Genomic DNA, 144,179 nt, shown 5'->3' with positions numbered 1-144,179 from the left:
ACTGCGATTATGACAATGCATATATTAACATTTGGAGGGCGAATAAAACAGCATGTATCTATGCCATTTCATGCAAACCCATAGGCTAGGGCTGTGACTCATGGGCTAAGTAAGTATTTTGATAAATGGTCCCTTCTACCAATGTTGTAAGCAAAATAAACTGAATAAATACGAAGTTATATACAAAAATTGCCGCAAAACCGCAGAGATCGTAGCAAGATACACGATATGAACGCGCCATGGTTTGCGGATGATGATGAACCTCATGTGGACTGGACACATCTGAAACAAATCTAGACATGTGATCTGGTACTTCCATTAGGCTAAGGCACCTAAATACATACAGGACAAAATAATGTCGAAATATATTATATGTATAATATAACATATTATATATAAGTCTTTATTGAGTAACAAAACTATTAAAATATACATAAAAATACATATAAAACCCACAAAAAAAATTGCCAGTGAAAGGTCAATATACAGTATATCTATTGCAAGCATGTAAATGGACAGCAAATGTATGTCCAAAAGTATTGTGTAGTATAGAAAGCTACTGATTACCACATATAGTTCTGACAACAAAGCATATTACATGCATAAATGTCAAACAAAGAAGCAGCAAGTAGAAAGCTATAGAAACAGATATATATACAAATATACAGACCAGACACAAGTCCTAACATACGTTTTGCTATTTGATTCGTCCGGGGGTAAGGCTAAGTTCACATTGTGTGTTTTTGTTGTGCTTTTAGCATGCGTTTTTTTGTTTTCATAGATAAAGTTCCATGTCTTTCAATGTGAGTTCATCAACCAAAACTAAAAAATGCATGCTAAAAACACAACAAAAACGCACAGTGTGAACCCAGCCTTATATTGCTACTGATGTACATACAGGAGGAGCCCTTTAGAAAGGATTAGATTGGGCCCCTATTTTTGATGCTAATTCATGCAAACACATCCCTCCCTACCCAGAACAATAGTCCTTTTGGATTGTTTGCCCCTACCTGACCCATTTAATTACCGTTAGATACCATGCACACGACCATTGTTCAACGCATAGCACGTGGACCCATTAATTTCTAATGACCCCATCCACACTACCATGGTTTCCACTGATCCGTGTTAGGGTTGTGGGACATAGCCGCAAAACTAGGAGCAGGTCCTACTGCTGTCCGTGTTTACGGCTCAGTTTCGCACACAACGTGAAAACCTATGGAACGTATGGAAAGGATATACTGATAACACACGGACCAAAAAAAAACAGACAGCGGATCGTTGTTTACGGGCCACAAAATACAAACGGTCGTGTGCATGTAGCCTTAGGCCAATTTCCCACTGTCTTGTTTGCAGATGTTGCAATGGCCATGGAGAAGAAAAACCTGTAGAGGTTTCGCAACCCTGATTAGAAAAGGGAATGGGGCAAACAATACTGGGCCCCCTATCTCCAGGGCCCCATAGCAGATGCATGGGTTGCCTTTCATGGTATGGATGTCACTATCACAGTGGAGTTGTCGCAGATGTGGTTACCTCATATGCACAGAGAACCCAGCTCTTATATTATCTAATAGCATCACAAATTGTTGTACATGTCACAACTTTGGAGGAAATACAAATTCTGTTCTATAACCTTCAAGGTTCAAGCTCCAAGACTCATGAAATATCTCATGCGATCATAGGAGATTATTATAATGCAATACAACACAAAAACATTGTATTCCTGTACTACATATACAATTTTCTAAATAAAATTTTCATGCCAGCATTTTTACATTTATAGTAAGTGGGGTAAGTCTATCCCATGAAAGTTCTTAAGGTTTATATATACCTGTATGTATATGTTTAGAAAAGCAGCTAAAGTGAAACAAATTAATGGCAGGAATTCAATCAATATTCAATTAAAGTAACCATTAGATCCCTCTCTATGGATTTTTGGGCAATTGCCCAGAAAATAAGTCATATTCTCAAAATGCTCATGAGACGCTGAGATTTCTTCTATAAAACGGATTGGAAGAAAAGGTGCATGTGCCCTGAGGACATTACAGTTCAATAAGCTATCTACTTTTATACATCCTCATTTAAAATGATAGACACATAATGTGATGCAAATAATATTGGCACTTTACCATATTATTTTTGTTTTTTTTCAGTAAAAAAGTCCACATATTCAGCAATGCATATGTTTTATAGATGGAGCTCTGAAAATGTGAGAATACAAAATGACCTTGTGTTCTATAATGATCTAAGTTGCCTCACTTGAACCGAGGGGGAGTCAGGGTCTTGAGGCTGTAATACACACTAAAAGATGGTCGCATTTTGCCCTTTTGAATGAGGCCTTAGTTTTATTTACCTGAAAATCGATTTTGAAAAATATTGTAGTTCTCTTTATGACATCTATTCTTCCCCAAACGTTCATGGCGATAACATTTCCGAAAAGTAAATATCAGAGGTGGTAAGCAAGTGTGAGAAAAAGAGGCCAGCCCCTTACACTTAGGTTATGTTCACACGGCCTATTTACGGACGTAATTCGGGCGTTTTGGCCCCGAATTACGTCTGAAAATAGCGCCTCAATAGCGCTGACAAACATCTGCCCATTGAAAGCAATGGGCAGACGTTTGTCTGTTCACACGAGGCGTATATTTACGCGCCGCTGTCAAATGACGGCGCGTAACTAGACGCCCGCGTCAAAGAAGTGACCTGTCACTTCTTTGGCCGTAATTGGAGCCGCTATTCATTGACTCCAATGAATAGCAGCGCTAATTACGGCCGTAATTGACGCGGCGTTCAAGCGCCTGCACATGCCGGTACGGCTGAAATTACGGGGATGTTTTCACGCTGAAACATCCCCGTAATTTCAGCCGTTACGGACCCCCGCCGTGTGAACATACCCTTATAAGAAGTTGTCAAGCTTCCACGTGACCCGTAATACAGGCCCAGGCAGCATTAAAAAGGTATCTAAACTTTGTAGCTACATTAATATGTTCTGATGATCCATGGGAACCCAGTGACACTCATCATGTCCTCACCAGAAGAACTCCAGTCTTGGTCAAGATCACAAGATATGAAGCATAGTATCTTCTGCTTTAGACATGTTTACCCCTGTATGTGGGTCATAAGGGGATGTATCATTGGAATGTGACAGAAAAATCTCTGAATTGATCTAGTCTGTAGGCTCTGCAACATCCCACATGTTCTTATGGTTAAAGTTATTGCTACAATATTTGTCACAGGAAGGACATTCATCAATGGACAGAACAAAAAAGATGTAATGGGTTAAATTAGCCGTCAAATAGTATTAAAATCATTATGAACAAATACAGCAATTTTTATATATAGTCCTTATGTGTTTCTAGTTAGATACAAATGTGTGCTAGATGAAACTCCTACCGCGTTTACTGGAAGGTACTGTATATGCAGTACCTCAAAATTGTGACCAATATATCATTATGTGGTTATGTACAGCACATAGTCAGCACTAACAGTGCGGAATAAAGATAGAGCGGCCATTCATGGTTCCTAAGGTGTTTAAGTCACAGTGGTGCTACTATCCCAATGTTTCCACAAAGATCTGTTGATCTATGGTTTGACATTTTTCAGTTGCATTTGCTTTCTGGTTATTTTAGCAGAGACAGTACATATGCCACACATATTCTACAGAAAAGCTTTTAGCACCCATGTACATATAAATGTAGCTTTGAAAAAATGTAACAAATGAAAAAAATTACAACTCTAGACCGTTGACTATTATGGACCAGCATTCACCAAACAATTAATTGAAAACTCTGCTGGAGTGGCATCATACAATATTAACCCCTCCGCACTCAACGACGTACTATTCCATCGCGCTAAGTGCATCGTTCGCGCTCAGCGCCGGAATAGTACGTCCAGGGGAAAATGCATCGCCATTTTCCCCCAGCGCTTCATCGAGCTGTGATACCTGTTGTTTCCGACAGCAGGCTATCACAGCTCAATACTCCGGGACCAATTGCAGTGACTACTAACCATAGCAGCGATCATATACATCATTTACTTCCCCAGACCTCACATCCTCACACTCTGAACTTCTCTGTTGGCGTTGGAGAGTTGTTCAGAGCAGTTGTGTTGGAGAATTGTGTGCGGAAAACTTTTAAAAAAAACTTGAAAAAGTAACTTTTTTGTACTTCCCACTTGCTCCATCCACTTCCCACACCTTGTGTTCCCCTTGTCACCCCCGTTTTTGGTCAGTGATCTCCTATCACTGACCACTTCTTAGTCTTCAGGGCCATTTTCTTGGTCCCTGTGGATTATTTATTTTTTCTTTATAAAATACAAAAAACAAAAAAAATATATAAAAATGTATTAAAATGAAAAAAAAAAGTTAGTTTAGAAAGTTATCATCTAGCTAGTTTAATATTAGGGTTAGTTAGTGTCAGGGAACCGTCAAAAAGCGTAGTGAGGCTTAGTGTCAGGGAATTTACTGTCAGGAATCCGTCACCGTAGTTAGGTTTAGCATTAGGGATCCATCACCGTAGTCAGGTTTAGCATAAGGGATCCATCACCACTAGTCAGATTTAGCGTAAAATCAGGTGTTAGCGCCAGGAAAGCTCAGAATAATCTAGGTTGGTTTAGTGTCAGGGAATTGTCGCCATAGATAGGTTTAGTGTCAGGGAAGTTCACATAAAATCTAGTTAGGTTTAGTGTTAGGAACTCTTGCCCTAGTTAGGTTTAATGTCAGGGAAGTCCACTTGTTCTATAAAAACAAAAAAATAAAAAAATATATATATATATATATATATATATATATATATATATATATATAAAAAAGTTTCGTTATTTAGTTATCTGCGGCATCTCAGCTGGTATTAGGGGTTGTTAGTGTCATGGAATCGTTCCATAAAAACAAGAAAAAAAGTTTTTGGTACCAGTCTATTGCCTCTACTAGTAAAAGTACTAATAAAAGTACTGTGCAAGAGAATACATTTTGCTGTGTACATAATACACATGTCTAAGCACAAAATTTACACGTCACACATAAATAATAAAATATGTCCCAAAGGTAATTTTCTCTGGAAGAGGCCGATGCGTTTCTTGCCTCTGACACAGACTCGTCAGATGGCGAGACTCTCTTTTATTTATCAACTTCCTCATCCAGTGATGAAGAGGAGGGACCCCCAGGACCTCCACCACAGTTGAAACCCCTGCGAGAAGTAACCTCGCAACAGTTGAAACCTACGGGCGAAGTGACCCCATTTGGACCACCACACCAGACAATTACGAGCCCGAAATCCCTGAGTACACGTGCAGCCCAGGGATAAAATTTAACACGGCAGGGCTCAGTGAGACAGACTTTTTCAAGTTCTTTTTCACGGATGAATTTATAGAGCTTATGGTGTCCCAGACAAATTTATATGCCCAACAGTATATAACAAAGAACCCCACTTCATTTTATGCCCAATCCCACAGGTGGACTCCTGTAGACGCAGCAGAGTTGGGCAAGTTCTGGGGACTGCTCTTGAACATGGGGCATCTGAAAAAGCCGTCCATTAGGACCTACTGGAGTACAGACCTGTTATACCACACCCCGATGTACCGAATGGCCATGTCCAGGATGCGTTATGAGGCAATACTTCGCTTCTTACATTATGCTGATAATGAGCAGTGCCCACCCCGAGATAACCCCAGTTTTGACCGTTTGTATAAACTGAGACCCCTATTAGATCATTTCAGTGCCCGGTTTGTCCAAGCATACACCCCTGAGAAGTGTATTTTTGTTGATGAGTCCTTGGTACATTTTAAAGGGAGGCTTTAATTCCGCCAGTACCTGCCGAGTAAGAGGGCAAGGTATGGCGTGAAGATGTATAAGCTGTGCGAGTGCATCAGGGTATACCTACAAATTTAGGATGTATGAAGGGAAGGACACCAGTATTCAGCCCCCAGAAAGCCCCCCCCCCCCCCCATTACTGGGAGTTAATGCAAAAATCGTCTGGGATTTGGTGCACCCACTGCTGGACCAGGGTTACCACCTCTACCTGGATAATTTGTATACCGGCGTCCCACTCGTCAAGTGCCTCGCTTCCAGAAGCACTGTGGCATGCGGCACTGCTAGAAAAAAAACTGAGAGGCTTCCCTAAGACTCTGCTTGGGCAAACAGTCAGAAGGGGTGAGAGCAGGGCACATTCTAGCAGCAACATATTGTGTGTCAAGTACAAGAACAAGAGAGATGTCCTTGTATTGACAACAATACATGGCCACACCAGTTGCTTGAGAAAGGCTCTAATGGATAGAGCTGAAACGTCGCACATGGGGCAATAAATTACCATCTTTTTTCACTTAAGCTACGGTGTGCTGCCTGTTTTTTGTATATATATATATAAAATTGCAAATCTCACTCTGCACCATCTGCTGCGGATTATCTTTTACACAGTACCTGTGGGGTTAAAATGCTCACTACACCTCTAGATGAATGTCTTAAGGGGTGTGGTTTTTAGAATGGGGTCACTTCTGGTGGGTTTCCATTGCTTTGATACCTCTGGGGCTCTGCAAATGCGACATGGCACCTGAAAACTAATCCAGCAAAATCTGGACTACAAACAAACACATAGCGCTCCATTCCTTCTGAGCCCTCCCATGGACCCAAACGGCAGTTTATCAACACAAATGGGGTATTGCTGCACTCAGGGCAAATTGGGCAACAAAATGGGGTATTTTGTTCCCTGTGAAAATAAGAAATTTTGCTAAAAAAATTACATCCTATTGGAAAAAATGAATTTTTTTTAATTTCACAGCCCAATTCAAATACGTGCTGTGAAAAAACTGTGAGATCAAAATAGTAACAACAGCCATAAATTAATTCCTTGAGGGGTGTAGTTTCCAAAATGGGGTCACTTTTGGGGGATTCCTACTGTTTTCGCACCTCAACACCTCTTCAAACCTGGCATGCTGCCTAAAATATATTCTAATAAAAAAAGAGGCCCCAATATGCACGAGGTGCTTCTTTGCTTCTGGGACTTGTGTTTTAGTCCATGAGCGCACTAGAGCCACATGTGGGACATTTCTAAAAACTGCAGAATCTGGACAATACCTATTTAGTAGTATTTCTCTGGTAAAACCTTCTGTGTTATAGAAAAAAATGGAATAAAATTGAAATTCAGCAAGAAAAATAAAATTTGCACATTTCACCTCCACTTTGCTTTAATTCCTGTGAAATGCCTAAAGGGTTAAAAAAAACTTTCTAAATGCTGTTTTGAATACTTTGAGGGGTCTAGTTTTTAAAATGGTGTGTTTTTCTAATACATAGGCCCTCAAAGCCACTTCAGAACCGAACAGGTACCTTAAAACAAAGGCTTTTGAAATTTTCTTAAAAATATGAGAAATTGCTGTTTATGTTGTAAGCCTTGTAACGTCCAAGAAAAATAAAATAATGGTCAAAAAACGATGCCAGTCTAACGTAGACATATGGGAAATGTGAACTAGTAACTATTTTGGGTGGTATAACCGTCTGCCTTACAAGCAGATGCATTTAAATTCAGAAAAATTCTATTTTTTTCAAAATTTTCTCCAAATTTAGCAATTTTTCACAAGTAAACACTGAATATATCGACCAAATTTTACAACTAACAAAGAGCCCAATGTGTCATGAGAAAACAATCTCAGAATCGCTTGGATAGGTTTAAGAATTCTGACGTTATTACTACATAAAGTGAAATATGTCAGATTTGAAAAATGGGCTCTGAGCCTTAAGGCCCAAACTAGGCTGCGTCCTTAAGGGGTTAAACAGTTTAATTCTAAAACGTTGAGTAACTTTATAAGTAGTTTTCTTTGGCTCCATTCACATTACGCTTTTGTTCTACGTTTAGTATGTGCATCGGAAAAGTTCCTGACTCATTAGCCCGAAAGAGGCCAAAAGATTGTCTTTTGGCTTCCGTCAAGCTGATATATGTCAGTATAACTTTCCTTTAACGTATGGAATAGCATAGTAGACTACGTTATTCTATACAACATGGCCCCGGAAAAAAAAGTGGTATAAGTTGTTTTTTTTTTTTACCACGGGAGGCTATGGGTGACGTATGCCACTGTATGGCATACATCACAGGCATCATTTAACATACACGTCATGGGCTTTTCATTATGTATACGTTAAGCAGATACATAATAGCCACAGCCTACATTTAACGTATACGTCGGGAGCTTTTCACAAAAAATTGTGATGTGAAAATAGTATTCTCTTGCTTAATTGGTTCTTCAGATAAAAAAGTGAATTCTGTTGGATTTCTGATACCATTAGTTACACACTAAACACACACAAAACAGTATATCTAAGCATTAATAGAGTTGTTCAGCTTTTTGTTTACATTTCAACTCTGACGTTTTGTTAACAAAGTGTCATTTTTCTTTAACCCCTTAGTGACCAGCCCATTTTAGGCCCTAATGACCAAGCTATTTTATTCGTTTTTCTATAGTCGCATTCAAAGAGCTATAATTTTGTTATTTTTTCGTCTACATAGCTGTATGAGGACTTGTTTTTTGCGGGATTAGTTGTACTTTTTAATAGCACCATTTTTGGGTACATATAATTTTTTTATTAACTTTTATTAACTTTTTTTGGGAGGATTATAAAAAAAACTTGAAATTCCGCCATTGTTCTATGCGTTTTTAAATTGACGCCGTTCACTATGCGACGTAAATAACATGTTACCCTTATTCTATGGGTCAGTACGATTACGGCGATACCACATATGTAGAGGTTTTTTATGTTTTACGACTTTTGCACAATAAAAACACTTTTGAACTAAAATTATTTGTTTTTGCATCGTTGCTTTCCAAGAGCCGTAACTTTTTTATTTTTCCATCAATGGAAAAGATTCAGAAGTGTCAGGATTCTGAATACACATGACGTCCAGTCTGGATTTCATGTGTATTCATTATCAGGACACTTAATCTCTGTGTATGTGGCTGCACATCACTGCTGTGTAAATGAATGGAGATGAGTGTATGATGCTGACTGGTCACTGATTGGTCAGCGTCATACACGTAAACACGCCCAGTTAAAAACACAATACACGCCCAGTTGGACATAACGAAAAAAAAACGCCCAATTGTCCATTTCAAAGCTCATTTGCATATATATAAAATAGCTCATAACTTGGCCAAAAATAAACGTTTAAAAAACAAAAACAAACGTTACTGTTATCTACATTGCAGCGTCGATCACATGCAATAGGAGATAGGGATTTGAGAATCTGGTGATAGAGCCTCTTTAACCGGTTAAGGACTAGGCTGTTTTACAGCTAAATGACCAGTGCAAATTTTACAATTTTGCTATGCGCTTCTTTAGATGACTATAACTCTGCAGGTGAATAAAGTTCATCTTTGAATTTTACACTCTTTTTAACCCCTTCCCGCAATTTCACGTACAGTTACGTCACGGGAGATGGCCTTTTCCCGCATCTCCACGTAACTGTACGTGATGGAGATGAAGCTGGCTCAGGAGCTGAGCCAGCGACATCACCGCCGGGTGACAGCTGTATGTTACAGCTGGCACCCTGAGGTTTGGGCCAGGACCAGAGCTAGCCTCCGATCCGACCGATTAACCCCTCACATGCTGCGTTCAATAGAGATCGCAGCATGTGAGGAGTTTATAGCCACCGGCGCCCCAGCAACGTGATCGCTGGGTTGCCGGTGGCTGCAAAGGCGATCAGAGGGCTAATACTTACCTCCCGATCAGCCTGTAATGGAATCCTCCTATGTCCCGTCGTCGGCGGGGCCCAGGAGGCTTCCGGTACCATCGGCAAGATGGCGCCGGCTCAGCTTCCGGCTCAGAAGCTGAGCCGGCGTCATCAGCAGTGGGTGTCCACTGTATGTTACAGCAGACACCCCGATCTATCGCTAGGAACCGGAGCTAGCTCCGATTCCTGGCATTAACCCCTTCAATGCAGCGATTCAATGCAATCGCTGCATCAAAGTGGTTTGTATGCAATCGGCAACCTTGCCATGCGATGGCAAGGCTGGCGACTGCTACTTTGGCAACAGGATGCCTAACAATGGCTTCCTATCTGCCATTACGCTAGCCGATTAGGCCCCGCCTGGAGGTGGAGCCTGATCGGCTTGCTGTCAGTGAACAACTGACAGTTCTAATACATTGCACTACATAGGTAGTGCAATGTATTAGAACATCAAACAAACAGTTGGACCTTCAAGTCCCCTAGTGGGACTAAAGAAAAGTGTAAAAAAAAAAGTGTAAAAAAGTAAAAATAAAAGTTGTAAAAAATACAATAAAAGTTTCAAATAATAACACAAAACACAATCGCCCTTTTTCCCTTATCAAGTCATTTATTATTGAAAAAAAATAATAAAGCCATACATATTTGGTATCGCTGCGACCGTAACGACCTGAACTATAAAAATATCATGTTATTTATCCCGCGCAATGAACGCCGTAAAAAAAATAACAAAAATACTGACATAATTGCTATTTTTTGGTCACTTTGTCTTCCAAAAATTGAAATAAAAAGTGATCAAAAAGTCGCATTTATCCAAAAATGGTACCTATAAAAACTATAACTCGTCTCGCTAAAAACAAGCCCTCATACAGCTCCGTCGACTAAAAATTTAAAACCGTTATGGCTCTCACAACTTGGCGACAGAAAAAATCCATTCTCTTTACAAAAGATATTTTATTGTGCAAAAAGTTGTAAAACATAAAAAGTGCTATAAATTAGGTATCACCGGAATCGGCCTGACCCGCAGAATAAAGGTAACATGTAACTTATAACGGTGGTGAACGCTGTATAAAAATAACTAAAAAAATATGCCAGAATTGCTGTTTTTTGGTCACCTTGCCTCCCAAAAAAAAAAGGATAACAAGTGATCAAAAAGTCGCATGTACCCCAAAATGGTACCAATAAAAACTACAGCTCGTCACACAAAAAAAACAGCCCTCATACCACTATGTCTATGAAAAAATAAAATTAGTCAAGGCACCAATAAGCGAGGAAATAAAAATATGCAGTTGTGCCGGCCCGAGGGGAACGTTTCTTCTGTTTCAAGTGGCGATTTATCAAGGCCCCTAAAATTAGGGAACCAGGAAGGGGAGGGCCAAACATATCTGCTGGAAGTGAGGGCGCCCGTATTATACCAGGACAACACTTTCCCAGCAAAATTCCCCAAACTTCAAAGGTGCGGAGTGCGGACCAAAAGGGGAATAAGTAAGGACCATGTATTAGTGCGACACCGGCCTGTGCAGAAAGGATTGTGTCACAGCGTAACACACATCTATGGATTATTTTATTGTTTTTTTTTACCCCATTATTATACCACCTGACTATGCCCCTTATATACTCCGCCCGCCTTACATGTACCCCCACATTATAAATGGAAACACCAGTAAGACTCCAAACAAAACTACTACAAGCAAAATCCACGCTCCAAAAGCCAAATGGCGCTACCCCCCTTCTGAACTATACAGTGTGCTCAAACAGCAGTTTACTTCCACATATATGGCATCGCCATACCCGGGAGAACCCTTTTAACAATTTTTGGGGTGTGTGTCTCCAGTGGCACAAGCTGGGCGCCACATATTGGCATATCTATTGAAAAAACATTTTCACTCTGCAACATCGAGTGCACACCAATTTCTGCCAATCACCTGTGGGGTTAACATGCTCACTACACCCCTAGGCGAATACCTTGAGGGGTGTAGTTTCCAAAATGGGGTCACTTCTGGGGGGGATCCACTGTTTTGGTCCCACAGGGACTTTGCAAATGCGACATAGCGACCAGAAACTAATCCAGAAAAATCTGTACTCCAAAAGCCAAATGGCGCTTTTTCCCTTCTGAGCCCTACTCTGTGCCTAAACAGCAGTTTATGACCACATATGTGGTATTGCCGTACACAGGAGAAGTTGCTTTACAAGTGTTGGGGTGCTCTTTTTCATTTATTTGTTGAGAATATGAAACATTTTCAGCTAAAACTATGTCTTATTGAAGAAAAAGGATTTTTTTTATTTTCACTGCCCAATTCTAATAAAATCTATGAAACACCTGTGGGGTCAAAATGCTCACTACACCCATAGATGAATTCCTCAAGGGGTGTAGTTTCGTGAATCGAGTCACTTTTGGGGAGTTTCCACTGTACTGGTACCTTAGGAGCTTTGCAAAAGTGACATGGTGTCAAGAAACCAATCCAACAAAATCTGTGCTCCAAAAGCCAAACGGCACTCCTTCTCTTCTGATCCTTGCCGTATGCCCAAACAGCAGTTTATGACCACAAATGGGGTATTGCCGTACTCCAGAGAAGTTGCTTTACAAATGTTGGGGTTCTTTTATTACTTTATTTGTTGAGAAAATGAAAAATGTTGAGCTAAAGCTACGTCTTATTGGAAAAAAAGGATTTTTTTTATCTTCACTGCCAAATTCGAATAAAATCTATGAAACCCCTGTGTGTTCAAAATGCTCAATACACCCTTAGATGGATTCTTCAAGGGGTGTAGTTTCCTAAATGGAGTCACTTTTTTGGTGTTTTCACTGTTTTGGTCCCTTAGGGGCTTTGCAAATGCGACGTGGTCTCCGCAAACCATTCCTGCTAAATTTCCAAAAGCCAAATGGCGCTCTTTCCCTTCTAAGCTCCGCCGTGTGTCCAAACAGCCGTTTATGACCACATGCGGGGTATTGTTTTACTCGGGAGAAATTGCTTTACAAAAGTAGTGGTGCATTTTCTCCTATTAGTCCTTGTGGAAATTAGAAAAAATTGGCTAAACCTACATTTTCTTTGAAAGAATGTAGATTTTCATTTTCACGGCCTACTTCCAATAATTTCTGCAAAAAACCTGCGGGGTCAAAATGCTCACTATACCACTATACCCTCAAGGGGTATAGTTTCCAAAATGGTGTCACTTTTGGGGGATTTCCACTGTTTTGGTGCCACAAGAGCCTTTCAAACCAGACATGGAGCCTAAAATATTTTCTAATAAAAAGGAGGCCCCAAAATCCTCTAGGTGTTCCTTTGTTTCTGAGGCCTGTGCTTCAGTCAATAAGTGCACTAGGGCCACATGTGGGGTATTTCTAAAAACTGCAGAATCTGGGCAATAGATATTGAGTTGCATTTCTCTGGTAAAAGTTTCTGTGTTACAAAAAAAATAGATGAAAAATGAATTTCTGCAAAAAAAAAAAAGAAATTTGAACATTTCACATCTACTTTGCCTTAATTCCTGTGAAACATCTAAAGGGTTAAGAAACTTTCTAAATGTGGTTTTGAATACTTTGAGGGGTGAAGTTTTTAAAATGGGGTGACTTATCGAGGGTTTCTAATATATAAGGCCCTAAAATCCACTTCACAACTGAACTGGCCCCTGTAAAAATAGCCTTTTGAAATTTTCTTGAAAATGTGAGAAATTGCTACTAAAGTTCTAAGCCTTGTGATGTCATAGAAAAATAAAAGGATGTTCAAAAAACTATGCCAATCTAAAGTAGACATGTGGGTGATGTTAATTAGCAACAATTTTGTGTGGTATTACTATCTGTCTTACAAGCTGATACATATAAATTTAGAAAAATGCTAATTTTTGTAATTTTTCGCAAAAATTTTGGTGTTTTTCACAATTAAATACTTAATGTATCAAGCAAATTTTGCCAGTAACATAAAATCCAATGTGTCACGAGAAAACAATCTCAGAATCGCTTGGATAGGTAAAAGCATTCCGGAGTTATTACCACATAAAGTGAAACATGTCATATTTGAAAAAATTGGCTGTGTCCTGAAGGCCAAAACAGGCTGTGTCTTGAAGGGGTTAAAGGACAGATAGGGCTTTGTTTTAGTGGCTTTTGTCAGTATATATCATTTTTATTTTTTTCTCTAAAGTGGGCAAAATTGGAAAAAAATGCAAGAATTTAGCAATTGCGTCCGTTTATGCTAGCATTTTTCACACACAGTATGGACCACGGACAAAACTAATCTCCTTTCACATTCTTCCACTTTTTCCGTGCATGGGGATACCAAATATGTGTGCCTTATTCACTGTGCGGGCATGTGCCAGGGCTTGGCATAAAAGGAGGCTTTTTGGCCTTTTCTGTCCAGGAATTTTGCATTTGATTTTATAGCCACATACTGTTTTCTGGGGGGTGTAATGCTGCTCAAACATTAGAAACACCCCATAAATTACTTCATTCACACAAGTAGACCCCACAAGGTTTCCTTCAAGGGGTTTATCATATTTTTAGACAGTCCAGTTTTCTTCTGAAAGTTTCTTGAATAAGATGGAACAAAATAAAATCAGCGCTTTTTTTAGCAAATGCGTCAGTTTAGGATAGCATTTTTCACACACGGTATAGACCACGGACAAAATTCATCTCCTTTCACATTCTTCCACTTCTCCCGTGAATGGGGATACCAAATATGTGTGCCTTATTCACTGTGCGGGCATGTGCCAGGGCTTGGCATAAAAGGAGGCTTTTTGGCCTTTTCGGTCCAGGAATTTTGCATTTGATTTTATAGCACCATACTGTTTTCTGGGGGGGCCTAATGCTGCTGAAACATTAGAAACACCCCATAAATTACTTCATTCACACAAGTAGACCCCACAAGGTTTCCTTCAAGGGGTTTATCATATTTTTAGACAGTCCAGTTTTCTTCTGAAAGTTTCTTGAATAAGATGGAACAAAATAAAATTAGCTTTTTTTTAGCAAATGCGTCAGTTTATGCTACCATTTTTCACACATAGAATGGACTACGGACAAAATTCATCCCATTTCACATTCTTCCACTTATCCCGTGCATGGGGTTACCAAATATGTGTGCTTTATTCACTGTGCGGGCATGTGCCACGGCTTGGCATAAAAGGAGGCTTTTTGGCCTTTTCGGTCCAGGAATTCTGCATTTGATTTTATAGCCGCATACTGTTTTCTGGGGGGCGTAATGCTGCTGAAACATTGGAAACACCCCATAAATGACTTCATTCACACAAGTAGACCCCACAAGGTTTCCTTCAAGGGGTTTATCATATTTTTAGCAAGTCCAGTTTTCTTCTGAAAGTTTCTTGAATAAGATGGAACAAAATAAAATTAGCTTTTTTTCAGCAAATGCGTCGGTTTATACTAGCTTTTTTCACACACGGTATAGACCACGGCCAAAATTAATCTCCTTTCACATTCTTCCACTTCTCCCGTGCATGGGGATACCAAATATGTGTGCCTTATTCACTGTGCGGGCATGTGCCAGGGCTTGGCATAAAAGGAGGCTTTTTGGTCCAGGAATTCTGCATTTGATTTTATAGCAGCATACTATTTTCTTGGGGGCGTAATGCTGCTGAAACATTAGAATCACCCCATAAAGGACTTCATTCACACAAGTAGACCCCACAAGGTTTCCTTCAAGGGGTTTATCATATTTTTAGACAGTCCAGTTTTCTTCTGAAAGTTTCTTGAATAAGATGGAACAAAATAAAATTAGCTTTTTTTTTAACAAATGCGTCAGTTTATGCCAGCTTTTTCACACACAGAATGAACTACGGACAAAATTCATCCCATTTCACATTCTTCCACTTCTCCCGTGCATGGGGATACCAAATATGTGTGCTTTATTCACGGGCATGTGCCAGGGCTTGGCATAAAAGGAGGCTTTTTGGCCTTTTCGGTCCAGGAATTCTGCATTTGATTTTATAGCCGCATACTGTTTTCTGGGGGGCCTAATGCTGCTGAAACAGAAACACCCCATGAATGACTTCATTCACACAAGTAGACCCCACAAGGTTTCCTTCAAGGGGTTTATCATAGTTTTAGACAGTCCAGTTTTCTTCTGAAAGTTTCTTGAATAAGATGATCAAAATAAAATTAGCAATTTTTTAGCAAATGCGGCAGTTTATACCAGCATTTTTCACACACAGTATAGACCACGGCCAAAATTAATCTCCTTTCACATTCTGCCACTTCTCCTGTGCATGGGGATACCAAATATGTGGGCCTTATTATCACATAGAGATGTAGGAGGGCGGACGATAGAAGAAGCTTATTTCACAAATCGCTTTTTTTCAAAGCTGGTTTTACAAAACTCAACAGAGTTTCTATAACACTTCCAAAATATCTGCTCTTGAAGCAGAAATCCCAAAATATTCATCTAGGGGTATAATGGCAATTTATTTTTTTGGGTTTTCTAAAATAAGAAATTGCAGGTTTATGCAAATGAAGCTATCCAGCAGATGAACTTTAGAAAACATGCAAACATGACATCCACACCCCACCCATTCCCTCCCTCACCCTTGGAGTAAAATCAGGGGAAAAATAAAAAAGTAATGTAGGGCAAATATATTTTCAACAAATTAACTAAAATCTAATAATGCAGAACAGTGTGGTATTTTTTAAAACATGGCTCAATGCACAGGCCTGGTTGCGAGGGACATGAGGGACAGAAATATCGGGAATCTTTGCGGTGCCCGTCTTTTCTGCAGACGCGGCACTTTTTCTGGGGGTTGCTTCTGGTTGGTGTTGGGGGAATACGACTGATGAAGTGTCTTTCAGTCAGTCGCGTGACATCCTCAGACTGGGGGCATTCTCGGGTGTCCTGAACATCAAAAATGAGGCCTTCAATAATTTTCTCCTGGAAATCCAGGTATGTGTCTCTGCCTCTGTTTTTTTTGTAGAGCACAAATGAGTTGTGGATGGCCACCTGTAACAAATAAATGGCCACATTTTTTGTACCAGGTTTTTGTTTTTCGCTTTACTAAATAGGGCTGTAAAACCTGGTCGCTTAAATCCACCCCCCCCCCCCATGTACTTGTTATATTCGGACACTCTCACTGGTTTGTGCCTGTCCGATGTTGCCCCTCTTTCCCTCACTGCCACTGTCCCTGCGGTATGAATCGTGCTTAGCACATACACGTCTTTGCGATCCCTGAACTTGACCGCCAGCAATTCCTCAGATGCATAAGCACAGGAGTCCCCCTTTACCATGCGCTTCCCCACTAATTGCTGTGGAAAACTAATTCGGTTTTTGCCCATGGTACCACATGCCCCAGTCCTTGCAGCATGCAAATGCCTAAACAGGGGCACACTGGAATAAAAATGGTCACAGTACAGGTGGTACCCCTTGTGAAGCAGAGGCTGCATTATCTCCCACACAATTTTGCTGCTGGTGGAAAGATCAGGGGGGCATCCAGGAACATTTATTGAGCGGTCCCGCCCTTCATAAATCCTGAAGGCGGTAGTATATCCTGACCCGCTTTCACACAATTTATAAAGCCTAATGCCCTATCTTGCCCTTTTGGAAGGTAGATATTGGTGAAAGCTAAGTCTGCCATGGAAGTTGAGGAGGGATTCGTCCACACTTACATTCTGCTCAGGGGTGTAGAGTTGCAGAAATAAATTATTCAGGGAATTTATTAGCGGTCTTATTTTGAACAACCGATCCCGGTTTGCATCGGTACTTGGGGGGGCCTGTGCGCTGTCGTTGAAGTGGAGGAACCTCATTATTGTCTCATAACGAGACCTGGGCATTACTGCAGAATATACTGGGGTGGCTTGGGCGGGTCTTGTTGACCAGTAAGACCTAATGGAGGGCTTTTTGACAATACCCATATTTAGGGTGAGCCCCAAATTTTTTTTTAATTACTGCAAATTGGTGGGCGTCCAATCTCTGGCATGGGTGGATGAAGGTTTCTGCCTTATATATTGAGTGGCATATAAATTTGTTTCGTGGACAATCTGATTTAGGATGTCGTCCGTTATAAATAAATGGAAGTAATCCATTTGGACAAAATTTGTATTGTCCACGGTTATGCCAGGAGTGGCAGTAAATCCGTGGATTCTAGGCCCAAAAGATGGGGCAGGTGCCCATACAAGAGCCTGGACTGGAGGGACCAGGCTGTCCCGTGCTACAGCGCTACTTGGCCCTGCGCTTTCATGTTCTGCAGTTTCAACTGCATCAGGGACAACGTCTCCTGAAGATGAACCTGAAGTGACGCTGTCATCGTCACTGCCCAAAACAGGTTCCATCTCTGACGCCATCTCTGATGCGGTCTCCGACTCAGACCACAGCATGGCGTATGCCTCCTCGGCGCTAAACAACTTCCTCGCCATAACGTCACTAACACTAACTAAACCAATTTTTTTTTTTTATAAAACACACAAACGAATTGGTATATAGATCTACACTACCGCTAACAAAAAAATAAACCGCGGGGGCGGAGCTTGACCGCGAGCGAGAACGGCAGCTTAGTTCGGAGCTCCTCACACAACCCGTCCGAACCTACCTGATCCAGCAGGACCTTTTGCACCAAAATGGGAAAGACGACGACGGAGAAGAGCAGGGAACCTTCTGCCACCCCAAAAGCGGGGAAAACTCAGGCGGATTTGGATAAATTCCTCCGCAAACGGCTTGATAAAGCTCCGGTGGGGACATCCAAGATGGCGCCGGACCATGCGGCTGAAGCAGACTCGGATGAGGAGAGCATGGGTGATCGTTCTGATGCAGGGGGTGAGTCAGATATTGCCCCTGTGTCTAGAGATTTTATAAGAAGCATCCTATATAAAGCCCTGAGCCCCCTAGCTAAGGACCTTACAGAAATTAAAGCCGATTTACGCCATATGGGGGAAAGAGTGGAGACACTTGAAAACGCACATAATGCGGTGCTCACATTTGGCTCTGCAGTATATGAGTCTCTCCAGGCGCAACAAGAGCATATCAACGTGGCACTTTTGCAATCTGAGGACCAGGAAAATAGGAGTCAGCGCAAAAATGTCAGAATACGGGGATTGCCCGAAAATATTGCTTATGAGGCCCTGCCTAAAGTGGCCCTTGAGATCTTTGGCTCCTTGGTGGGAACAGAAGCCGCGGCGGCCATTAAAATCGAAAGGATCCATAGGGCGCTACGCGCGAAACCGCGCCTAAACAACCCCCCACGAGATGTTATTTGTGGCATGTTAAGCTACACCGACGCTGCAGCAATTCTAAAGACGGCTAGAGCTTCCACTGATTTTAAATATGAAGGCTCCTCTATTATCTTCTTTCAGGATTTAGCAGCTTCCACATTGGCTAAACGCCGTACCCTAAAGCCCTTGCTGGAGGCACTGAGAATCAATAACCTGCCATTCCGGTGGTTATTTCCGTTTGGCCTGTCTATCTTGAAGAACGAGAAAAATATTGTGATCCGGAGACCGGAGGACTTGGACTCGGCATGGGAACTGCTGGGTATAAACCCGATCACCATACCCTCATGGCTACCATTATCCCAGCTCTCTGGATTTCCTATTTTACCAGCTCCCAACACGTGGTCGGAGGTTCCTCCACGCCGCTCTCCAGGCGGGAAAAGATTTGTGCACAAGAGTCGGGTCGCTTATTCTGCGTGCTAATGTGCATATTAATGTCTGATGTTTTTGCATAAGATGATTGATATTTGCAGGTTCTTCTCTCTGAATTATTAGGCACTCCTGCTGTATATATATTTTTTCAGATTGTATGTGCTACACTTTTATGGGTCTGGTCGGGTTGTCACGATGTGGGTCAACCTCATTTTCTACTGCAGATCTCCCCACTTCTTCACATTGAAGGAGTCACGTTTCTCTATACTGAATTTGTTAATATTGTTGTGGGACGCGTCCGAGGTCTCCATGGTTGAGGGACATCGTACGGCAACCCGAAATTTGTATAGTTCCCTTTTATATCCCTTTGTCTCGGGATTCCTCATAATGTCTCTATTTGCTCTATTGATGGTTGTATTACTAGATATGTATGTAGGAACTGGTATTACAACATGACTACGCTTAAGATAGTGTCACACAATGTGCGAGGCTTGAATGTACCGCAGAAACGGAGACAAGTACTACGCTTGTTACGAAAGGAAGCGGCGAGTATAGCCCTCTTCCAGGAAACACATTTTAAACATGATAAAATCCCCTCACTTCCAATAGGTGAATTTACTTTATGGTATCATAGCACATACGAAGCAGCAGCTAGAGGTGTGAGCATTGCTTTCAACAAACGCGTACCTTTTACATTGATGGGGGAACTGAAGGATGTTGAGGGCAGGTACTTGATGGTGAAGGGGAAAATAGGGGGAACCATTTATACTGTAGCTAACTTGTACGCGCCAAATACAAATCAAACTGCCTGGATAATCCAGACTTTGAGGTTATTGAGGGATTTCGCTGAAGGGGCCCTGATAGTGGGTGGGGATCTTAATCTCACTTTGAATCCTGTGCTGGATACAACTGGCTCTCAACATGTGTCCTTTCGAAAATTATCTAGAATAAACAAAATATTACACTCTTTACATCTGGTTGACATGTGGAGATTATATCACCCCACGGAAAAAGATTACACCTATTTTTCTCCCATGCATGACACATACCATAGACTCGATTATATCTTCCTTTCAAAAAAGTGTATCCCTGGGGTACAAGCTGTGGACATCGGCAATATTGTGTTTTCGGACCATGCCCCGGTTTCCTTAGTTCTAAGATTGACAGATACTCCAAAAGGGGAATGGAGCTGGAGGCTTAATAACACTCTGATTGCTGAAGCTTCTAATGCACATCTTGTTGAGAGCCATTTGTCCCAGTATTTCCTTCACAATGTCTCTGAGACTATCTCTGCACCTATTTTTTGGGAGGCACATAAGTCTGTTATTAGAGGTGAACTTATTTCTCTGGGCTCTCATGTGAAAAAACAAAGGACGAAAACCCTTGATTCTTTGTTTGATCAGATATCGCGCCTTGAAGAGATACACAAAAAGACTAAGGCGGCCTCTTCCTTGAAGGAACTGTCTGCTCTTAGGGAGAGAGTTAAAGATGCGCTGAATGCTCAATCAGCTAAAATGCTTCAGATTCTGAAGTTTAAACAATATGCACACGGTGATAGGGGTAATAAGATGATGTCAGCGCTGATACGTAAACAACAAGGTCATACTTTCATCTCTGAGATCAAGACAGGTGGGAAATCGGTAACAGATACTAAGCATATAGCTGAGGCCTTTCAGTCATTCTATCAGGGTCTTTATAATATAAACAACATGACCGCGACAGGTGTAGGAGAAGCTATAGATACTGAACGTCTGAACTCATTTTTAAATTCAATAGAACTACCAACACTGGAGGGAGAGGCCATAGAGATGCTAGTGCGCCCTTTCACGGAGACCGAACTGGGAAAAGTACTCTCCACTATCCCTTCGGGGAAAAGCCCTGGCCCTGATGGTTTCCCAATTGGATACTATAAGTCCTTTAAAACTATCTTGCTTCCACACTTCACGGCTATGTGTAATTCCTTATTTAATGGCGGCTCCCTACCTAAACAGGCCCTTGAAGCCCATATCACTATTCTCCCTAAGGAAGGGAAAGACCCGACCCTCTGCGGTAGTTATAGGCCGATATCCCTGCTTAACACGGATGTTAAATGGTGGGGCAAAGCACTCGCGTCTAGGTTAAGTCAAATCTTGCCAGGGCTGATTGGGAGGGATCAAACTGGGTTTGTAAAACACAGGCAAGGGAAAGACAACACATGTCGAGTTATCAGATTGATTGAGCTTGCCAAGTCTAAAGGTGTGCCGTTGGTCCTTCTGGGGACAGACGCTGAGAAGGCCTTTGATAGGGTCAGCTGGCTGTTTCTTGACGCTACACTACGGAAGTTTGGGTTTCCTCAGTCATTTATTGAGGCCATTTTCACTCTCTATGAATCTCCCAGTGCAAAAATTAGGGTAAATGGAACTCTCTCAAGCTCCTTCAACATCCGTAATGGTACGAGGCAGGGATGCCCCCTATCACCTTCCTTATTTGTGCTAGTGATGGAACCTCTCTTGCAGAAAATCAGGCAAGATCCCATGATAGAGGGATTAAAGGTGGGCGCTCACACCCATAAAATAGCTGCATTTGCGGATGACCTACTGGTATTAACTACCAATCCAGCTGACTCAATCCCCTATATCACACGGTTATTTGAAATGTTTGGTACAATATCCAATTTTAAAGTTAATTTTGGGAAATCGGAAGCCCTGAATATATCTGCACCTGCCGCACTTATTAGTAGGATCAAGGCCCAATCCCCATATCAGTGGCCAGCCACCTCTATAAAATACCTAGGCATTCATCTCACTAAAGATCCCTCTAAATTATACCAATGCAATTACCTTCCTTTATTTATCTCAGTACAAAAACTTCTTCAAAGTTATAAAGTCCCCTTTCTTTCCTGGATGGGGTGCAAAAACCTGCTCAAGACCTTTATTACGCCTAAATTCTTATATTTGCTGCAGACCTTACCCATTTGGTTACCAAGAGCCTTCTTTGATAAAACGAGAAGGTTCTTTTCCAAATTTCTATGGAATAATAGTAGGCCCAGACTTAGGTATAAATCCCTTATCCAGAAACCTCAATTCGGGGGTATAGGGGTGCCGGATGTTTTTACGTATTATAAGGCTAACCAATTAAATAGATGGATGGAGCTTGCAGTTGGCTCTACGCATACTTTATACGCGGAATTGGAGAAAGAACTTATTCCTCTGTCTGACAAACTGTTTTTATGGAACTTACGGGAGTTCTCACCAAAGGCACCATGTTCTAGTGTACTTTTAAAAGGGGCCTTTACAATAGGGCAAGAGTTACACCGATCCCACCCACTGCTATCTAAGAACGTGCCGTTAATGCCATTGAGTCTTTTGCCATATCTGGTTCACCCTAAACGCCCCCCACAAGCCAGTCTCTGGGATAAAATAGGGGAAGTTACCCTTTCATCATTTTTCGACACGGAAGATCAGGTTTTTACGAGACTATTGCTGAGGAAAACTGGTCTCCTGCTGAAGGGGTTCATCCAGGTTAATGATTTCCAAAATGCTTGCACTACATATGTTGATACCTATACTCGGTCATATGCATTCACCCAATTTGAAACTCATCTGCTGAGAGGGGCTTTGCAGAAAAAGGCGTTAGCTACCTCATATGAATATATTCTACAATTGGAGGCCGCAGGGCAGGTCAAATCTCTGGTGGAGTGGGAAAGGAGTCTGCAGGTGTCCTTTAGCGACCAAGACCTTAAGACTGCGCTGAAACACTCACATGGGTTCTCCCAATGTATTAAAGTCAGAGAGAATTCATACAAACTATTCTCTCGTTGGTACAGAACCCCTGAATGGTTACACATGATTAACCCAGATATACCTGCAGCTTGCTGGAGATGCCAAAAAGACACGGGCTCTTTAATGCACATATGGTGGGAATGTTCCTTGATACGTACATTTTGGGTGGAGGTTATGGATAAGATTAATTCAATTTGCTTCTCTTCTGTTCCACTTTCGCCTGAGGTGGTTCTCTTGTGGTTACCGGCAGACTCTTTTGTACCAAAGCGTAATGATCTCCCAACGTTTTTGATTACTGCAGCAAAATTTCTCATTCCCTTGGGGTGGAAAAGCACTTCTCCTCCTACAATGGAACAATGGGAACTTAAGGTCCAGGAACTCTTCAGAATGGAAGAGCTGGTCCATTGGGAGCGGGGTACTAGGGGAAAATTTCTACGTATATGGTCTCCTTGGACGGTTTATTTGGAGGATAGCCGGTTATCTGTTGGAAATTTGGGTAAACGCGACTCTTACTCGCCAAAGGTCTGTTAAGAGGTGAAAACATGGCATATTGCATTTATTGACTAATACACAGTACACGCTGACTTATGATATGAAAGACGAGATACATGTCACACATGGTGTGTTAACAACAATATTCTTACAGCCTCTCATAGTGAGGATCTGGGACAGTCTCTACCCTATTCCCATTCTCCTTCCTTCCCCTTTTCCCTGTTATTTCCGTCCCCTTTCCTTCCTGGTTTATTCGTTTATTTTCCTATGTGCATAACATAACTGTTATAACTGCATAAATCTGTATTGCGCTGTTATTGCAATGTTATACCTTTATCTGTAAAAAAAAAAAAAACGGTCATGTGGGTATGATGTAATACTCCTGTTGGATTACTATTATTATGTATTTATGCTGTCAACCTTCTGACCAATAAAAACTGTTTGAAAACAAAAAAATAAACCGCTATTGCTATATTATATATATGTGGATATATATATAATTATATACTCCCTACCTGCCTATTCTAATAGAATAAAAGAAAGAAAGGTAGATAGATAGAAAAAAAGATAGATGGATAGATAGATTGTATAGATAGATAGAAATCTATCTATACAGAGAATGTTTTATAGTGTAACTGTATTTTTTTTCACTGTATTCTTCTGGCAGCAATTCTCTCGAGTCTCTTCTTCTCCTCAAACTGAAACAATGTTTGAGGAGAAGAAAAGAGGCAGGAGATTTACTGCCAGAAGAGTCAAAATAAAACAAATGTGGTCGCTGTGTTAGGTTTTCACAGCGACCACATGTTCAGGGACCATCAGATTGGTCCCTGATACTCTGCCCAGTGCCCAGAGCTGTTGGTAACAGCGTGGGCACAGGGCTGTGTGCACGCGATCGCGTGCACACTGTTTTATACGCAGAAATGCATGTGATCGCTGTGATTGGTTGTCACAGCGATCACATGTTCAGGGGCCAAAAGATTGGCCCCTGACATTCTGCCCAGTGCCCATGGCTGTTAGCAACAGCCAGGGCACAGAGCTGTGTGCACGCGATCGCGCGTGCACAGTCTCTGAAGTGCCGCCGTAATTAGTCTATACGGCGGACTTCAGAGACCCTGACCGCTGGCCGTATATATACAGCCAGCGGTCGGGAACCTGTTAAAGTGTAGCTAAACGTAAGATGAACTTCTGACATGTCATAGTGACATGTCAGAAGTTTGGATTGGTGGGGGTCCGAGCACTGAAACCCCCACCAATCGCTAGAACGAAGCAGCTAAAGCACTCGTGTGAGCGCTCAGCTGCTTAGTTTCTGTTCGGCTTTTTCCAGAAAGCCGATGTATCGGAGTACGGGCTCATAGACTTTCTATTGAGTCCGTACACTGATACATTTATTTTCCGGAAAGCCGAACAGACACGAAGCAGCATCGTTAGCTGCTTCGTTCTAGCTATTGGTGGGGGTCTCAGTGCTCGGACCCCCACCAATCCAAACTTCTGACATGTCACTATGACATGTCAGAAGTTCGTTGAACGTTTAGCTACACTTTAAATGGACTCTACTTATGCTAATCTATTAGTTTACCTGATATATAACAACTTTGTAATTTACTTTCTGTTAAAATGTAGTCGTTTTATCCATGCAAATTTTGTGTGAAGTTACTACCACTAGGTGCCTCCCTTCCTGTAATCTGCTGTCCACCCCTTGTTGTAAAGCTAGATCCATCCCTGGTTACAGAGCAGAATTGACATCGGTGCGTGTGTGTGTGTGTGGGTCAATTCACTGCCTGTCCGTAGAAGTCTTTGGAGAGGTGAGGGGGAGCAGGAGGAGGAAGCTGAAAGAGTAAGTCAGCAACATACACGCTGCATACAAGTCTATTGAGGGGGAGGGCTAAGCAAGAGGAGGAAGCAGGAGCAAAGTGAGAAAGACACAGGTTGCTGGTTAGGGTATGACAGAGGTGTTTTCAAGTGAAAACAGCCTCTGAGTTTCAGCCGTTTTTGTAGCCGAAAATGTTGTTTTTTTTTTAAGGCATTTTTGGGTTGTTTCTCCATTGACACAATGAAAAACAGCTCAGGAAGTGACATGTTCCTTCTTTTTACGGGGAGTCTTCTTACGCGTTGTTTTTTAAAACAGTGGCATAAAAAAAAAATGATGTTTGTAAGCGTTTAGATTTAGTTTTTCAAGGCGTATTTCGAGGCATTTACGCTCCGAAATACGCCTGAAAATACTGAGTGTGAACATACCCTAAGAATTCTATATACATATACTTCTCTGCTCAGATGCTCTCTGGACATGAGACTCAGCTGGGTCCGTGTGTTCACATGGGTGAAAAGGGATGTTTGACTCGATGGAGTAGATGCAGCAGATGGAAAACAGCTCTGTGTGTACTGCACAATCTACTGCAGAAGGCATTCTGAGCCCAGTAGTTCTATCTCCAACCACGTGTGAAGAGTGGGAAAAAGGCCCTATTTCAGGCTAATAGAAAATTGGGATAGGGCAGTATTGCCACACATTATTTGAAAGTAAAAAGGTACTTTATTATATTCACAATAAGCATGATAAAAAGCGCATATAAAATATCAAGCAGCACGCCAAACAGCAGCCCGACCCTGGGTTTCTCCCTATTTCGGCTTCTTCCGGGGGATGCAGAAGATTGTACACACAGAGCTGTTTTCTATCTGCTGCATCTACTCCATCGAGGCAAACGTCCAGATTCCCCGTGTGCACACGGACCCAGCTGAGTCTCATGCCCAGAGAGCATCTGAATGGTGAAGTATATATGTATATGGACTAATTTCTTAATGTTGTGAAGACTCGAACTTTTACCTGCTCCGATCATCTACTCTTGATCTGTTTGTTCTTAGTATATATCATATCCAGTAGTAAGATTTCTGTCACCCTAGTGCTGGATTCTCAGCTACACTGCTCATTACTGCTGCATAATGTCCTACATGCTGCTGCTGCTTCTATATATGTGATAGAGATAGGAGAACTGGATTCTCCTCTTCTATGTGTGCAGTATAAAAGACATGATAGCTGTTACAGGAGTATATTGTTCCCATCCAGACTCTGTCTTATGACGATAAAATATAACTCGTAAATAGATATAGTTTATACTGATATTATTCATTGGTGTTCACCCTTTGAGGTGGCAGTATGCTCAGAAGCCATTTGGTCATAGAATTTGATCTACTGCCTTATTAGCATTACAATGGACCTCAGTACAGGAAGGAGCCATTGTAAACTGGATGTAGAGACAGCTGAGCATACTGGGATTAGATTTACCATTACTGTACAGGTGCACATTGGAAAGTATATGGGTGGTCTTAAGGCGGAGTCAATGGAATGGGTGGATTCAACTCCTGGATAGGAACATAGGCCATGTGAAGTTCCGGGTCTCTCTTTTCCTGCCAGCCCTGGACGATGAGCGCTTAACATCAGGAGCAAGCTAAGTTATATCATATGTGTGCTTTCTGTGTATGTATAGAAGTATATTAACATTACAGCAGACTTTATATACGTGTACATAGAGATATTCTAGGAACCGTCTGTGGATTATAGATGAGATTATAGATAGATATATATATATATATATATATATATATATATGTATATATATATATATATATATATATACACTGTTTATGCATGAGTCTCTATATGTACATGTACTAATGGTCAAGCGCTGGATGTGGCTTTGGTAATAGTTGTAGTACCAGGAGACCGTATACGGTTGGTACCTGGATTTATATTATATATACATACACATTAGAAAGTCACATGTGCACAGTGCCCAGGGAAGGTAGGAAAAGGAGGCAGCTGTGTGTGGTTGTGTTGTCTATGTAATGTATTGTATCTTGATGTAATGTATATTGATTTATCACTTCTATGTTATTAGTAAAGTATTTATATATATTTAAGTATCTGCGAAGGTTGGTATGTGAAGGACTGGAGTGTGTGCACATTGTGAACAATACAAAGTAAGCAGACTATATAGGAAACAGAGGTAAAAGACTAGGAACGGAATAAAGGGAGATAATACAGATAGTCAAAAGTCCCCTTTAACAATAGCAGTTAGGCTCCGCCCACTAGCTCAGAGACAACTAATTAGTAAGATAGCCTGCAGAGGGGAAAATGCTAAATAATGCAGATTAAAGAAATATAATAGCTATAGTGTTATTCCTCATGAACACACGACAGCTTATTCTAAAAAAATAAAGTCCGGTACACTTTAACCCCTAGCCACACCGATCAGTAACTATACGTTGTTGCGGGAGGTTACTTCCCGCACGAGGATGTATAGTTACTGAGTCGTTCCCGGTGCATTCTGTCAGCTGACACTCCACTCTTGCCGGCCAGTGGTCCTTTGCCGCTGATTTAGACGATTAACCCTTTAAATGCGGCGATCGGTTGCGATTGACGCATTTTAGGGGTTTCTAGCACATCAGCAGAACCCGCTCCCAGGGTTTGCCCATGGTTAGCCTCCATGTCTGCCATGGACGGAAGACTATCAGGGCCAGACTCCGGCTGGTCCTGATAGGCTGACTGTCAGAGTGACAGGAAGCCGCTGTGTTGTTCCCAATGCACATTGTCCAACGTTGCCGATCAGCGGCTCATCACCACTGATTTTTGAATTAACCCCTTACATGCGGTGGTAAATTGCGATCGCTGCATTTAGGGTGTTTGTAGCACATCGGCAGCCCCCATGCAATCGTGGGGGTTGCCATGGCAACTGGAGGCCAGACAACAGCCTCCGGGTCTGCCATGTATGGAAGCCTATGAGGACCAGCCTCTGGAGATGTCACACTGACAGTTGGCATACATTACACTACTAGGTGTAATGTATTCTAGCAGCGATCAGTGCTGAAGGTCAAAAAAGAAAGTGTAAAAAAATAAAATAAATCAAAAAGTTAATAAAAATGTTTTATAAAAGTGTAAAAAGAAAAGTTTTTTGTTTTTTTTCCTATAATAAGTCTTTTATTATAGAAAAAAAATGAAAACGTTAAAAAAGTATACATATTTTGTATCACCGCGTTCATAAAGACCCAACCTATAAAACAATAATGTTATTTTTCCCACACGATGAACACCGCAAAGAAAATAAATGAAAAACTATGCCAACATCGCTATTTTTTGTCACCACCCCTCTCAAGATATAGAATAAAAAGTGATCAAAAAGTCGCATGTACCCCAAAATAGTACAAATAAAAACTAACACCCGTCCTGCAAAAAACAGAAAAATAAAAAAGTTATGGCTCTCAGAATATGGTGACACAAAAAATAAATAATTTTATAAAAATTTGATTTTATTGTGCAAACTCTGCGAAACATAAAAAAACATATATATATATATATATATATATATATATATATATATATTAATATATATATATATATGGTATTGCCGTAATCGTACCAACTTGCAGAACAAAGTAAAACGTAATTTATTGTGCACAGTGAATTTAATAATAATTTAATAATAAATTTAATAATTTAATAAAGAATTTAAACCGCCAAAATCGCTGTTACCAATAAATGCTACAGCTCGTCCCGCCAAAAATAAGCCCTCACACCACTCAATCGACCAAAAAAGAAAAAAGTTATTGCCCTCAGAATGTGGGAATATATTTTTTTTTTTTTAACAAATAGTCTTTTCTTTGTAAAAGTACTAAAATATAAAAAAAAACATATAAATTTGGTATCACCGTAATCGTATTGAGACGCAGAATAAAACGAAATTTTTATTTTTACTGCACGGTAAAAGACGTAAAAACAAAACCCCAAAAAGAATGGAGGAATCACAGTTTTTTCGAATTTCAGCCCGCAAATATTTTTTTATCAGTTTCCCAGTACATTATATGGTACTTTAAATGGTGTCAATAGAAACTACAACTTCTCCCGCAAAAAAAATAAGCCCTCACACCACTCTATTGACGGGAAATGTAAAAAGTTATAGCTCTTGGAATGTGGGGAGTGAAAAACGAAAATGAAAAAGCAAAAAAAAAGATCAGTTCTGAAAGCGTTAATTAATTTCTAACAAAAGAACATTTATGACCACATATGAGGTATTGCACTCGGGAGAAATTGCTTTTCAAATGTTGGGCGGCTTTTTCTCTTTTTTCCCTTGTGAAGATTAAAAAATTCAACATTTTTAAGTTTCACTGCCTAATTCCACTAAGTTCTACAAAAAAACCTCTGGGCTCAAAATGCGAACTATACCCCTAGAAAAATTCCTTGAGGGGTGTAGTTTCCAAAATGGGGTCACTTTTGTTGGGTTTCCACTTTTTTGGTCCCTCCATGGCGTTGCAAACGCGACATGGATCTGAAAACCATTCCAGCAAAATCTGCTCTCCAAAACGCAAAAGGCGCTCCTTCCATTCTGGGCCCTGCGGTGTGTTCAAATGTCAGTTTATGACCACATATGGGGTATTGCCATAATCAGGAGAAATTGATTTACAAATGTTGGGATGCTTTTTCTCCTTTATTTCTTGTAAAAATGAAAAAATTCTGTTTTAGCAGACTAATTCCACTAAATTATGCAAAATAACTGTGGGGTCAAAATGCTAACTATACCCCTAGAAAAACGCTTTGAGGGGTGTAGTTTCCAAAATGGGGACACTTTTGGGGGGTTTGAACTGGTTAGGCACCACAAGACCTCTTCAATCCTGACATGGTGCATAAAATATATTCCTAAAAAAAGGAGGCCCCAAAATCCACTTGGTGCTCCTTTGCTTCCGAGGCCGGTGCTTCAGTCCATTACCACACTAGGGCCACATGTGAGATATTTCTAAAAACGGCAGAATCTGAGCAATTAATATTGAGTTACGTTTCTCTGGTAAAACCTTCTGTATTACAGAAAGAAAATGTATTGCAAATGAATTTCAGCAAAAAAAAAATATAATTTGTAAATTTCATCTCTACTTTGCTTTAATTCCTGTGAAACGCCTAAAGGGTTAAAATACTTTCAGAATGCTGTTTTGAATACTTTGAGGGGTGCAGTATTCAAAATGGCGTGATTTATGGGGACTTTCTAATATGTAAGTCCCTCATAGCCACTTCACAACTGAACTGGTCCCTGAAAAATAGCCTTTTGACATTTTCTTGAAAATGTGAGAAATTGCTGCTAAAGTTCTAAGCCTTGTAACATCCTAGAAAAATAAAAGGACGTGAAAAAAACGATGCAAACATAAAGTAGACATATGGGAAATATTAACTAGTAACTATTTTGTGTGGTATTACTATCTGTTTTACAAGTAGATACATTTACATTTAGAAAAATGCTAATTTTTTCTAACATTTTACATTTTTCCCAAATAAATATTGAATTTATCGACCAAATTTTTTTTACTAAATTAAAGTACAATATGTCACAAGAAAACTATCTCAGAATCGCTTGGATAAGTTAGAGCATTCCAAAGTTATTACCACATAAAGCGACACGTCAGATTTGAAAAAATCATCTGTGTCCACAAGGCCAAAACAGGCTGTGTCCTAAAGAAGTTAACTCCTACCCGCATGAGTAAGTAACTATACGTCGTCGCGGGAGGTTACTTCCCGCACCAGGACGTATAGTTACTGAGATGTTACTGAGGACGTATAGTTACTGAGGACGTATAGTTACTGTCGGCGACAGTGTGCTCCGTCAAATGTGCTTGATTGCAATCGCCACATTTAGGGGGTTTGTAGCACATCAGCAGCCCCCATACAATTGTGGGGGTTGCTGATGCTTGTGATGGCATCTGGAGGCCAGGTAATGGCCTCTGGGTATGCCATGTATGGAAGCCTATGAGGACCAGCCTCTGGCTGGTCCTCGTAGACTTACTGTAAGAGTGACTGTGACGTCACACTGACAGTTGGAATACATTACACTGCTAGGTAGTGTAATGTATTCTAGCAGCGATCAGAGCTGCAGGTAAAAAAAATAAAGTGTAAAAAGTAAAAAAAGTTAATAAAAAGGTTTAATAAAAGTGTAAAAATAAGGGAGTTACGGATACACATAACTTGCTGAGCTACGCGGTTTCCGTAACTCACATAAAACGCTGCTTCTGTAACTGCCATTCACTACTATGGGAGTTACAGAAACAGCGGTTTCCGTAACTCCCGACCATGTAATCATTTAGTGGCCGCGTGTCAACGTGAGCACAAAAAGCTAGAACCGGGAATAGGGGGCCCCGTTCTAGACATAGGTGTGGTCCCAGAGGTGGGACTGGCATCTATCTTACATTTATGGCGTATCCTTTTAATATGTCATAAATGTCCTTCATGGGAAAACTCCTTTAACCCCTTCCCGCTCCTGGACGTACTATTAGGTCATGGCAGCTGTATCGTTCGCGCTCCATGACCTAATAGTACGTCTCGGGAGTAACGGCCGTTTCGGCCGTCCTCCCGACACATACAGGAGCTATGACAGCTGCTGTCTTGTTCAGCAGCTGTCACAGCTCCTACAGCGGGGACCGATCGCTTAACCCCTTAAAAGCCGCGTTCTATAGAGATCGCGGCTTTTTAGGGGTTAAGCTGCCATCGCCGGCCTGCTACGCGATAGCGGCCGGCGATGGTGACTATGGCAACCGGACACCAAACAATGGCGTCTGGCTATGCCATAGACGGAAGCCTAGAGGACCCACTATGCTTGCTGTCAGTGAGTAGCTGACAGTTCTAATACACTGCACTACGCATGTAGTGCAGTGTATTAGAATAGCGATCAGGGCCTCCTGCCCTCAAGTCCCCTAGTGGGACAAAGTAATACAGTAAAAAAAAAGATGTGTAAAAATAAGAAAATAAAAGTTTTAAAAGTATTAAAAGTAAAAATCCCCCTTTTTCCCTCATCAGTCATTTATTATTAATAAAAATATATAAACAAACAAATAAACTATACATAATTGGTATCGCCGCGTCCGTAACGGCCTGAACTACAAAATTATTTCGTTATTTATCCCGCACGGTGAACGCCGTAAAAGAAAATAATAATAAACCGAACCACAATAACAATTGTTTGGTCACTTCACCTCCCAAAAAATTGAATAAAAAGAGATCAAAAAGTCGCATGTACCGAAAAATTGTACTGATTGAAACTACAGTTCGTTACGCAAAAAATAAGTCCTCGCACGGCTTTATTGATTGGAAAATAAAAACGTTATGGCTCTTAGAATAAGGCAACACAAAAAGTGAATGATTGTTTACAAAATGTATTTTATTGTGCAAACGCCATAAGACATAAAAAAAAACTATAAACATCTGGTATCGACGTAATCGTATCGCCCCGCAGAATAAAGTGAATATGTCATTTATAGCGCACGGTGCACGCAGTAAAAAAAAAAAGAATACGAAAACAATAGTAGAATTGCTGTTTATTAGTCACCATGCCACCTAAAAATAGAATAAAAACTGATCAAAAAGCCGCATGCACCCCAAGAAAACTACAATGGATTCCTCAAGGGGTCTAGTTTCCAAATTGGGGTCACTTTTGGGGGGTTCCCAATGTTTTGGCACCACAAGACCTCTTCAAACCGGACATGGTGCCTAATAAAAAAGAGGCCTCAAAATCCACTAGGTGCTCCTTTGCTTCGGAGGCCGGGGCTTCAGTTCATTACCGCACTAGGGCCACATGTGGGATATTTCTCAAAACTGCAGAATCTGGGCAATACGTATTAAGTTGCGTTTCTCTGATAAATCCTTTTGTGTTATAAAAAAAATGGTATAAAGAGGATTTTCTGACAAAAAAAAATGTCAATTTCACCTCTACTTTGCTCTAAATTTCTGTGAAACACCTAAAGGGTTCATAAACTTTCTAAATGCTGTTGTGAATACTTTGAGGGGTCTAGTTTCTAAAATGGGGTATTTGATAGGGGTTTCTAATATATGGGCCCCTCAAAGCAACTTCAGAACTGAACTGGAACCTAAAAAAATAAATAAATGAGGCAATACTTCGATTCTTACATTATACTGATAATGAGCCGTGCCCACCCCGAGATGACCCCAGTTTTGACCGTTTGTATAAACGGATACCCCTATTAGACCGTTCCAGTGCCCGGTTTTCCAAAGCATTCACCCCCGAGAAGTGTATTTCTATTGATGAGTCCTTGGTACATTTTAAAGGGAGGGTTCAATTCCGCGAGTACCTGCCGGGTAAGAGGGCAAGGTATGGTGTGAAGATGTATAAGCTGCGAGAGTGCATCCGGGTATACCTACAGGTTTAGGTTATATGAAGGGAAGGCCACCCCCAAACAAGACTGCATCCTGGACTACAATAGGTACATGGGAGGGATGGACTTGTAAGATCAAATCCTGAAGCCCTACAGCGCCATGCGGTGTGGTATAAGAAGCTGGCCGGGCACATAATACAGATGGCATAGTACAATGCGTATGTGCTACGTCGATGTGCAGGCCAGACGGGAACTTTCCTAGAATTTCAAGAGGTGATTATCAAGAACCTAATCTTTAGGGACCAAGAAGGGGGGGCACCCAGTACTTCTGGAAGCGGGGCCACACACATCGTACCAAGGCAGCAACACTTTCCAGGAGAAGTTCCCCAAACTGGCAAGAAGGGAAAAAGTCAAAAGAGGTGCAAAGTCTGCTATAAGAGGGCGATAAGGGATGACACAATATATCAATGTGACACGTGTCCCGAATAACCAGAGCTCTGTATGAAAGTCAGTTTTAAAATTTATCATACATTCCTTGGTTTATAATTTACCCCAATTTTACTTACCCTGATGCACTCCGCACAGCTTATCCCCCCTCGTCTATCCCCTCTGAGCCCTGCTGTGTGTCCAGGCAGCTGATAACAGCCACATGTAGGGTATTGCCATACCCGGGAGAACCCACATTACAGTTTATGGGGTGTAGGTCTCTGGTCAAAATGCTCACTACACCTCTAGATGAATGCCTTAAGGGTGTAGTTTTTAAAACGGGGTCACTTCTTGCGGGTTTCAACTGTACTGGTACCTCAGGTGCTTCTGCATACATGACTTCGCACTAGAAAATCCCCAGTAGGCCAAATGGTGGTCCTTTCCTTCTGAGCCCTCCCATGGGCCCAAACCGCAGTTTATCACCACAAATAGGGTATTGCGGCACTCAGAACAAATTGCGCAACAGAATGGGGTATTTTGTTTCTTGTGAAAAAAAGAATTTTTGAGCTAAAATGACATATTATTGGAAAAAATATATATTTTTTTAATTCCCAGCCCAATTCAAATAAGTTCTGTGAAGAAACTATGGGGTCTAAATGGTCACATTACCCATAAATGAATTCCTTGAGGGGTGTAGTTTCCAAAATGGGGTCACTTCTGGTGGGTTTCCATTGCTTTGATGCCTCTGGGGCTCTGCAAATGCGACATGGCACCCGAAAAACAATCCAGCAAAATCTGCACTCTAAAGAACACACAGCGCTCCTTCCCTTCTGAGGCCTCCCATGGGCCCAAACGGCAGTTTATTGCCACAAATGGGGTATTGCTGCACTCAGGAGAAATTGGGCAACAAAATTGAGTATTTTGTTCCCTGTGAAAATAAGAAATTTTGATAAAAAATTACATCTTATTGGAAAAAATTTCATTTTTTTTATGTCACAGTCCAATTGAAATAGGTGCTGTGAAAAAACTGTGTGGTCAAAATGCTAACAACAACCATAAATGAATTCCTTGAGGGGTGTAGTTTCCAAAATGGGGACAGTTTTGGTGGGTTTCCATTGCTTTGATACCTCTGAGGCTCTGCAAATGCGAAATGGCACCCGCAAACCAATCCAGCAAAATCTGGACTCCAACAAACATATAGCGCTCCTTTCCTTCTGAGCCCTCCCATGGGCCCAAACGGCAGTTTATCACCACAAATGGGGTATTGCCACACTAAGGACAAATTGGGCAACAAAATGGGGTATTTTGTTCCCTGTGAAAATAAGAAATTTTGATCACAAATGACATTGTATTGGAAAAAATGTCATTTTTTTCATTTCACAGCTTAATTCAAGTACGTGCTGTGAAAAAACTGTGCGGTCAAAATGGTAACAACAACCATAAATGAATTCCTTGAGGGGTGTAGTTTCCAAAATGGGGTCACTATTGGGGGATTCCTACTGTTTTGGCACCTTAACACCTCTTCAAACCTGGCATGCTGCCTAAAATATATTCTAATAAAAAAAGAGGACTCAAAATGCACTACGTGCTTCTTTGCTTCTAGGGCTTGTGTTTTAGTCCACGAGCGCAGTAGGGCCACATGTGGGACATTTCTAAAAACTGCAGAATCTGGACAATACATATTTAGTAGTGTTTCTCTGGTAAAACCTTCTGTGTTACAGAAAAAAAAATGAATAAAATTGAAATTCAGCAAGAAAAATGAAATTTGCAAATTTCACCTCCACTTTGCTTTAATTCCTGTGAAATGCCTGAAGGGTTAAAAAACTTTCTAAATGCTGTTTTGAATACTTTGAGGGGTCTAGTTTTTAAAATGGGGTGTTTTATCAGGGTTTCTAATACATAGGCCCCACAAAGCCACTTCAGAACTCAAGAGGTACCTTAAAAAAAAGGCTTTTGAAATTTTCTTAAAAATATGAGAAATTGCTGTTTATGTTCTAAGCCTTGTAACGTCCAAGTAAAATAATGTTCAAAAAACGATGCCAATCTAAAGTAGATATATGGGAAATGTGAACTAGTAACTATTTTGGGTGGTATTACGTCTGTTTTACAAGCAGATGCATTTCAATTCTGAAAATTAAATTTTTTCAAAATTTTCTCTACATTTTGCAATTTTTCTCCAATAAACACTGAATATATCGACCAAATTTTACCACGAACATGAAGCCCAATGTGTCACGAGAAAACAATCTCAGAATCGCTTGGGTAGGTTTAAGCATTCCGACGTTATTACCACATAAAGTGAAATATGTCAGATTTGAAAAATGGGCTCTGAGCCTTAAGGCCAAAACTAGGCTGCGTCCTTAAGGGGTTAAAGGCTACGTAAACCTTTGAAAGGAATTATTTTTTTTTATTTAAAAGGTTAGTCAGTGTGTTTGGTGCATCTTTATAATTAGTTTTTATTAAAAATTATTTTTTCTTTTTGAGATACAGCTGCTCTGTATTCTTTATACGAAGCAGATGTATCGTGCACTAAATCCTGTTCCCTTCAGGTCCGTGGGACTGACGGGTTCAATGGAAGCGGTCCTTTGTGTCAGATCCACCTGTAATATATCACATCTAAGTTATGAACTTAGATGTGATAGATCACAGGTGGATCCTGCGTGTCAGAGACAGGCAGGACCTGTAGACACTAAATCCGCCAGGTCTGCGGGACTGACAAATGCAGGTCTTAGCGAACTATACAGCTGCTCTGCATAGAGAATACAGAGCAGCTGTATCTCAAAAAGTAAAAATATTTTTTAATAAAAACGAATTTTAAAGTTGAACCAATCACACTGACTGACCTTTTCATTGCAAAAAAAAAAAAAAATGCCTTTCAAAAGGTGTTCATAGCCTTATAGTGTAGCTAAACGTTTGACAAACTTCTGACATATCATAGCGACATGTCAGAAGTTTGGATTGGTGGCCGTCCGAGCACTGAGACCCCGACCAATCGCTAGAACGAAGCAGCTGAAGTGCTCGTGTGAGCGCTCAGCCGCTTCGTGTCTGTTCGGCTTTTTCCGGAAAGTCAATGTATCGGAGTACGGGCTCATAGACTTTCTATTGAGTCCATACACAGATACATTTATTTCCGGAACAAGCCGAACAGACACGAAGCGGCTGAGCGCTCAAACGAGCACTTCAGCTGCTTTGTTCTAACGATCGGTGGGGTCTCAGTGCTCAGACCCCCACCAATCAAAACTTATGACATGTCAGAAGTTTGTCAAATGTTTAGGTACACTTTTTTTTTAAAAAGTGTCCATTTTCTTCAACTACAAGACACCCGAACATGTGAAGTGTCAAGTGCACGGCATCTCAGGCTGTACAAAAGGGAGCTGTATGATATGGCGTAGTTAGTGCAAATAACTAAACACGATGGAGTTTCACATAAAAAGCAGCTTTATTTCAGTCCATATTTTGTTGAGTCATTTCTGGGATGAGGTCATTAGAAATGATGATCTATTCCAGTGCCTTTAATAAGATGTCTGGTCAGCAGCCATGGTGTTCTATTAAACCCGCAGTGTTGAGAGATTTGCTGTAGGCTCATGTGATCCAGAAACCATCTGCAACCCTTCCGATCCAAGGTAAAAGCTATGGTGTGATGATGTACATCCATTTAGAAAACGTCCGTCTCCCTCAGTAGCATTATTTATAATGGATTTGCTCTCATCTGTGGCAGTGAAATAGTTGAGAGGCAAGACTCTAAAATATTTAATCTTCATAAAGCACCATTGTTACTGTCAGTATATGGGGGATTTAAAGACTGCCCTAGAACTAGAAGCTGTCCGGCAATGCGATCATTAGAATCTTTAACTATCACATAGTAACAGGGCTGACGCATTACCCACTGCATTTCCTGTTTTTTTAAGTTTGGTAATTCAGTAAAGACTTTCTTGCAGCTTCAGGTCATAGACATACAATGCTAAGTTTCTGATACATAGAAAAAAAATCTCAGAAGGAGGTTGCAGCGCTACAGGTCACAACAAAATTTACTCTGCCAGCGATTTCCCCACAGACTTTAGGCAGTAAATATTAAATAATGTTGCCAAATAGCCACCAGAATCTTTTTCATTTCATATAACAGAAAACCTCGCCTGATCTTTCATCATTTAATATTTATGGTGTCAGTTTTGACTAATAGTTAAGGCCAGCGTGGTCCTGTTTGCTAAATCACATCTTTCATAAGTATTTTGGATGGCAGATCCACCTCCCTGTGGTACATATGATTCATCCAAAAACACACAAGTTAAAGAAAGTCTTTATTGAAGAACCTGTGGGGAAGACAGTAAGTGTGGCTAGAAGCGTCATCAACATAAACATGATCAGTCTCCAAATTACTCAGAACGGATTTGAAAATTTATGATAGATCACTGCTGGTTGTTGCAATTAAAGACTATGGGGCAAAATAGGATAGTCCAATATTGCCAGTGAAAATAAATATCAACTTAGTAGATCGAATATCTGGAGACATTGAGTGGAGCAGCAGTAGGCCACGAAACTGACAGCTGTTCTCCTGCAAGAAAAAACAAAGGGTTTGTGAAAAGTCTAAGCATTAACCCACTTTTTACAAGTACCTTAGTATTTCACCAAAGTGCTATTGTTAATAGAAAATAACTCAATGAATAGCTGGCTTACCTAAAGACATTTTTAATATACTTTAATTTGTTTCTGAGCTTATTGCAGGCTCATCTCCTGGTCATTTGGTTGCTGCATAGCAATCTGGCTATGTTAACAGGACTGCTCTCACATGTAGTGAGTGGGCGGTCCCGACTACAGGACTACACTGTTTTACAGCAAACAGCAGAATTTTTTTTTACTTCAACTCTGATCAGATGAGATGAGACTACAGGAGACAAAATCTCTACAACTAATGGAAGTATATTAGAAATTTGTTTTTATTTAGGTTTATTCAGCGGTTTGATAAAAGTTAAATAAATTTAGCCTTCACTTCTAGAATTCTTATCGTTTTATGTTATACCTACTGTACAGATTCTAATTCAACCAATGACTACCCTAAAACCAATAAATAAAGAACCACAGTTAACTGCTTCTAAAATGCTGAGTAGGACCTAGTTCTCGTATCTCATAAACTGCTCCTCCACCATTGTAACCTAATAGACCGCATTCCAAATATTGCCACCTATTTTTCCTGACCCATGGATTACCCTTGATGTAGTCCAGCCATAGGGGTCTCTCTCAGAGGGAAGAGCTTTGGATAAACGATAGTAAACATGGACTGACTGCAGCGATGGCAGTGCCCTAGAGGACACTGCAGTAGCTCCAAAAGACTTCTGGGTAATGAGATGTGGGGAAGGCAGCTTAAATCTAATGAAAGAGAAACACAGTGGTCAATTCATATTACGCTTCAGGAAGAACAACTACTATGTCATGCCTAGTGCAGGGCCTTGAGGGGGTGGTGAACCAGATTTAAAGAACACCAAAGACAGAAGTCATGCAACGCCCTTTCAGGCCCTGCCCTGCACAGTGTACTCGCACAAGTAATACTTCACAATGGTGAATGTACACTAATGGAAAATGTGTGCAATAATCCGCTTCACTCTTAATAATAAAAACACTTTCTAAAAAGTGCTACATTATGATCACCAGCAAGTTTTAAAAAAAATAATAATTATAATCAATAGTAATAAAAAGGCAGCTCAGGAGAAAAACATTGACAATATGAGGCCTAAACAGGGATAGTACAGGAAAGTAAGACAGTGGAAAAGGGAAGGTTCAGAAGATAAAAAAGATGGTGAATTTGCTATGTACCAGTTTGCAAAGTGCTGTAAAAGTTAACATGAGCATCTTGGAAATGATTATTAAAAAGAGATCAATAGCATCCCATAGATTATCCTGTATATGAGACTGCCATCATTTTATTAAGCAACAAGGAGCTATAAAATATTATTTTTATCAATACTATTAATCTATACTCATAAATTCCCTAACTAGCTCCCTGACAATAACAGTAAAGTAACTGCTTTGCGCATTCTAAACCACTGCCCCCTATACCAGGCTATTATGTGACATAAACAGTATGTAAACAATTAGTGTGACCTCATAAGTCAACTTGCCAGCAAGCACTATTACAATTGATGGCATATTGCTGCAGTAGGATATGCTCTTCCTTGTTGAATGGTGGGGATCCAACTGGGATGAACGGAAAGCCTAATGGAAACCATTGCTCCCGTTTGCATTACCATTGATTTCAATGGTAATGCTTCCTTTGCAATTGGTTTCAGTTCCGTAAGGTTTCCGTTTTGTTTTTTAGCGGAATCAATAGCTTAGTCTACTACGCTATTGTTCCCGCTAAAAAAAACTGACACCTTAAGGAACGGAAACAAAGAAAACTAATTGCAATGGAAGCATTACCATTGAAATCAATAGTAATGCAAACGGAAACTATGGTTTCCATTTAGCTTTCCGTTCATCCGTTCCTCTGACTGAAAGGTCAAACGGAACCAGACGCTGATGTGACCATCGGAGACATCTAAGTTCATAACTTAGATTCGATTATTGTGTGGATCCTGTGAGTCAGACACACACAGGACCCCTTCTGAGCTGAGCCGTCATGTCATACAGAAGCCTATGGGAAGAATGTCAGAAAAAACGCCACACCCAGAGCCTGCTGCTTTTGGAAACGCCACTAACCACAATATTGCCTAAAAAAAACCTACAAACCAAAACTAAGTTGTGTATAGTACATTTTACTATAGACTTTAATGTAACATTTAGCTGCTATAAAAAAAACACGCCAAAAACAGCAGTTAAAAATGCAAAAACGCTGTGTGTTAATCCATTCTGATAGCCCCGGTCCCAATCAGATGCCAAGATCTGCACACAACTGCGATCCATTGCAAACCTCTTCCAAATGATTAGCATTTAAAAACTACAGCTTAGGCCCCATGCACACGACTGTAAAAAACATCTTTGTATGGGAGCACGGCCCGAAAATGCGGCTATCAGTCGGCGGCCGGCCGTACCCGCAATCGCGGGCCGTGATTGCGGGCATGGTCGTGTCCATGGAGCCTCAATGTGTAGGTGCTGGAACATAAAGGTGGGAGTTTCAGCAAGCGATGTCCATACAAATAGGGGTTTGTTGTCTCAAGTTAACCCTTTTGTCTAATGGAGGCAGCCATTTTGTACGCTACAATAATATTCGGGAAAATGCATCCCTACTTTGCTAGTAACTGTATGGAATAAGATCAGTGTTACCTGGTAAGAATGAGCAAAAAACATCGTGAAGAGAGCGCAGTGCCAGTTCTTGTAGAGGCAAAACTGAGTCAGTGGACAAACCAATGGATTTCACCTCGGCTGGGACGTGGACACTCAGTGGCCCAGAGGTAAAAGAGAGCAGCATTGTTTCAGATATGGGAACAGGCGAGCCGCAGCTGTGAGGATGGAAGGAAGGAAACTGTTAACATCACAAGGTGTCTTTCTTTCCTGGAATTCTCTAACAAAGGCATCTAAACGTCTAGAACATATAACTAGAAAAAAAAAATTAACCAAGCTCTTAGCAGGCAGCCATTTCCAATCACTTAACAGTGGAAAATAGTGATCATAGCCTGGCCGGTATCCAGAAGGACCTGGTGCTGAGTTCTGAACAAGACAAGATACATCACATTATAAGAATACAGATTGGCAACGTGATTTTACACTAGTCAGGGAAATAAAACTGGTCATTTTTGTTTGCCATTGTTTTTTTTTTTAATCAGTTCAAGTTTATTCAACAAACTTCACATCAGTACAGGTCATTATACATTCTCATACATTGTGAAAACATATTTCCAAAGACCCAATCATTTATTTCCAACAAAACATTCCCTTCCCCCCCAACTCCCCCCTGTATCCCCCAGCCGGCCCTCCCGTTACAATCTTCTTTATCCTATCTCCTTCTCCTTCCCATTTCCACTCCCCATCTCACTCCAACTCCCCGCATGTACGCAACCGTCAGTAGCTCTGTTCCTGAATGTGTGACCTTGCCCTCCCTGCTCCCGTGCCCCCCGCGCCCTTAGTGTTCCCTTGAACCCCAGGACCATTTAGAGTGAAACCAGCGAGCGTAGCGTCATAAGTTCCGAGGAAGGATACCCAGAGTGATCAATCCACCTAGCCCATTGTTTTTCAAAATTAGTCTTGGACCCCCTCTTGGAGTATATCCTATATTCCATCAGAACCTGAGAGTTAAGTGCCCCTATAATTTCTTGCTTCGAGGGTGGCTTCCCATCCAGCCAGTGTTTTGCTATTCCCTTCCTAACTTGGTATAATATTTTTTCAATTGCCAAACCTGACATCCTATCCCCCCCCAAATCCCCAACATACCCCAGCAGCATTACCACAGGATCTAATGGAATCTGTACCTCAAACACTCGGCCCAGTAACTCTGACATTTCTGTCCATAAGGCCCCCAATCTCCCGCAGGACCAGAACATATGAAGGATGTCTGCCTTTTCTTCCGGACACCTAGGACACCTGGCGTCTGCCCGTAATCCCATTTGTTTCAGAACCCAGGGGGTCCTATACACCCTATGTATCAGAAATAACTGTGATCTCCGATGTGCTACATTGATGGACAAAGTACATGATGACGCCAAGACCGCCTCCCAGTGGTCTGTAGGAATAGGACCCACATCTCTTTCCCATGTAGCTTTGACTGGTGCCATAGGATCTCCCAGATGTTCCGACAGCAACTTGCGATAAACCAATGAAATTAATCCCTTTGACGTTACTGCTTTTGCAATATGTTCCAACACTCCGGTGGCATGGATCGCCATGTCTATACTGGCCGCTTGTGTCTGCACACCATGCCGAATCTGCAGGTACTGATAGAACATGCGGGAATCCAACTGAAACCCCTCCCGTAACTGCTGAAAGGATTTGAGTATGCCTCCCTCGTACAACTGACTCAATCGTATTATGCCTCGCTGCTCCCACCCCTGCATCAATTCCAATTTGCCCAGTTCCCCCAGATATGTATTCCTCCAGAGTGGGGTATATTTAGTACACTCTCCTATCTCCAACAAGTGCTTACACTGCCACCACACCTTATGTATGAGAAGCAGGGTGGGTCGAGTACTCGCCAGTCTTCTATAGCTGTGTGCTTCCAGTCCTGCCAACGGATTCTCCCCCCCCCCCCCAGATATGATAGGATGCGCGCACTGGACCCCCAGGTTTCCTCCTGCTCCCACCCCCAGAAATGCTGACATTGGGCAGCTAAATAATACACCCAAGCATTAGGCAAAGCCAGGCCCCCCTCCTCCTTAGGCAATTGGAGTTTCTCCAGTTTAATCCTGGGTACCCCCTTCTTCCATACTAAGTCTCTGAAAAGGTTATGCAACCTCCTAAACCAATATTTTGGGATCCATACCGGGGAATTATGTAGAACGTACAGCACTTGAGGCATAAGGATCATTTTAATCAAATTCGTCCTACCCAGAGCAGATAGAGGTAGCTTATTCCAAGCCTCTACTTTGGCCTTTATCGTTGTTAACAGTGGCATTACATTAAGGGACATATAATCCCGTGCTTTCGCCGTCACCCTGAGCCCCAAATATTTAAACTCCGTGACCACCGGTATCTCCACCTCCTCCTCCCCAGTCTGGATACCCCCGGATCCATGAACATAAGAGCCGATTTTGACCAATTAATGAGCAATCCCGAATATTTCCCAAAACGCTTAATCAGGGCCATAACTAACGGTAGTGTGCGCTCGGTATCCGCCATGAACAACAGCATATCATCCGCGTATAATGCAATTCGTTCCTCCACCCCCCCCATATCTCAACCCCTGTATATGCTCAGGTTGTTTTACTGCACACGCCAATGGTTCTACCGCCAACGCGAACAACAACGGAGACAAGGGACATCCCGGACGTGTTCCCCGCCCCAGCGCAAACCGATCAGAGAGGGCCCCATTCACCCTTATTTTGGCAGTCGGGGCTATGTATAACAGCCTTACCCATTTTATGAAATTAGGGCCAAATCCCCTTTTTCCCAGAACTGACCACAAATATCTCCATTCGACGCAATAAAACGCTTTAGCCGCATCTAAGGAAAGAATGGCTCTCCCCCATGATTATCCGGAAGAACTTGCAAATTCAAGAACAGCCGTCTCAGGTTCACCGCCGTCGATTTGGATGGCATAAAGCCGGCCTGGTCTCCATGTACCACCCCAGCCAGTACCCTAGCCAGTCGAAGCGCCAAGACCTTTGCTATGATTTTAATATCCGCCGTCAATAGAGAAACTGGTCTATAGGAGCCCGGGAGCTGGGGATCTTTACCCTCTTTAGGCAGAACCACTATAGTTGCTTCATACATTGATTCCGGGAGCCGCCCCCTATCAAAACTATCCAGAAGAGTAGCCAGTAACTGAGGTGTGAGTTCCTCCCCATATTCTTTAAAAACCTCCACCGGAAGACCATCCGGCCCAGGAGCCTTTTCACTGGCGAGTATCCCTATGGCTGCCTCGAGCTCCTCCAGAGATATAGGTTCCTCCAATGTCATTCTCTCCTCCCCTCCCAACCTGGGAAAGTCAATCTCCCCTATATACTCTTCCAACTGTTGGGGTGTGTGTTCTACTCTAGAGGCATATAACTCGGAGTAAAACTGCTGAAAGACTTTCAATATCTGTCCTGTATCGGTCTCTGGCTTTCCCCCCTCCCCCCTAATAGTATGTATATAATTATTCTCCCTCTGAGCCTGCGCCATCCTTGCTAGCAACCGTCCTGTGTTCTCCCCCTCCTCATAATATTGACGTTTTAAAAACATCCGTTTGTTATCCGCCCTCTCCAACTGATGCTGTTTTAACAACCTCTGTGCCTCCACCCAATGCTTCAAAGTGTCTGGTGTGTTATTCGCAATATGTAACCTTTCTGTCTCCGTTACCCTTTCCAACAGCGCTTCCCCTAATTGTCTAGACCTGGTTTTTACTGCCGAAATGTGCTGGATGAACACCCCTCTCAGCCACGCCTTCATCGCATCCCACAGTATCTCTTGCGGTACAGTACCCGAGTTGAACTGAAAATATTCCTTTATGAGGTCTAAAATTTGTTTATTATCTATCAGCTTCAGCCAGAAGGCATTGAGTTTCCAGCCCCCTTGCCCCCGCCCTGTCCTCCCCTCCGTCACTACTTTCTTTAACAAAGGAGAATGATCCGATAAGGCTCTTTGTAGGTATTCTATCTGGTCTACAAAGGGTACCGCTGCAGGCGAGCACAAAATTAAGTCTATCCTGGATAGAGACTGATACGTGGAAGACGCACAAGAGTACTGAAACCTACTTGGATGCTTATCCCTCCATATGTCCCGCCAGCCCATTTCAGCAACAAGATGACCAAACGCTGTTATTCCTCCCCCTGTCGTGCCAAATTTATCCATATTAGTATTCGGTACCGTGTTAAAATCTCCCATCACGAGTAACGGCACCTCCGGGAATCTAGCCAGTTCTTCCGCCACTTTCTTAATACACCCGCTTGAAAAGGGAGGGGGAACATACAACACCACCAACACACAATTCCAATGATAAAAAGTACAGTGTACCCCGACATACCACCCCTCCCCATCCTGGAAGGAGTCATGACATATAAATGGCACCGCCCTATGTATGAGAAGACTCACCCCCCTTGAATATGTAGTGTGATGGGAATGTAAACTATGGCCTACCCAGGCCCTATGCCTAGACTAGAGACTGAATCCCTAGTCATATGCGTCTCCTGTAGTCCTATCACCCGTGACTCCTGCTTCTTGATAAATTCAAATACCGCCTGCCGTTTTCTGGAGTCCCGCAAGCCCCGAACATTCCAGGACAGACAATTAAGTGATCCCGTCATCCCTCAACATATCCCAATACATCCTACCCTGTATTCGTAATTTTAAATATCCGACCGGCTGGGTCATCCTTCCCTCCCTCCCCTCCCTTCCCCATCCCTGTAACATCCCCCGTAAACCTACCCCTTTCCAAGGGTCGGGGCGACAGATAGTATCTGTCATAACCCATAACGACAAGCATCGGCAGGTCAACTCCGCCCACCGTACACTCAGCAATACCATAACTTGCAATTCACCCTTCCCGCTTAACTGACCATTACTCTTGCTGCCTTTTTGCAAATAAACAGCCATCCCTTCAACATATCAGTACCCCTCAATGTCCATAGACAAATTCCTCCACTCCCTGTCTTCAGTGTGCACCAGGCCCTCAAAGGCCCCCAGGGGTTCAATCAGCAGTCCAAGCATAGCCAGGAACCCTCAATGCCAGTTCTTGCAATGGTCTACGACACCTGGTTCAATCCCGCATCCCCGGCCTCATCTTCTCAGCCGTTCCACTCCAGATCAACGCCTTCTCTCTGCCTCCGCCGGTCTCAGTTGACTTTCATGACTGTCCAACCATCTAACCGCTTCTCTCGGTGTCTCGAAAAAGGAAGTCGTGCCCAGAGCCACTATTCTCAGGCGGGCAGGATACATCATAGAATATTGCACTTGTAGCGCCCTTAGGCGTCTCTTTATATCCGTAAACTGCGATCTTTTCCGTTGTACTTCCAAAGAGAAATCCGGGAAGGACACTTTCACCCCATTGAAGGAGATGTCTTGACGTTCTCTAGCTTTCCTCAGGATCTTATCTCTATCTTTGTAGTGTAGTATCTTTATCAGGACGGGTCTCGGCGGCCTCCCCGGAGGGCCGGGTCTGGTCGGCACTCTGTGCGCTCTCTCCACAGCAAACAGAGGGGTCAATTCATCTCTGCCAAATGTGTCTATCAGCCATTTTTCAAAGAAATCATCCGGATTCGTTCCCTCCACTCTTTCCGGAACCCCCACGAGGCGAACGTTGTTCCGTCTCAGCCGATTCTCCATGTCATCTGTCTTTGCCAGCAATGCAGCCACTGCCTGAGAGTGTGCTTGTACATCCTGCCTTATGTTAGGAATCGCATCCTCCATGTCTGATACTCTCCCCTCCACAGCAGTGGTGCGTTCCGCTACTTTTTGCAAATCATTCCTGAGCAACAAAATGTCTTCCTTCAATCCACACATCTGGCATAAGGCAGTAAGGACCATAGAATTCTGCTTCACCGTTGCCAAAATGTCCTTTAATGAGGGTTCCCCCTTCCTTGCTCCACTTTTCCCTCCAGCACCTGGCTGATCCTGCACGGCACCACACATCTCCTCCTCCTCGCTTCTCATGTCCCCTGCCAAAGGAGAGTACCTGGATCCATAAGAGGAGCCTCCAGCAGCCTGATCTCCAGCCAACGTTCTCTGCTGTGCTGCCGCACCCCCTGCTCTCGGCGTGCGGGCGAACCTCTCCAGCTTCTCTGCTGCTTCCTGCCTGAGGCCTCTAGTGCGGCCCTCCGTCTCGCCGGCACCATCTTGAGAGCGGGACCCGGAACTCGCTGACGGCGACTTCTGCTTCTTCGAGCGCGTCATTATGGACGGGCACTCGTGCACCTCCACCTCTAGACTCAGGTAAGTCACCGGGGAAACCGTTTTCCCCGAATTCTACGGGATATATAGGCCTTACAGGATGGATACAGCAGGAGCTCCGGTCACACACGTCCTCTCACATTCACCGCTAGGCCACACCCCCTGCCATTGGGTTTAATGTAATGACTCTTTTGCTTTATCTCGTTCTTCTAATGTACTTTTTATTCTATGCAACAATATTTGATTTATATTACCCTTGGTTACATCAGAGATCTGGTCATTATTTGAAACTAATGTATCAGAAAGCCCCTTTGATCTGTGACGAATGCAAACAAAATTAAACTTCAGTATTCTATATAACTAGAGAGCAGAGAGAGATGGCAGGAGGAGTAGGCTTAAAGCGGATTTTCTATAAATCAGTATTTATCACCTATCCACAGGATAGGTGATAAATATCTGATTGACGCGCTCTGAACTTTCAGACCCCCACTGATCTTGAGCTTACCTTGCCATTCCTGAGAGCCCCATAGGAATTGAGCAGTAGTGCGCATGCTCGGCCACCGCTCCTTTCATTTCTACAGGGCTGCCGAAAATAGCGCTCGGCAGCTCCATGTAAATAAATGGAGTGGTGGTCAAGCATGTGCACTACCGCTCCATTCCTATGGAGCTCCCAAGAACAGCAAGGCCAGCCTGTTCTCGTGATTGGTGGGGGTCCCTGTGGTCGTATCCCCAACAATCAGATATTTATCACCTATCCTGTGGATAGGTGATAAATAATGTTTATGGGAAAACCCCTTTAAATGTCTACTTTCCACCTGCCAATCACGGAAAAAGGGGCATTTCAGTGCCACACTGTATATTAGCATTGCCATTTAAGTATGAAAACAAAAATATCACTGAAAACATAAAATTTGTGTATAAATTGTAAACATTATTATATATTTTTTTTAAATAAAGTGTATACGGTTAATACAACACAAGAAATTACAGCAGAAAAGCCTGCATATTTGTTTCTTAGTTATAGGAAAGCTGTGTGGGAACCAATACAAAACACCATAGGAGCTCCCACAGGGGTTGTCACCCAATTTTTGAATGGCAAATATGCTTACCGAATGTATTAATATACCCTCTTTATCTGTATTGCTGCAAAACTAGGGTGCTTGCCGTACAGAACCCTGGGAAAACTGGTAAAGGGTAACTAAACTTTTAAAAGACTTTTGACATGTCATATTGACACGTCAGAAGTTTTGATCGGTGGGTCTCAGTGCTCGGACATGTCAAAAGCTTTTCTTTTTTTTTTTTTTAAAGTGGAGTTATCCTTTAATAATCTCTTTGGAAGAAGTAATGGCAGCCATAGTGCATTACTCCAGCTTTCCCCTGGAATAGATATATGACTGAATAGATTTTTTAACAGCTTGAAAAAATTATTAGTGTGTGTTTTTTTTTGTGCAAATAGGGATGTACTTACCCACTGCAGCCAATCACTTTGTTGTAGAGATAGGAGGGGAGACCCTTCAACTGAATATTGTTGTCCACAAAAACATACTGTAGCTCCCGGGATCTTCCCAAGTCTGAATATACAAATAAATGACAAAACGTCTATTAATGACAATTAAAACTACAGTAAAAACTTTTACTTGCAGAGCCAATGCCAGACTAAATCTCACGCAATAGGGTTGTCCGGTTTCTGCAAATTAATGTTTTTTGTTTTTTGTGTGTAATTAAAAGTTATACAATTTTCCAATATAATTTCTGTATAATTTCAGGTGAAAGGTTCTCTTTAATTTGACAAGTTCCTGTGGCCACCTTACGGAGTTCTGTGTGGGGAATAAGCTAAAATGCAGCCACCATTTGTACATGCGACTAGCTGGCAGGAAATGTAAGAAGTAACAAAACAGGCATACTTTTTAATAAAGATCAATTGCAAACGTATTTAAAGGAATTGTTCACTTTCTGCATATTAATGTTATTTTTAGTATAATAAAAAGTACTAAAATTTTCCAATATACTATCTGTATTAATTCCTCATGGTTTTCAAGATCTCCGCTTGTTGTCACTCAGTAGGAACATTCATCTTTTCCTTCCAGTGGATAAAATTAAGCCCTGGTCATGTGATGGACACACAGGTGCATGGCTCGTTACAGTATGTGTATCAGAGCTGTGTCTTGTAACGAGCTGTGCAACTGTGTGTCCATCACATGACCACGGACAGTTTTATATCCACTGATAGGAAACAATGAATGTTCCTACTGAATGACCACGAGCAGAGATCTTGAAAACTGTAAGGAATTAACACAGAAAGTATATAGGAAAATTGAATATTGTTTAATTATACAAAAAAATAAACATTATTTTGCTGAAGCCAGATAACCCCTTGAATACTTCTATACAAGAAAAACACAAATTGTTTTCCTTTAATATAGTAGGGTATTAATAGAGGTTGTGACCTGTCCTAATTATTAAAAGTGAATTTCTAATATTGCTGGCTCATATGTCTGCCTATTGCCGGTCCAGGAGTTCACGGATTCTCAGCCAAGCAGAAACATTCTATACATCGTTCCCCCCTAGGTATTTGCTCTCGGAAGCCACCACCTTGAGGCTGAGGGCCGAAGAGTTCACAAAGTAAGCTGCTTCAAGGCACAGTGCAGACCTGATATAAAGGAGTGTTAACCCCATGCATGCATTTCACCCTGTATGGAGAAGCTTCCCCTGCTCTTGCAGAATGTTGTCACTCCACTGGCCCCTTGGCCGTCGCCCAACACATTATTTTTTTATCACTGCAGCTCAGATGTTGGCAGCTGCAGCACTATTGTCTGGAGAGTAATGCTTGTGATTTACATTGAGCTGAGGACTGGACTAGTGGTGATAGCCAAACTCACACAAAGTCCTAATATGGGAACTTCTGCTAACTGTGCAGAAGGGACAAATCTGAATGATGTTTGTACAGAGGCAGCACCTTGCCAAGAGCACATTGATGTGGTACAATAGACATTTCAGGGAGGAGGAGAAGGTAGGGTTAAAAATGACTCCTGTATTAACTCCTGCATTTCAAGGGCTTGGGATCACACATCAATGTAGTAAAGTATCATGGTATAGAGCCAACATTACAGCTGTTAACCCTAGCAAAACGGTTTTACATTTATATCAGCTATATTCAAATATATCAGACATTGAAATGTTTTGCTTTTATCATAATATTACATTTTTAGCACTATGTCTTTATGTCATTCCAGTCTTGCTTTTTTTATGGATAGAGAAGGCTTTTTGTTAATAGATTAAGCATAGTCCTAGAAATACGGCCGCATAGTATGGTAGATATTAGGGTATGTGCACACGATAAGTGTCTTTTACATCTGAAAAGACAGACTGTTTTCAGATGTAAAAGCACCTCCTCGCATTATGCGAGGCGTCTGTGACGTTCGTAAATCTTGAGCTGCTCTTCATTGACTTCAATGAAGAACGGCTCAAATTACGTTGCAAAGAAGTGCCCTGCACTTCTTTGCCGAGGCAGTCAATTTACGCGTCGTCGTTTGACAGTTGTCAAACGACGACGCGTAAATGACAGGTCGTCTGCACAGTACGTCGGCAAACCCATTCAAATGAATGGGCAGATGTTTGCCGACGTATTGTAGCCGTATTTTCAGGCGTAAATCGAGGCATAATACGCCTCGTTTATGCCTGAAAATAGGTTGTGTGAACCCAGCCTTACAGAGATATTCCCCCCTAAATGCTTCTAGTGAGGAGCATGGCACAATTTTTCTTACAGAAACCAACATTAGAAACCTCTCTATGCCTTTATTTTTATACCGATGTGCAGTGTGTGCTCATAGATTTAGCAGTTGCATGAGTTGTATGTGGATGAGCCCTAAAATGTACCCATCTATTCAGAGATACCAAACATTGACCACAGTTAACCGGCCAGGAGACATAGGATAAGTTGATTTACTATTAGCGGCACTTCTTCAATAACGAATTCCAGTAATTATATTAGTAATGCAGAAGTGCTTATTACTTTTACATTAAGTTATTTGGTCTGAATATTGCGTACCATAGCCCTGAAGTTATATATAAATGTCCTTGACACGCAGTGTATGAATACCATAGTTCACGAGTACATAAACACTAGCTTTAATGGCGGTTTATAGATGTCTAAAGGAAAATGTGTCACGTAATGTCGACATTTACAAGCATACAATTGGCAGATGAGTTTAGAATAAAAGTAGGCTGTACTAGCAGAGATTACAGTGTGTCTTTGCACTTGTCTATCAAATATACAAAACTAAATGTGTGTCCCTGTCCAATAAGGAAATACAGAATTTGTTGTGCTTAAAGTAAAGAAGATTTTCGTTTGGCTATGTTTCTATTACTTATGATGTAATAGTATTTTTCTATTCTGTTGTAGTAGATAATTTTACAAGATTGACAACAGGAAGGGCAGCCGTATTGGTTGTCAGTTTTAAATTAATCCTCTAATGAACGCCGATACGCCTTTTCACGGCAATCATTAAGGGGCTTTATTGTAGGCTGTTGCCTTTTCACGGCGGCCTAATCAACGACCTGCACCGGTGTCCCGTGCAGGCTGGAGCCAGGGCTCGGCTCTCTGCTCCAACCGTGGCAATCAAAGTTTACTTAGATCGCGTTCATTTAACCCCTCAACTATACCAAAGCATTATATCTGAGATCTAAAGATCGCAAAGTGAAGTCCCCTAGGGGGACTGAAAAAAATTAATGTTAAATAAAAATTAATAAAAAGGTACACATTAAAAAAATATATATAATTTTCCCCATAAAAAAAATGGTTTTATTTTGTAAAAAAAGTGTCAAAATAAAATAAAAACTACACATATATGGTACTCCCCCAATCGTAATGACCCCCAAAAAAAGTTTGCATATTATTTAAACCGCAGAGTGAACGGCGTAAAAAAAAACCCGCAAAAAACAGCAAAATTTCTATTTTTACCCTCATATGGTGAAATTGATGGAAAAAAAAAAAAAAAAAGTTATGGCTCTTGGAAAGCAACGACGCAAAATAAAATTATTTTAGTTCAAAAGTGTTTTTATTCTGCAAAAGTACAGTAGTAACACATAAAATAAACCGGACTTCCGGTTCCATCGCTGGCGATGCAGGACGCGTGAGACTGAGCTCTCGCTCCTGACCCGCCTGAAAACCTGTTATAGTAGCTTTGGCGACGTACATCATGTCATGGACACCGGCCCCGCACACAGGGATGTCTCCAGCACTGCCTGCATGGAGAGATACCTCTTCTGGAGAACCCAGAAATCATCCTCCGAGGAAGCAGGGCCGGCTGAAGAGGAGGGAGGTAAGATGGCGGTGATTCCCGCCACTTCTCCCCTGCTGTACTCGCAGGAGGAGGATTTGCAACAACCACATTCACCACTTGTATACCGTGCTGAACTCATGCCTACTCCTGCAACTGTTGATTATGTGGCCCTGGCACAGGAGGTAGTTAAGCGGATAGCAAAAAATAAAAATAAAAAGTTAAGCGGATAGCTCCAGATCTCCAAAAAGCGTCGGCAACAACGATTCAAACTTCCCTTAACCGCAAATAACCTCCAGAACAGGTGAACTAGAACAGCGTATAACATTGTTGGAGGTTGAAAATGAACGCTTGCAATCTACACTCAAAACAGTTCTGACTACTACTACTCAGCTGGGGGACAAGGTGGACAACCTGGAAAATCGAGAATTGTGGGGCTGAAAGACTCGGTTGCTCCTTCTGATTTACAACGCCTCTGTGAAAGGAACTTGCCGAAAGCCCTAGCTTTACAACACCCATGCAGGGTGGAAAGGGCGCACAGAGTGGGCCCGGATCCGAGACACCGCCCACCATCTGACCGACCACCATACCCTAGACAAGTCATAATGAAGTTGCTTGATTATAACGACAAGGTTGCACTCATGAAAGCATGCGGTATGCGTAGGTCCTGACTCTTGGGAGTTTTACTTTTTGAAGACTACTTGATGGAGGTCGCAAAACGCTGCTGATCCTTTAGCACAATACGCACTGCTTTGTTCCAGGCTAAAAAACTCTTTACTCTACAGTACCCCGCTACATTACGGGTGTTCCAAGTGGACGGGCAAGCAAAGGTATATACTTCAGCGAGTGAAGCCGAGGAGGCACTCTCGGAAACGTATACGGGACGCCCTCAACAAACCATAAGACACAGTCCGACGCACAGCCCATGTCGCAATACAAGCGCTGCCAGACGGAGCCAGTCTGATGTGGGTCAGACTTGGTTGGAGGTTCTATCTTCCACACCTGGAAGTGCTCGCAGACCACAGAGACGGCCGAGAGACCATGCCCATTCTCTGATTCAAGATTGAAGGATCTAGAGGGACACCTGGTCCTGTGAGGTAATCTCTGTAGGCCGGTTAAATGGTCACATGTTTATATAATTTATATTTACATTGCTATTTTATGATTGCCCTGCAAAATGTGGCAGCGAATCGGGGCGCAATTTTCAACTCTTTGCTCTATTGTCCAGTGTCTTATCTCTAATGTACGGGGCCACTGGCTCATTATATTTTGTTCTACAGGTCGGGGAGGGAGAGATATGTTCTGCACGCCAGAAAAAAGCGAAGTCCATTACGCCATTGGGTAACTGTGTTATGTATACCCTCATCAATGGTGTTTTTTCTCAAAGTCCATTGATTTTGCATGTGTTTTTGCTTTCTATGCCTGGTTTCTGTTTTGATTTCAATCTTCATGCATGGCTTTTCTGTAAGGGTGGATCCAACTTCCCGATCCAGTCACGGCTCTATTGTAATTTAAATCACCATATGCATAGTCCAATTACATGAAGATAGTCTCATGGAACGTAAAAGGTTTTAGATCCCCACATAAACGGACCAAACTTTTGAGAGACTTGAAAAGATTCCGACCAGATGTAGTCCTTTTACAGGGGACTCACCTTACACAGCCAGAATTTAAATATTTTAAAAAATTCTCGGTAGGTCCTGTTTTCAGCTTGGCTGCTCGAGATGGAAAGGCGGGAGTCATAATATTGATGCACAAAAACATTGCCTTTAACATAGTGTCCCAGGAGTGTGACGACGAGGGTCGTTGGATCCATCTAGTATTGGAGCTTGCGGGTGAAACAGTATTTACAATGTATATGGCCCTAATGCTGCCAATGCCCGGTTCTTTCGTAAGCTGGAGACTCGAATCCAACAGGACCGTACCAGGCTCTTAGTGCTGGGGAGGGGGGGGGGGGACCTCAATACTGTATTGACACCTGGTGAGGATAGAAGCTCAATATCTCCTTCACACCTGCATAGAGATGTGATTCTGCCAGACTTTTTAGGACATACAGCCCTCAGACGCCTGGAGATGCCTACATCCCGATGCTAGGAAATACACACATTACTCACATGCCCACCAGTCATGGTCCCGTATTGACTATCTTCTGTTGAGTGATATTTTTTCCCGCCGCTTACGAGAAGTGATGATTGAGGATCTAATTGTCTCCGATCATTTCCCGATTACAATTATCCTCACTGACAATGTCGCTAAGTGGACGGATTTCATATGGAGATTCCCTTCCTTTTTAGCGAAGGATGATGGATTCCTACAGCAGCTAAGGGGTTGGTGGATAGAATTTGAAGGGGATAACAAAGCGAATCGATCGGATCCAACGCTATATTGGCTCACAGCAAAGGCGGTGATTCGAGAGAAGATTATGCAATTCATGTTTACCCTTAAATGTAAGACCATCGAAGGGTACAGGAAGGCTAGTGATAATCTGAGGTGCGCATACACAGCGTTTTTGCATTCCCCAAAGACACTGTATAATTCACTGTATTTCAAAGATATATTCAATTGTGCTCCCACAACATAACAATTTTAAAGGATTCACTGGTGTGATATATGAGTAAAATATAACATTTATTTATAACTCTCTAAAAACAGGGGTACAATCACCACTGTGAAGAAGCCCCACCGTGTGTATAAAAACGTATTAAATAATAAACTCTGAGTTCTAATTCAATTGTGAACCTACTATAGCTCAGTGTTCAACAAGAATATCAATACGGAATCAGCATTTGAAAAATGGGCATAACAATAGTCTTGACCCTAATTCACACTAGAGTCCGTGATAACCGCACCGGAAGCTCCTAGTGTTGAGGTATACAAACAATGCTAGTGTTCCCAATGCTAAAAAATTCCTATTCACAACTGACCCTACGCGTTTCAATACTCATCATCAGGGGTCTGTAGCTTGGTCACTCTGGCCGGGATGCCAGCGATATTTAGTTCAGCAGCAGATATTCTGCTGTACTCCACGGAAGCATGCTCGCATAGATGTCAGCGGCACTGGGAGATAAATGGAGAGAAGCCAAACTGCAATTTGATCTATGGCTAGACAAAAGGGAAAATATTTATCGGTCACAATTTGAAGCTGATCTCTTTAGGTATGGCAATAAAGCGGGCAAACTGTTGGCTCGCTTAGCACGGTGCAGATATACGCCAATGCACATATTAACCCTTAAAGATAGACATGGAGTTTTTACATCAGACCCCCAAAAAATTAATACCATTTTATGTACATATTATCAAGCTCTTTATGCCGACAAGCTTATTGACCTACACAAAGGCTATTTGAGAAGGTAAACTTACCCGGACTCACTCAGGAACAGTGTGACATATTAAATGCAGACATCAAAATGGAAGAAATTAAGTGTACGAAACAGACCCTATCTAACAGTAAGGCCCCCGGGCCGGATGGGTATTCGGTGGAATTTTTCAAGTCCCTGAGAGATGAAGTGAGCCACAAAGGGACTCGTCAGGGTTGCCCCCTGTCGCCACTCAAATTAACCTAGCGCTGGAATCCATGGCTAGGTTTTTAGAGGAATCTACATTGTTCGATGGCACACAAGTGGGGTCCTCTGCAGTTAAGATAGCCTTATTCGCTGATGATGTCAAACCCCAAGACGCATTTAATACCGGTCTTTCACTTTTTACGTCAATTTGGACAATGCTCGGGATATAGAGTCCATGTCACTAAACGTGAACTCTTGGAGTTAGGACAACCATTATCGAGAACCTTCTGGCAATCTCTGCGTTGCAGGATATACCCGGTCTGACAATGTATCACCTATTTGGGCATTAAGATAGGGAAGTCCCCTGAGCACCTGTACAACCTTAATTATTTACCGCTCCTTCAAAAAAGACAGGCAGCGCTCACGAGATGGCGCCAGTTGCCGTTGCCCTTTCTGGGTAGATGCCACCTAGTCAAAATTATTTGTTTCCCTAGACTTCTGTACCCCTTCCATACGCTTCCACTGTTGCTCGAACATGTTGATGTTTCCAAACTAAATTCCGCATTCACGAGGTTCTTATGGGCAGGTAATAGGCGACGTATTGCACTCACTAAAGTATTGCTATGTAAAAGTGATGTGATCTTTTTGTCTGTTACAAAAATGTGAAATTTTTTTCAATAAAAATGTTTTAAAAAAAACAAAAACATAAAAAGACTATACATATTGGGTATCGTCATAATCGTACCGACCCATAAAATAAAGGTAGCATGATATTTACACCGCACGGTAAACGGCGTAAATGTAAAATGCATAGAACAATGACTAAATTGCTTTTTCATATCCCCCCCAAAAAAAGTTAATAAAGGGTAATAAAAAAAACCCTCTATATGCCCAAAAACGGTGCCATTGAAAAATGCATGCAGTGGGAAGGGGTTAAAGGCTATATACACCATTCAAATGTTTATTTTTATAAATCATTTTAAATTGAATATTACATTTTTTTTTTACATTTTAAGATACAGCTTCTGTGTATCCTGTATACATGGAAGCTGTATCGATATCGCTGAGCTGAATCCATCAGTTCAGCAACAAAACTTAGATTTGATCGATATTAGCGGAATGAAATGTGTCAGAGACACACACGAGCCACTCTCAGCCAAGCCGTCAGTTCAGCTGGATGGACAGATTTGGTTGAGAGAGAGAGAGAATGATACAGCTTCTATGTATACAGGATACATAAAAGCTGTATCGTAAAAAGGAAAAAACATTTTTTTTATTAGAATCAAAAAATACATTGATTTAATAAAAAATAAAAACATTAAAAAAGGTGTGCGTTGCCTTTAAGTGAAATGAAGAGAAACTAAAAAGGTAAACCGTTACTTTCTAATTGCTTGAACATCCTGACAAAATTTTGTCACAAAGTAAAAAACTACAACAATGTGGCTAAACTTCCTGTTTTCACAGGGAAAAATAGCCACCTTAATAAAACAGAATAATGGCAATATCTATATAAGCAAAACTTCGCTTGTATGTAGCTGTGATTTATTTCCCAGCGGACGGCCGGGAGCGCTACTGTAGAGGGAAAACCAGTGAAAGGGCTCCCTTATTCTCAGGATCAGTGGGAGTCCCGCCAGTCACACACCTTCGACCAGAAAGTGATGGCATATTCCAGTGATATAAGATCTCTTTCTGTGATCAGACGAACCTTTTAATATTTATATTATTTCTGAAACAGCTCCCTAGCTGCACGGTAATGTCACACTCCCCGTGGCTTCCATGGCGGTCTGTTGTCTGGATTCATTCACAGATAATAGGATGCTGTCCGTAGTCTGCAGATAGGTAGCAGAGAATTGGTGGGAAATATATCTTCTCTAGGATCATTGCATGTTACTATGTACGATTCCAATAGTAGAAATCTATAAGTGAAATAGCTATTTGAGTAATTCTCTATTTGTCAAGTAGGACCTTTAAAAAACCTATACTGACAGTCAAAGTACACCCCATGATAATTTATTATTTTTATTAGCACATGGACATATCAATATTTTATCTTTATTCATATAATATATAAAGATGATGTAACTGAGCGAAAAACACTAAAACATTCACTTTGCAATAATGTAACAAAAAATAAATAAATCACAAATAAAAATAAATAAATAAATCACAATCATGCAATTTTCTTAGAACTGCCTACCAGTCTCTGAAAATTGACTTTTCTCCAGTAGTCCATTGTAAGTTTTTCAGCTATTGGTAATTTGAGGGGTTACTTGCATGCACAGCCCTTTTCAAATTTTCCCACAGCATTTCATGGGATTTGACTGACTATTGTATAATAATTTCCGTTTTTCAATAAATGATTGCAAAGTCAAAGGTCATTTCGGAAGTCATGGCTGCAGGGAAGTATATCATCTCACACTCTTTTGGCCCTGCTGCATGGTTAAGAGGATTAACAGGCCAGCAGCATATGCGTCATGGTATTTTCAACTTCCTAATAGGTACTTTAAATCAGTGCAATTGTGCCCAATAGTTAACTTTTAGTTGGATATCTGTAAGAAGCCCAAATGTACAGGGGTCTGTACCATTGATAGGTTCCATTTAGGAAAGAATCCAGTCATGGCATAAAAGCATATTTTCCTTATAGTACACATATAAATACCAAATATGACATGTGATGACAGCATAATTTGCGCGTTGTAGATCTCACGGGTGCCTAAATATGTAAGCTGGCTGCACAGATAAACAAAGCCTAATATAATATTGTATTAGGGCACTTATTTACAATCATGAGAAAAACAAAGTACACCCTTCTCTGAATTCTACAGTTTTACGTATCAGGACATATATAAAAAAAAAAAACATCTGGTCCTTAGAAGGTCTTAAAATTAGGTAAATACAACCTCAGATGAACAACACATGATAAACTACACCGTGTCATTATTTATTTAACAAAAACTAGGTCAAAATAGAAAAGCCATGTGTGAGAACATATGTAAATCCAACCAACCTGTGGAACCACCTTTAGCAGCAATAAATTCAAGTAATAGTTTTCTGTGCGACTATCGTTCTCTTACATGGTTCTGGAGGAATTTTGGCCCACTCTTTTTACAGCAGTTCATTGAGGTTTGTGGGCATTCATTTTTGCACAACTATTTTATGGTCCCGCCACAGCATTTCAATTGGGTTGAGCTCTGGACTTTGACTAGGCCATTGCAACACCTTGATTCTTCACCTCTCCACCACCATGCTTGACAATTGGTACGAGGGGTTTGTGCTGTTATGGCGCTGGGCATTATGGCCAAACATCTCCAGTTTGATCTTGTCTGTTCAAAGGACATTGTTTCAGGAGTTTTGTGGTTTGCATCTTGTTTGTTCAGATGCAACTTTGCAAACTTAAGCCTTGCAGCCATGCTCTTTTTAGAAAGAAAAAGGCTTTCTCCTGGCAACCCTTCCAAACAAGCCATACTTTTTCAGTCTATTTCTAATTGTAGTGTCCTGAACTTGAACATTTACCATGCTAACTTAGGCCTGTAGAGTCCGAGATGTAGCTCTTGGGTTTTTTGCAATTTCTCTGGGCATTGCAGTCTGACCTTGGGGTGAATTTGCTGGGAAGTTTGGCCTTATAACCCTTCCCAGATTGATGGGCAGCAACAATTGCTTCTCTAATATAATTGCTAATGTCTTTCCTCCTTGGCATTATGTTAACACACGTCTGAATGCTCCAGACCAGCAAACTACCAAAACTTCTGCTTTTATAGAGGTGATCACACTTGCTGATGATCAATTAACTGGTTGCCGACACAGAATGAGAATGCTCGTCCTGAGCGGTGGGTACTTGGCGCATTAGGACGAGCATTCTCGTCCTGTGTGACAGCCGTCTGTGCGCGAGATCAAGAGCGGGGCAACGGCTGTAATACACAGCTACGGCCCAGCTCTGACAGCGGAGGGAAGAGAAACATCTTCTCTCCGCCGTTAACCCTTTGAATGCCGTGATGAAAGCTGATCGCGGCGTTCAAGGTAAGAGGACTGCACTTTGATCTCGTCACAGAAAATAACTGTGACGCGAACAAAGCCCATAACTCGTATGGCCAGACAGCCCAGGGTCCATTGAAGGACCCCAGGGCTGTCTGACCATATTTCTTGTTGTTAGGCATACTGAGGTGTGCCCTAACAACTGCCTGTGTACAATCAGTACACAGGCTAATGTACTGGCATATAGATCTATGCCAGTACATTGCAGTTACAAAATAAAAATAAAAATGAATGTAAACATTTTTTAATAATAAATAAATAAAAAGTAAAAAAAAACACACAGAAACACACATTTTTTTTATAATAAATAATCTTTTTAAAATATAAGTCCCAAAACATGAAATAATATAGACATATTTGGTATCTCCACGACCGTAACAACCTGTACAACAAATGTATAACATTATTTATGATGATCGGTGTATGGTGTAAAAAAATAAAATATTAAAACTGCTGCGGAACTGCTTTTTTTCTGCATTTTCGCCAAAATAAAAATTTATAGAAATTAAACGATAATGTATTTGTACCAAAAAATGGTACCTACATAAAGTACAACTCGTCCCGCAAAAAACAAAGTCTCATACAACTACGTCGTACAAAAAATAAAAGAGTTATGAGCATCGGGATGCAAAGAGGGAAATATGAAAAAATTGTTCTGTCCTCAAGGCCAAAATTGGCCGTGTCCTTAAGGGGTTAATTGAGGGTATTTGATTGGCAGCACCTGGCTGCTATTTACTCTCTTAATTCCTATGGAAGCAGTAAGGGTGTACTTAGTTTTTAACACAGGGCTTTTCCATTCCGGCCTAGTTTTTGCTAAATAAATAATAACAGTACAGGGTGGGCCATTTATATGGATACACCTAAATAAATGGGAATGGTTGGTGATATTAACTTCCTGTTTGTGGCACATTAGTATATGGGAGGGGGGAAACTTTTCAAGCTGGGTGTTGACCATGGCGGCCATTTTGAAGTCGGCCATTTTGTATCCAACTTTAGTTTTTTCAATGGGAAGAGGGTCATGTGACACATCAAACTTATCGAGAATTTCACAAGAAAAACAATGGTGTGCTTGGTTTTAACGTTACTTTATTCTTTCATGAGTTATTTACAAGTTTCTGACCACTTATAAAATGTGTTCAAAGTGCTGCCCATTGTGTTGGATTGTCAATGCAACCCTCTTCTCCCACTCTTCACACACTGATAGCAACACCGCAGAAGAAATGCTAGCACAGGCTTCCAGTATCCGTAGTTTCAGTTGCTGCACATCTCGTATCTTCACAGCATAGACAATTGCCTTCAGATGACCCCAAAGATAAAAGTCTAAGGGGGTCAGATCGGGAGGCATTTCTTCTGCGGTGTTGCTATCAGTGTGTGAAGAGTGGGAGAAGAGGGTTGCATTGACAATCCAACACAATGGGCAGCACTTTGAACACATTTTATAAGTGGTCAGAAACTTGTAAATAACTCATGAAAGAATAAAGTAACGTTAAAACCAAGCACACCATTGTTTTTCTTATGAAATTCTCGATAAGTTTGATGTGTCACATGACCCTCTTCCCATTGAAAAAACTAAAGTTGGATACAAAATGGCCGACTTCAAAATGGCCGCCATGGTCAACACCCAGCTTGAAAAGTTTCCCCCCTCCCATATACTAATGTGCCACAAACAGGAAGTTAATCATTCCCATTTTATTTAGGTGTATCCATATAAAATGGCCCACCCTGTAGAATTTGCCATGTGTTGTTGCTCATATAAGGTTGTATTTACCTCATTTTAAGACCTTCTAAGGTCCGGATACGTAAAACCATAGAATTCACAGAGGGTGTACTTTGTTTTTTTTATGACTGTAGCTTTTTTGGTAAAATCTCTCTTTCAGTTTATCTTTCCAGTCACGAAGTTCCTATTTAGCTCATCTAGTACGTTTATTTCAGAGAAGACAGGATGCAAAGCAAGAGTTCTCATTGGCCTTAGTATTCTTGTAAGTCTGCCTGTATTTATTAAAATCTAACAAGTCTTTGTGTCTTTTGTCATGATTTATGTTATGTAAAAGACAGTTTGTGATCTGTGAATGTTCTGAAAAAGGCAGGCAAATTATTGGTTTCCATCTCCCTCAATCACACTCACCCAAAGGCAGAGATGCCAGGCGGTTTCCAGCCATGGAGAGCTCGTTCAGACTTGCTAATTGGCAGAGGTGGCGTGGAATGCTGCACAGAAAGTTCCGATCCACCGTCAGGTAACGTAATGACTGGCAAAGGTGCAGTTTTTCTGGTAAACTGACCAAGTGATTGGTGGAAAGGTCTAAGGTTTGCAGTTCTTTCAGCTTTCCAATTTCTATAAACAAGAGCACAAGGAATAAATATCACAATTACACAACAAAGTAGCCTGCTGAGTTTCATTTACAAGAGGCAAATGTAGTCTGAACTTATATTATTAATTTAAAGAATGGCAATACTTTAGGTAAGGCATGCAATGTACCTGTATTTAAACTTTGTGAGCCTATTTGGGACCCTCTGCACCCTTAATGTGCTGGAGAAAGCATGCGATTAAACTGGTAGGCTATATTCACACCTAGGGATGCACGGTGTATCGAAACTTCGATACTGTTTCGATACTGTGCATCCCTAAACGGTTCGATACCGCTATTTCCTGTATTTCGATACTGAGCTGCGCAGCCGCACAGCTCAGTATAGTAATACATGAATGTATGGGAGCGCGGCTGCGGCTGTGTAATTCAGCCACAGCCCCGCTCCTGAGTCATGATAAGTTCGCGGGGTCAGGATGATGCGATGCGGCCGGCGCTGCACTAATGAGCGGAGGCACTGAAGACCGAACATGGCGGGCGCTCTACAAAACACCCCCATGTTCTGTCCCCAGGGCCTGAACTGCCGCTCATTAGTGCAGCGCCGGCCGCACCTCCTAATGCTGACCGCGCACGCACTTCCTGTCAGGAGCGGGGCAATGGCTGTATTACACAGCCGCAGCCCTGCTCTATAACGGCGGAGATCAGAGAAACCTCTCATCTCCGCCGTTATTCCCCTGAGGGTATGTGCACACGTAGTGACCAAAAACGTCTGAAAATCCAGAGCTGTTTTCAAGGGAAAACAGACCCTGCTTTTCAGACGTTTTTTGACCAACTCGCATTTTTCGCGGCGTTTTTCGTGCCGTTTTCACGGCGTTTTTTACGTCCGTTTTTGGAGCTGTTCTCATTGGAGTCTATGAGAAAACAGCTCCAAAAACGTCCAAAGAAGTGTCCTGCACTTCTTTTGACGAGGCTGTATTTTTACGCGTCGTCGTTTGACAGCTGTCAAACGACGCGTAAATAACAGGTCGTCTGCACAGTACGTCGGCAAACCCATTCAAATGAATGGGCAGATGTTTGCCGACGTATTGTAGCCCTATTTTCAGACGTAAAACGAGGCATAATACGCCTCGTTTACGTCTGAAAATAGGTCGTGTGAACCCAGCCTGAATGCTGCGATCACAGCTGACTGAGGCATTCAGGAGAAAATGAGCAGGGGGGATGCCCCTGGATCGCGTCACAGGGAATTCCTGTGACGCGATCGAGGGCCATACCATATATGGGCAGACAGCTCAGGGTCTATTGACGGACCCCAGGGCTGTCTTACCATATTTCATGTTGTTAGGACATACCCAAGTATGTCCTAACAACAGCCTGTGTGCTATCTGACCACAGGCTAATGTACTGGCACATATCTGATATATGTCAGTACATTAAAGTTAAAAAATAAAGTAAAAATAAAGTATTCTTAAATTTAAAAAAAAAATACACATTCACCTTTTTTACAATAAACATTAAAATAAGTCTCAATACATAAAATACACATTCAGTAATGGCGCGCACAACAATTTTTTTGCATCATTTATGATGTGTACGCTGTAATAAAATGAAATAAACACTGCTGTCTTTCACTTATTAATGTGAGGCGCGAGGTGCGATGAATTAACCTCCATGTTCCTCACATTAATAGTAATTAACCCCATCATGTACCTCGCACATTAACCCATTATGACTGAGAAACATGATGGGATTAATTACTATTAATGTGAGGCGCGTTCAAAATTCATCACACGTCGCGCCTCACATTAGAAAACGGAAGAATTTTTTTTTTATTACTGTTGGCAAAAGTATCGAAATTGGTATCGAAATCGCAATACTAAACGAAGTATCGGTATCGAAGTCCAAATTCTGGTATCGTGACATCCCTATTCACACCTGTTATTTTGTTGCAGTTTTTTCTGCAATATTTACAAAAAAAAGTGGCAAAAACACTGCTATTTTGGAAAACTTGTGGCATCATGACCTGTGTGGATGCCTGTAAACATCAGATTGCTCAGACGGGAGACATCTGGCGAAACAACATGCCCAATCATTTTGTTATCCCCGAGATAAGCTTGTGTCAGAAGTGTGCGGCAGGAGTTTGTATTCCTTTCCCCCTCTAAATAAACACATGTTTGGCAAACAGATATCTTATGTGTATGGCCGCTAAGGCTAAATTCACACTTGCGTTGAATAATCTGTGACTCTGATCCGTTTTTATATTAAAAGTAACTGAAGCAAAGGGATGCAATTAAAAATCCCATTGATTTCAATGGAATTTTTAACGGATCCGTTTTTATCAGTTATGTTAGGCTTCGTTCTCATCTGCGTCATGGCTCCGTTCAGTCTGAGCTTTCCGTCGGAACGGAGCCCTGACTGACACAAACTGAAACCGTAGGTTTCGGTTTCCATCAGCATTGATTTCAATGGTGACGGATCCTGTGTCAATGGTTTCAGTTTGTCTCCGTTGTGAAAGGGTTCCGTTGTTTTGACCGGATGAGTACCTTAGTCAACTACGTTATTGCTTCCGGCAAAACGACGTGTCCTATGCACAACAGAGACAAACTGAAACCACGGGCACCGGATCCGTCACCATTGAAATCAATGGTGATCGAAAAGGAAACCTCTGGCTTCCGTTCGTGTCAGTTTGTGTCTGTTCAGGGTCCCGTTCTGACGGAAAGCTGCGACGGAACGTCAGAACGGGACCCCAACGCAGATGTGAACAGAGGCTTAGTCATCCATTTTTTTGAAGGATATAAAAGTGCAGAGTGCAAGACTTTTTTCTCCGTTCAAAAAACGGATGTCTAACTGATCAGTTGTTTTTAACATTGGTGTCAACGTAAAACTGATACAAAGGGATTGTAATAATTTTTTTTTCATCAGTTAAAAGACTTTTTTTTTTTTTTTGCTCTGCCCATTTGCAGACACCATTTTGCAAATAAATTAAAACTCTATTAACAGGAAAAGACCTCTAGTGATAGGAAGAAACTGGAAGTGACCCCCAGTAGACATTCTATTGCCATTTTGCAGTTGTATCTAGATAAAGTTTGGTGAGAAAATTTATTTTTTTAGCTTTGTCATAAGGGTGTGAATTGCTGAACGTACTCATACTCATGTACACTACTCATTTATAGGCCCCCAAGGAAAAAATTATTTAAGATAAGAGCCTAGAAACAGACTATCAACTAAACAAAAAAGGGTGCCAAAAAAACGGATCCGTTATAAATTAATAAAAACTTATTGTGAACTGATGCTTCTTGTTCGTTTTTGACAGATGCTTTAAACGAAACCTTTAAAAAAACTAACAATTTACCATCTGTTTTGCATCCGTTATTTTTATAACATCCACTAATCTAAAAACGGATAAGAGTAACTGATTATACAACGCAAGTGTGAACTTACCCTAATATCTCGCTCTGATGCACCATGGAATAGGTCGAGGGGGGGGTGTATTCAAAACAGTTAGCATTGTTCAACAGTTTGGCACCTTGCACCACCTCACAACTTTTTTTTACAGCGGGGAAGGGATTTTAAAAAAATCCTTTTGTATGGCTACAGCTCCATTTGTTTTTCTGATTCCACAAATAGCTACCTAAAATGTATGCATTCAAAAAAACCTCCATCTTGGAGCTACTAAAGCTGGGCGATTTTGCCAAAAAATAAAATCAAATTATTTTTTTTAACACTTTGGGCGATTTTCGATTTGCATCTCGATTTTCTTATTTTTTTCTGTTTATTTATCAGTAATACAGAGATAATTTAATACATTTTCTTTATATAAATAACATTTGAACATATATTGCCATAATAATTGTAAGTAACTTCCCAACTTTTAACCTCTGCGAATACTTTATCAGAAATACAATTGGAAAAAGGTCTACATATTTGATTATAAATTCTGGGAACAGGTTAACAGAATCTATAATCAATGATGCGGTGCGTGCACGAACATCCCTCTCTACCCGTCACTACCTAAGCCGGTCTCCGACATTGCAGTGAGAGCAGTGTAAATTGCAGGAGGGTTAGGCAGATAGCGCCGACCGGCCACTTTGGAGAGATTACATTCTAGTGTCTGAAGTGTAAGCAGGACCCTGTCAGTACCGGACCAACCATGGATGGTTAAATAAATGACATTAACCCCTTCAGGACTGAGCCTGTTTTGGCCTTCAGGACGAAGCCGATTTTTCAAATCTGACATGTGTCACTTTATGTGGTAATAACTCCGGAATGCTTTTACCTATCCAAGCGATTCTGAGATTGTTTTCTCGTGACATATTGTACTTTATGTTAGTGAAAAAATTTGGTTGATAAATTCAATATTTATTTGTAAAAAACACCAAGATTTGGAGAAAATTTGCAAAAATTAGCATTTTTCTCAATTTAAATGTATCTGCTTGTGAAACAGATAGTAATACCACACAAAATAGTCACTAGTTAACATCACCCATATGTCTACTTTATGTTTGCATCGTTTTTTGAACATTCTTTTATTTTTCTAGGACGTTACAAGACTTAGAACTTTAGCAGCGATTTCTCATATTTTCAAGAAAATTTCAAAAGGTGATTTTTACAAGGACCAGTTCAGTTCTGAAGTGGCTTTGAGGACCTTATATATTAGAAAGTCCCCATAAATCACCCCATTTTGAAAACTGGACCCCTCAAAGTATTCAAAACAGCATTCAGAAAGTGTATTAACCCTTTAGGCGTTTCACAGGAATTAAAGCAAAGTAGAGGTGAAAGTTACAAATTTCATTTTTTTTTTACAAAATTCATTTGTAATACATTTTTTTCTATACCACAGGAGGTTTTACCCGAGAAATTTAACTTATTATTTATTGCCCAGATTCTGCAGTTTTTAGAAATATCCCACATGTGGCTCTAGTGCGGTCATAGACTGAAACACCGGCCTCAGAAGCAAAGGAGCACCTAGTGGATTTTGGGGCCTCCTTTTTTTTAGCATATATTTTAGGTACCATGTCAGGTTTGAAGAGGTCTTGTGGGGCCAAAACAATAAAGACCCCCAAAAGTGACCTCATTTTGGAAACTACACCCCTCAGGGAATTTATCTAGGGGTATAATTAGCATTTTGAACCCACAGTTTTTTTTGCTAAATTTATTTGAATTAGTTTGTGAAGGTGAAAATCTACTTTTTTTCTGAAAAAACGTAGAAATTTGTAATTTTTTCAAGGAATAAAAGAGAAAAAACACCCCAACATATGTAAAGCAATTTCTCCTGATTATAGCAATACCCCATATGTGGTAATAAACTGCTGTTTGGACCCACAGCAGGACTCAGAAGGAAAGGAGCACCATTTGGATTTTGAAATTCTGATTTTGCTGGTATAGTTTTCAGTGCCATGTCGCGTTTGAATTGCACTGGAGGGAACAAAATAGTGGAATCCCCCGGAAAGTGACCCCATTTTGGAAACTACACTCATCAAGGAATTTTTCTAGGGGTAAAGTTAGCATTTTGACCACACGGTTGTTTTGCTGAATTCATTGGAATTATTCTGTAAAGGTAAAAATCGACTTTTTTTCTGAAAAAAGGTAGCCATTTTTAATTTTTACAAGGAATAAAGGCGAAAAAGCACCCAAACATTTCTAAAACCATTTCTCCCGATTACGTAAATACGCCATATGTGGTAATAAAGTGCTGTTTGGACCCACAGCGGGGCTTAGAAGGCAAGGAGCGCTATTTGGCTTTGGGAGCTCAAATTTAGCTGAAATGGTTTTTGGGTGCCATGTCGCATTTGCAAAGCCCCTGAGAGGCCAAAACAGGGGAAACCCACCAAAAGTGGAAATTACACCACTTAAAGAATCTATCTAGGGGTATAGTGGGCATTTAGACCCCACAAGTCTTTTGCAGGATTTATTAGAATTGGGCCATGAAAATGAATATCAACATTTCTTCCACTAAAATGTTGCATTTTTTTCAATTTTACAAAGGATAAAGGGGGTAAAAGCTGCCCAACATTTGTAAAGCAATTTCTCCCGAGAACGGCAATACCCCACGTGTGGTCATAAATGGTTTTTCATTAGAAAGTAATTAACCCTTTCTGGACTGATCCATTTTTTTCTTTTCCTTTTTAGTTTTTTCCTCCCCGCGTTCGAAGAGCCACAACTTTTTTATTTTTCAGTCAATAGAGCGGTATGAGGGCTTATTTATTGAGGGACGAGCGGTCGTTTTTATTGGTACCATTTTTTGGTACATACAACTGTTTGAGCACTTTTTATTACATTTTTAGCTAGAGCGAAGGTCACCAAAAAAACAGCGATTTTGCCGTTTTAAATTCTTTATTTTTCACGTGAGACGCTCCATACATCACCCCCCACACTAAGACATGCTATGTTGTGGTGCGCGAAGGGGTTAATGCGCAGCGCATGGTGCGGAGTGAAAATTAAAATTTTCCACTCATATGCCACTTTAGTGCACTATATGTTATGCCCAGTTTGTGCCACTGAAGACAAATACCTCATAAAATATTAACCGGGTTCTCCCGGGTATGGCGATGCCATATCTGTGGACGTAAACTGGTGTTTGGGCACGCTGCAGGGCTCAGAAGGGAGGGAGCGGCATTTGGCTTTTGGGGCGCAGATGTAGCTTGGTAGTTGTTCTGTTTGGGGTTTTACTGGTGTTTCAGTTTGTAATGTGGGGGCATATGTAATCTGTGCGGGGTACATCAGGGTACATGTTATCTGTGCGGGGTACATCAGGGTACATGTTATCTGTGCGGAGTACATCAGGGTATATGTTATCTGTGCGGGGTACATCAGGGTATAATAAGAGGGTATAATAATGCAGTAAATAAATAATAATCCGCAGATATGTGACCGGTGTCGCACTGGTAAATGGTGCCCAATCTTATCTGCTTTTGGAACACTCCGCACATTTTGCATCGCCATATTCTGAGAGCCAGAACGGTTTTATTTTTTCTCCACCGGAGCTGTGTGAGGGTTTATTCTTTGCGGGACAATCTGTAGTTTTCATTGGTACCATTTTGGGGTACCAGAAATTTTTTTGATCACGTTTTATTCCATTTTTTGGCAAGCCAGGTGACCAAAAACCATCAATTCTGACAATGTTTTTTATTCTTTTTTTTATGGCCTTCACCCTGGGCTATAAATGACCATTATACTTTATTCTGCGGGTCGATACGATTACAGCGATACCAGATGTATATAATTTTGTTATGTTTTGCAGCGTTTGTGCAATAAAATCACTTATTTATAAAATAAATACATTTTTGTGTCACCCTATTCTGAGAGCCATAACGTTTTTATTTTTCAGTCAAAAAAGCGATGTAAGGGCTTGTTTTTTGCGGGACGGGATGTAGTTTGTATTGGTACCATTTTGGCGTACATGCGACTTTTTGATCACTTTTTATTGTATATTTTGGGAGGGTTGGTAACCAAAAAATTGTGATTCGGGCACTGTTTTTTGTTTATTTTTTTTGCGGTGTTCACCGTGCGGGAAAAATAATATTACAGTTTTATAGTTGGGGTCGTTACGAACGCGGCGATACCAAATATGTGTACTTTTTTTAACGTGTTAATTTTTTTCCTATAATAAAAGACTTATTATAGGAAAAAAAGCATTCTTTGTTTATGTCACTTCTAACTTTTATTTTTACACTTTTTAAAAACATTTTTATTATCTTTTTTTTACTTTTTTTACTTGTCCCACTAGGGGACACTTAGACTGGCAGCTCTGATCGCTGCTGGAACACATTACACTACACACGTAGTGTAATGTGTTCTAACTGTCATTGTGACGTGACAGTCACACTGACAGGAAGCATCGGAGGACCGGCCGGGGGCTGATCCTCCGAGGCTTCCGTACATGGCAACCCGGAGGTCATTGTCTGGCCTCTGGTTGCCATGATAAGGATCGCCAGCCCCCGCAAATACATGTGGGGGGCTGCCGATCCGCTGTAAACCTCTTCGATGTGGTGATCGCAATCGACCACCGCATCGAAGGGGTTAATTGCCGATTTCAGCGGCGACAGGCCGCTGATCGGCAACGGGGAGAGCAGGGCTGACACCCTGCACAGTTAACCGCCGCTGCGGTGTAGCGCCGCGCGGCGGTTAACTGTTAAAGCGCGGACGTAACTGTACGCCAAGGTGCGCAAAGTTACTGCTCACCTGGACGTACAGTTACGTCCAGGTGCGGGAAGGGGTTAAGGCCCGATTCACACGACCGTGATTGGACCGTGAAAAACCGTCCGTGTCTCAGCCAACAGCCCGACCACGATACGTGTGAAAGAGACTCCTGGTATCATAGTCATTTAGGCACATGACAGTAAAAAATGATGGCCATTAAAAACAAATCATTTGTCAGTTTTTCATGTCCATTTTGCATCAGTGTCTCAAAATTTTCATCCATCCATTTTTTGTCCCAATCCTCTGAAAAAAACCACAGTGCCCATGTAGATAGTGCCGCAATGTCCCTGTATATAGTGCCCACATAGTGTGACATAGTGTCAGTGTCCACATGCAGTGCCACAGCACCCACATGTAATGACATTGCACACATCAGTGCGACAGTGCCCACATGTAATGACAGTGCTAGAGCCCACATGTAATGACAGTGCCCACATAGTGCCACACTGCTCAAATAGTGCCACAGTGCCCACATGTAATGACAGTGCCCACATAGTGCCACCTCCCTCCAATATAGTGCCACAGTGCCCATGTAGATAGTGCCACACCCCTGGCAGATAGCACCCCACTACCCCTAGTAATCGCAGCCCCTCCTCCCTTGTAGATCGCACCCCCCTTCCTTCTGGATCACACCCCTCTCCTTCTAGATCGCATCCCCCTTCCGTCTAGATAGCAGCGCCCCTTCCTTGTAGATCGCAGCCCCCTTTCCTTGTAGATCGCAGCCCTCCTTCCTTCTAGACTGCACCCCCCCTTCCTTCTAGACTGCACCCCCCCTTCCTTGTAGATCTCACCGCTGTAGCTGCCACCAGGAGAAGAATCCCCGGTCAGAGGATGCAGACGCTATGGCCAGGGATTCAGCTCCTAGTGGGAGCTACAGCGGCGCAATCAACAAGGGGGCGGGGAATATGCAAGGGGGTGTGGCTATATATGAGGAGTCTCTGCTTCCCCACGGAACTGCTTTTCCATGGGGAAGCACAGACAGGACGGGGCAGACCAGGAAGTGACTTGGCGACGGGGCGGAGCTTCCCCCTGCAGTACAGTGCGACGGCGCCACTACAGAATCGATTCAACGATTCTATTAAAAAAACAGAATCGTGAGAGCCCTTGAGGGTGAATAAATCCAATTAATCGCCCAGCCCTACTTCAAACCATATGAAAAAGAATTCCTTAATAAAAGCCTATAACCCAAATTGCTCCATTTATGAGTGAAAGCATATTGGGTAATGGCAGAGGTCAGCTGCAGCAAAGTGACGTATACTAGCAAATGGCACCTTTGTTCTGCTCATGGGAGGGCAGCCATAGATCCAGGTAACAGAAATATAATATAAATGGGTATAAAATGGTTCCAAATGTAATGTTTTAATTCCTGATGAATAGATTGATTTTACTAAATGCTGCAATTGTTCAGTCATTTAATACAAAATGTACCTTTTATGTGGTTAAAAACAAAAGGTGCAAAAATAAAATGGTATGTAAATTTTAGTACCGACATTACGTTATCGCTCTTTATTTCCCTCCTGTCTCAGTGCACAACATATCAGGGTTAAAAGAACTTCCAGGAAATCAGACTGTACCTGGACAGTTGCAGTATTAATCACACAGCATTTCCTTTCACTGTCACTTGAACGCATTACAAGAAAGACACATGGTTCTGAGAAGTATAATCTGCTATACCAGTATCAGTTCACGTTACCTGCAGGAAGGTATTTCAGGCGGTTGTTTGTTAGCCGTAAATGGCGCAGTGATTTAAGTCTTCCAATGTCAGGGCACAGGATTTCAAGTGCATTATCACTGAGGTCCAGGGACTGTAGCTTCCCCAGGGAACCAATGGCTGCAGAGAACACAGATCAGTCACAACATGCACTATAAGGGATACCAGTTATGTTTCTTTACATTGGTCATTTAACATAACAAAATGGTACACAGGGACCAGAAATAGGGGAAGTGTGCAGCTTTCCCACGGGGGGTATTCTATACTCAGGATAATACTTTATGGACGTGGGTGCCCAGGATGTGTTCTTACACAGCTCCCCCATGATTGGTGAAGCGGCAGAATGGGGATGAGGTGTATATTAGAAATACTTTTAATGACAAATCTGTCAAAACCTTCTAACTTATAGTCCAGTAAATGTGGGTCATCTTGGGGACTGTGTTGTATGGACAGTATGTACATGAACATACACATCCATACTGGAGATAAGATAATATGGATGTGTCTGAATGAAAGGAAAGTTAAAGGGGTATTCCAGATTATAGAATTTTTCAACTATTCCCTGGATAGGTGATAAATACTAGATTGGTGAAGGTCCAGCTGCTGGGACCCCCACCGATATCAAACACCTGTCCCTCAAACCACAAGACGACAGCTAGGAGGCGTTTGAATGGAGCGGAGGCCAGGCATGCGCGGTGATGCTCCATTCAAAGACTATGGGGCTGACGGAAACAACCGAACTAGGGCTGGCGAATTTTGCCCAAAAATTAAATCTAGATTTTTTTCAACACTATGGGCGATTTTCATCTCGATTTACTTATTTTTTTCTGTTTATATAACAGTAATACCAAGAGATAATTGAATACATTTTCTTTAGATAAATAACTAACATATTGCTATAATTATTGTACGTAACTTCACAACTTTTAACCTCTGCAAATACTTTATTTTATCATAAATACAATTGAAAAAATGTCTATCTAATTGATTATAACTTCTGTGTTCCCTGGCAGCAAACAAGTTAACAGAATCTATAATCAAGGAGGCACTGCGTGCACTAACATCCCCCTCTGTCCGTCACCACCTAGCCGGTCTCCGACATTGCCAGATTCACGTGACCATGATTGGACCGTGAAAAACGCTCCGTGTGTCAGCCGGATTTCGCGGTCCGATCACGGTACATGTGAACGAGACTCCTGGCATCAGTCATTCAGGCTACAATCCCACAACTGTGCAAAAATAAAATGGCCATTAATAACTGATCAATGGTCAGTTTTTCATGTCCATTTTGCATCAGTGTCTCCAAATTCTCATCCATTTCCAGTCCGTCTTTCATGGCCATTAAAAAATAAATCATAATAATGAAAAAAGGATGGATTTCATTTGTCAGGGTAGATAATGCCACAGTGCCCACATATAGTGACACAGTACCCACATATAGAGCCACAGTGCCCACATGTAGTGACCGCGACCACATAGTGCCACCACCGAATATAGTGCCACAGTGCCCATGTAGACAGTGCCACACCTCCTTGCAGATCGCACCCGCACCGCTATGTAGATAGTACCCCACCATGTAGATTGCAACACCACCTCCCTTGCAGATTGCAGCACCCTACCTTGTAGATTGCGCTGGTGTAGCTAAATTCCCAGCCAGAGGTTGCCGACGATGTGGCCGGGGATTCAGCTCCTAGTGGGAGCTACAGCGGCGTGATCTACAAGGGGGGGGGGGGTGTTGTGGTGCGATCTACAAGATACCAGGGGGGGGGGGTGCGATCTGTAAGGGGGGTGCTATCTACCGTGGCACAATCTATAAGGGGGGGGGGTTTGGTGTGATCTACAAGGTACAAGGCGGGTGGTGCAAGCTGCAAGGGAGTGCCATCTACAGTGGGGCGGCATCTACTGGGCGGTGTGGCTATGTACTAGGAGTCCCTGCTTCTCCACGGAACTGCTGTTCCGTACTGTATCATTTTGTTCAGTACAGAACAGCAGTTCCATGGGAAAGTAGACAGAACGGGGCGGACCAGGCAGTGACGAGGCGGTGGGGCGGAGCTTCCCCCTGCAGTGCCACTAAAGAATCGATTCTACGATTCTGTTAAAAAACAGAAACGTGAGAGTCCTTGAGGGTGATTTAATCTAATTAATTTGATTAATCGCCCAGCCCTAAACCGAACACAGCACTGTTTAGCCCCAGACCCATCGCCCAATCTCACATTTGCAATTCAGCGTCTGGGGAAAGCTGGAATAAAAGCTAGGGGACAACGGACAACCCATATCAGAGATGACATCAAGTTAAGACAGCACTTTATAGTAAGGCTATATTCACACAACAGTGAAAAATATGGCCATTAAAAATTGATCAACTGTCAGTTTTTCATGGCCATTTTGCATTAGTGGGTCTCCAAATTTTCATCCATTTCTAGTCCGTCTGTCCGTTTTTAATGGTTGTTTGTCATCCGTTTGCCACACGTTTTTCATGGCCGTTAAAAAAACTGATGGATTTAATTTGTTGGTTTTATTGTCCAAACCCCCTGAAAATACCACAGTGCCCATGTAGATAGTGCTGTAATGACCCTGTAAGATCGTGCCACAGTGACCACTGTAGATAGTGCCCGCATAGTGCCACAGTGCCCACTGCAGAGAGTGCCACAGTGCCCACATATAAAGTGACATAGTGCCCACATATAAAGTGCCAGTGCCCTCACAGTGCCCATGTAGATAGCACAACAGTGTCCCGTGTAGATAGTCACACACCCATATAGTGCCACAGTGCCCATGTAGATTGCACCAACCCCCCTTTGTAGATAGCGGCACTGTAGCTCCCTGTAGGAGCGGAATCCCTCTGGCCGGGGATTTCACTCCTAGAGGGAGCCCCTGATGTCTCTGTCCATATATGGACAATGACGCCAGGGGCTTCTCCAGTAGCGGAATCCCCTGACCAGAGCGCCTGCCGGGGATTCCGCTGTCAGGGGATTCCAGAGGTAGCCACTGACATCACTGTCCATATATGGAAGGTAACGCCAGGGGCTTCTCCAGTAGCGGAATCCCCTGGCCAGAGCGTCGGCTGGGGATTCCAGAGGTACCCACTGACATCACTGTCCATATATGGACGGTAACGCCAGGCGCTTCTCCAGTAGCGGAATCCCCTGGCCAGAGCGTCGGCTGGGGATTCCGCTCCTTCAAGAAGCCACAGCGGCGCTATCTGGAGGGGTGGGGGGTGCCGCTATCTACAGGGAGGGGGGGCAGAGGGAGACAGTAGTGAATGACGTTTTCACTGTCGTGTGAATGTAGCCTAAGTCAACTTTTATTTTGATGTTATCATTTGGAATCCATAATTCGGTTCCCTAAGAGGCGTGCACCAAGCTTTACTTGGAATTTGGTGTTGGGGCATATTACACTTTATCTGTTCATATGAGAGATTAAATGGCTGCATAGAATTTGTAACAACTGCAAAGAAGAGGACGATACATTTATAGGTAAAACATTTTTTTATGTAAGTATAAGTACGTTTTCTAAGCTTTAGGCCACAAAAAAGGCCATACTCACTAGGTAGGTGGGTGGGTGAAAACCCGTTCCCATCAGGACGCAGACGGGTCAAAGAATGCTGCAGAAGGAGTGTGCATTAAGTAGTGATAGCCCCTCCCACTAGTCTTGAGGGGAGTGGCGGACTAAGTGCTCAAAGGTGTGCGATAAATGAGTGTCAGTGTAGTGCTAGGGTGTGAATGGATGGTAAAAAATAAATATGTATGTATGAAAGTGTGTAATAATGTAAAAAAATAAATAAATAAATGTGATAAATAGGGGTCAGTGCTGTGAATAGTACATGGGGTGTCAGTACTATGTGTAATACGTGGAGGGATAATGTGCTGGTCGTCAGGCATGGCGTATCTTGCCGAATAACAGCCTATTTGTAACGCCGCTAGTGTTAGCTAAAGCGGGCTGCTCTGACACCCCATGTACTATTCACAGCACTGACCCCTATTTATCACATTTATTTATTTATTTTTTTACATTATTACACACTTTCATACATACATATTTATTTTTTACCATCCATTCACACCCTAGCACTACACTGACACTCATTTATCGCACACCTTTGAGCACTTAGTCCGCCACTCCCCTCAAGACTAGTGGGAGGGGCTATCACTACTTAATGCACACTCCTTCTGCAGCATTCTTTGACCCGTCTGCGTCCTGATGGGAACGGGTTTTCACCCACCCACCTACCTAGTGAGTATGGCCTTTTTTGTGGTTTTGATGATCTTTATGTCCCATTTTTTCTGTTTGTGTTTTTAAATTAGGAACGAAAAGTTCTGGTTAGGGACTCGCAAGGCACTGGGGACCCTTGACGTTGGGTTGCGAGCTTTGCGTATTTTGGCCAAAATAACAACTAATACCCCATGTTTCATGGATATTTCTTACTACGTATACTACACTTTTTTTCAGGACGCAGCCGGGTCTTATATGCTGGGAGGGCATGATGTGCTGGCGTTTGGTTTGGAATGCAGAGCAGCCCGCTTTAGCTAACACTAGCGGCGTTACAAATAGGCTGTTATTCGGCAAGATACGCCATGCCTGACGACCAGCACATTATCCCTCCACGTATTACACATAGTACTGACACCCCATGTACTATTCACAGCACTGACCCCTATTTATCACATTTATTTATTTATTTTTTTACATTATTACACACTTTCATACATACATATTTATTTTTTACCATCCATTCACACCCTAGCACTACACTGACACTCATTTATCGCACACCTTTGAGCACTTAGTCCGCCACTCCCCTCAAGACTAGTGGGAGGGGCTATCACTACTTAATGCACACTCCTTCTGCAGCATTCTTTGACCCGTCTGCGTCCTGATGGGAACGGGTTTTCACCCACCCACCTACCTAGTGAGTATGGCCTTTTTTGTGGTTTTGATGATCTTTATGTCCCATTTTTTCTGTTTAAGCTTTAGGCCAGTTGACCAAATTGTCACATGAGAGACACTTACCTTCCGGGACAAATACAATGTTATTTGAGTGAAGATACCTTCAGAAACAAGAAAAAAACAAAAACCAGAACAGCTGTTACCCTGAAGGACTTGTGCTAGGACATACATTTCCAGACATGTTAATATACTAGAAGCATCAAGGACAAAGAAGAGATACTGTTCCTGTGGACTACAGAGATGCAGGCAAGCAGAATTAAAAGCAGAAAATGTATACAACCAGCCTTTAAGGTGTTGGTGAAGACTTAGTCCTGCCTCTGACCCAAATCCTATATTAGCAGTGAGACAAGTTAGATTGTGCTTCTATGCACAGTATTTGTGGCCTGGACTAGTGATGTCATTACGTGGATGGCCACACTCCCGGAAACAGTCAGTCTGTCTGTGTCAGGCGCTAAGTCATGACGTTGTCAGAAAGGTTTAGCTAGAGTTGTTACTGTGAGATACAGTGGTCATTGGATTCAGTCAGTTACAACAGCTGAAAATATATAGGGACCGAAATATACATGAATCATTGAGTCAGCTGAATAAACAAAGTACTTTTCCAATATGTGATGCTGGTAGTTATCTCTAAAACATACAGGTGGTAATGGTTGAATGTTCATAGAAGAAGGCTGTATTATAATGAAGCTGCATTTACAGACTTTTCTTAGAGGGTGATTTAACGGTGTTGTCTGGGATCCGATCAGTAGTAACCGAAGTGCTAAAGCCTGCAGGTCATGAAAAACAAAAAACACTTAACAATATGTTATTTTTTTTTTTTTTTTTACAATACTATGCCTGTCTTCTTGCCACCAGTAAACACAACCGCATGTAAAATGAACCGTTGGATGTTACTGTGGTCTATGTTTTTTTTTTTTACATGCGCCATGCTTACTGACATAAGAACAATAGATAGCAGAATGTTAAAATTAAGTACATTAGCAAGCCGTGTTGTGTTTTTTTATTTCTTTCAGGTTCGTGCTGCCCTTAATTGGTGACATATTTGCCTGTTGAGCCCCCTGAAATAATGAAGATCTCCTGGAGTCCTGGTAGAGTAGAGATCTACTGCAAAGACTGCTAATAGCCACCACTAGGAGGCGCTTACTGCTTATGTATTTAGATTGCTTTCATTGACAACAATGTGACCTGTATACATATTTATGCAGTTAGCTTCCCCTTGTGGCGCTGTGGGAAGCCACATTTTTCTAATTTAATTCTATGGCTGTGTAAAAGGGAAGCAGTGGTTTGGAGCACTTTATTGCAAAATCCAGAGCTCCAACCCCCCAAAAAATATCTAAAAATAAAACAGCACAGAGTTTTAGCCCGATTTATAGAACTAGCCCTATGCTGGCACTGTTTATTGAATGGCAGTCTGCCGAAGCGCTGTCTCCAAGGTGGCACTCTGCCGAAGCGCTGTCTCCAAGGTGGCACTCTGCCGAAGCGCTGTCTCCAAGGTGGCACTCTGCCGAAGCGCTGTCTCCAAGGTGGCACTCTGCCGAAGCGCTGTCTCCAAGGTGGCACTCTGCCGAAGCGCTGTCTCCAAGGTGGCACTCTGCCGAAGCGCTGTCTCCAAGGTGGCACTCTGCCGATGCGCTGTCTCCAAGGTGGTACTATGGCAGCACTATAAATGTAGGCACTTTGGCTGTAGTTATGGCAGTGTGGCCTTGTACCTGTGCAATCTGCCAATTAATATTTAGAATCTACACGACAGTGGACCATGTTACGTTTGGCAATTGTTTATGCTGTATTCACAGATGTAAATCATTCTGCATAGAACTTGTAGAATATAGATGGCGATACTGTATAGTATACAATGCAATATTCCACGTTTTTTTTTTCAATGTGGTAGTTTCTTATGGTTTTAACATTGAGTGACCAGATGTGTCTATCAGAAGGATTTTGCCGATAAATATTCAGAAGTACTGAGTGAACACAGCTAAAAAATGACACAGCAATGGGTGGTTAAATAGAAATAGATTTCACAGCAATCTTCACGTTCATGCCGGAGGCATGTCATGGTAACTTTACTGCTCTACTTAATGACGGAGAGGGTGTTCAGACCCTGCCCTCCTATGCCTGAGTGCGTGCACAGACTGTGCCCAACAAGATACCACCCTTATGAAGGGCACATTGAAAACCTAGTGTCTGGGAGCTGGCTGGCATCCTGCTGGCGACAGTGCCATATTCAGATACTCGATCTTGCCTGCCCTTTATTTGTCTTCAAATGGGACATAGCTGACTGCTCTTTGTCACACCAGTCTGAAGGACAATCTACAATCCTCAATCCTCCTTGTCTAGTAAAGATTGCGATTTTAACGCTTTACTAGCCAAGTTGCTAGCGCTCCAGCTTTACCTTATCTATACATAGTCCATATTTCATTTCCAGCAAGATTTTTATTAGCTAGTCAGAAGGACTAGGAGTTCTTTACACTCTTATGTTTGTAAAGACAGCTCGCTGATCGGCGCTCATTTGCTCCTTTCACAAAAATCTATGTATGGCGACAAGCGCTCATTTCTACGATCGCTCGTCCCCATACATTTCTGTCATGGCGGTAGCACGTCTTTCTGTTTACACAGGAAGACGTGCTGCCGACAACAATAATATTTTGTGCCGCATAAACTATACTATCAGCCGATGAATGAGCGTTTGCTCGCTCATCGACTGATCATTGCCCTGATTACACATCGTTTGGCTCAATAATTGGTCCGTGCAAAAAGGCCTTTAGTGTTAACATAAATATCAAAGTGCTGATCTCTGAAAGGCACCAGTTGTCACACATATGTCAAGGTTATAGACATGACTGACAATTAAAATGGGTAGTAAAGGGATTTTTTATGGAAGACACTCACTCATCAACCTTTATGCACATGACAGGTGACTCAGGTACAACTTTGGGCTGTGTAACATATAAGAGATGGCCCTTCAAAAGGTGAACTTTTCACCTAGATAATATTAAATACTGGCACACAAAATTTTTTTTTTTGAAAGTTTGTGCTCTATGCTCGAAAGGACTCAAAGGTAAAACACATAAAAATATCAATACAATAATAGAAATAATAATAGAAAATTCATATTAGCAGTTATTTTCCATTACATTGGAGATCCTCTGGCAGCCATATTTGCAGATCAGCAGCATGGACTTGAGCTGTTATGTTGAGGCCCTGCTCCCTTTCATAACCTATGACATGACTAGTTCTGCACAGTCCAGATAGGGAGTGGGTTATTTATGTCTCAGTCATTCTCCTCACACAGCCTTACAAATACAGAATCCATTGATCTATTGGACCATGCAGACATTGACAAGGTGCATCATTATTTTGCCACTCTATAAGTGCTGACACTTTGTAACATACGTTTGTAAAACCTTTAAAATGGAGATATATACAAGATGTCCATTAGGGCCTGTTCACATCTGCGTTCGCTTTCCGTTCCGGGGTTCTATCTAAGGTTTCCGTCGGGTGAACCCCGCAACGGAAAGTGAAAGTGAAACCACAAATTCCGTTTCCGTCACCATTGATATCAATGGTGACAGAAATATTGCTAATGGTTTCCGTTCGTCACCATTCCGGCAGGTTTCCGTGTTAACACCCGGAATCAATAGCGGAGTCGACTGCGCTATTGATTCCGTCGGAAAACCGGAAACCTTCCGGAATGGCGACGAACGGAAACCATTAGCAATGTTTCCGTCATCATTGATATCAATGGTGACTGAAACGGAAGCTGTGGTTTCACTTTCACTTTCCGTTGCGGGGTTCACCCGACGGAAACCTCAGACAGAACCCCGGAACGGAAAGCGAACGCAGATGTGAACAGGCCCTAATGGACATCTTGTATATATCTCCATTTTAAAGGTTTTACAAACGTATGTTACAAAGTGTCAGCACTTAAAGAGGCTCTGTCACCAGATTTTGCAACCCCTATCTGCTATTGCAGCAGATAAGCGCTGCAATGTAGATTACAGTAACGTTTTTATTTTTTTTAAAACGAGCATTTTTGGCCAAGTTATGACCATTTTTGTAGTTATGCAAATGAGGCTTGCAAAAGTCCAAGTGGGTGTGTTTAAAAGTAAAAGTCCAAGTGGGCGTGTATTATGTGCGTACATCGGGGCATTTGATCGGTGGGGGTCTGAGCACTTACACCCCCACCAATCGCTAAAACGGATAGATGATAATACATGGGGCCTGAGAGAGCGCTCTCTGCAGAACCACCAGTCCGTGTGTGTTCTCGCGGGAGGGAACACAGCGCAAGCCGCCATGACACTGTCCGTAGCTGATTGGACAGTGTCAGAGCGAAGAGATCACGCCCCCTTGCCATTTAGTTAGATAGAAACGCCCCGTTGACAGTTCAGGGACTTATTTACATATTGGGCACCAAATATAACGGCACCAATATGTAAATAACGGTAGAAGTTAGAAAAAATATTGCAAGTGAGAAAGTGTTTGTGAAGCCCTGCCTATCACATGCTGCACTCAGCTGCACATGTATGAGTAGGTGAAAGGTTCTCTTTAACCCCTTAATGACCGCCGATTAGCCTTTTCACGGCGGTCATTAATGGGCTTTATTCTACAGCGCCGCCATTCCACGGCGCTGCATTAGAATAAAGTAAACAGAGCAGGGAGCTGTCAAATCTCCCTGCTCTCAGCTGCCAGAGGTAGCTGAGGGCTGGGGGCGTCCCTGCTCTGCCGGGTGAGATCGATATAAGTATCGATCTCACCAGTTTAACCCCTCAGATGCGGTGCTGAATAGCGTGCACCGCATCTGAGTGGTTTTGGAGAGGGAGGGAGCTCCCTCTCATCCCACCGACACCCGGCGATAAGATCGCCGAGTGTCTGTGTCTCCGATGGCAGCGGGGGGCCTAATAAAGGCCCCCAGGTCTGCCTGTCGTGAATGCCTGCTAGGTCATGCCGGAGGCATGACCTAGCAGATGCCTGTCCGTTTTAAACGGACAGGCAGTAATACACTGCAATACAAAAGTATTGCAGTGTATTATAATAGCGATCGGAGGATCGGATAGTGAAGTCCCCTAGTAGGACAAGTAAAAAAGTAAAAAAAAAGTTGAATAAAGTTAATTTAAAAAAATTTAACAAAAAAAAAAAGAAAAACCCACTTTTTCCCTTTACAAACTGCTTTACTATTAAAAAAAACCCCACAAAGCAAAAAAGTTGCACATATTTGGTATCGCCACGTCCATAACGACCCGACTATAAATCGATTACATTATTTAACCCGCACTGTGAACGCCGTAAAAAATAAAATAATACTATGGAAGAATTGCTGTTTTCTGTTAATCCTGACTTTAAATTTTTTTTATAAAAAGTGATCAAAAAGTCGCATCTACTCTCAAATGGTACTAATAAAAACTACAAGTCGTCCCGCAAAAAACAAGACCTTATACAGCTATGTCAATGCAAAAATAAAAAAGTTATAGCTCTTCGATGGTGACAATGGAAAAATGTAGAAAATGTCTTGGCCATTAGGTCCCAGAATGCAAGCAGGGGGAAGGGGTTAAATATGAAGTCTACTCTGCAGGCAAAAATGTAATGCAACAGGAGGAGCAGATTCATATATAGTTTTGTAGGAAAGGATTAATTCCCTTCTTATCTGGATTTAGGAGTTTTGTGGGCGGTCTTAATTAGTGATTGACGGGTATTTCTGCATGCACTCATACAGGGAAGGCTGTCAATCATTGATTGACACAACCCAGAATGAGAAGCATTTGAATTAATTAAATACAATTCATACTGAATCTTTTCCCACAAAACTATATATTAACCTGCTCAGCTCCTCCTGCTCTATGACATGCTGCCCGCAGATCGGACCGCATTTTCAAGGATAGGTTGCCTTTAAATTTGAAAATGAGTAGTCTCTGGACAGCTGCTCCTGCCTGGAAACTTTAACCATGACATGCATCTGACCAGTCTGTTAATGCAGACCCTTAGTTAGCCTGGAGTACGTCCACACGGGTCCAATTTGCCGTGGAAAATTCCACAGTAAATCTACCCAGAATCTGCACCAAATTGTACTTATTTTGGTGTGGATTTTTAGACAAATTTACCAATGTGGAAAACAGCCAACACTTTTTGCAGAATGTGGAGGAGATTCGTTAAAATCTCATACACTTTGCTGCTACCATATTCTGCTGCCTATTTTCCGCTCGCAAATCCGGACAGAAAATCCGCAGCTTTACCGCTAAGTGTGAACATAGCATTAGAATAACTGGTGCGAAGAGAAAAATGTGGCTGTATCTAGACATTAGCGTTCATTTCTGAACTGCACTTGAAACAGGAAAGGCTCCTATCATTATCCTCATAAGTGATAAGAATCTTGATTTCAGTATCGAAAAAGGGAAAAATATGTAAAGAGAAATGCTGGAAAATTTACACTCAGAAACTCCATTCCAAAAATAAAGAGCAATAGGTGGGAATTCATTCTAAATCTAACTTCACAAAAAAAGACAGAATGGCAACTTTATCACCTGCCCTTTCACAATTGGTGCTTCCCTGTATGGAAATTAGATACGTGACCTCAAAGTGCAGCATAAAATCAAGTGAGCATGTTTTCCCTGAATCAGTATTAGACGGAATCCACTTAAAAATGGGAAAATCAAGTGATTTGTGCGACTTTGAACGAGGCATGGTCATCGCTGCTAGACTACCTGGGGCCAGTATTTAAAAAACTGCTAAACTTGTGGGGTTTTCTCGTACAATGCTGTAGAGAGTATACTAAAAATGTTGTGATCAGGCAAAAACATCCAGCAAAAGGGGATCTTATGGGCGTCAACAACTCGTCAACAAAAGAGGTCAGAAGAGGGTGTCAAGAATTGTCCTGATGAACAGGTGGTGAACTGTCAAGCAAATCATAGCCGAATATAACGCTGGTGCTCCAGCTAATGCGTCCGAAGGCACAACTCGTCCTTCCTTAGCACAGATGGGCTATAACAGAAGACAAACAGTTTGAGAGCCATTGCTCCATAAGGAAAACAGAAAGGCGAGTCTCCAGTGGTCAAAAGAGTGTAAACATTGGATCACTGAGCAATGGAAAAACATCACATGGACGGATGAATGCAAATTTCTGTTGCACTATGCTGATGGGAGGGGCAGCATGAATCGATAAACCCTTCTTGTCATATGTCAACAGTTCAGGCTGGTGGAGGTGAAGTAATGGTGTGGGGAATGTTTCCTTGGCACCCCATGGGTCCTACCCGTGGATGTACGTTTGAACAATAGGGCTTACCTAAGCATTATGGCCGACCAAATTCATCCATTTATGGCAGCTGTCTACCCTACAACGGAAGGAGACTTTAGTGGTACCTGCAAGAAGCCATCCTGTCTGTATGGGCCAATGGTCCTGTGGAAACTATGCCACAACTAACTGCTGCGGTTTTGAAGACCAAAGAAAATCCAAAGCGCTACTAGATGGGAGTCTACAATAAAGTGTCCATTCACTGTATATCATCTGTGGTCTCCTTACAGTTCACTACCATCTCTGTGGGGTGTCTGTTTTGTTTTTTTCTCCAGACACAGGTTATATTGCAGCTTAGCTCCGCTTGCTTGAATGTGTTTGAGCTGCAACACCAGACATAGCCCATAGACAGGAGTGTTGCTGTTTCTGTGCAAAATAAATCAGTCTTTTTGCTAATCTCAGACAACCCCTTCAACTTATCTCCAAGGCAAGTTAGTAAATTTTACGGCAACAGAACAATGAAAGAGGCAATCCAGAAGCCATCTTCCACTGTGTAAAGCGGGGTCGGAAACGCTGGTGTTTTGCTCTACAGTAAGCGTCAATACCAGATCCCCCCCATGGCCATATAGAGATATCATGGTGCTGGCCGGAGGCGGACACTAATTTGCCCTAATAAATAAGAATCTGGCAATCTAGGACTGTCTAGATGGGAGTTTTGACTATGACAACCTGCGGTGACTTCTTAGATATCCTCCAATGATGAGGACACTGTACTACTTTTACACAACAGCAGTTTATATTTTTAAATACAATCTCTACTTCCAATAATTATGTGTCAGTGCTATTAGTTAAAAAAGGTGCCAGCCCCCTCCCCCATTCCAGAGCTGGAGGAGAGCGCACGTTTCCATGGATAATTAATAGTTACGGTTTAATTATCTATTTAATAGCTCCATGAAAGCTGCATTGCAAGTTTGATATGATGTTGTTTTATGGAAAACCTTTCTGGCACAGATGTTTTCTCAGCCTTTCTGGGTGTACAGATATAGAAAATTACATAAATAAATATACGCAAACTCTAAAAGTTTTTCTTTTTCTCACGTCGCACTGATGTGCAAATAAAGATTTCATAAAAATCATGGTAAATTCATGTTTTATATTAGACTGGTGTATATGATCATGCATTCTAAAAGCCAATTTAGATGAAAAGGATAAAAGTGACCATTGTAATAGTAATATGACTTTTTGTCCTTCATAGAGGACAATGACTAAAACGGCACGACAGTGAGCCACTGCTAGCTTCCGGCATTTTAACCGAGATGAAAAATACTGCTTGTGAACACAGCCCTAGGTTTTTAATAACTAAATCAATGAGCTTCATATAAGGAAGACTTTAGCACCCTCTAGTGGAAACAATGGAATACAACACCGAATATAAAAGGAGACCGTTACTTACAATTCAACAAGATTTGGTAGCTTCTGCGCAAGATTTTCTGGCTGCAAAATATAAAAAACACATTATACATCTGCAGATACTAAGGGTATTTGCACACACAACATCAAAAACGTCTGAAAATACGGAGCTATTTTCAAGGGAAAACAGCTCCTGATTTTCAGCCGTTTTTTTGGCAACCCGCGATTTTCGCGGCTATTATTTACGGACGTTTTTGGAGCTGTTTTTCTATAGAGTCAATGAAAAACGGCTCCAAAAACGTCCTAAGAAGTGACATGCACTTCTTTTTCGCGGGTCGTCTTTTTACGTGCCATTTTTGGAAAAGAAGGCGAATAAAAACGCCCTGTCGGAACAGAACGCTGTTTCTCCCATTGAAATCAATGGGCAGATGTTTTAGGCGTTCTGCTTCCGATTTTTAAGTCGTTTTTCGGGACGTTTACAGCCCGAAGAACGGCTGAAAATAGCCTGTGTGCACATACCCTAAGAAGAAAGCTGTGGAAATGCCCAATTTAAACTTACTCTTTGACTGTTTCGAACCTGTTGATGTGAATGGAAACTATAGCCAGGGTCGGGAGAACGAACTATACTAACAAAAAATATAGAAAGGCAACATGAGAGAGCGCTTCCTTGTAGGAGAAGCCACTGTGGTATAGAAATGAATAAATGAAATGCCACCAAACTATAATTGTGAGTGTCTAATATACAGTGAACAAAAAAGTGCATCATATTTCCAGGTCCATTCAGCTATTATGCCCAATGGCACAAAGATATTGTGCCATTTGCAAAACAGCCAACTATAAAGAATACATCTTCCTTATTTGTGTCCGGATGGCTTTGTAATATAACCTCTCGAGGACACTTATCGAAACGGTAAGCGGTTCAGACTTTATTTATTATGAGTTCACTGTATTCATGATCATAGTGGTACATGCATATAAATCTATGGTCGTCACTCAGAAGAGAAGAAGGTGGGAGGGAGGCGGGAGAGCATTCCCCTTATAAATTTTGTGAACTTATAAGTATATCTGTGTATCTCACTTGTGGATTTCGTTATAGGGGTAACAATGTACACTTTTTCTTGTGCTGGGATTTATTTATTTTTAGGTCGCCTTAGGTGTCTAGGTAGAAATTGGGGAAAACAGTTGACAAGAAGCGCCCGTTCCCATCTAATCTAAAGCCCTTTTTGACCATTCAGCAAGTACCATCTTCTTGCCTTATAAATACTGAAGACCAGAACTTGTCGCTCTTTGCTAGAGTCTTGCAGCCTTATTAAAATCTTAGTGCATATCGTGAGATGTTATCCTAGACCCAGTTTTGATTTATGGTTATTATGTGTCTTTAAAGGGGGTCATCCAGGTTGTTAAAATTATTTGCCTATCCTTAGGATAGTCCATCAATATTAGATCAGTAGGGGTCTGACTGTTGGCACCCCCGCTGACCAGCTGTTTGAAGTGGCCGCGGCGCTTGTACGACAGTCGCAGCCTTTTTTTGTTTACATGGTTCTCTTCTCCGTTTGTACTTGCACGCGCCGTTACATTTGTAGCGGCCGTGCAAGGTATTGCACCACTGTCCATTCACGGTTGCACCCCAACCGATCTAATATTGATGGCCTATCCTAAGGAAAGGCCATCAATTTTAATAACCCGCATAACCCCTTTAAGTAGTATTACTTTCTTTCTTTAAAAGCCAACTCATCTGACAGCCTGCTGGTACAAGGGTGGAATCTCAAAAACTGCTGCTCTGACAGACCCTACAGAATGGTGGTCAACTTAGAAGAAGAATTAGGCCCTGTTCACACTGAGCTTTTTTTTTTGCAGGCAGGAAATTCTGCCTGGAAAAATCAGCTGCGTTTTTTTTTTTAAGTGGTTTTGCACCACACGTGTTTTTTGCTGCGTTTTTTTTACCTCTTTCAACAGGAAAATAAAAAAACGTGAGCTTTTTTTGCCAAAAAAAGGCGTCATAAATCGCAGCAAAAAAAGTGTAAAAAAAACCTCAAATTTCAATGGGGTATTTGATGCGAAAAAAGCCTCAATATAGTGCATGTCGCTTCTTTTGAAAACGCCTTCCCCTCCCATTGAAATCAATGAAAGGCAATTTCGGACGTTTTTTGCCGCGGTCTTAGGGAACCAGATACAAAGATAAACATTTGTACTCACCAGTGTGGTCAGAGAGTTGCGCTTCATGTAAAGTCTCTCAAGATACTGAAGTCCTTCATCCTTTAGTAGTTCTAGAGGAAAGTGGTTAAGGTTGCGGTAATTTAAGAAAAGATTCTTGTGTCTTTCCAGCTTGGCCACAGAGATGGTCTGGCAGAGTTCAGAAGCCATGTTTGGCTGGGGTCCATCCAACTGGACAAAGTGCACTTCAACATCTCAAATCATCTATACAGCAGGACATACAATGATAAAAAAATTATTATTTTATACATACACACACACACGCACGCACATATATATAAATAAATACATGCTAGGTTGCATTCGTCCTCCATTGATACTACCAGAGAATGCAACAGGGTTGACATTAAAGCAACTGTAAAATGTTGCATTTCGGCTTTACCGCAGCTGCAATATTTCCGACTATTGGAAAAAAAATCAGACCAAGTTTGACTTTTTGGAATGGTTTTATGGTCATCTGCGACCTTGTTTTCTATAGGGAAACAGTGAATTTGTGTCACAGTAAGGCCTTGTTCACACAGCGTTAATTTGACACGCTTTACGCGCCGAAAAACGCATCAAAAAGGCATGCTTTAAACTTCCCATTGACATCAATGGAAAAACGCATTGCAGTGCATAAATTTTTTTACGCACGTGTGTTTAAAAACGCGTCATGTAAAAAAGGAACCATCAGGTCAATTCTTGGCCTGTAAAATGTGTGCCAAAAATGCGCATGATTCTCATAGTCAATGGGAGTCCTAATTACACGGCCAAAAACGCGTCAAAACGCCTGTACTTTAAAAAGAGCAATGCAAAAAACGCTAGCGTTTTTGACGCATTTATACGTGGTTTTTTTGAGCGCCGTGTGAACAAGGCCTAAATCAAATGTTTCCATGTAGCCCTAGCCATAGTTATGGGAGGATAAAAAAAGAGGACTCAATATAGGACAGGGACAAACGGTGTTCTGCTTCAAAGTTTTCGGGCAATCTTAGACAAATCTTTCTGACAATAAGTTGATCTCAGACTGGGACCCCCAGCAAATAGTTGTAATCTGTGGTGGAAATGGGAGCAAGTATTTAAATTTTCCTGCAGTTACTGCAAGGAAAATGACGAATTACACAGTTTCATGTAAAATACGGATATGCCAGGTCCCCCAAGAGCGAGAGACACTCTTTATAACCACTCTCCGTACTCACTTATCGATGACCGCCCCCCCCCTAACAGCACATTCACCAAACTTTTGATATGTCATAAAGACATTTTAGACGTTTGGATTGGTGGGTGTCTGGGTGCTGAGACCCCCCCGCTGTCGCTGAAACGAGGGTGCAGTAGTGCTTAGCTGAGCGACCTGCATCTTCGCTCCTCGTTAACCTTAAGACGACTCTCATAGACGTTCTATGTGAACAGACTTCAGCCTAGGGGCTTATCCAGACGAACGTGATATACGTCCGTGCAACGCGCGTGATTTTCACGCGCCTCGCACGGACCTATATTAGTCTATGGGGCCATGCAGACAGTCCGTGATTTTTACACAGCGGGTGTCCGCTGCGTAAAACTCACGACATGTCCTATATTTGTGCGTTGTTTGCGCATCACGCACCCATTGAAGTCAATGGGTGCGTGAAAAATCACACGCACCACACGGAAGCACTTCCATGGGACGCACGTGATTCGCGCAACAGCTGTCAAAACTATGAATGAAAACAGAAAAGCACCATGTGCTTTTCTGTTTACAAACATACAGAGTGTCATAATGATGGCGGCTGCGCGAAAATCACGCAGCCGCGCATCATATGGTGATGACACACGGAGCTGTTAAGTGCCTTTTGCGCGCGCAAAACGCACACGCTCGTGTGAATCCGGCCTAAGGGCATGCCCACACGTGGCGGATTTCCTCCGCAACTGTCCGCATCAATGCCGCACAGAATCTGCGTTGCAGATTCTGCGGCGGATCTGCCCAAAATGTGCAGTAAATTGATGCGGACTAGCTGCTGCGGACTGCGGTAAAAGTGCTTCCCTTCTCTCTATCAGTGCAGGATAGAGAGAAGGGCCAGCACTTTCCCTAGTGAAAGTAAACGAATTTCATACTTACCGGCCGTTGTCATGGTGACGCGTCCCTCTTTCGGCATCCAGCCCGACCTCCCTGGATGACGCGGCAGTCCATGTGACCGCTGCAGCCTGTGATTGGCTGCAGCCGTCACTTAGACTGAAACGTCATCCTGGGAAGCCGGACTGGAGACAGAAGCAGGGAGTTCTCGGTAAGTATGAACTTATATTTTTTTGACAGGTTGCTGTATATTGGGATCGGTAGTCACTGTCCAGGGGGCAGAAATAGTTACTGCCGATCGCTTAACTCTTTCAGCACCCTGGACAGTGACTATTTACTGACGTCTCCTAGCAACGCTCCCGTAATTACGGGAGCCCCATTGACTTCCTCAGTCTGGCTGTAGACCTAGAAATACATAGGTCCAGCCAGAATGAAGAAATGTCATGTCAAAAAAGCAAGACGCATCCGCAGCACACATAACATGTGTATGACAGCTGCGGACTTCATTGCGGAATTTAGAATCTCCATTGAAGTCAATGGAGAAATTCCGCCATGAGTCCGCAACCAGTCCGCCACAACTCCGCAACATCCATTGCATGCTGCGGACACCAAATTCCGCACCGCAGCCTATGCTCCGCAGCGGAATTTTCAGCCTCGTCTAAACGAACCCTACTAAATAGAAGTGGAAGTCAATGGAGAAACGGCTCCGCTGCGGATTAACGCTGCGGAGTGTCTGCAGCGGAATTCAAGAGCAATTCCGCCACGTGTGGCTTTGCCCTAACAGGGAGTGCAGATGAGAGTCGAAGATGCAGGTTGCTCAGCTAAGCACTACTGCACCGTTTCAGCGACAGCGGGGGTCTCAGCACACTTCTGATATGTCTCTATAACATTTTCAAAGTTTAATCAAAGTGCAGTTTCTCCTTTGCAGGCATTTTATTAAAATGTATTATTTTATTAAATAAAACAGATTTACAATTGTTTTTTATTAAAAATGTCTTGTCTTCTGCAGCTTGTATGTCAAACAATACAAGCTGCTGGATGCTGTTCAGTGTTCAGTCCAATAGACCAGCTTATTGTCAGCTCGTCTCTATCCTGAACGCCATCCTAAACTGACATCTTTACAACCAAAGAAAATAAACATAAATAAAATAAGATGTCAGTTTAGAAAAGCATTCAGGAGAGCAGAGACTGACCTAACAGTAAGCTGGTCTGTCGGACTAAGCATTCAACGGCATCCAGCAGCTTGTATTATAAGACCTGTTTTAAAGGTAAGGTGTCATGAATTATTATTTTTTTTTTATCATATTGCTTTTAGTATGATAAAAAAATAAATATATATTTATTTGTGTTTGTGTGTTCTACTTTTTTTTAATTTTTACTTCTCTATGGGGGCTGCCATTTTTTTTTTCATCTCTGTATGTGTCGATTAACGACACATACAGAGATGGAATACGGCACATACATCCCCATAGAGAATGCGAACGGGAGCCGTTCCATTCACTGCAGCGTACGCCGTCTGTGTGGGAATGGCGCATGCGCCGCTCCCACACAGACCAAAACTAAGCTTGTTAGAGCGAAATCCGGCGCCATTTTCATGTGGACCGGAAGCTGCTGCCAGACAGTCAGATGACTACTTCCGGTCGTGGCTTCTGGCCATATGTTCAAGGAAGCGAAGACGCCATTATGTTCAAGGAAGCGAAGACGCAAGGAATAGGAGTGGAGGCGGCATGAGCAGGTAATTTATGCTCATGTATGTGATGTATGTATTATGTTCGTGTTATACTGTCTGATTAGCACTTTATCTAATCCTCCTACACTGTGCATTCGCTCAGAATATGGCGGCACACAGTGTAGGAGGTTTGAAGATTCAACCCCCTCCTTCTCCTGGCACTAGCCAGAATAAGGGAGGGGGGATTGTGTGAGGACACTAGAAAGTGTGTCTACCCCAAATTTGCAGCATAAATCAATGAGGTTGCTTTACCACATTGACCATGCTGCAATTTTGGGAACTGCTCCCTCTAGTGACCAGCACATGGAAATGTTATAAATTAGAATCTAATTTATAATATTTCCTGACTTGTGAAAAAATGAAAACAATGTGTAATCACTTAAATAATAATTGTTTAACTAAAAAAAAAAAAAAAATTCTAGCGACACATTCCCTTTAACACCTTCGGGACAGAGCCATTTTCTCACTTTTCACTCCCCGCATTCCAAGAGCCATAACTTTTTTATTTTTCCGTTAATAGAATGGTGTGAGGGTTTATTTTTTGCGGGAGGAGTTGTAGTTTCTTTGGTACCATTTATAGTTCCATATAATGAACTAAAACTGAAAAAAAATTATTTGCGGGCTGTTGTTGGAAAAACATGTGATTCCTCTATGATTTTTCTGGTTTTTGGTTTTGCGGCTTCCACTGTGCAGTAAAAACGATAACTTATCTTTATTCTGTGGCACAACACGATTACGGTGATACCAAATTTATAGTTTTTTTTAGATTTTACTACTTTTATTGATAATAAACTTTTTGTTAAAAAAAATGTCGCCACATTCTGAGAACCACAACTTTTGTATTTTTTCACCGATTGAGTGGTGTGAGGGCTTATTTTTTTGCGGCACGAGCTGCAGTTTTTATCAGTATGATTTTTTGGTACGTAGAACTTTTTGATCATTTTTTATTACATATTTTTTTTAGAGCTAAGTTGACCAAAAAACAGCGATTCTGGCGGTTTACATTTATCTTTTACGGCGTTCACTGCGTGCGTTAAATAACGCTATATTGTAATAGTACAGACTTTTACGGACGCAGCGATACCAATTTTGTTTTTTTTAAATATTTTACATTACTTTAGGGGGAAGATGTTTTTTTTTTTTTAACTTTTAATATATTTTTTTTTATCACACACTTTATTAGCCCCCCTAGGGGACTTGAACCAGCGATCGTTAGTACAATACACTGCAATACTAGTTTTGTTAAGCCCACAGGCAGGGCTTAAGAAAGCAAGAGTGACGGCAGTCCAGGAAGCCTTCATTAGGCTCCTGGGCTGCCATAACAACAGTCGTCACCCCCTCACTGCGGGGGTGGGCGATGAGCTGTCGCCTCAGATGCTGCGGTCACGATTGACCGCAGCATTTGAGGGGTTAAACAGCCAAGAACAGCACGATCGCTGCTCCTGGCTGTTAGTCCCAGGTGTCCGCTGTAAAATACAGCCGACACCCGCAGCATATGGAGCGCGCTCCAAACATTACCCCCTGCACCTGGACGTAATGGCACTTCCGGGTGCGCGAAGGGGTTAATAATTTACATGTACTGCAATAACAACAACAAAAAATGTCTGCAAAGGTGTCCATAGTCTTTCAAATTCCCACATAGGGTATTGAAAAATTGTCTGACAACCCCTTTAACTCCTGGTCAGACACCCCCTCTGCCATCCACCAGAGAAAAATGGTAGAGATCAGAAGGAAATGAACACCTGGATTCTCTACACAATTTCTTTCCGGAGCAGGCAGAAAATCCCGCAGACTGACAAACACAGTAGGTAAGCTATTTTTTCTGTTAACATTTATCATTCATTTCTAGGTCTAGTGCTCATTTAATCCGGAAATACCAGACAGCAGAAAATGACAAAAAAAAAAAAGAAATGTATCAGGTGCCAAAGTCCAGAGTACACTGCACAGAAGTCTCTGAACATCATTCGAGGGTAATGATCAAAGTGAATTCCGATTTACACCAGAATGGTTATTTCATTAATCTGCTCCCCAGAAAATAATGAAATGGCAATGAGCAAGGTGCCGTGAGCCCTTTTATTTAAAGAGGCCCTGTCACCAGTTCAGTGCCTCATGTCATAGGTGCTGTCACTCTAATAAGCAGATCGGGATACAAATTACACTGATATCATCACTTTCCGAGTTATAAGCCAGTCTTATTATGCTAATTAAGCTATACTAGCCAAAGGGGCGGTAACGATGATATTACACTAGGGGCGGTGTCTGTATAACGTTGTCCTATCAGTGTCCTACAGCTTCTCCCCTTCCCTGTACAGCGTGATCTCAGCTTCTATCGTCAGAAAATGTCTAAAGTTGAATTATCACTTTAGAGTGCCAAAAAATTTGGACGTCATATTTCAGAATCGGCACTGTTGCCACCAGACGAAACTACTATATCAAGTGATGTCTGTCTATTGTGAAGAATCTGCTTCAAATTAGACAAATACGAAATCTCCAAACTGTTAGATCACCTCCTACATAAATGAAAAGCTTGAAAATAACCTCATAAAAATATCTTACATTTACCCATGACCTACCAAAGGCGCACACTCAGCAGGGAAGTGGACTCAACTGTGAACACACAGGCACAGTATTCCTGATCATTGTTTATCCCAAAAAGCTTTGCTCATAGCTGTTTAGTGAGCGTCAGCCAACAAGCTAGAGAGACGCAAGTATCAGATGTCGAAATCAGATCATAGGGAAACAGGTGCAGGTTACAATATTGTGACTGTGAGTCAGTCTACATTAGGGGTCTCAAACATGCGTCCACTGAGGCTGCCATCTGCGGCCCGCGGAGCACCGAAGCTCCCTCGGGAGAGGCGAGAGTAGGCCGAAGGAGGAGCACGCCGACGCAACTTCATGAATGAGCGCAGTCCCTTTCCAACACTGCTGGATCGTTGGTAGTAGGTGAGCTATGGCCACACAGCCTCCTGTAGATCGTGAAACCCCCCCCCCCCCCACTGTAGATAGTCTCCTACAAGACCTGCACCCTTCCTATTGTTAGCACCATTGGGGCTCCCTCTAGGAGTGGAATCCCCAGCAACTTCTCCAGGAGAATCTCGACATCACGGTCTATATATGGACAGACTTCAGGGGCTCCTCCAGTAAAAGAATCTCTGGCCAGAGCATCAGCAACACTCTGGCTGGGGATTCCACTCCTAGGAGTCCCAATGGAGATATCTACATGTGGGCGTGTGTGGCACATATCTACATGTGGGCGTGTGTGGCACATAGCTACATGTGTGCGTGTGTGGCGCATATCTACATGTGGGCGTGTGTGGCGCATATCTACAGGTGTGCGTGTGTGGCGCATATCTACATGTGTGCGTGTGTGGCGCATATCTACATGTGTGCGTGTGTGGCGCATATCTACATGTGTGCGTGTGTGGCGCATACCTACATGTGTGCGTGTGTGGCGCATACCTACATGTGTGCGTGTGTGGCGCATATCTATATGTGTGCGTGTGTGGCGCATATCTACATGTGTGCGTGTGTGGCGCATATCTACTTGTGGGCGTGTGTGGCACCATCTACAGAGGGCACTGTGGCACCATCGACAGGCGGCTGCCCAATCTTGTGTCTGCCAAATACTGCCAACTGAGCAGCCAGACTGCATTTAGCATCACTTAAACTGGATTGTTAAAATAAGCACGCGGAGTAAACTCGCAAATTTCCGGTAGATTATACCTAGCGGTATTATTATAGTAATGTAGTATTGTTATAGTAATCTAGCATTGTTATTGTAATGCAATGTAGTATGGTTGCACAATGAATCGAAACTTCTATACTGTCTCGATACCGTGCACCCTCAAACGGTTCGATACCGTTATTTCATGTATTTCGACACTAAGCTGTGCAGGCGCACAGCTAAGTATAGTAATGCATGAATGTTGTTAGAGTGGGGCTGCGGCTGTGTGATAGTCATTACCCCGCTCCTGAGTCCTGAGAAGTGCGCGCGCAGTCAGCTCGATGTGATGCGACCGAAGCTGCACTAATGAGCGCCGGCAATGAAGACAGAACATTGCAAGCACACTGCAAATCACCCCCATGTTCTGTCTTCAGTGCCTGCGCCGCCGCTCATTAGTGCAGCGCTGGCCGCATCACCTCAGGCTGACCGCGCGCACTTGTCAGGAGCGGGGCAATAGCTGTATTACACAGACGCAGCCACGCTCTAACGGCGGAGATCAGAGAAATATCTAATCTCCGCCACTATTCCCCTGAATGCTGCGATCAAAGCTGACCGCAGCATTCAATGGGTAAATGAGAAGGGAGATGCCCTTTGGATCGCGTCATAGGGAATCCCTATGACGCGATTGAGGGACATACCATATATTGGCAGACAGCCCAGGGTCCATTGAAGGACCCCAGGGCTGTCTGATCATATTTCCTGTTAGAGCATACTTAGGTATGTCCTAACAACTGCCTGTGTACTATCAGTACACAGGCTAATGTACTGGCAATATATATATGCCAGTACATTGAAGTAAAAAAGTAAAAAAAAATAAAAGTAATATTAAATTAAAATGAAAAAAAATAATATACACTCATTTTTACAATAAACATTAAAATAAAAATCTCAATACATAAAATACACATTCGGTATCGTCGTGACCGTAGTAACACATTTATAGCGTCACTTATGTTGTTTACGCGGTTATAAAATAAAAACGGCTTTGTTTCACTTATTAATGTGAGGCACGAGGTATTATGAATTTTGAACCTCCATGTGCCTCACATTAATAGTAATTAATCCCATCATGTACCTCACACATTAACCCAATGTCGTCCATTACGACTAAGGAACACGATGGGGTTAATTACTATTAATCTGAGGCACATGGAGGTTCAAAATGTATCACACCTCGTGCCTCACCTCAGAAAATGGAAGAACTTTTTTTTTCTTATTATTATTGGCAAAGTATCATTTTGGTATCGAGTATCGCAATACTACACAAAGTATCGGTATCGAAGTTCAAATTATATATATATGTATATACACACACACTTTTTTGTTTTTTTAAGTGGTAAAACATAAAAAAATATATATATAAAATTTGGTATCACCGTAATTGTATTGAGCCGCAGAAGTTAAGTTGTCGTTTTTACCGCACAGAGAAAGCCAAGAAAAACAATGGAGGAATCGCTGTTTTCTCCCATTTGTCTGAAAAGATATTTTTGCCCATTTCCCTGTACATTATATGGTACTTTAAACGGCGTCAATAGAAACTACACCTCCTCCCGCAAACAATAAGCCCTCACACCGCTCTATTGATGGAAAAATAAAAAAATTATGGTTCATGGAAGGCGGGAAGTGAAAAACGACCATGCCAAACAGTGTGCAAGCACAGTTTTCGGGCACGTCAATAACCATGATCCTTCATGTGGCTTTGGAATGCTTGTTTGTTAGTTTTGCCTGCAATAAACACATAAACAAGTATTTGGAAACCTTGCCGTAAAACCACATGCGGCCACTACATGTGGCGTATTTTAGGGCCCCAAACATGCCCATTTATGTGAACAAGTCACACTGTAGAACTGCAGTAGATGGATGTAGGCTGCAATGTGCTATTTCTGCCTGGGGTCCTAACTCCTCTTTCTGCCCACTCTCTCACTGGACGTGTAAATTGTGCGCCATGTGACTAGATGTGAGGCTGGTTAGCACATGTGTGGTAATCTGACACTACATCTATGAGCAAATTTGTGACAGATCATGAGAGAAGTGCTGAGCCATGCATACACTGGAACTGCGGTATTATACAGAAGGACCGGCTGCACAAATAACCGCACAATGCACACGGACTATGTGAACATAAGGGCATTGGTGAAAGCAGTCCCCACTGCCACAGCCGCTACAGCATGAACACGCTGTAAAGGCACGCTATAAAGGCAGCATTGTACCAACCCCCCGGCTGTCCCCCACACCCCAGCGCCAGTCCCCTCAATCACACACGACTGACGCATCTACTCACCTTTTTATTGCTCTTGAAGTCCTGACAGATAAATTAGCACCAGCCATGAAACCCTCATCCTGATTGGCCTGGGGGGCAGTTCCGTAATTGGTTGGAGCACAGACAGGGCGGGTACGCCACGAATCAATGGCGTTTAGGATAACAAACAGGATACTGATAACTAAACACCGATTGGATGGACTTCTCAGAGGTTGTATTAATTACCTGTTCCCTATTGGTGACATCTCTCCTTTAGACGTTTTGTTTGGATGCATATAATTGGTTGATTTTTGATTGGCAGCGCTTAGAACCTATTATAATTTATAATAATAGTTAGTAAAATAAAGCTGTTCTCTGTATTGACGCTTTCCGTGCTTACTAGGCAACTCGAATGGGAACACTGGCTGTAGCAATGCATGCTAGGAGTAGTAGTTCCAGTAATTAAGCAGCCGCGCACTATTTACAATTACATGCTGCAGTTTATATGAGTGTTTAGTCAGGGTATATGGGGCAGTATATGTTCTGTTCTGTGCTTGAACAACATATTCATGTTTCATCGTAGGGGACAAGATGTATGTTACACCCTCATGGTCACGTGATTATGATTTTACTCTATACCATGTGACAGTCAATTCAAGAAGCTAGGGGGAGATTTATTAAGACCAATGCCAGGTGGCACTGTTGTAGCCAAAGATCACCATGTGCAATGCCAAGCGAGGACTGATGAATCACGTTCCACTGTTTGGCAAGCTGATGGATAAAACTAGTTTTGGCGAATGCCAGGGGGACGTTATAAAGCCCCTGCGCCTCTCATACCACATATAAATCTGGTACATTCTTTACTGGCTAAGACAATGGCGCAGCGTTGTAGTGTTTAGTATGTGTTTGGGTATTACTACATAGATGCCGGCTCTCCTGAATTGTCTCCTGCAGAGACAGTAGAGAAAACTTGCTGTATATGTATTTATATTGCTGTCATTTACTTTAACCCCTTCCCGACATTTGACGTAACTATGTCATAGTCGGGAAAGGGTTTCTTGCAAAGTGCCGTAACTATGACACGCTCTCAAAGACACTGGTGAAATGGCCAGGATCGGAGCTAGCTGCGATTTCAGATGTTTAACCACTTAGACGCTGCGGTCAATAAGGACTGCGTCATCCACATGCTATGGCAACCGAAGGCTGAACAATAGCCTACTGGTCTGCTGAGTCTAATAGGCTGCTTGTCAGTGTAAGGCCCCATGCACACGACCGTAAAAATCGTCCGTAATTTACGGACCCATTCACTTCTATTGCCCACAAACAACTTCCCGTATATTTGCGAGAAGGTGTCAGTGCCGTAGAAGTGTACCGCAAATTATGGAACATGTCCGTTCTTTTGCTTTTAACGGGCCGTGCTCCCATACTTTGTATGGGAGCACAAGCCAAAAATGCGAGTCGCTGTCCGCGGCGGCGAGCTGTCCCCGTAATCACGGGCCTTGATTATGGGCACGGCCGCCTGCTTGGGGTCTACGGGTGCAGTCACATGCGGCAGATTTTTACGCAGAAATTTCTGCAGCTGAACATCAGTTCTATTCATCTGAATGGAACTTGCAGAAATCCATGCACCTGCTGCAGAAACAACCACATTCAGATGAATAGAATTGATGATCATTTCTGCAATACAATTTACCGCATGTGACTGCACACCACACTATATAAGTAGTACAGTGTATTTATTATACCATCATCTTCAAGTCCACATAAATAAAACGTCTAAAAAAACGTGATTAAAAAGTCGCATGTACCCCACCAAAATGGTACCAATAAAAACTAGAGCCCGTCTCACAAAAAAACAAACCTCACACAGCTCCCTTGACGGAAAAATAGAAAAGTTATGGCTATCAGAACATGAAGACACCAAAAAAATTTTTTATTTTGTTAAAGTAAAAAATAAAAAAAGCAAAATTCGGTATTGCCATTGACCTGTCAAATAAAGTTAACATGTCAATTATACCACACAGTGAATGTTGTATTAAAAATACTAAGAAACAATGCCAGATTTGCTGTTTGTTTTAACACCTTAAAATAAATGTAATAAAAAAGCAATCAAAAAGGCACATGTACCCCAAAATGGTACCAATAAACACTACAGTTCGTCCTACAAAAAAACATCCCTCATATGGCTACATTAATGAATAATAAAAAAAGTAATGACTTGTAATGTTGGGATGAAAAAACATCTAGCTGGGCAGGCCAGAGGGAAATATTAGCTTCAAGAGGTGGTTATCAAGGACCGCTGGAAGCGAGAGCGCCCATATATTATACCAGGACAACACTTTCCCAGCGAGGCTCCCCAAACTGCAGAGGTGCAGAGTGTGTTCCAGAAAATGTTATCAGTGCGATACACCCGATTAAACCTAGCTTGTGCATAAAGGATTGCTTCAAAGCGTATCAAACATCTATTTATCATTATGTTTATTATTTATTTATTTAATTACCTCATTATTATACCACCTTATAGCCTCATGTACTCCGCATTTTCATAACCGAGAGAACCTGCTTAACAATTTATGAGGTGTGTGTCTCCAGGGGCACAACCTGGGTACAACATATTAGGCAGTGGAATGGCATATCTGGAAAAATGTAAACTTTCAGTTTGCACCAACCGCTGCGCAATAATTTCTAGAAAACACCTGTGGAGTCAAAATGGTCACTACACCGCTTGATAGATGCCCTGAAGAGTGTATTTTCCAAAATGGGGTCACTTCTCAGGGTTTCTTTTATTATTTTACCTCAGTCTTTGCAATTGTGGGCCAATGCTGTGTAAATCACCAACTTAGGTGATTTCTAATATATAGGCTCTGCCAGAAAGGCCAAGAGTGGCTGTGGCATAAAGCTCCCCCTTGTTGCAGCCAGGGGCGTTGATAAAGGGTACAGAAAAAGTAGTCGCACCCATGCACTGGTGCCTCAGGGGTTGAAAGGCCCTTATGTCACATTAGAAGACACTAGTATTATTTGGAGCCTGTACAAAAATGAAAATTACTCTCCGAATTAGCGCACTCTGAAATTCCCAAGGGACTACCAAAATGCGTAAACATGAAATCATGTTACAATCGTAGACAATTGTATCACCGAGGCCGATTGTAATAATATGTAATTTAAAGTCACCCTGATGTGACATTCCCAAGCTCACACACACACGCACACGCGCCCACACACATTTAGGATTTTACCCGCGCGGTACATTTTGGGTAATGTTAACACCGGCGGTAGCCGATAATTAAGATGATAAATTTAACGTTAAATATCTCAGCGGAAAAAAATCCTATTTCAAAATCGATTGCGGCATTGTTTTTGTATTGAAAAGAGCTTTGAAATAAGCCCCACTCGACCCCCACATGCCATTTAAGATTTTGCTACCCCTACCCATCCCACTGCCCCCAAGGGGGTGGGGGTATTTTTTTTTTGGCGTTAACTGGTAGATTTTATGACCCTATTAAATCCCACAGCCTCTACCTTGAGCCGTTCAAAAGTTATGAGGGTGTTCCGGAACTTTTGGTGGGTACTGTATATATATATATATATATATATATATATATATATATACACTACCGTTCAAAAGTTTGTGGTCACCCAGACCATTTTGTGTTTTCCATGAAAACTCACACTTATATTTATCAAATGAGTTGCAAAATGACTAGAAAATATAGTCAAGACATTGCCAAGGTTAGAAATAATGATTTTTATTTGAAATAATAATTTTCTCCTTCAAACTTTGCTTTCGTCAAAGAATGCTCCATTTGCAGCAATTACAGCATTGCAGACCTTTGGCATTCTAGCTGTTAATTTCGTTAGGTAATCGGGAGAAATTTCACCCCATGCTTCCAGAAGGCCCTCCCACAAGTTGGATTGGCTTGATGGACACTTCTTGAGTACCATACGGTCAAGCTGCTCCCACAACAGCTCTATGGGGTTGAGATCTGGTGACTGCGCTGGCCACTCCATTACAGATAGAATACCAGCTGCCTGCTTCTTCCCTAAATAGTTCTTGCATAATTTGAAGGTGTGCTTTGGATCATTGTCCTGTTGTAGGATGAAATTGGCTCCAATCAAGCGCTGTCCACAGGGTATGGCATGGCGTTGCAAAATGGAGTGATAGCCTTCCTTATTCAAAATCCCTTTTACCTTGTACAAATCTCCCACTTTACCAGCACCAAAGCAACCCCAGACCATCACATTACCTCCACCATGCTTGACAGATGGCGTCAGGCACTCATCCAGCATCTTTTCAGTTGTTCTGCGTCTCACAAATGTTCTTCTGTGTGATCCAAACACCTCAAACTTCGATTCGTCTGTCCATAACACTTTTTTCCAATCTTCATCTGTCCAATGTCTGTGTGCTTTTGCCCATCTTTTCCTTTTATTAGCCAGTCTCAGATATGGCTTTTTCTTTGCCACTCTGCCCTGAAGGCCAGCATCCCGGAGTCACCTCTTCACTGTAGATGTTGACACTGGCGTTTTGTGGGTACTATTTAATGAAGCTGCCAGTTGAGGACCTGTGAGGGGTCTATTTCTCAAACTAGAGACTCTAATGTGCTTGTCTTGTTGCTCAGTTGTGCAGCAGGGCCTCCCACTTCTCTTTCTACTCTGGTTAGAGCCTGTTTGTGCTGTCCTCTGAAGGGAGTAGTACACACCGTTGTAGGAAATCTTCAGTTTCTTGGCAATTTCTCGCATGGAATAGCCTTCATTTCTAAGAACAAGAATAGACTGTCGAGTTTCACATGAAAGCTCTCTTTTTCTAGCCATTTTGAGAGTTTAATCGAACCCACAAATGTAATGCTCCAGATTCTCAACTAGCTCAAAGGAAGGTCAGTTTTATAGCTCATCTAAACAGCAAAACTGTTTACAGCGGTGCTAACATAATTGCACAAGGGTTTTCAAGTGTTTTCTAATCATCCATTAGCCTTCTAACACAGTTAGCAAACACAATGTACCATTAGAACAATGGAGTGATGGTTGCTGTAAATGGGCCTCTATACACCTATGTAGATATTGCATTAAAAACCAGACGTTTGCAGCTGGAATAGTCATTTAGCACATTAATAATGTATAGAGTGTATTTCTGATTAATTTAATGTTATCTTCATTGAAAAAAACTGCTTTTCTTGCAAAAATAAGGAAATTTCTGAGTTACCCTAAACTTTTGAACGGTAGTATATATATATATATATATATATATACATACATATATATATATATATATATATATACATATATATATATATATATATATATATATATATATATATATATATATATATATATATATATATATGTATAAAGTGTCCATATAAAACAGAAAAAATTAAATTATTGGGGACATTGGAAAAGTTTAAACAAATAAATAATGAAATAACTAAAAGAGAATACCATAAAAACACAGAAATCACACATTTGTAGGATAAATACAAGTTATTAGGGATGTATTACTGTATTTTTCGGACTATAAGATGCAGATTTTAGCGAGAATAAGGCCGGATTCACATGAGCATGTGCGTTTTGCACGCGCAAAAAACGCTGCGTTTTTTGCGCGCATAAGGTCCACAAAAGCTCCGTGTGTCATGAGCATATGATGCATGGCTGAAACATTTCAAGAAGAGTTCGATTTCCACACCATCCACTGAAGCGCCAGGCATCGGACCAGGGGGCCGCACACCATTCCATCCTGAATAGGGCAGGGAAACCTAGGCTACCAGACCCGTCCGTGAGCAGTTAAAAATCTGGGCTGGAAACAGTGGGTGACCTCCAGCATGTACGCCCATTGTAATCCTGCAAAAAAGTATGACAGATTCTCAGATTCGCTCTAATGTCAGCTGATATTCTAACTAATTGAGAAGGGGATGAGACTCCAGCTGTAGCCATTGACAACCGACGAGAAAAAATCCAGTCCAAGGGCATCACCCTGCTAGCAAAAACGAATAAACCCGACAGTGACTGGATGTCTCAATTGCATTTTTTTTTTATTACAGATAAGGCTGAAACTAAAAGGGATCACAATTTATCAATTTTATCCGCAGGCAAACGAAAAACCATGTCCCACTAATCAATTTCTATACATAAAAATGAAATCATCGTAGTGGGGCCTTTGGTTTTTTCCACTGATAGGGGAATCCCGAAATGGCGGGACAAAAACGAAAAGAGTCTAGAAGGATCTGGCAACGAGCCGACCTTGGGGAACCGACAAAGAAAAAATCGTCTAAATAGTGCGTTATAGTAGAAGCACAACTTTCTTCCCGCAGAACCTGTTCAAGAAAAATCTAAAAAATTCCAAGTAAAAACACGAAATGGAACATCCCATAGGCAGGCACATGTCATAGTAAAATTGTACATCCAGCATGCAACCCAATAAGAGAAAACAATCCTCATGAACCGGTAGAAGCCGGAAAGCTGACTCTATGTCAGTTTCGCAAAAACAATGGCATAGGGCTATAATTGAAGGGTATGAAAAAACCGAGCATAAAACCAGTCCTAAGTAGGGTGGCTTCCCTCATCTTGATGTACCGCTCTAGCCACTGCCACATCACGCCGACAAAAACCGGTGTCCTCGACCCTGCTAGTGTGCAGTGGCCAAGTGGGCGGGGGAGCGCGACGCGAGCACCGCACTGCGGAATGTCCACCCCCACAGTTAGAGCACTCATGTTTAAATTTACAGGAGCCGTAGAGTTTACAATCCCCTTCGTTGAAGAGCCAGCATGATCCGGACCGGCGTAGTGTAGGGCCCCCAACCCCGGGAGAGGAACCAGTAAAGGCTGCAGAGGAGGGGGCGGCAGACTGAAAGAGCCGTTGTGACATCATGAGTCGTAGCCATATGTTTATTTCCTTAGTATCCCAACTTATTTCGGGCCGTTGCGACATTCTTCTCCTAAACTCCTCATCATAACGCCACCACGCTACGCCACCATGTGTCCTGTACGCACTGAAAACTGTATCTAGGTACACAAAAAGTTGAAATGATTTCTCGGAAAATCGCTAAGAAATTACACAGCCCATTATCGAGAATGCCTGGATCCAGTTATTAAAAGGTCCTTGCCACTTTCTGTTCAGTCTGAACTTCCCTTTCCAAACGCCGCTTCTTATCGATTGCACTAGAATCCACCGACACCAGGGACCAGATATCTACGTATTAATTCTTGCACATTTTTTTCCTTGTCTCGTCAGACAAGTGAGCACCGAGAGGAGCTATACCACAAAAGTAAGTATCTCTAAAGACAGCAGCACAGGTGTGGATGTGGATTTGAAAGTGTCAACCAGAGACTTCACTATCTACGGTGCAGCCGCAGGTTCAACCTGGGCCCCAGGGCCGCCCGTCAACAGAGACCTTAGAGCAGACAACAAATCAGCATCAGAAGAATTAACAGTACACCAATCCCAAAGGCAGTCAGACTCACCTGGACCAGGAGCGGAAGCGGTGTGTGATGTCAGCGGTGCATGTGAAGATGTCCCAGGTGTTGGCGCTGGAGGAGCTGGAAAAGTTGGTGCCAATGACTGTGGAGTCCGTAAAGATCTGCGAGACCGCCTCAGTGTTTCATGGCCACGTACGGAAGTGCCACGGTTTGAGGAATGATCGCGGGAATGTCTGGGAGAGGCCTCTGACAAACTGCCAGATGATGGCATTCCCCTTCGCCTGGAGTGGCGACGCCGAGAACGACGCGATCAATGCCGCCTCGAGGATCGCCTATGGCGCGAACGGGACCTATGACTAGAGGATCTCTCCCGTGAGTGTGACCAACGGGATCCAGAGTGATCAGTGGCTACAATGTATTTTGGGCCCAAATTCTTGTGTACTAGCACCTGACCATTTAAGTCAGAGGAGGCCACTGGGGAAATGGAGGATTGGCCTTGTTCAGCAGGGAATAAGTCATCTCCGCTATCACACAGGAAGAGTGGGGGTTCATCATCTCGGGGAGGTGGAGATAACTCGTTCCATGTGCCCTCCACAGTGTTCAGGTGTTAAGTTTGACGTAAGCGTCTAATAAAAAATTATATTACATTTGAAATGTACACCGTGTTCCAAATGATTCTGCACATTGGATTTAAGTGTCATAAACATTTAATAATTCGTTTTTCAATTAAACTCATGGATGGTATTGTGTCTTAGGGCTCTTTGGATCATTGTAATCAATCTCAGACACCTGTGATAATTAGTTTGCCAGGTGTGCCCAATCAAAGGAAAACTACTTAAGAAGGACGTTCCACATTATTAAGCAGGCCACAGGTTTCAAACAATATGGGAAAGAAAAAGGATCTCTCTGCTGCCGAAAAGTGTGAAATAGTGCAATACAACGGATATTTCAAGAAAACTTAAGCGTGATCATCGTACTGTGAAAAGATTTGTGGCTGATTCAGAGCACAGACGGGTTCGTTCAGATAAAGGCATAATGAGGAAGGTTTCTGCCAGACAAATTAATAGGATTAGGTGAGCAGCTGCTAAAATGCCATTGCAAAGCAGCAAACAGGTATTTGAAGCCGCTGGTACCTCTGGAGTCCCGCGAATCTCAAGGTGTAGGATCCTCCAGAGGTTTGCAAGTGTGCATAAAGCTATTATTTGGCCACCCCTAAACAATGCTCACAAGCAGAAACGGTTGCAGTGGGCTCAGAAATACCTGAAGACTAATTTTGAAACTGTGTTGTTTACTGATGAGTGTCGTGCAACCCTGGGTGGTCCAGATGGATGGAGTAGTGGATGGTTGGTGAATGGCCACCATGTCCAAACAAGGCTGCGACGTCAGCAAGGAGGTGGCGGAGTCATGTTTTGGGCTGGAATCATGGGGAGAGAGCTGGTAGGCCCCTTTAGGGTCCCTGACGGTGTGAAAATGACCTCTGAAAAGTACGTAGAGTTTATGACTGACCACTTTCTTCCGTGGAACAAAAAGAAGAACCGTGCCTTCCGTAGTAAAATTATCTTCATGCATGACAATGCACCATCTCATGCTGCAAAGAATACCTCTGTGTCAGTGGCTGCTATGGGCATAAAAGGAGAGAAACTCATGGTGTGGCCCCCATGTTCCCCTGACCTCAAGCCTATTGAGAACCTTTGGAGCATCCTCAAGCAAAATATCTATGAGGGTGGGAGGCAGTTCACATCAAAACAGAAGCTCTGGGAGGCTATTCTGACATCCTGCAAAGATATTCAAGCAGAAACTGTCTGAATTGTGAAGGTGATATCAAAGAAGGGGTCATATGTTAACATGTAACTTGGTCTGCTAAGTTTTTTTTGATTGAAAGAGCTTTTGATTTCTGTAAATATGACCTCCTGATGCTGCAAATTCAATAAATTACCATTTTAGTTATCTTTACAACCTTTAAAATGTTTTGATCTCTGTTGTGCATAATAATTTTAAACAGTGCATTTTGAGTTTTTTACTTCTAAAAAAAAATCTGTTATCTTTAGGAGATTTGTTCAATAAAATTTGCATTATACTCCAACGGTTGATGGCTTGAAGATTGTACTGACTGTCATTTGCATCGACTATTTAGGAAAATCAGCGACAAATAACATTTGCATAATAATTTGGAACGCGGTGTATTGTATGTCTGTGATTGGCTCAATATGAAATATTCTCATTGTATCCTATTGGCTGAATTACAGTTATTGTCATATTGTAAATGATTGGCTGAAAACAAGCCTATTCCCCTTTTGAAAGAAATTATTGTAATTGTTTTTGGCAATAAACCTCAGACGAGTATTTTTGAGCATACAAGCAATGTCTGTGCCTCTTGCTTCCCTCCGATATATCGATACAACCTATGATTTGGATCTGGATAAATTCCTTGAGTGTCGGTTGAAACTCTCGTCTAAATTTCAGTCTAATATATTTTGAGCCATGATTTCTTCAACAATGGGTTTGTGCTATAGGCATTATTATTTTCAATATGATATGCTGTATATGTTTACCATTATCCCACATCACATCTCTTGACTATACTATAGTCTGACTATCAGTCTTACTATTTACACTGCTGGCACATCTCAGCCTACCCATTAGCGCATTTCTGTAGCGCCTTCCTCTGGGTGTTACACACATAATGCTACACATATAACCATGGCTACACACCAATAAGCGGCGGATGGACGCTATTCATATCACCATGGATATAGACAAAATAACGTCTGACGTCATCACGCAATGTTTTCCCTCTATTGCCATCTCATTAAATGGAACATGACGCTACCCATATTCCCATGGATATACACACACAATAGTGTCTGAGCCATTAAGCCATGTGTTCCCTTTACAGCCATATCCTTGTTTTTATGTGGGTGACGCGGCTGCGTCATCACGCACGCGACACCATGACCCTGGCATCACATGTAACGTCATGGCACTTCTAAAGAGTGCGAAGGCGCTGCACGCCGGATACACAGAGCGTCTGGTGCACTTAAACCATCTCCCGATTGGATCCTCTACGAGGTATGCATCCCTTGAGGATACTTATACATTCTTTACTCCTGATTTACCACTACCACTTGTACCACCAATGTTTATTTACATTTAGTTTTTTTTCTTGCCACGGCCATACTCTGTTATGTATACACACTGTGGCTATGACAACTACAATGGCTCATTTTGACACATACACACCCATTGGTACATATAGGTTACCGCCCATGCCAATTTGTCACTGGTCTCTTGATTTGTTAGTTGATTACCACACCCATCACTGTTGACTGTTATATAAACCTGCATCTATGTCAGTTGCTTTATGCTTGATAAAGGCTTACTCAAGCCAAAACGTTGCATATTAGATTAAACCACTGGTGATTCATCCACACCCCTTGAGTGCCGCCTACCTCGTATTATATGTCTGTGGGAACATTTGGGAGCATGCCCCTGGTTTGGCGTGTACCATAAAGATTCAAAAAGAAACAAATAGGAGTTCTATTCCCATCACTATTTCCTACACAGACCCCAGACCAGATTATTCCCTATACAGACCCTAGACCAGACTATCCACTATACATATCTGTAACGTCTTTGGCCGCGGACCGTCGTTCTGACTTACCCTCTGACGGCCACGGCCAAGGACAAGCGAGTTCCCGGCGGCATCTCCCTCCTGGGAGACGCCGGCACTCACTTCCTGGTCCGGACACTGTGTCCCGCAGGGTGCACGCATGGTTTTAAAGGGCCAGTACGCACACAGTTGCTGAATATTGCAATTAGCCCAGAATGCTTCTGGACTATAAAAGGGGCTCTGCCCTCTCGATCCTTGCCTGAGCGTTGTTGTGTTACCTAAAGTTTGTCCTTGCAAATGGTCTCCTAGTGTTTTCCAGTTCCCAGTGTTACCCGTTCCTGCTGCCTGTACCCTGTATCCCGTGCTACCGTGCCCTTGTGCCATCAAGAGTTGGAGTCATGTTGTGCTCTCCGCTACATCTAGTGTGTCGCACCACGCCGGGTGTCTGTCTGCTGTCGGAACCTCATCTTAGCCTGAATCTACCGCTACTGTCTACATTGCCTCAGGTACCCTTTCTGAACTATAGACATTGCATTGTACCTGTTTGGCCAGCTGCTATCCCGCTATGCAGTACGGCCCAGTGGGTCCACACCCTGCGCCCTTACAATATCCCAGACAAGACTACTATACCCTACATAGACCCTAGACCAGACTATTGTGCTGTATACATACCCGAGAACACACTACTGCAGAACTACACAACAGCAGGGAAGACAAGAAATTTTGACCCGTAATTGTAATAACACAAGGGTAAAACACGTGCTAGATAAGACGCTACCTATGTCTCGTAATTGTAGTAGGGCTTGTTTAAAAATAAACATGTAACAATTATGTTTTTTTCTTTGCAAAAATATTTTCGTTTATCAAAAATTCAGATTAATGTCGATCACATATATAAAATATAGATGTAAACATCACCCGTGTCAAAGTCAATAATAAATCCAGATAGGTTCTTCCCGGTATTTTTATGTCTCTTTTGCCGAGATTTCTTGTGGAGGAAGGATTAGCGTCTTAAAGCGTAAAGACGCCAATCCTTCCACCACGTGAAATCTCTTCAAAAGAACCTATCCGGATTTATTATGGACCTTAATATGGTGTGCAGAGGCGTAGATAGGTTCTCCAACACCCGGGGCAAATACTCAGTTTGGCGCCCCTGCCAACCTCTTTCCCGATATCTCATTCCCCCTCACCATGTTTGTTTCCTCTACCAATCAATGACGTGTCATTTCTTTTCCACATTTCTTTTTATGTAACTCGAGCATAAAAACATTTGTACATTTTACAAGCAATATAGATCTATACACAACACCAGAACCAAGCTCATTACATATATACAACACCAGCACAAATACAGCTCAATTTAGTGCAACCCCTGCCGTATAGGTTTGCACTCATTTGTTTCCAGCTCCCAGCATGGCCCGAACAATGGTAAGGATATGCTCGGAGATGCTGTTTCACAAAACATAAAAACATATCATAATCATACCACCCATCATCTCGCTGCAGATCATACAGTGACTACATTACTGATGGGACACAGAATAAACATTTACATTAAATGACTCACCGGTGACGCCTTAGAATGTAGTTCTTTTTCTCCATCCAGTCCAGACCTCTATGATGACTTCTCCCGGTCACAGCCCATTTCTGCAGTTTGCCGCTCAGGTGTCTTCAGCTTCTCACTTTTCCAGCATTTCTACACCTATAAACAAAGATAAAGTTCTCATTATACCACACAATACGCCCCTAAATATAATAGCGACATACACTGTACCTGTGATTATAATAGCACCATACACTGTGTCCCACACACACACCGTGCCCCCTCTAGATAGTGCCCCCATAGAGCCCCCTGTAGATAGTGCCCACCATGTAGCCACCCTATACATATTGTCCCACATATAGCTCCCCCTATAGAGCTCCACAGAGAGCCCACCCCTGTATGTAGCCCCCCTGTACATATAGCCCACCCCTGTGTATAGTGCTCCACAAATAGCCCACCCATGTATATAGCCCCCTGTAGATATAGCCCACCCCTGTATATAGTGCTCCACATATAGCCCACCCCTGTATATAGTGTTCCACAGATAGCCCATCCCTGTATATAGTCCCCCTGTAGATATATCCCACCCCTGTATATAGTGCTCCACAGATAGCCCACTCCTGTATATAGCCCCCTGTAGATATAGCCCACCCCTGTGTATAGTGCTCCACAAATAGCCAACCCATGTATATAGCCCCCTGTAGATATAGCCCACCCCTGTATATAGTGCTCCACATATAGCCCACCCCAGTATATAGCCCCCTGTATATAGAGCCCCCCGTAAATAAAGCCCCATCGTAGATAAAGCCCCCCGTAGATAAAGCCACCCACCCCGTAGATAAAGCCACCCCTGTAGATAAAGCTACCCCCTGTAGATAAAGCCACCCCCCATAGATAATGCCACACACTTTTTTATTAACATAAAAAAAACAACTATTCAAACTCTCCTTAATCCCGTTCCTGCACCGTCTGGCAGCAATGGAGACCTGCTCTTTTCTGCACAGGTCTCCCGGGGTTGAACGAAACATCTATGAAAGACGCTGATTGGCAGGGCAGAATGACTTTCCCTGTCAATCTGCGCCTTTCAACGACACAAGCGGAGCAAAGTATTGCGCCGCTTCGCTCGTAGAAAGGCGCTGAATGGCCGGGCACGGAAGGTACCTGGCCATTTATTGTTTCTAATTGTACCTGTTGTCCTATAGACGCAGGTACAAATATAGTGCAGAAGGGGGTTGTGCTGGCGCCCCCCTCTAAGTTGCGCCCGTGGCACATACCCTGCCTGCCCCCCTTAGCTACTCCCCTGATGGTGTGCACAACTATCAAAAGTGCTGGACTCCCTCCTTTATCCTCTGAGCCTCAGGTATCTATCTTAACAAGCTCTAGGAGTGGATACAATAGAAAAAAAATAGGAGGCAATCTCTGCACTGCTTCCAAAGAATTCACAAAGGTAAAAAAGTCTGTGTTTATTTATAAAGGAAAAGTTGTTTTGGAATTGTATCAGCTCCTTTATCAGCTATCTACATTAAACTTTGGTCTACATGGTTATACTGTAAATATGTTATTAGCAACCCATGACTTTACCCTTCATATGCAGATTTTTGTGGCTCTTTTCAGCGTCACTGCTATAAACATAAGTATATAGTTTACAGTTTAGTGTAGATAGGTTCTAGTACCTCATGAAGGAGCAGGTACAATTCCAAAACGTGTTGTCATTTACACCTATTATATACTTTAAATAAAAACTTTTCCACCTCTGTGGATTCGTTGGAAGCAGTGCTGAGATTTTTTTCTGGATACTGCATCTACTCCTAGAACTAGTAGCAGATGTAGACAGTGCTACCAGAGTTACTAGTGCTATGTACTGTAGGTCCATACTTTTATGGACTTTAGGCCAAATACTGATGACTGGGAATGATATGAGAGATTACACCCTGTGTTACATGCATCCACGTTGTTTATCCTTTGTACTAAAAGTATTCAGTAGAGGGCACCCCTGTTTTATTTTCTAGAATTCTAGAACTATTTATAGGAATTGCATACTTTGTTCCATGGTTTGATGAACTTGTGCTGGTTGTTATAAACAGACCGTTAACGTGCATATTTTTTTTCTTTTATAAGGAAGCTGCCAGAGTGTTACTGTATTATTTATAGTGTACAGATCATAAATCCCTCCTAGTCTATTCCCTGTAATCCTAATAGTTTCCGTGTTCTGGTTCTCTTCAAATAACATACAGTATAGGCTATGCATGTATATCCTGCATATACTGTATGTGGAGTTTAAAGAGGCTCTGTCACCAGTTTATAAGTGCCCCATCTCCTTCCTAATCTATTAGGCGCTGTAATGTAGATAACAACAGTTGTTTTTTGTTGTTTTATTTTTTATTTTTAAAAAAACTTTTATTTTTGACCGAGCTATGACGATTTTTCGTTTTTTGTTAATTTGTTTGCCTCCTGACTGGAGGCGATGTCTTGTCATTCTCCCGACACTCCGGTGAAGTTACTGTGGGAGTAAGTGACGGCACAGCGTGATCTCGCAAGATCATCCTGTACTGTGAGTACAGTTGGACATAAATGAAGGGAAGCGTATGATGCTGATTGGTCAGCGTCATACGCTTCTCTTTACAACGCCCACTTGGTCAAAAGTAACAAAAATGCCCAGTTGGACATTTAGAACAAATTAGCATAAAACTAAAAATTGTCATAGCTTTGTAAAAAAAAAAAACATTTAAAAGAAAAAAAAAACAACTGTTGTTATCTACATGACAGCGCCTATCAGATTAGGTAGGAGATAGAGCACTTATATACTGGTGACAGATCCTCTTTAAACATATGAGAGTGTGTTTCCCTGGCTGTATTACTGTTAGTAATACCACTGGATATAGTTGTTAGTCTGCTTGGAAGTAACCATTTGCATGCATTCAAGTACTGTATTGAGCTAAAAATTGAAGCAACAATACATTTTTATACAACACCATGAACTGTGACCATATACTTCTTAACCCTTTCAGGACCGGAGGTGTTTTGGATCTTCATGCCCAGGGTAAAAATGTCACCTTTTGAAATGCTGCATTCTAAGGCTGGGTTCACACGACCATGTTACGTCCGTAATGTACGGAACGTATTTCGGCCGGAAGACCCGGACCGAACACAGTGCAGGGAGCCGGGCTCCTAGCATCATAGTGATGTACGATGCTAGGAGTCCCTGCCTCGCTGAAGGACAGCTGTCCCGTACTGTAATCATGATTACAGTACGGGACAGTAGTTCCACGCAGAGGCAGGGACTCCTAGCATCGTACATCACTATGATGCTAGGAGCCCGGCTCCCTGCACTGTGTTCGGTCCGGGTCTTCCGGCCGAAATACGTTCCGTACATTACGGACGTAACATGGTCGTGTGAACCCAGTTTTAGGCCTCATGCACACGACTGTAAAAACACCCGTTATTGCGGGTCGTAATTACGACCCGCAATAACGGGCTCATAGACTTTTGTTAGCCACGGGTACCTTCTCGTTTTCTCACGAGAAGGTGCCCGTGCCGTTAAAAAAATAGAACATGTTCTATTTTTCTATTTTACGGGCCGTGCTGCTATACTTTATAATGACAGCACGGCTAGCAAAAGCGGCCGGCTGCCCGCGGCCGGCCGTGCCCGCCCGTGCTCGTAATTACGAGTCGTAATTACGAGCACGGTCGTGTGCATGAAGCCTTAAGGTGGGTTTTCTTTTATATTACTTAGGCTTTGTTCACATCACATTAGAGCTCTAAGTTTGGCATTTGCGGCGGGAAAGCTCTTACCACATGTGTCAACGTATCAAAAATGTGTCCTTTTGGCATACGCGGGGCTGTAATGCTTTGGCATACCTTGTTTTTTGCTGAATGGTATAGCGTAGTAGACCATATTATTCCAGGCAGAGGCATACAGTAGAAAAAAGTATTCCAAGCATATATTTTTCTACTATGGTTTCCTATTAGCAACACATGCCACTGTATGTCTATATATAAATATATACATATATATATATATATATATATATATATATATATATATATATATATATATATCCTCCTGACTTATACCTCTCATGGAAAGCACGAATGTGATGTGAACAGAGCCTTAGTCGACCCTAATATTTTTGTCTATCTTTATTGTGGAACACACAGGGTTTTTTTTATTATTTAAAATTCGAGGCAATATCAATTAATTATGTAAGTCTTATTATGGGAAAAAATGGTCAGAAATGGGAAAAAATAATTCTAATTTTGTAAGGTATTTTGTTTAATTAATAGACTTTACCCCAAAATTAATCCTCTAATTCTCTTGTGCATAGGAATGCCAAATAGTTATACATTGTGTAAGATATATAATGTATTTAAGGGCGCAGGATAGTGCAGTGCCATCAAAGGCAGCATCTAAATGATCATGCATGTAGATTGTGCCAAGAGCCTGTTAATTTATGTGGGGTGGGCTGGAGGGGGTTAATCATACAGTCCCCCTGTCATTTGTAATGATCATATTTACACCACCTATACATAATGCAGAAATTATAGACTTTGATTTAGTTGTATTTGTGATTATATGAATATTTTGTATTGTGTTAGAGGCTATTCCCTCTGGCTGAAAGAGGGGGGACCTGAGTGGGGAACTCCCTCTATAAGTTTCATATTCCCTAATAGGACCTATTTTAAGGGGTTGTCTTATTGGGATGATTTCTTTCCTTTAAAGGGTAACTAAACGTTCAAACTTCTGACATGTCAGAGCAGTGAGACCCCCACCAATCGCTAAAATGAAGTGACAGATGCGCTTGTATGAGCACTGAGCCGCTTCGTTTCTGTTCGGCATTTTACGTAAATCCAATGTAGCGGTGTACGGGCTGATAGATTTTCTATTGAGCCCATATACAGATTAAAAAATAAATATGAATATTAGGTTCACTGAGATGCAAACATACAATGTTTATTGCAGATATGACCTGCAGATTGTGGTTGCAACCTAAAATGTATATTGATGTATTATATGTTTAAAACCATGTAATGTCCGTGGCTGCGGGCTGTTAGCTCCAACCTTCCCATGACAGCCGCAGCCACGAGTCGGCAAGCGCTGGCCCCAGCCTCCTCCTCAGGAGACGCCAGCGCTCCCGTCCACTCACCTCAGTCGGATCCCGTAGGGATTAAAGGGGCAGTGCGCATCGGACATTCTGATGAACCTTGACCCGTGAGTACCCTGGACTATAGGAGGGGTCCAGCCCCCTGCTTCTATGCCTGAGCATTGTTGTTGTTCCCTATAGTTTGTCTATGTGATGACCTCCTAGTGTGTTCCTGTTCCTTTACCTGTTCCTGTTCCAGGTCCTGTTCCTGTTCCTTGCAATCACTCTATTATTAATCCCTAAAGTTCAATTAGAATAGCCCTGGCTGCTCATAACACATCTGGGCTACCGTTCTAAAAAGAACAACCCCGTTATCTCTGGAACCTATCCCTAGATTATTCTAAACAGTTTTTTTTGTATCTAGCTTGTTGCTCCTACGCGTTTCGCCAGTATTGTTTCTGGCTCGTCAGGGAGACCTATCATGTATCAGTACAACAGTTCGTTTGGCAGTGGTAGCGAGCATCTAAAACTTGCGTCTTTTGTATGTGAGGTAGTCCCGCTCTTTCCGGGGGCTTGGTCGTTGGGCGACCAATGAATACTAAACAGCTTCGAGTCATCACTTCTTACCATAAGGTACGCCCTTCTTCGACTCTGAGTTTTCGAATATCTGTAAGGAGATTTGTTAAAGCACATGCCCTATTGGCATTCAGAGTATGCAATCTGTACAGATAACATTTAAATTGTTCATTATTTATAGACATCGTATGAGTTATTCTTTTACGTGTATCTAATACTTCTGAAGCAACAATAGATAGATTCATTACTTTCGGACATCTCTTGTTCGATAATTATGATTGTACGTTCTCCGTATACTATTGTTTATAAATGACTTATACCCCTTTTTATTCCTCATTAGTTCAGAGGGGTATCTAGTCTCATGTTCATGTCATAATCCCATAAGCATCATCATACTATCTCTATTACTTTATACAGTTCTCTAATTATTGGACTAGATAAGTACTGAAATCATTCTACACTGACACAGTTTGCGGTGGGACCTTCTATACTAATAGACTACATATTGACCAGGTCCCATGTCCCCCGATTATGCCAGGGAGAACCCATTTTTTATATATTGTGTAAAGGATCTGCCAGGCACAGCTTCGGGGTTAACGCCCATAGGTAATCAGTCTTCACCTGAGTCTATGTCTCTGAGACTGACTCCAGCTTCCATCACTCAGGCTGGCAGGCTTAGGAGTGGGAGAGCCTATCGCAGCCTGGCCAGACTCAGCTAGCTCCCGCCCTCTGTCTATTTATACCTGCCTTTCCTGTTCCTCCTTTGCTTGTGATTCTTCTTGTGTGGTTTCCTGGCCCAGCTACAGCTTCTGACTATTTGATCCTGCTCCATATTGACCCCGGCTTACTGACTACTCTCCTGCTCTGCGTTTGGTACTTCGTACACTCCTGGTTTGACTCGGCTCGTTCACCTCTCTTGTTGCTCACGGTGTTGCCGTGGTCAACTGCCCCATTTCCCTTAGCTTTGTGTACCCTTGTCTGTTTGTCTCGTGCACTTGCTGAGCATAGGGACCGCCGCCCAGTTGTACCCCGTCGCCTGGGGCGGGTCGTTGCAGGTGGGCAGGGACAGAGTGGCGGGTAGATTAGGGCTCACTTGTCCGTTTCCCTACCCCTATCATTACATAATCACAAGCCCATTACCTAGTCTACCCTGGTCCCTGTCTCTACTATGGACCCCCTTGAGACCCTGGCCCAGCAAATGCAGGGTCTCTCCCTACAGGTCCAGGCCCTGGCTCAGAGGGTCAACCAGCCTGACGCTACCATGGTAGTGCCCCTCACCTCTTGAACCCCACCTCAAGTTGCCTGACCGGTTCTCAGGGGACCGGAGGACTTTTCTCTCCTTTCGGGAGAGTTGTAGGCTCTACTTTCGCTTAAAGCCTCACTCCTCAGGTTCTGAGAGCCAGCGGGTGGGTATAATTATGTCCTGGCTCCAGGAAGGGCCCCAAGAGTGGGCCTTCTCCTTGGCTTCTGACGCCCCTGAACTTTCCTCTGTTGATCGTTTCTTTTCTGCTCTCGGACTCATTTATGACGAGACTGACAGGACTGCCTTTGCCGAGAGTCAGCTGGTGACCTTACGTCAGGGTAAGAGACCTGTTGAGGAGTATTGTTCTGACTTTAGGAAGTGGTGCGTAGCTTCTCGGTGGAATGACCCTGCCTTAAGGTGCCAGTTTAGGTTGGGTCTGTCGAACGCCCTGAAAGATCTGCTAGTTAGCTATCCCTCTTCTGACTCCCTAGACCAGGTTATGGCTTTAGCGGTACGACTTGACTGACGTCTCAGGGAACGACAACTTGAACGTTTTTGTGTTTTCCCCTCTGACTCCCCCATGATGCCACCCGAGGTCCCGTTGCTTCGCTCTTCCACAGAAGACTCGGAGGTACCTATGCAACTCGGGGCCTCCGTGTCCCCCCGACAACGTAGAGAGTTCCGCAGGAAGAATGGTCTCTGCTTCTATTGTGGGGATGACAAGCATCAAGTGAACACCTGTCCTAGGCATAAGAATAAGCAGCCGGAAAATTTCCACGCCTAAGTGTTCATCGGGGAGGTTACTTGGGCGCACAGGTATTTCCCGTAAATATGAAACGTAATAAAATCTTGCTTCCCTTTCAGGTCTCTTTTGGTGGTAGGTCTGCTACCAGCAGTGCCTTCGTGGATTCAGGGTCTTCTGCTAATATCATGTCTGTGGAATTTGCTATGTCTCTAGCTATGCCTTTGATTGATTTGCCTAAACCTGTCCCGGTAGTGGGTATCGACTCCACTCCTCTTGCTAATGGTTATTTTACACAGCATACCCCTGTTTTTGAACCCCTTGTTGGCTCCATGCATTTGGAGCAGTGCTCTATACTGTTGATGCAGGGATTATCGTCCGATTTGGTTTTAGGCCTTCCCTGGTTGCAGTTGCATAATCCCACGTTTGACTGGAATACTGGGGAGCTTACCAAATGGGGTAATGAATGCTTGATGTCATGTTTTGCTGTTAATTCTATTTCTCCCCCTGAGGAGGTGAACACGCTACCTGAGTTTGTGCAGGACTTCGCTGATGTTTTCTCTAAGGAGGCCTCCGAAGTGTTACCTCCTCATAGAGAATACGATTGCGCTATCGAATTGGTACCAGGAGCTAAGCTCCCTAAGGGTAGGATATTCAATCTTTCTTGTCCCGAACATGAAGCCATGAGAGAGTATATCCAGGAATGCCTGGCAAAGGGTTACATTCGCCCCTCTACTTCTCCAGTAGGTGCGGGCTTCTTCTTCGTAGGGAAGAAGGATGGTGGTCTTAGGCCATGCATTGACTACCGTAACTTGAATAAGGTCACTGTAAGGAACCAGTATCCCCTTCCTTCGATTCCTGATCTCTTTAATCAGGTTCAGGGGGCCCAACGGTTCTCTAAGTTTGATCTACGGGGGGCGTATAACCTTATCCGCATCAAAGAGGGGGATGAGTGGAAGACTGCGTTTAACACGCCCGAAGGTCATTTCGAATACCTCGTCATGCCCTTTGGGTTGTGTAATGCTCCTGCGGTCTTCCAGAATTTCATAAATGAGATTTTAAGGGATTACCTGGGGGTATTTCTTGTAGTGTACCTTGATGACATACTGGTGTTTTCCAAGGACTTGTCCTCCCACATTGAGCATGTCAGTAAGGTGCTCCAGGTCCTTCGGGAAAACAAACTGTTTGCGAAAACCGAAAAATGTGTGTTTGGGGTACAGGAGATACCATTTTTGGGTCAAATCCTCACTCCTCATGAATTCCGCATGGACCCCGCCAAGGTCCAGGCTGTGGCGGAATGGGTCCAACCTGCCTCCCTGAAGGCGTTACAGTGTTTCTTGGGGTTCGCTAATTATTACAGGAGATTTATTGCTAACTTCTCGGTCATCGCTAAGCCTCTTACGGACCTCACTCGCAAAGGTGCTGATCTCCTCCACTGGCCTCCTGAGGCTGTCCAGGCTTTTGAGGTCCTTAAGAAGTGCTTTATCTCGGCCCCGGTGCTGGTTCAGCCCAACCAAATGGAGCTATTTATCGTGGAAGTTGACGCATCCGAGGTGGGAGTGGGGGCTGTCTTGTCCCAGGGTACCAGGTCCCTCACCCATCTCCGTCCCTGTGCCTACTTCTCCAGGAAGTTTTCGCCCACTGAGAGTAACTATGATATTGGCAACCGCGAACTCTTAGCCATTAAATGTGCATTAGAAGAGTGGCGCCACTTCCTGGAGGGGGCTAGGCACCAGGTAACGGTCCTTACCGACCACAAGAATCTGGTTTTCCTAGAATCTGCCTGGAGGCTTAACCCGAGACAAGCTCGATGGGCGCTATTTTTTACCAGATTCAACTTTTTGGTTACCTATAGGGCTGGGTCTAAAAATATTAAGGCCGATGCACTGTCGCGTAGCTTCATGGCCAGCCCCCCTTCGGAGGAAGATCCTGCTTGTATTGTGCCTCCTGGTATAATCATTTCTTCTATTGATTCTGATTTAGTCTCTGAAATTGCGGCTGATCAAGGTTCAGCTCCAGGGAACCTTCCTGAGGACAAGCTGTTTGTTCCCCTGCAATTCCGGCTAAGGGTACTTAGGGAAAATCATGACTCCGCACTATCTGGTCATCCAGGCGTCCTGGGTACCAAACACCTCATTGCTAGAAACTATTGGTGGCCTGGGTTGCCTAAAGACGTTAAGGCCTACGTCGCCGCTTGTGAGGTTTGTGCTAGGTCCAAGACTCCCAGGTCCCGACCAGTGGGCTTACTACGTTCTTTGCCCATTCCCCAGAGACCTTGGACCCATATCTCCATGGATTTTATCACCGATTTGCCTCCATCTCAAGGCAAGTCGGTGGTGTGGGTTGTAGTAGACCGCTTCAGTAAGATGTGCCACTTTGTGCCCCTCAAGAAACTACCCAATGCCAAGACGTTAGCTACCTTGTTTGTCAAACACATCCTGCGTCTCCATGGGGTCCCTGTCAATATTGTTTCGGACAGAGGGGTACAATTTGTTTCATTGTTTTGGAGAGCCTTCTGTAAAAAGTTGGAGATTGATCTGTCCTTCTCCTCTGCCTTTCATCCTGAAACTAATGGCCAAACCGAGAGGACTAATCAATCTCTAGAACAATATTTAAGGTGTTTTATCTCTGACTGTCAATATGATTGGGTCTCATTCATTCCCCTCGCCGAATTTTCCCTTAATAACCGGGTCAGTAACTCGTCAGGGGTCTCCCCCTTTTTCTGTAATTTTGGGTTTAATCCACGGTTCTCCTCCGTTTCACCTGGTAGTTCCAACAATCCCGAGGTAGAGGTCGTTCATCGGGAACTGTGCACAGTCTAGGCCCAGGTTCAGAAGAACCTAGAGGCGTCCCAGAGCATACAAAAAACTCAGGCTGATAGAAGACGTTCTGCTAACCCCTTGTTTATGGTCGGGGATCTGGTGTGGTTATCGTCTAGGAACTTGCGCCTTAAGGTCCCGTCCAAGAAATTTGCTCCCCATTTTATTGGGCCGTATAAGGTCATTGAAGTCCTCAATCCTGTCTCCTTCCGACTGGAGTTGCCCCCATCTTTTTGAATACACGACGTGTTTCATGCCTCCCTCCTTAAACGCTGCTCCCCATCCTTAGCTCCCTCGAGGAAACCTCCTGTTCCCGTTCTCACCCCTGAGGGGGTGGAATTCGAGGTGGCCAAGATTGTGAACAGCAAGATAGTCCAAGGCTCCCTCCAGTACCTGGTCCATTGGAGAGGATACGGGCCTGAGGAGAGGACTTGGGTACCCGCCCGGGATGTTCACGCTGGGGTATTGGTCAGGAAGTTCCACCTTCGTTTCCCCAATAAACCAGGTCCACTTAGAAAGGGTCCGGTGGCCCCTCATAAAAGGGGGAGTACTGTAAAGGATCTGCCAGGCACAGCTTCGGGGTTAACGCCCATAGGTAATCAGTCTTCACCTGAGTCTATGTCTCTGAGACTGACTCCAGCTTCCACCACCCAGGCTGGCAGGCTTAGGAGTGGGAGAGCCTATCGCAGCCTGGCCAGACTCAGCTAGCTCCCGCCCTCTGTCTATACCTGCCTTTCCTGTTCCTCCTTTGCTTGTGATTCTTCTCGTGTGGTTTCCTGGCCCAGCTACAGCTTCTGACTATTTGATCCTGCTCCATATTGACCCCGGCTTACTGACTACTCTCCTGCTCTGCGTTTGGTACCTCGTACACTCCTGGTTTGACTCGGCTCGTTCACCTCTCTTGTTGCTCACGGTGTTGCCGTGGGCAACTGCCCCATTTCCCTTAGCTTTGTGTACCCTTGTCTGTTTGTCTCGTGCACTTGCTGAGCGTAGGGACCGCCGCCCAGTTGTACCCCGTCGCCTGGGGCGGGTCGTTGCAGGTGGGCAGGGACAGAGTGGCGGGTAGATTAGGGCTCACTTGTCCGTTTCCCTACCCCTATCATTAGATATTGTTTATATTGTTCGTCAGTAAGCCATACTAGTCTACCTTGTGTCTTTTATCTGTCAATGTCGAAAAAAAATGTGTGGAATTTTTTTTTAATACATTCTTACTCAATTATTTACATCAGACTCATATGGAGTCTAGAAGAAAAGAAGAAATGATCCAGCGCTGAGTCGTACTTTGGATTTAAAAAGGAAGCAGTATTCCCACCTTTATTGGGGTATTGAAATAAAATTGAAGTGAGATGCAGTCCCAAGACGTGTGAGGATAGTAGGCGGTTTGCCCTGGCCTACGCGTTTCAAGCACGAGCTGTGCTCTTACTCATGGCAAAAAGAATGTGAAAGCACTTCCTACCTTGCCTGCTATATATACAAAGATAATGAATATGGGAAATTCAGGTGAGTGATTAACCCTTGATGCTGATTGTTACTGCAGGTGAAATTTGCCTGCAGGATGAAACAGCATAGGTATATGTAATCAAAGAAGTATGTGTTACATACTAAAAAATCTATGGACCTGTTCATTCCATTCCATTATCGACGCTGCAATGTAGATAACAGTAACGTTTTGTTTTTTTTTAAATGTTAATTTTTGGCCAAGTTATGAGCAATTTCATATATATGCAGATGAGCTTTGAAATGGACAACTGGGCGTTTTTTTTTTCCGTTATGTCCAACTGGGCGTGTATTGTGTTTTTAACTGGGCGTGTTTACGTGTATGACGCTGACCAATCAGTGACTAGTCAGCGTCATACACTCCTCTCCATTCATTTACACAGCAGCGATGTGCAGCCACATACACAGAGATTAACGTTAATCAAGTGTCCTGATAATGAATACACATGACCATCCAGCCTGGACGTCATGTGTATTCAGAATCCTGACACTTCTGAATCTTTTCTTTGAGATTTCCAGCAAGGGAAATTAAATCTCGTTTACCTTCGTAATCTCGCGAGATTACGCGTGGCTTGCTGGAATCTCACAGAAAAGATTCAGAAGTGTCAGGATTCTGAATACACATGACGTCCAGGCTGGATTTCATGTGTATTCATTATCAGGACACTTGATTAACGTTAATCTCTGTGTATGTGGCTGCACATCGCTGCTGTGTAAATGAATGGAGAGGAGTGTATGACGCTGACTGGTCACTGATTGGTCAGCGTCATACACGTAAATATGCCCAGATAAAAACACAATACACGCCCAGTTGGACATAACGAAAAAAAAACGCCCAGTTGTCCATTTCAAAGCTCATTTACATATATATAAAATAGCTCATAACTTGGCCAAAAATGAACGTTTTTAAAAAAACAAAACGTTACTGTTATCTACATTGCAGCGCCGATCACATGCAATAGGAGATAGGGATTTGAGAATCTGGTGATAGAGCCTCTTTAACTGCCCGTTTAAACCTTCCAGGGTTATTGATCTCATTTTATGATTCCATTTCAACTGTATTTGGAGTAGGTTCTTGTCCCAATTGCCACCTCTAGGGTTGGGATATAATTGTTGGATTCCTTGAAATGTCATAATTGAGGTGCCTGGCAATTGAGGTGTCTATTTTATTTCGGATATCATTATAATGATCCCTAATTCTTCTCCTAAACTCCCTCTTTGTCATTCCAATATAGTCTTTTGGGCATGTACATTTGGCAAGGTAGATCACTCCTTGCGTCCTGCAGTTAGTCAATTCTCCAGTTGTATATTCTCTTTGTGTAGTTGTACTAACAAAGGTTTTTGACAGTTGTATAGATTCACAAGCAAGGCAGTTACTGCATCGGAAATTTCCATCCGGTCTTCTATTTAGCCAGCCGCTACCATGGGGTTCCATTGAGAAATGTCTCTGTACACTACTTCTGTCTTTTAGACTCCTATTTCTTCTAAACGTAATCTGTGGTCTATCTCCTACTATCTTCTTCAGGTCCTCATCCTTCATAATAACCCCCCAATGTTTCTGTAAGATGTTTCTCACTTCTCTATGTGCCCCATCAAAGGTCCATATCACTCGCATCATATTGTTCTTTGAGGTTTCTCTCCATCTATTAGGTACCAGTAGGTCTCTTCTTTTAGTCTTGGTGGCATTATTGAAGGCGTCTCCGAGGATTCGATCTGGATATCCCCTTTGTAGGAATCTATTCCTCATGTCTTCTGCCTGATTAAGGAATGTTTTCATTGTTGAGTAATTTCTTCTGAGGCGGAAGTATTGTCCTCTAGGTATCCCCTTCTTTAGGGCGTAGGGATGGGAACTCTCCCACCCCAGGAGACTATTTGTGGCAGTGGACTTTCTGTGTACTTCAGTTTTAATTCTCCCTCTTTCTCCCCTGGGGATTCTTACATCAAGGAACGTTAAACTATCTGGATCACTTTCTGAAGTAAAATTAAGGCCTATTGGGTTGATATTAAGTTCAGAAACAAAGATTTTAAAGTCCATTTGTGTGCCTGTCCAGAGAATGAACACATCATTTATATATCTAAGCCATAGGCTTATAGACTCATGCCATCTAGTGTATGTTTCGGAAAAAAACAGATTAGCCTCCCACCAGCCCAGGAGCAAATTAGCATATGACGGAGTGCAAGGACTCCCCATCGCGGTGCCCCTGAGCTGGTGATAGTAATGGTCCCCAAAGAGGAAGAAATGTTTAGTTAGATTGAATTCCAATAGTTCCAATACGAATTGATTATGTTGCTGTAAGTGGTTTCCTCTAGTTTTGAGAAATTGTGCAACTGCTTTAAGTCCAAAGCGATGTTGGATCGACCTGTACAGCGCCTCCACATCTATTAAAGCTAAGATCATATTCTCCTCCAAAGTGATGCCCTCTAATTTTAAGAGAAGATCTGTCGTGTCCCTGATATAAGAAGGAAGGCTCAGGACAAACGGGCAGTATTTTGTCAATGTAGATCCCTACATTCTGATTTAGACTATCTATTCCCGAGATAATTGACCTCCCTTTTAGGGGTTCAGTCCCTTTGTGGATCTTTGGTGTTGTGTACAATGTTGCTACCCTTGGGGAACCTGGATACATAAATTGGTATTCAGTCTTGTTGATCAAACCATTATGTAGCCCCTTCTCTAATATAAGTTTGAGTCCTCCAAATAATGTTATAGTGGGGTTACTCTTTAAATGTTGGTATGTTTCAGGGTCATTCAGCACCTTTCTATACATCTCCATGTATTTTTCTGTATCCATAATGACAACATTAACCCCCTTTTCAGAAGGTTTGATGGTAATTTGTTTGTTTTCTGATAGAGTTTTTAAAGGGAAAGTGTCGCTAGAATTTTTTTTTTTTTCAGTTAAACAGTATTTAAGTAATTAAACATTGTTTTAGTTATTTAAATTTTTTCACAAGTCAGGAATTATTATAAATTAGATTCTAATTTATAACATTTCCATGTTCTGGTCACTAGAGGGAGCAATTCCCAAAATTGTAGCATTGCAATGTGGTAAAGCAACCTCATTGCTCTATGCTGCAAATTTGGTGTCGACACACAAGCTCTAGTGAGCTCACACATTCCCCCCTCCCTTATTCTGGCTAGTGCCAGGAGAAGGAGGTGGTTGAATATTCTAATCCTCCTACACTGTGCATTCACTCAGAAAATGGCAGCACACAGTGTAGGAGGATTAGATACAGTGGTAATCAGACAGTATAACACGAACATAATACACACATCACATACACAAACATAACTTACCTGCTCCTTCCGCCGCTGCTGCCTCCGATCCTACTCCTCGCGTCTTCGCTGCCTGGAACATATGTCCGGAAGCCACGACCGGAAGTAGTTATCTTACTGTCCGGCCGCGGCTTCCGGTCCACATGAAAATGGCACCGGATGTCGCTCTGCCGAAGACCTTCCTTTTGGACTGTGTGGGAGCGGCGCATGCGCCGTTCCCACACAGACGGCGTACACTATAGTGAATGGAACGGCTCCCGTTCGCATTCTCTATGGGGATGAATGTGCCGTATTCCATCTCTGTATGTGTCGTTAATCGACACATACAGAGATGGAAAAAAAAATGGCAGCCCCCATAGTGAAGTAAAAGTAAGAAAAAATAAAAAAGTAAAACACAAAAACACAGATAAATACAATTTATTTTAATAACATACTAAAAGCAAATTTATATAAAAAATATTTTTTTCGCGACAGCTTCCCTTTAAGCTTTTGGTCTCTTCTCTGGTCATATTGACATATCCCTGTTTCTGACTTTCTAGTTTCCTCAAATCCTTCTCTATTAGTTTTTTTTTAAAATTTCAATATTGGGGTTGTTGCATATCGGTGGCATTTTGGTATTTATAGGTTTCAAGTTTGTAAAGGGTCCTTTCCCCCTATATATTCTCAAGCCACAGAGATTGGGATGAGATCATTTACCAAACATTATATTATGGATCTTATATTTTAAAATTAAAAAAGGACTATGAATATTAGGTTCACTGAGATGCAAACATACAATGTGTAGTGCCGATATGACCTGCAGATTCTAGTTGCAATCTACATATTGAATAAAAATGTATATTGATGTATTATATGTTTATAACCAGCACTTATCTTGCATAAAAGAACCTTCATTTATAAATACCTGCAACATAAATTATATGAAAGCAAACTTAAAGAGGAGACACATTGATTTTCTCTTTTTATACAATCATGGGAGAAATATTGCATCTAACCACTTTTAACCCCCTAAAAAAGTCTTATTTGGCTATCAGGACCCGTATTTTTCATCGTCGCTTTATGAAAGCCATAACTTTTTTATTTTTCTGTCAACGTCGTTTTACGAGGGCTTGTTTTTTGCTTCTAGAGTTTTTTGGAAGCCTTTGTTATGCGGGATGCCTTCGCCATTCAACTTATCAGCACCCTGCAAGCGCGTTGCATAGGCCGATGGAGTGACAGAGAGAGCCCCCTATCCTAAGGGGTTAATTGGCTGGGATTGGAGTCACAGTGGGATGTTGGCTTTTAGTTAAAGCCGGTACCTGTTGATGATGGTGGGGACAGAGCTCCTGTGCCTACACTATCACCATGACATAATAGTATGGAGGTCCGCACTGTGGCGTACTATTACGTCTTGTAGCGGGAAAGGGTTAAAATAACTTCATATATCATCATATAAAACAAACACATTACTCCAGACTTTCCAAAGTTATACAAGTGTGATTTTCTCCATGAAGTGTCTGTGTTTGTAATGCTAGTTTGTAGGATGTGTACATATCACTCTATACATTAATGTTACACTGGATTGTTTTTCATGTTATTTATTAGTTTTCCTGTCTGAACAGAAGCCACTGCAATTCACTTCAAAGTTATAGTTTCAAAACTTTATGTCCATCTTGATGGTACAAAAGCATATAATAGGCAACATTTTGGCTATACAAAGCCTTCCTCAAGCCATATCTAACCCACCACCACATATCAAGCCTTTGTAGATATAACAATTAAGAAATGACTCCACACCCTGGTGATCCTATCATTGACACCACCTAAAAACATAAAAAAATTTTTTTTTCATGAAAACAACTTAAAAAGTTACACCAAACATTATAATACAGTACATTGTTTTAGTAAAAAAAAGTCTTCAAATGTTCCCATATCCTTTAAACTCATGTTTATTGTAATTGTCCTTTATTATTGTCTTATACTTAAACCTTTTTTTTGCATATGAACAGCGCCCTGTAATTAATGGTGTCTTAAAATAAATAATAATAATCATAAAATAAAAAATATATAGTATCAACTTGATATTTGATACGGATGATCCGAAATCTGTTAGAAATTGAAAACATCATGGAACAGACCGTACTGAGTCAAACCACAAGTCACATACCATCCACCAATAAAAGTATCTCACTCATATAAAGAGAGTAAACTATTCAGTCCATAAAGGTGTTACATTGTATCTGTCAAGGGGCCCATGGATAGTGAGACTGTCACGGGGTTTACAGAGGATGGTGTGAACCCAGTGTGTCACCAAGGGATTTAACGTAGTGCTAATCTGTGGAGCGGAGTTTAAGGGATGACTAGATTTTCACCCTTAGAGCTTTGTACAGACATGTGGCATGGCCGCTAGTATCCCCAAGTCGCTACCCACAGAGTATTCTCCATTGGCAACAGCCGACGTGGACATACATAGTGCAGAAACAGCAGTCAATATACATGGTCAGGTATAGCATAGGTTAGGGCAAACTGCAGACAAGCACTCACAGTTAGTGAAGCCAAAGGTCAGAGTAGGTGGCTGTGGTTTGTCATGGGTAACAAGCAAGAGGTCAGGTCAGGCTGCAGACAGGGATGGTCAAAGTACAGGTGGCAGGTGAATTTTCTATTCCTATTAAAAGGGGTTCAAGGAGTCATCTGAATCTGGCAGTTTTTATTCTTGTCGACAAGGAGACAAACAGCAGTAGATCAGCAGTTATCTGGTAACTTCACTGAGTAACGTAGTTTTTATACATATTATAGGATGTGGTAAAGCCAGTCTGAACTAGTTCTAATGCGGTTTTGCTTCATATAGCATATTTAACACTTCAGAATGAAACTAGGCTGCAGTTGAACTTCCTCTGGAGATTCCAATCTCTTTATTGAGGAATCCAACTGCCCCCGCACACTTGATATTAGTTATCTTAAAAGTAAAGCATATTTAACACTTTGCCAACTAAAGCATTTGCTGAGAAGCTTGCATAGCTCAGTGCACATTTAATTTCCGTTACATGAAGTAAGAATAAATTTAGAATAAAACTTTCCTAACATTTCTCCCTGTTGTAAATTTATCAAGAAATGTTCTGTGAGACATCCAGGACAGGTTCTCTCCTTAAGTTTACACCAGTCCTTTCCTATTTCAGAATCTTGATAGTCGTCATGGGGTGTTTCCAAGTCATCGTATACGTCCTTACTTTGAATCTCTTGGTACATAGTCTTTGTGACTGAGGTCTCAATTAACCTTTGTATCAACCCTCTTATGCAGGGTATTGCACAACATCCACAAACAGTCAATATACTGGCAACAACGGCAATGATCAAGAGTACAGAGGTTACCAGGCCAGTCCATTTTCCAAACCACCCTTCAATCCATGAGGTGAAGGGATCATTATACCCAGAATTTTCTGCTAATTCCAGTGATAACGCTGTCAATCCCTCAAGGGCCTTAGTGATACTGCCATCCAAAGCTGTATTATTGGGAATAAAAGTACAACAGAAGATACCAAACATTTTGCAGATACCCCCTTTTTCTTCTAGTAACATATCCAGGACCATTCTATTTTGCCATGTCATTAAAGATGTAGGTCCCAACTGATCTGCAATGCCCTTTATTGCATCTCTGGTATAATTAACAAATCTCTGTTGATTGTAATAAATGTAATTAATCCAGTCGACATTCTTCTTTGTCGTAGACCACCAGAAAATTATAGACTCGAACCCTGATGCAATCTGATTTCGGGCCTTAAACTATGGTCAAAGGAACCTCCAGGGATAGACCGCTTTTAGCGATTCAGATAGTCTCCAGGGCTTTTTCTCATTCTCTGAAACTCAGGGGCTGAAAACAAGTGGAATGGCATCAGAAGCTGAACCAGAGTACAGCCTCAGTGCCTCCACATAGCCACCAGAAATCAGTCCTTGCCCTTGTCTGGTTGGTAACCCAATTAGAGGAGTAATTACCATTATCGGTACCAATATCTATGGTTCTTTCGTAAAACTCTTCACTGAGGTTCCTTACTTTCTTACCTTGCCCATTCCTCAGAAAGCAGGTGTAGTTGCCTGGGTAAGCAACTACTAAGGGAGAGATTTCATCTCTCCCCACAGGTGGGTACAATAGAGTGTCTTACATAATTTATCACCTGGATTATATGATGCATTATATAAGGATAACAATCATTGCAGATTCTCCTAATCTGATAGCCTGAAAGGTATAGTATGGTACCCAGATGTGGCCTAGCTTTTGCGCAAGCAATTCAGTTAGTTCTATTATTTTGGATTGCAGTGTATCTCATGCAGGCTAACCATTCATTTTTATCACTGTAACCTGTTTCTAATGCCAATTTATCTTCATAAGCGAAGTTGGCCAGATAGACTATAGAGGGTAGCTCTATCGTCGGGGCTAAACAACATTCAGTTGCATCCTTTTTCTTAACTTCAATAAAGAAATGCCCCGTAGGGTCAGTACCTGAAACATCAGTTCCTATAGCATATAGTCCCTTATCCTTTTTATTAGGGTTTTGGAGAGTCAAAAACAGCTGGTTACAGTTGGACAGTTGGTGGAACTTGTACAGAGAGAGGTAGGTTTCTTAATAATAATTAACCTTTCTTTTAAAGAGGGATTAATGGCAGACATCATGGAATATCCATAATCATTACATAAGCATTAGGGGCTGTAGCCCATTTGGCCGAAAACCATGAAGAACATCTCCTTGCCCCTAGGGTATTTACACAGATAGTACAAATGTACTTATCTGAATATGCTAGTTTGTGAGCTGTGTTTCTATCCGTGTATTGATCTCTATCCACAGTGTAGAAATCTCTTTCATATGTTGTAGTCTCATCTTCAGTGAAATTAAAATATTCAACCCTCCAAGCTAAGTCTTTAGGGAATCCTTTCCCCCGACCCTGTTTCCCAGGGATCCCATAACTTTGGTCGACACACCTTGGACCCCCATAGGATGCCTAGAATAACTAATAACATTTTGCCCAGTCTCCTCCCAGGCTCTGGATGTTTTCTTCGCTGAAGTTTGAGACCAGTCACTTCTAACAAATGACCACCCTTTGTAATCAGTCTTTTATAGACTAGGAGGATAGTGTCAGTTCCCTAACTACCATACAGTGTGATAAGTGTATCCAAGAGGTACGTTCGGCTATCTTTACGGCTGTAGGTGTGGTTAGTAGAACCTGATATGGTTCTTCCGAACGAGGATGATGAGTGTTTCTTTTTTATAACTTTGATCAGGATCCATATTTCCTGTCTTCACAGGTTCAAGTTCAGCTACAGGGTCACCTGGAATACAATTAGAGATATGAACTTCCTTGTTGGTTAGCATTTTTGCCATATATTCAGCAAGCGTAAAATAAGACTCTTCATCCATCTTAGAGAATGGTTTTAACTGTGGTATTACAAATGGTCTACCATACATAATTTCAAAAGGTGTCAAACCTGATGCTGTAGGAGTCACATGCTTATTTAGGACTACTAATAGTAAATAATAAACCCAATTCTTCCCAGTCTTTTCCATTGTTTTCTTGAGTTTGTTTTTTTAGTATCCTGTTGTGTCTTTCTACTAATCCTGCTGATTGTGGATTGTACGCACAGTGATTTTTTAATTCTATTAGTAAGTTCTGTGCTAGTAAGGATATGACATTATTCACAAAGTAAGATCCATTGTTACATATAGTTACATAGTTACATAGTTTGTATGGTTGAAAAAAGACACATGTCCATCAAGTTCAACCAAGGGATGGGAAAGGGGAAGTAAAAAATTTCTACACATAGGAGCTAATATTTTTTTGTTCTAGGAAATTATCTAAGCCTGTTTTAAAGCCATCTACTGTCCCTGCTGTGACCAGATCCTGTGGTGGACTATTCCATAAATTCACCGTTCTCACAGTAAAGAAGGCTTGTCGCCTCTGCAGGTTGAACCTTTCTTTTTCCAGACGGAGGGAGTGTCCCCTTGTTTTTTGAGGGGGTTTTACATGGAACAGGATTTCACCATATTTTTTGTATGTGCCATTCATATATTTAAATAAGTTAATCATGTCCCACCTTAGTCGTCTTTTTTCAAGGCTAAATAGGTTTAGTTCTTTTAATCTTTCCTCATAACTTAGATTCTCCATGCGCCTTATTAGCTACGTTGCTCTTTTTGTATTTTTTCCAACTCCAGGGCATCCTTTCTATGACCTGGAGCCCAGAACTGAACTGCATATTCTAGATGAGGCCTCACTAATGCTTTGTAAAGTGGGAATATTACATCCCTGTCCCGTGAGTCCATGCCTCTTTTAATACATGACAATATCTTGCTGGCCTTTGAAGCAGCTGATTGACATTGCATGCTGTTATTTAGTTTATGATTTACAAGTACACCCAGATCCTTCTAAACAAGCAACTCCCCCAGTGTAGCTCCCCTTAGGACATATGATTATGATATCATTAATAAATAAGTTGAATAATACTGGTCCCAGCACTGAAGCCTGGGGTACACCACTTATAACCGGTGACCATTCAGAGTAGGAATCATTGACCACAACTCTCTGGATACGGCTCCTGAGCCAATTCTCAATCCAATTACAAACTATACTTTCTAAACCTATAGTCCTTAATTTACCCATTAGACGTCTATGAGGGACAGTGTAAAATGCCTTTGAAAAGTCCCAAAACACTATATCCATAACAGCCCCACTGTGTAGGCTTCTGCTAACCTCTTCATAAAAACAAATCAGGTTGGTTTGACAGCTTATGTCCTTAGTAAAACCATGCTGGCTGTCACTTATAATACTATTTATTGTCACATAATTCTGTATATAGTCCCTCAATAGCCCCTCAAACATTTTCCCCACAATTGATGTTAAGCTTACTGGTCCATAATTACCCGGCGAAGACCTAGAGCCCTTTTTGAAAATAAGTACCACATTTGCCCTGCGCCAGTCCCTTGGCACTATACCAGTCACTAGAGAATCTCTAAATACTATGAAGAGGGGGACAGAAATAACTGAACTAAGCTCCTTAAGATCTCTAGGGTGTAACCCATCTGATCCCGGGGCCTTGTGTACGTTTATTTTATTTAATTTAGCTTACACCATATCTACATTCATCCAATTCAGTATATCAACTGATATAGTAACAGCACTGGCAGCGGCTACATCAGCTGCTCTTTCTTCTGTTGTATATACAGAGCAGAAGAACCCATTTAGTAACTCTGCCTTCTCTTGATCCCCTGTGACCAACTCCCCGTTACCACTATCTAGGAGTCCTACATGTTCAGACCTTGGCTTTTTTGCATTTATATGCTTGAAGAATTTTTTGGGATTTGTTTTACTATCCTTGGCCACCTGCCTTTCATTTTGTATTTTTGCTGATTTTATTACCTTTTTACAGATTTTATTAAGCTTTTTATATTTTTCAAAGGCTACAGCTGTACCCTCAGATTTGTATTTTTCAAATGCCCTTTTTTGTCACGTATTGCCCTTTTTACAGAAGGTGTGAGCCATGTGGGGTTTAATTTTAGTCGTTTATACTTGTTACCTATAGGAATACGTTTTGCAGTAGCCCTCCCAGCCTGTGTTTGTTTTTTACAGTATATGTAAAATATAACTATATTATGATCACTGTTACCGAGGTTTTCACGAACATTGACATTCCCAACAAACTCAGCATTATTAGAAATGACCAGATCCAACAGAGCTTCACCACTAGTCGGGTCTTCCACAAACTGGCCCATAAAAATTTTCTGCAACAGGTTGAGGAAATGTCTCCCCGAACCATGACACCAATTAATATCCCGGTAATTAAAATCTCCCATTATCACTACAGTACCCGCCTGTGCAGCCCACTCCATCTGTTTATATAGCTGAACTTCCATCTCCTCAGTTATATTGGGGGGTCTATAGATTACACCAAAAGTATTTTGTTTAGTGTTTACCTTCCTTTGAAATTCCACCCACAAGGTTTCAACCTCCTCACAAACTTCACCCTCTAATGTCTCATTCACACTCACCTTCATATCGCTTCTCACATACAGACATACACCACCACCTTTCCTATTCGCCCTGTCTTTCCGAAACAGTGTAAAACCCTGTAGATTTACATTGTCACTGTATATTTTCTCAGGTATCCCAAACCTAGGTATTATCTCCTTTACCAATGCTTTAGTGACTGTGATAGCATCTGGGCTTGCTGTGAGGAATATTTCTACCCATTTGGTAAATGCATCAATAATCACTATGCAATATTTCTTCCCTTCACATTTGTTTAATTCAATGAAATCCATACAAATGTGTTGGAATGGATATTGTGGATTTGGAAACTGTCCTCTCTTAGGTCGTACATTCCTCTGAGGATTGTGTTTTGCACAAATCCAACATGTTAAAAAAACTTTTTGAGTAGTTTGTAAACCCATAAGCTGTGAACTACCTAGATATATTCTCTACCATCCCCCCTATTGAGACATGGCTCAATATGGCTGCATATCTAAATAAGTTGCTGGGTAGGATGTATTTGTATCCATTTTTACAATCTACAGTTTGAATAAAGGGGTTTGAATAATCAGGTAGTCCAAGCACTGAAGATCCTACAAGAACCTGTTTTATCTGACAAAATGCCTCCTCAGCTCCAGGAGTCCATTTAATGAAATCCTGGGCTGCAAGGGTTTCCTCATAAATCAAAGACATCAATGGTCCTGTAATAGCAGCATAATTGGCTATCCAACTTCTGCAGAAGTTGGTCATACCCAAAAAGGACATCATTTGTTTGTTTTTTTTTGTTTTTTTTTTAGAGGATTCGTTGCTTGGAGCATTGCTGATTTTCTTCCTTCATCTAGATCAGGGGTCTCAAGCACGCGGCCCGCATGCTACCCCTGATGCTGTCATCTGCGGCCCGCGGGACACAGAGCCGTTAGTATAAGCTCTGCTCTGGGACTCTGTGGAATTCCCTGACATCGCTATCCACATATGGACAGAGTTGACAGGGTCTTCCCCAGAGCGGAGTCCCGGGCAGAGCGCTAGTATAGGCTTTGCTCCGGCACTCTGTGGAATCCCCTGACATCGCTATTCACATATGGACATTGTTGACAGGGTCTTCCCGAGAGCGGTGTCCCGGGCAGAGCGCTAGTATAGGGTCTGCTCCGGGGCTCTGTGAAATCCCCTGACATCGCTGTCCATATATGGACACGCTATGTCTCGGGCTTCCCCAGAGCTGGAGTCCCGGGCAGAGCGCTAGTATAGGCTCTGCTCTTGGACTCTGTGGAATTCCCTGACATCGCTGTCAATATATGGACAGTGTTGTCAGGGTCTTCCCCAGAGCGGAGTCCCGGGCAGAGCCTAGTATAGTATCTGCTCCGGGACTCTGTGGAATCCCCTGGCATCACTGTCCACATATGGACAGCGATGTCTAGGGCTTCCCCAGAGCTGGACAGTGATGTCAGGAGCACAGCTGGAGTCCCAGTAGGAGCGCTACTAGCGCTCTGCCCAGGACTCCAGCTCTGGGGTTGCCCCTGACATATCTATCCAAATATGGACACTGATGTCAGTGGCTTCCCCAGTTCCGTAGCAGAGCCTATAATAGTGCTCCACCGGCTCTGGGGTTTCCCCTGACATCACATTCTCGTCCAGGAGGATCCCCTGATGTCACTGTGTATGGAGAGTGACGTCAGGGGCTCCTCCAGCAAAGGAATCTCTGGCCAAAGCTCGGCAACGTTCTGGCTGGGGATTGCACTCCTAAAGGGAGCCCCAATGGAGCTATCTACTGGGGGGGTGTGTCACTATCTACAAGGGGTGTGAGTGGCATTATCTACAGAGGGCACTGTGGGAGCATCTGCCGAGGGCACTGTGGCAGCATATACAGAGAGCACTGTGGCAGCATAATGTTAGGAAAGTTTTATTTTAAATGTATGTATCGGAAACTAAGGTATAGAAGCTATACAAGTTTCTCTGCAAAAGTTTTCGGCCGACAAATTGTTAAATATGCTATCGAGTGTGAGGGGCGTGGGCAGCTCAATTCCTTTATAGAGAGAATTGAAGCATTCATATAAGTTTCAAGGTCAAATAAAGAGATAACAAAGCTGTTTAAGAACTGGTTTGAACTAGGTTCATCCCATGTATAAAAGCCATGATACTCAAGGTAGCCGCAGACAAAAACTGAAAGATTACTTAATCTTATGTTGTTTTGTCTCCTCGTTAACGAGAATAAAAGGCCGCAATATTTCAATGTGTTCGGGTGATTCCTTGAATCTCTTTGATAAGTACACAAATTCTTCTATCTGGTTCTTCGAGCCGGAAATCCAACATATCCTGACCCCTCGTCTACCCGAGGACTGCATACCATGCACGGGGTGAGTTATTCAATGAACTCACTAAATCTAAAGACCTCCAGCTGAATTGCTGTCAATCAGAGGCCAGTCTGATGGGACGGACGGGGTGGAGTGAAGGATTCTAAAAGAACGTATAGAGAAGAATTGAAGATTCAAGTTTTCATCTGAATAAAGGTAATATAATTTAGTATGTATATATGTTTTTATTATTTTTTATATTTAGATGTTATAAGGTTATGTGATAAAAACCTAATTTGGATCTTAGGTACTAAGACTGGGTCTTAGTTATATTAAGCACATGTCTTAATATAAAAACCTGGGAATAACGGTTCTCGAGGTTAGAAGTGCATATCCTGTGTGAGAAGGCTACAGGTAATAAAGAACTCCGTGCAACACGTTAAAGATAAAGTACTTGGAGATTTGGAGGATCTCCTATAGATTAAGGATTATAGAGTATTAGGTTATTTGTTGTATAAAGTTCATTTTTGTGGTTAAAAGCATTGAATGATTGAGATATGAGGGGAACAGCTGTTTGTCTTTGTAAGTGTCTGAATTGTGCTGTGTAAGGTAATGATGTGTATAGGTTCATACTTCTGTGAATGTATATTATGAAACATATATGAGACTCCTTGACTGTGAAGAATGAATGTATGAGGGTTAAATAAATAAAACCCTGTGTGTATAAGGGAGGCCTATTAGGTTTGGTCCTAGGTAAAATTGTTACCAGGACAAATTCGTAGAAAAAATACTGTTAAAACACCCAGGAACATTAAAGAGGCTCTGTCACCAGATTTTGCAACCCCTATCTGCTATTGCAGCAGATCGGCGCTGCAATGTAGATAAAAGTAACGTTTTTATTTTTAAAAAACGAGCATTTTTTGCCAAGTTATGACCGTTTTTGTATTTATGCAAATGAGGCTTGCTAAAGTCCATCTGGGCGTGTTTAAAGTAAAAGTCCAACTGAGCGTGTATTATGTGTGTTACATCTGGGCGTGTTTACTACTTTTACTAGCTGGGCGTTCTGACGAGAAGTATCATCCACTTCTCTTCAGAACGTCCAGCTTCTGGCAGTGAAGACACAGCGTGTTCTCGAGAGATCACGCTGTAACGTCACTCACTTCCTGCCCCAGGTCCTGCATCATGTCGGACCAGCGAGGACACATCGGCACCAGAGGCTACAGTTGATTCTGCAGCAGCATCGGCGTTTGCAGGTAAGTCGATGTAGCTACTTACCTGCAAACGCTGATGCTGCTGAAGAATCAACTGTAGCCTCTGGTGGCGATGTGGCCGACACGATGCAGGACCTGGGGCAGGAAGTGAGTGACGTCACAGCATGATCTCTCGAGAACACGCTGTGTGTCTGCACTGCCAGAAGCTGGGAGTTAACGAACAGAAGTGGATGATGCTGATTCGTCAGCATCATACACTCCCATTCCTAACGCCCAGCTAGTAAAAGAAGTAAAAACGCCCCGATGTACGTACATAATACACGCCCAGTTGTACTTTTACTGTAAACACGCCCAGTTGTAGTTTTGCAAGCCTCATTTGCATAAATACAAAAATGGTCATAACTTGGCCAAAAATGCTCGTTTTTTAAAAATAAAAACGTTACTGTAATCTACATTGCAGCGCCTATCTGCTGCAATAGCAGATAGGGGTTGCAAAATCTGGTGACAGAGCCTCTTTAAGTATATGACTGATCAGCATAATACTTGTAAATATTAGTGTGAGTGTGATAAAAAAAATGAAGAAATTAAACTTTTTACTAATGTATTAACATGGGGAATGATGACGTGTCTTGTAGGAGAACAGAAGTTATACTGATTCTATTGTGTGAGTTGCCAGACAGGGAGTCACAGGAATTCCATCTGTTCAAATAACCATTGTATATAATAAATTAACCTTTATCTTTACCGCACTATATTATATAGACATGTGCCAGTGGTATTGTAAACTAGGTCTCTCTATCTCCTGGTATGCATACGTCATATTTGCTATATCAACTGCTGTAATTAATGATTTGATGTCCAATCTCCATAGGAAGATTTTGGTTTATATTACAGATTGTAAAATATGGGTAATATTGTAAAATATGTATGTAAAGGATCTGCCAGACACAGCTTCTGTGTCGACGCCCGTGGGTAATCAGTCTGCACCTGCTCCTATGTCTGTGAGACTGACTCCATCTTCCACCTGTAAAGGATCTGCCAGGCACAGCTTCGGGGTTAACTCCCATAGGTAATCAGTCTACACCTGAATCTACGTCTCTGAGACTGACTCCTTCTTCCACCACTCAGGATGGCAGGCTTAGGAGTGGGAGAGCCTATCGCAGCCTGGCCAGACGGAGCTAGCTCCCGCCCTCTGTCTATTTATACCTGCCTTTCCTGTTCCTCCTTGCTTGTGATACTTTCCGTGTGGTTTCCTGGCCCAGCTACAGCTCCTAACTATTTGATCCTGCTCCATACTGACCCTGGCTTACTGACTACTCTTCTGCTCTGCGTTTGGTACCTCGTGCTCTCCTGGTTTGACTTGGCTCGTTCACCACTCTGTTGCTCACGGTGTTGCCGTGGGCAACTGCCCATTTCCCTTTGCTTTGTATTCCCTTGTATGTTTGTCTCGTGCACTTACTGAGCGTAGGGACCACCGCCCAGTTGTACCCCGTCGCCTAGGGTGGGTCGTTGCAAGTAGGCAGGGACAGAGTGGCGGGTAGATTAGGGCTCACTTGTTCGTTTCCCTACCCCCGTCGTTACATAATCACAAGCCCATACCTAGTCTACCCTGGTCCCTGACACCACTATGGACCCCCTTGAGACCCTGGCTCAGCAAATGCAGGGTCTCTCCCTACAGGTCCAGGCCCTGGCTCAGAGGGTCAACCATCCTGATGCTACCTTGGTAGTTCCCCTCACCTCACCTCCTGAACCCCACCTCAAGTTGCCCGACCGGTTCTCAGGGGACCGGAGGGCTTTTCTCTCCTTTCGGGAGAGTTGTAGGCTTTACTTTCGCTTAAAGCCCCACTCCTCAGGTTCTGAGAGCCAGCGAGTGGGTATAATTATGTCCCGGCTCCAGGACGGGCCCCAAGAATGGGCCTTCTCCTTGGCTCCTGACGCCCCTGAACTTTCCTCCGTTGATCTTTTCTTTTCTGCTTCTCGGTGGAATGACCCTGCCTTAAGGTGCCAGTTTAGGTTGGGTCTGTAGAATGCCCTGAAAGACCTGCTAGTTAGCTATCCCTCTCCTGACTCCCTAGACCAGGTTATGGCTTTAGTGGTACGACTTGACCGACGTCTCAGGGAACGACAACGCGAACGTTTATGTGTTTTCTCCTCCGACTCCCCCATGATGCCTCCCGAGGTTCCGTTGCTTCGTTCTTCCCCGGAAGACTCAGAGGTACCTATGCAACTCGGGGCCTTCGTGTCCCCCCAACAACGTAGAGATTTCCGCAGGAAGAATGGTCTCTGCTTCTACTGTGGGGATGACAAGCATCAAGTGAACAACTGTCCTAAGCGTAAGAATGCAGCCGGAGAACTTCCGCGCCTAAGTGATCATCGGGGAGGTCACTTGGGCGCACAGGTATTTCCCGTAAATATGAAACGTAATAAGATCTTGCTTCCCTTTCAGGTCTCTTTTGGTGGTAGGTCTGCTACCGGCAGTGCCTTCGTGGATTCAGGGTCCTCTGCTAATATCATGTCTGTGGAATTTGCTATGTCTCTTGCTATGCCTTTGATTGATTTGCCTAAACCTGTCCCGGTAGTGGGTATCGACTCCACTCCTCTTGCTAATGGTTATTTTACACAGCATACCACTGTTTTTGAACTCCTTGTTGGCTCCATGCATTTGGAGCAGTGCTCTGTACTGTTGATGCAGGTATTATCGTCCGATTTGGTTTTAGGCCTTCCCTGGTTGCAGTTGCATAATCCCACGTTTGACTGGAATACTGGGGAGCTTACCAAATGGGGTAATGAATGTTTGACGTCATGTTTTTCTGTTAATTCTATTTCTCCCCCTGAGGAGGTGAACACGCTACCTGAGTTTGTTCGGGACTTCGCTGATGTTTTCTCTAAGGAGGCCTCCGAAGTATTACCTCCTCATAGAGAATACGATTGCGCTATCGAATTGGTACCAGGAGCTAAGCTTCCTAAGGGTAGGATATTTAATCTTTCTTGTCCCGAACGTGAAGCCATGAGAGAGTATATCCAGGAATGCCTGGCCAAGGGTTACATTCGCCTCTCTACTTCTCCGGTAGGTGCTGGCTTCTTCTTCGTAGGGAAGAAGGATGGTGGTCTTAGGCCATGCATTGACTACCGTAACCTGAATAAGGTCACTGTAAGGAACCAGTATCCCCTTCCTTTGATTCCTGATCTCTTTAATCAGGTTCAGGGGGCCCAATGGTTCTCTAAGTTTGATCTACGGGGGGCGTATAACCTTATCCGCATCAAAGAGGGGGATGAGTGGAAGACTGCGTTTAACACGCCCGAAGGTCATTTCGAATACCTCGTCATGCCCTTTGGGTTGTGTAATGCGCCGGCGGTCTTCCAGAATTTCATAAATGAGATTTTGAGAGATTACCTGGGGATATTTCTTGTAGTGTACCTTGATGACATACTGGTGTTTTCCAAGGACTGGCCCTCCCACATTGAGCATGTCAGGAAGGTGCTCCAGGTCCTTCGGGAAAACAAACTGTTTGCAAAAACCGAAAAATGTGTGTTTGGGGTACAGGAGATACCATTTTTGGGTCAAATCCTCACTCCTCATGAATTCCGCATGGACCCCGCCAAGGTTCAGGCTGTGGCGGAATGGGTCCAACCTGCCTCCCTGAAGGCGTTACAGTGTTTTTTGGGGTTCGCTAATTATTACAGGATATTTATTGCTAACTTCTCGGTCATCGCTAAGCCTCTTACGGACCTCACTCGCAAAGGTGCTGATCTCCTCCACTGGTCTCCTGAGGCTGTCCAGGCTTTTGAGGTCCTTAAGAAGTGCTTTATCTCGGCCCCGGTGCGGGTTCAGCCCAACCAAATGGAGCCATTTATCGTGGAAGTTGACGCATCCGAGGTGGGAGTGGGGGCTGTCTTGTCCCAGGGTACCAGGTCCCTCACCTATCTCCGCCCCTGTGCCTACTTCTCCAGGAAGTTTTTGCCCACTGAGAGTAACTATGATATTGGCAACCGTGAACTCTTAGCCATTAAATGTGTATTTGAAGAGTGGCGCCACTTCCTGGAGGGGGCTAGGCACCAGGTAACGGTCCTTACCGACCACAAGAATCTGGTTTCCTAGAATCTGCCCGGAGGCTAAACCCGAGACAAGCTCGATGGGCACTATTTACCAGATTCAACTTTTAGGTTACCTATAGGGCTGGGTCTAATAATATTAAGGCCGATGCACTGTCGCGTAGCTTCATGGCCAGCCCTCCTTCGGAGGAAGATCCTGCTTGTATTTTGCCTCCCGGTATAATCATTTCTTCTATTGATTCTGATTTAGTCTCTGAAATTGCGGCTGATCAAGGTTCAGCCCCCGGGAATCTTCCTGAGAACAAGCTGTTTGTTCCCCTGCAATTCCGGCTAAGGGTACTTAGGGAAAATCATGACTCCGCACTATCTGGTCATCCAGGCATCCTGGGTACCAAACACCTCATTGCCAGAAACTATTGGTGGCCTGGGTTGCCTAAAGACGTTAAGGCCTACGTCGCCTCTTGTGAGGTTTGTGCTATGTCCAAGACTCCCAGGTCCCGACCAGCCGGCTTACTACGATCGTTGCCCAATCCCCAGAGACCTTGGACACATATCTCCATGGATTTTATCACCGATTTGCCTCCATCCCAAGGCAAGTCGGTGGTGTGGGTGGTAGTAGACCGCTTCAGTAAGATGTGCCACTTTGTGCCCCTCAAGAAACTACCCAACGCCAAGACGTTAGCTACCTTGTTTGTCAAACACATCCTGCGTCTCCATGGGGTCCCTGTCAATATTGTTTCGGACAGAGGGGTACAATTTGTTTCTTTGTTTTGGAGAGCCTTCTGTAAGAAGTTGGAGATTGATCTGTCCTTCTACTCTGCCTTCCATCCTGAAACCAATGGCCAAACTGAGAGGACTAATCAATCTCTAGAACAATATTTAAGGTGTTTTATCTCTGACTGTCAATATGATTGGGTCTCATTCATTCCCCTCGCTGAATTTTCCCTTAATAACCGGGTCAGTAACTCGTCAGGGGTCTCTCCCTTTTCACCTGTAATTTTGGGTTTAATCCACGGTTCTCCTCTGTTTCACCTGGTAGTTCCAACAATCCCGAGGTAGAGGTCGTTCATCGGGAACTGTGCACAGTCTGGGCCCAGGTTCAGAAGAACCTAGAGGCGTCCCAGAGCGTACAAAAAACTCAGGCTGATAGAAAACGTTCTGCTAACCCCTTGTTTATGGTCGGGGATCTGGTGTGGTTATCGTCTAGGAACTTGCGTCTTAAGGTCCCATCCAAGAAGTTTGCTCCCCGGTTTATTGGGCTGTATAAGGTCATTGAAGTCCTCAATCCTGTCTCCTTCCGGCTGGAGTTACCCCCATCTTTTCGTATACAAGACGTGTTTCATGCCTCCCTCCTTAAACGCTGCTCCCCGTCCTTGGCTCCCTCGAGGAAACCTCCTGTTCCCGTTCTCACCCCTGAGGGGGTGGAATTCGAGGTGGCCAAGATTGTGGACAGCAAGATGGTCCAAGGCTCCCTCCAGTACCTGGTCCATTGGAGAGGATACGGGCCTGAGGAGAGGACTTGGGTACCCGCCCAGGATGTTCACGCTGGGGTATTGGTCAGGAAGTTCCACCTTCGCTTCCCCAGTAAACCAGGTCCACTTAGAAAGGGTCCGGTGGCCCCTCATAAAAGGGGGGGTACTGTAAAGGATCTGCCAGGCACAGCTTCGGGGTTAACTCCCATAGGTAATCAGTCTACACCTGAATCTACGTCTCTGAGACTGACTCCTTCTTCCACCACTCAGGATGGCAGGCTTAGGAGTGGGAGAGCCTATCGCAGCCTGGCCAGACGGAGCTAGGTCCCGCCCTCTGTCTATTTATACCTGCCTTTCCTGTTCCTCCTTGCTTGTGATTCTTTCCGTGTGGTTTCCTGGCCCAGCTACAGCTCCTAACTATTTGATCCTGCTCCATACTGACCCTGGCTTACTGACTACTCTTCTGCTCAGCGTTTGGTACCTCGTGCTCTCCTGGTTTGACTTGGCTCGTTCACCACTCTGTTGCTCACGGTGTTGCTGTGGGCAACTGCCCCTTTCCCTTTGCTTTGTATTCCCTTGTATGTTTGTCTCGTGCACTTACTGAGCATAGGGACCGCCGCCCAGTTGTACCCCGTCGCCTAGGGTGGGTCGTTGCAAGTAGGCAGGGACAGAGTGGCGGGTAGATTAGGGCTCACTTGTTCGTTTCCCTACCCCCGTCGTTACACCACCACTCAGGATGGCAGGCTTAGGAGTGGGAGAGCCTATCACAGCCTGGCCAGACGGAGCTAGCTCCCACCCACTGTCTATTTATACCTGCCTTTCCTGTTCCTGTTCCTCCTTTGCCTGTGATTCTGCTCTGCTTGTTTCCTGGCTCTGCTGCTGCTGCTTGAACTACTGATCCTCTGCTTGTTATAGACCTTGGCTTACTGACCACTCTCCTGCTCAGCGTTTTGTACCTCGTGCATTCCTGGTTTGACTCGGCTTGTTCACTACTCTCGTTGCTCACGGTGTCTCCGTGGGCAGCTGCCCCGTTTCCCTAGCTTCTGTGTACCCTTTTCTGTTTGTCTGTCGTGCACTTACTGAGCGTAGGGACCGTCGCCCAGTTGTACCACGTCGCCTAGGACGGGTCGTTGCAAGTAGGCAGGGACTGAGTGGCGGGTAGATTAGGGCTCACCTGTCTGTCTCCCTACCCCATCATTACAATGTAATATTGTTATACTAACTGTATGTTTGCTGTTTGAATGTACGGAAGTATATGGTTAGTCTCTCTGTGTTTTACAGACTTATCCACCAGAATGTGGGTCTAAGTTGAGAT

The 144,179-nt window shown here is 42.5% G+C and overlaps 1 protein-coding gene across 1 annotated transcript; it reads right to left on the bottom strand.

The window, feature by feature from the left end:
* Positions 1 to 37,499: 37,499 nt before the first annotated feature.
* On the bottom strand, positions 37,500 to 98,193 carry LRRC28 (leucine rich repeat containing 28). The gene is made up of 10 exons (XM_075858236.1): positions 98,103 to 98,193; positions 88,325 to 88,546; positions 86,172 to 86,212; positions 77,560 to 77,597; positions 72,532 to 72,669; positions 62,465 to 62,671; positions 48,994 to 49,096; positions 41,334 to 41,509; positions 39,284 to 39,443; positions 37,500 to 38,631 (listed from the first exon to the last, which is right to left on the bottom strand). Exons 2-10 carry the CDS (start codon positions 88,490 to 88,492, stop codon positions 38,559 to 38,561), a joined length of 1,104 nt encoding a protein of 367 aa, XP_075714351.1. The 5' UTR covers positions 88,493 to 88,546; positions 98,103 to 98,193; the 3' UTR covers positions 37,500 to 38,558.
* Between the last annotated feature and the right edge of the window lie 45,986 nt (positions 98,194 to 144,179).

Source organism: Rhinoderma darwinii, chromosome 3, assembly GCF_050947455.1.
Source record: "Rhinoderma darwinii isolate aRhiDar2 chromosome 3, aRhiDar2.hap1, whole genome shotgun sequence".
NCBI lineage: Eukaryota > Metazoa > Chordata > Amphibia > Anura > Rhinodermatidae > Rhinoderma > Rhinoderma darwinii.
This window is presented reverse-complemented; position numbering and strand designations above follow the sequence as displayed.

Excerpts from the sequence above, each read along its gene's own strand:
- LRRC28 (XM_075858236.1), bottom strand. The coding sequence starts at position 88,492 with ATGGCTTCTGAACTCTGCCAGACCATCTCTGTGGCCAAGCTGGAAAGA. Across the intron at positions 86,213-88,324 it reads GCAACTCTCTGACCACACTG|CCAGAAAATCTTGCGCAGAA; the intron begins GTGAGTACAAAT and ends TATATTTTGCAG. Across the intron at positions 62,672-72,531 it reads CCTGAAATACCTTCCTGCAG|AAATTGGAAAGCTGAAAGAA; the intron begins GTAACGTGAACT and ends TCTTGTTTATAG.